General features: G+C 53.0%; 5 protein-coding genes and 2 pseudogenes across 8 annotated transcripts; 5 read left to right on the top strand and 2 right to left on the bottom strand.

The window, feature by feature from the left end:
- Window positions 1-6,336: 6,336 nt before the first annotated feature.
- On the top strand, window positions 6,337-34,751 carry LOC128836893 (carbohydrate sulfotransferase 6-like). Its single transcript, XM_054027596.1, has 2 exons — window positions 6,337-6,401; window positions 33,428-34,751. The coding sequence occupies exon 2, from the start codon at window positions 33,441-33,443 to the stop codon at window positions 34,593-34,595; it is 1,155 nt and encodes a 384-aa protein (XP_053883571.1). The 5' UTR covers window positions 6,337-6,401; window positions 33,428-33,440; the 3' UTR covers window positions 34,596-34,751.
- Window positions 34,752-53,793: 19,042 nt separating this feature from the next.
- Window positions 53,794-84,025, top strand: LOC128836923 (zinc finger protein 14-like). Its single transcript, XM_054027657.1, is given in 9 exon segments — window positions 53,794-53,820; window positions 54,018-54,048; window positions 54,617-54,746; window positions 55,769-55,885; window positions 60,663-61,880; window positions 78,835-78,854; window positions 82,012-83,028; window positions 83,031-83,179; window positions 83,181-84,025. Coding segments are annotated over 8 exon segments (3,009 nt in total). The 5' UTR covers window positions 53,794-53,820; window positions 54,018-54,024; the 3' UTR covers window positions 83,515-84,025.
- A 3,803-nt stretch (window positions 84,026-87,828) lies between these two features.
- On the top strand, window positions 87,829-92,642 carry LOC128835590 (zinc finger protein 436-like; annotated as a pseudogene).
- Window positions 92,643-96,459: 3,817 nt separating this feature from the next.
- LOC128836866 (zinc finger protein 436-like) lies at window positions 96,460-102,245 on the top strand. Of its 2 annotated transcripts, none has more exons than XM_054027545.1 (4): window positions 96,460-96,646; window positions 97,217-97,343; window positions 97,449-97,565; window positions 99,643-102,245. In XM_054027545.1, the coding sequence occupies exons 1-4, from the start codon at window positions 96,623-96,625 to the stop codon at window positions 101,172-101,174; spliced, it is 1,800 nt and encodes a 599-aa protein (XP_053883520.1). In that variant the 5' UTR covers window positions 96,460-96,622; the 3' UTR covers window positions 101,175-102,245. The 2 variants fall into 2 exon arrangements, with proteins under 2 accessions (XP_053883520.1, XP_053883519.1); XM_054027544.1 differs by having other exon boundaries at window positions 97,214-97,343.
- An 84-nt stretch (window positions 102,246-102,329) lies between these two features.
- LOC128836921 (protein MROH8-like) lies at window positions 102,330-107,139 on the bottom strand. Of its 2 annotated transcripts, none has more exons than XM_054027653.1 (3): window positions 106,996-107,139; window positions 105,614-105,749; window positions 102,330-105,356 (listed from the first exon to the last, which is right to left on the bottom strand). In XM_054027653.1, the coding sequence occupies exons 1-3, from the start codon at window positions 107,092-107,094 to the stop codon at window positions 105,232-105,234; spliced, it is 360 nt and encodes a 119-aa protein (XP_053883628.1). In that variant the 5' UTR covers window positions 107,095-107,139; the 3' UTR covers window positions 102,330-105,231. The 2 variants fall into 2 exon arrangements, with proteins under 2 accessions (XP_053883628.1, XP_053883629.1); XM_054027654.1 differs by having other exon boundaries at window positions 107,014-107,139.
- Window positions 107,140-110,995: 3,856 nt separating this feature from the next.
- On the bottom strand, window positions 110,996-140,080 carry LOC128835589 (zinc finger protein 420-like; annotated as a pseudogene).
- On the top strand, window positions 126,051-135,386 carry LOC128836900 (translational activator of cytochrome c oxidase 1). Of its 2 annotated transcripts, XM_054027614.1 has the most exons (7): window positions 126,199-126,415; window positions 126,686-126,959; window positions 127,679-127,785; window positions 130,292-130,422; window positions 133,298-133,475; window positions 134,425-134,621; window positions 134,912-135,386. In XM_054027614.1, the coding sequence occupies exons 2-7, from the start codon at window positions 126,698-126,700 to the stop codon at window positions 135,057-135,059; spliced, it is 1,023 nt and encodes a 340-aa protein (XP_053883589.1). In that variant the 5' UTR covers window positions 126,199-126,415; window positions 126,686-126,697; the 3' UTR covers window positions 135,060-135,386. The 2 variants fall into 2 exon arrangements, with proteins under 2 accessions (XP_053883590.1, XP_053883589.1); XM_054027615.1 differs by having other exon boundaries at window positions 126,051-126,286; window positions 134,425-135,006.
- Window positions 140,081-140,707: the final 627 nt, after the last annotated feature.

Genomic DNA, 140,707 nt, shown 5'->3' with positions numbered 1-140,707 from the left:
GTGAAGTAACAATGACTTTATTGCCTCTGCAAGCGGTGCTTGAAGGGGGAGGGGAGGGTGGGGTGGTTGGTTTACAGGGAAGTAGAGTGAACCGGGTGGGGCAGAGGGTTCATCAAGGAGAAACAAACAGAAGTTTCACACCGTAGCCTGGCCAGTCACAAAACTTTTTTTCAAAGCTTCTCTGATGCGCACCGTGCCCTGCTGTGCTCTTCTAACCGCCCTGGTGTCTGGCTGCGCGTAATCAGCGGCCAGGCGACGTGCCTCCACCTCCCACCCCACCATAAATGTCTCCCCCTTACTCTCACAGATATTGTGGAGCGCACAGCAAGCAGCAATAACAATAGGGATATTCTTTTCACTGAAGTCTGAGCGAGTCAGTAAGCTGCACAGGCGCGCTTTTAAACATCCAAATGCACATTCCACCACCATTCGGCACTTGCTCAGCCTGTAGTTGAACAGGTCCTGACTACTATCCAGGCTGCCTGTGTACGGCTTCATGAGCCATGGCATTAAGGGGTAGGCTGGGTCCCCAAGGATAACTATAGGCATTTCAACATCCCCAACAGTTATTTTCTGGTCCGGAAGAAAGTCCCTTCCTCCAGCTTTCGAAACACACCAGAGTGCCTGAAGACGCAAGCATCATGTACCTTTCCTGGTCATCCCACGTTGATGTTGGTGAAACGTCCCTTGTGATCCACCAGGGCTTGCAGCAGCATTGAAAAGTACCCCTTGCGGTTTAGGTACTCGGTGGCTTGGTGCTCCGGTGCCAAGATAGGGATATGGGTTCCATCTATCGCCCCACCACAGTTTGGGAATCCCATTGCAGCAAAGCCATCCACTATGGCCTGCACATTTCCCAGAGTCACTACCCTTGATATCACCAGGTCTTTCATTGCCCTGGCAACTTGGATCACAGCAGCCCCCATAGGAGATTTGCCCACTCCAAATTGATTCCCGACTGACCGGTAGCTGTCTGGCATTGCAAGCTTCCACAGGGCTATCGCCACTCGCTTCTCAACTGTGAGAGCTGCTCTCATCCTGGTATTCTGGCGCTTCAGGGCAGGGGAAAGCAAGTCACAAAGTTCCATGAAAGTGCCCTTACGCATGCGAAAGTTTCTCAGCCACTGGGAATCGTCCCACACCTGCAGCACGATGCGGTCCCACCAGTCTGTGCTTGTTTCCCAGGCCCAGAATCGGCGTTCCATGGCATGATCCTGCCTCAGTAACACCATGATTTGCACATTGCTGGGGCCTGTACTTTGTGAGAGGTCTATGTCCATGTCAATTTCCTCATCACTCTCGTCGCCGCGCTGCAATCGCCTCCTCGGCTGGTCCTGGTTTTGCTTTGGCATGTCCTGGCTCTGCATATACTCCAGGACAATGCGCGTGGTGTTCATAGTGCTCATAATTGCTGCGGTGATCTGAGCGGGCTCCATGATCCCAGTCCTAGCTATGGCGCCTGGTCTGAAAAAAGGTGCGAAACTAGTATCTGACGGACGGAGGGAGGGAGGTAGGGAGGGGCGAGTGACGACATGGCGTACAGGTACAGGGAATTAAAATCAACAAAGGTGGCTGTGCATCAGGGAGAAACACACACAACTGTCACACAGAATGCCCCCCCCCCCCAAAGATTGAACTCAAAACCCTGGGTTTAGCAGGCCGTTGATTTCACGGAGGGAGGGGGAAGCAAATGAATACAGAACAAATTTATTTTTTACATCTTAAGCTGGCAGACGACAGTGCAGCATGACTGATTGTCCTCGGCATCTTCTGGGTGCTCGGCAGAAAATACTGGGCGCGTGGCAGAAAATGGCATACTACGACTGATAGCCATCATCGTCAAGACTGCCCAGGTGCCCATGATTGACAGCCACTGCAGTACGATGATGACGGATACCAGTCGTAATATACCATCTTCTACCAAAAGGCAAGGGGCTGCTGCTGTGTGCAATGCAGCCCCACGTCTGCTAGCCCCACGTCTGCCAGCACCCAGATCGCTGATGAAGGCTACCAGTCATACTGCACCGTCTACTGCCAAAAGGCAATTAGCTGCTGCTGTGTAGCAATGCAGTACCACGTCTGCCGGCACCCAGATGACATATGGTGACGGTGAGCTGAGCTGAGCTGAGCAGAGCGGGCTCCATGCTTGGCGTGGTATGTTGTCTGCACAGGTAACCCAGGTAAAAAGGCGTGAATCGATTGTCTGCCGTTGCTCTGACGGAGGGGGAGGTGCCTGATGACATGTACCCAGAACCCCCCCGCGACACTATTTTGCATCATTCAGGCATTGGGATCTCAACCCAGAATTCCAATGGGCGGCGGAGACTGCGGGAACTGTGGGATAGCTACCCACAGTGCAACGCTCCGGAAGTCGACGCTAGCCTCGGTACTGTGGACGCGGTCTGCCGACTTCATGCACTTAGAGCATTTTATGTGGGGACACACACAATCGGCTGTATACAATAAATTTGATCTAATTTCGTAGTGTAGACATACCCTCAGTGATGAGTCTGTGTTTGATTAGCATGGAAGGTTAATGATAACTTCAGCAGGAGACCTGTGCACCATACAGTATCATATGCAGAAGAAAGGTCAACGAATGTGGCTGCTGTTTTTAATTTTTGCTGGTAGTCCTATCCGAGGTAACTGGGTAAGGCCAGTACCTGGTCACAGCAGGAACAACTGGTTCTAAATCCAGCCTGCTCTTTGGGATCAGTTGTTCCACTATTGGCTGTAACTTAGCCACTCCAATGGTTTATAGCATCTGCTAAGGAGGGAGATGGGCTGGTAGGTTTTTGGGCTGGTGGCCTCTTTTCCGAGCTCCAAAAGGGCTATGATCTTGGCTCTTTTATATTCTGCCAGAAGAGTGGATGTTGCTGAAGAAGTCTGCCAGCCACCTTCTTGCCTTCAGGCCAATGTTATTCAGGAATTCTGGATATATTCCGTCCATTCCTGCCGCTTTCCTGGAGTTAGTGCCGGAGAGACCCTTGTCCACTTCATCTACTGTGTAGGGGGCAGAAAGGGGGTAAACTGGCACTGGTGAGTGCATGGTAAAGTTGTTTATGGACTTGCTGCCATGGGCAGCAGGTCCTGCCCATTGCAAACCATTAATGGGCCAGTTTCTGTGTGTCAATTGTCAACTTCCCCGGCTGCCCTCTGTGCTTTCTTCCATGCCGCTCCTGTGCTCAGGCACGCTTCCTTCCTGCTCTGCAAGGCCAACACGCTCTCTTTTGTCAATGCCCCCAGGAGGCCTAGCTCAGCTGCAGCACCATCAAGAAGTAAGCGACCAAAGACATTCTCTGACTCCTTTGGCAACAAAGTAATCTCAGCCAATCACACTGACACTGCCAAGCAGGCTTTAGCAACTGACTGTGACCAACCTTCCTCTCCCACAACCTGTTTGCCATGTCAAGTGTGACGTTAGGGTGCGGTGTCTTTGGGTGGGGACCTTGTGAAATTTACACATGGGACAGCCATGGGCAGGCAGGGGAGACGTGACGTTCGGAAGGACACTGAGTTTGTGGTGACAGCCAAGCACGCACTCCGGTGGAGGCGGACGGCCGATTGGATCAGTGACGTGGAGGGGGCATCTGATGCGCTGGGTGTGGGAAGAGAGAGAGGAAGAGCAGAGCCCTGCGCTCCAGCCCCAGTTAAAGAGAAGGGAGCATGAGGAGCCCTTATGGGGCACTGGTGGTGGGGGGAGAGAGACTCAGAAATCAAGAGCAGAGAAAAAGTGCAGTGCGTAGGCCAAAGCAGCAGTGAGAGGGGAGGAGAGCGCCTGCCCCGGGGAGGGTGCTGGCAGCAGGGGCTGTGCCCTTGGACAGGCAGTTCGTTGAGTGCTTGGGGCTGAAGCCAACTTGGAGGGGTGGGGAGGAGACAAAGGTTGCAGCGGGCCCAGCGCACCCAGCGGAGGGGAGAGGGGACGGGAGCTAGAGGCCAGTGGGGCCCAGGGAAGAGGAAGGAGTGTGGTAGAGGCAGAGAGGAAGGGGCTAGAGACACATGAAGCAGGAACGCTAACGAAGCAGGATCCCGGCGCATGGATGGGTGTCGGGTGGGTGGGCTGGAGGCTCCCGAGGAGACTCCGAATGTGGGTCCTGAAGCAGGCGCTCTGAGTGCCATGCACAGGCCTGCCCTGTCTCTTCACTAAACGCAGCGTGACTGCAGCCCCTGCAGTCACGCAGCGTTTGATCACTCGGTGCACGAGAGGGGCTGGTGTCTGGCAGGCGAGTGAAGGGAGCTGTGACCCAGCATGTCAGGCTGTGTGGGACTCAGCACAGATCTCTGTTGCCAACCCACCTGCTCTGTCTTCCTGCCCCATCCTACCCCCCAACCAGCAGTGCGCAGTCATTGGAGCAGCATTCAGCCTGCTCCCCAGAGAGCACTGCGCCCTACAGAGCATGGTGCCCCAGGAAAGGAAGGGCTGGGCGAGAACTGCCTTTCCCACTCCAGCACCTGTCACCGGGCGTGGCCAGCTGGTCTCACACCGGGTCCCATTCAGAGCACAGCGCAGGTGAGATTTGCTGGTACGGTTTCCAGTGAACACCACTATTCGTGCTGGCACTGCCCCAAGCCTGCCTGGCCCACTCTGGTGCTGACATGCCACTCTCAGTGTCCCAAGCACCCCCACTTACAATCCCTGCCTCAGTGTCCCCTCCCACCCCCCACAGGCCTCCCAGCCTTTTCTCCCCAAAAAGAGCTGTGCTCCAGCCCCATCAGGCCGCCTGCCCCCTCATTTGGCACAGCAGTGGGTCGTTCAGCTAAGTGTTCACTGGGAATTTCCTGGCTCTTGTCAGCTTGTGACAACCTCAGTGCTCTTGGTGTTGGTGTGACGCTGCCTGAGTGACTCCAGAGTGTGGGTCCCAGCCTCAGGGCAGCCTGTCAAGAATCAGGGAACCCCCCCACCCCTGAAACTGGCTACGAGGTCTGTGCTTAGTTTTCACCAACCAAGTATCAAGTGTGACCTCCTCAGGCACCAGCACAGCCTTACCATGGGGTCACAGACAGTCCCCCTGGGCACTCCTTTGGGACGGCTGGTCCCTTCCACCAGGAATCACAGCAATATTCAAGCTACTGCCAGTCACAAAGGATCAGTCACTTACCCCAGGTCAGTTGCACCTCAGATCTCACACCAAAGTCAGAGCCTGCAGCCAATCCTGTCATAAGCTATATGAAGCTTCATTAAACAGGCAAAGGAAACGAGAGGGTTATTTACAAGGTTAAAGCAGGGTCAGCAGCGATGCACACAAGTTACAATCTTCGGTTTCAAAAGGCAATCGAAGAGTCTAAAATCAGCAAGATCCATATGTCCTTAGGGCTACGTCAGCCTAAGCAGCTGGGGAATGTCTTGATCAGTGGTGGGCAACCTGCAGCCTGCAGGCCACACACGGCCCGTCAGGGTAATCCGCTGGTGGGCCGCCAGACAGTTTGTTTACATTTGCACAGCCGCCCGCAGCGCCCAGTGGCTGCGGTTCACCGTTCCCGGCCAATGGGAGCTGCGGGAAGCGGCGTGGGCCACAGGGACATGCTGGCCACTGCTTCCCACAGCTCAAATTGGCCGGGAACAGCGAACCGCTGCGGGCGGCTGTGCAAATGTAAACAAACTGTCTGGCGGCCCGTCAGCAGATTACCCTGATGGGCCGCAGGTTGCCCACCACTGCTCTTGATTATGCTTAGAAACCTTTCTCCCAGAGTCCAAGCAGCATAGAGATATCGAGTTCCTTTAGTTTGGGGTTTGATCCCCCTCCTGCTATGTGTCCTGAGCTGCAAACTCAGCTGATGGGAGGCGTCCACTTGCATGACTCATCTTCATGGGGGAGAGCAGAAAAACAAAGTCTTTTGTCCTCTTTAACATCCCACAATAGTCTGGTGTGTCTGGACCTTTCCTGTTGGGAAGGCTGTAACACCTTCTGCTGAAGCTCAGCACTTCACCCTAATTAATGTCTCTCTCCCTTCGGGTGATTTACACAGTCACAAGAGGCTCACAGCAGAACTGCTCAAATTGCCCCTTACAAGATGGGACACAGATGGTGTCAGTGAGATTAATGCCGGCAGCAACGCACAAGCTTTCAGTTAAAGTCTAAACACGAAACACATGTTTATAATTCTAATATCTGTTTTTACTGTGCTAATACCCAGGTGAGCCACGCTGATCCCAGCCCTGGATTTGGCAGAGTTTAGTTGAGACATGAGGACTTTGGTCTGAACTGGCACCTGGTCTGCCTGCGTCACAATTGAATTCTGCCATCCCTGCTTTCAGGGAGTGACTACCTCTTTCCATCCTTTGCAGCTAATCCCAGAAGGTGGGGTTTAGGAGAGCACAATGACTTAGGGCTATAAGATGCCTATGCAAATCCAGTGAGAGAAGAACCTTAACACGGGGAGAGAGCAGGTCGCAGGCACAGGTAAGAGCCAAATCAGTGTGTGAGAAACAGTGTATGAGTGAAAGTGTGCACATTACAGGGCTGAGTGTGCACATGCACAGGGGAGTGTGTATATTTATATGTGGGTAAGGGAGCAAGTGTGTGTGTCTGCACAGAGAGAAACTGTAAGGGTGGGTGGATTGGCTAGACTGGGGAAATTAATTGTGTTTTAAAAGTGCTAGTGAATGTGGATTATTGACGTGTATGAAACACGACTCAGCACCTGGTTATTTACAAATGTGTTGGCTGGTTGTGGTCATCCCTAAATCCCCATGTTACAAGTTAATGTTTGTAATGTGATGTGTTAGCAAAGTGCTAAGTGTTGTTACATTACAAGGACAGAAGCAGATGAGCCAGATTTTGGGAGCAGTTTCTGTTGCTGCAGGTCTCCCTGGCTAGCCACTTAAAGCCTTTTTCTTAACACTTCCCACTGGTGGTGGCAGCTGTGGGAGAACTAGTGTAGACAGGGTGCTGCCACTTTTAATATTTTGTCATCTAACCCTGCTCAGAGGAAGCCTGGACAACATTGTGGTTAAAAATGCCAGCGGCTGCTTGTGCCTTGAAAAGACACAGTAGCTAGGGGGCCCACGCTACTAGCACAGCTGGAACTGCATCAGCACTAGTGCAAAAGTGGGGAAGGCTAGGAAAATATTTGTGTCTGAGCTGTCAGCAACCAAGCTGGTGAGAGAGCCTGGGCGTGAGAGTGTGCGCACTGGCCAGGCTGTTCGGGAGTTCTTTCTGCCCCATGGCTGCAGTGGCACAGTTATGCTGCCTTCTAGGTGCCTGTCCCACAGTTCCCAGCCTGTGTTTGGTACAGAGTCTTTCTGGGGTTATGTTTTCACTGTGTTCACTTATTCATTTTATTATCCGGATTACCAGAGCACCTAGGAATTCCCACCATGGACAGGAGTTCTTTGCGGCAGGCGCCATACAAACAGAACAAAGACAGTCCTTGCCCCAAATCGCTTAGTATCAGACGAGAGCTGGAGTGTTTTAGGAACACAAGGAAGCAATTAGACAGTACGGTCAGCCTGATAGGCTGTGGTCTCAGCACACCCACAGCCTAACCGCTGCCTGCTACAGTGGCATTTCTTTGACAGAATCAAGTTCATTCAGTGTTGTACATTTCCCCTAGAAATTTCCAGAGCCTTCCTATTAACATAGACTGGGCCCTTGTAGAAGGCACAGGAACGGAGCTAGGTGTGACAGCTTGCTTAGTCTGGCTGCGGGTGACCATTCCCACCCTCTTGGCTAGCTTCACGTGGTTGGCCAAGTCTTCCCCCAGCAGCAAGGGAATGGGATAATCATCATAGACGGCAAAAGTCCACATGCCTGACCAGCCCTTGTACTGGACAGGTAACTTGGCTGTAGGCAAGTCAAAAGAGGTTGACTTGAAGGGTTGAATCGTCACTTGGATCTCTGGGTCGATGAATTTGGGGTCCAGTAAGGATTGGTGGATAGCTGACACCTGTGCTCCAGTGTCCCTCCACGCTGTAACCTTCTTCCCGCCCACACTCACAGTTTCCCTTCGCATCTGGGAGGCATCTTGGCCTGAGGACCTTTGATGTGACCCCAGTGCAATGAACTGTAATCTGTTGGGCTTCTTGGGGCAGCTGGCCCTCACATGCCCCAGCTCATTACATTTAAAACATCGCCCAGCTGACTGGTGACTGGCGAGGTGGGTTGCTGGAGAATGGTGTGGTGGGACGATAAGGTGTCTGGGGTTTTCCTTGGGGTGTAGCTGGGGCCTTGGGCTGGCCCCGCTGGTATGGTGTGGTCTTGGGGTGTCCCTTCAGGAATCTTCATAAACTGCGACCAGGGTTGTTCCCCTCTGCTACCTCCACCCATTTGGTTTCGATTTTCCCCGCCGCTCTGGTGGTCTGGGACTGCTCATATTGATCAGCATAAGAAGCAAGACTTTCTGCTGAGTCCATTTTCTTATCCCATAACCACTGTTTTATATCATAATGGGTCATAGTCAGGAACTGCTTCTGTACAACCAAATCACACGTTCCTGCAAAGCTAATTACATCCCTTCCTTTGACCCATTTATCTAACAGATCCTTCATCTGGTTTACATAAGCCACATTACTTAGTCCACCCCCTCTCTTAAGGGCTTTACATTTTACTCTGTAAGTTTCAGGGGTAATTTGAAATTGTTTTAAAACCAAATCCTTACATTTACTATAGTCAGAAGCATCATCAATAGGCATCTTATTGAATATGTCCCGAGCTCTTCCAGTCAATTTGGTTACCAATGTGGTCATCTTGTGATCGTCAGGAATTGCATGGAGGGTGCACAGTCTTTCAAAGGTGATGAAATATTCGGCAATATCAGTGGATTCATTATACTGCGGACGTAGTCGCTCCCATTTGTGGACTTCTGGGGAAGTGGAGCCAGCAGGTGGAGGGTTTTGTCTCTTCGACTCCATTACAGCCAGTTCATGCTTCTGGGCCTCCCTCTGGGCCTCCATAGCCCTCTTGTGGGCAGCTTCTTCCCTGGCCATCTGTCTATCATGTTCTTTTTGTCTCTCTTCAGCTTCGAATCTGGCTAATTCCAGTTTTTTCTGGATGTCACTTTCTGTCATCCTAGCCTTTCTGCTTAACCTAGCTTAACCCGAGAGTTAGAAAGAAAAACAAAAACAAAAAACCACTTGTGAGTTCCCTTGCAGGAAGTTAACGACCCTGCCCTTAGGCAGAAAAAAAACAAAAAACAAAAACAAAAAAACCTCCAGCTGCTCACAGCTTAAAAAAAACCCCTCTGTCCTTTTAAAATCCTACTGGGCTTTTGGTTCAAAATGATCCCACCGCACTGCCACCATGTCAGGGTTCCTTCCCCCCTCTGAACTCTGGGGTAAAGATGTGGGGACCCGCATGAAAGACCCCCTACGCTTATTTTTAGCAGCTTAGGTTAAAAACTTTCCCAAAGCACAAATTCCACCTTGCCTTGAACAGTGTGCTGCCGCCACCAAGTGATTTAGACAAAGAATCAGGGAAAGGACCACTTGGAGGCCTATTCCCCCAAAATATCCCCCCAAGCCCTGCACCCCCTTTCCTGGGCAAGACTTGAGAATAATATCCTCACCAATTGATATAGGTGAACACAGACAAACCCTTGGATCTTAAGAACAATGAAAAAATCAATCGGGTTCTTAAAAGAAGAATTTTAATTAAAGAAAAGGTAAAAGAATCACCTCTGTAAAATCAGGATGGTAAGTACTTTACAGAATAACAAAAGATTAAAAAAAAAAAAAAAAAACAGGATTTCCCCTCTAGGCAAAACTTTAAAGCTACAAAAACAGGGATAAACCTCCCTCTTAGCACAGGAAAAATTCACAAGCTAAAACAAAAGGTAATTGTGACGATGCGGTTCTGGCGGAACCCAACTGAGAGTGCCAACTCAGGACAAATTGCTCAAACAGGGCAGTTACAGCCCAAGGCTGGGGTTTTTCCACCTCTAAGGCAAACCAAACCAGCCAGACTAAGAGGACTTCAGTCTCACCCCACTGGCTAACTGCAAGTCTCACAAGCAATTTCCTTAGACACTCCAGTTTCCCAGTATCACCACCAGTACCACTCGTTATGGTAGGGTTACCATACGTCCGGATTTTCCCGGACATGTCCGGGTTTCGGGGCTCCAAATCCCCGTCCAGGGGGAAATCCCAAAAAGCCGCATGTCCGGGAAAATCGGGACATGCGGGGCCGGCGGTGCTGGGCTGGGGGCCGGGGGCCGGCGGTGCCGAGCCGGGAGCTCGGGGGCCAGGCCAGCGGTGACGAGCCGGGGGCTCGGGGGCCGGGCCAGCGGTGCGGTGCCGGGCCGGGGGCTCGGGGGCCGGGCTGGCGGTGCGGTGCCGGGCCGGGGCCCCGTGGAGTGTCCTCCTTTTGGAGGCTCAAAATATGGTAACCCTACGTTATGGGGACAAATGGTTATGAAAACCAATACCCCAGTAAAAGAAAAAAGGTTCTTCTGATCCCAAAGGACCAAGCCACAGACCCAGGTCAATATACAAATCAGATCTTACCCACAAATCATGCTGTTGCCAATCCTTTAGAATCTAAAATCTAAAGATTTATTGATAAAAGAAAAAAAAGATAGGAGATGAGAGTTAGAATTGGTTAAATGGAATCAATTACATACAGTAATGGCAAAGTTCTTGGTTCAGGTTTGCAGCAGTGATAGAATAAACTGCAGGTTCAAATTAAGTCTCTGGAATACATCTTCTGCTGGGATGGGTCCTCAGTCCTTTGTTCAAAGTTTCAGCTTGTAGCAAAGTCCTTCCAGAGGTAAGAAGCAGGATTGAAGGCAAAATGGGGATGAGGCATCAGCCTTATATAGTCTTTTCCAGGTGTAAGAACACCTCTTTGTTCTTACTGTGGAAAATTACAGCAAAATGGAGTCTGGAGTCACATGGGCCAGTTCCTGCATACTTTGCTGAGTCTGAAGGCATATTTGCCTTCTCGCAATGGGTCCATTGTATAGCTGATGGTCCTTAATGGGCCATCAAGCAGGCTAGGCAGAGCTAATCCCAGATTGTCTGGGATGTCACCCAGAAGCATAGCATAACTTTGCCATACAGACAGTACAGAGCCAATATTCATAACTTCAACTACAAAACTGATACACACATATAGACAGTATAATCATAACCAGTAAATCATAACCTTGTCTTAGACACCCCATTTGACCCCCTTTATACAAGATTTGGTGCCACTATAGGACCTTGGTTGCAACAATGATCTATATGGTCCCAGTTTATGTCAATAACATCACAGTAATCTAATGCATTTCTTTGCTATTACTTACTATTTTTGCAAGACTAGATGCTTAGTTCAGATATGGCTTAGGGAGATGTATTTTCCCTGCCCTGTTTCCTTGTTGACTCTGGGAGACACAGACAAAAAACCTTTCCCTACAGATCTGAAAGTAGCTTCTCCCCTTGTTGGTCCTTTTGGTCAGGTGCCACCCAGGTTATCTGAGCTTCTTAACTCTTTACAGGTAAAAGAGGAATTAACCCTTTACAGGGTAAAGAGGGATTTTATGCTACCCTTAGATCTATATTTATGACAACAGCACCAATGAGAGATCTTATTATTATGATTTAACCATTAAACTATGATAGTGCCTAACCAGGCAGGGCCCCATTGGACAAATGACACTCTGCTCCAAAGAGCTTACAATCAAAGAGACAAGCCATAACAGGGGGATGAGACCAACAAAGAGGTCAGGGTGGGGTGGAGAGACGGAATAACAAATAACTATTTTAGGATGTGCACTCTTCATAGCTGGCCAGTAGCAGTGATTAGAGCTAGATTCTCCGGTGCTCAGTTTCTGCGGGGATGGGTAGCCATATAAAACGCTAGTGAAAATAGCTCTCTGCCTACCCATCAGGCTGCACTGCCCTGTAGGCATTATGGCAGAAGTGAACTGAAGGAGGGATGTGAAGGAGGATAAAAGGGTGGCTTTATGGATTTGGACTGGGAGCTTTTCCCATTCATAAGTGGGGCACAGGAAGAGATTTGGCATTTGCTGCTGGCATCATTGAAGAACAAAGGTGGCAGTCAACCTGGAGCTCAGATCAGCTAGATAGGGTGTGCCCTGTAACACACAACCTATAACCTGGTGCTGCTGCTCGTGTGCCATATATCAGGGTGGGCGCACTCCTGGGCGAGTGCTGCTGAGGGAGTGCTCTGCTTGGGCAGGCATGCATGAGGGCAAGAGGCGGGGACACAAATTTGCTGGGAGAGAAGAGGCCACTTAAGTTAAGTATTTTTAGCAAATACAATAGGCAAACGTCTGGACCCAACTGATACAGATGGGAATGAAAAGGAAGCAACTGTTTACAAAAAAATAAAGCCAGGGCAAAGTGGGGTGCCTCAGCACTGCCATCATACCAACAAAATTTTCTCCATAGAGGTTTGCACGTGTTTAATTAGCAGATGTAGCCTGGAGATGTGGGGCCAGACTCTCAGATGGTAAAAATTGGTGTCACGCCATTGAGGACCGGGCCCATGGCTGAAGGTGCTTGGGTATGGTGATGTGGACGGTATATAAGAACCTAGGCAGACTAAAACAGAGGCTTTGGGTTGTGGGGTGGGAGGAGGGATCCAGCCTGCCTAGGGACAGCCGATGACTGTCAGAACCTTTACCCCACAAACACCTTGGTGCTCTCCTGTCTGCATGGGAGAAGGTAGCTCCACCCTAGTCGGGTGCTGTCTTTATTGTTGCTGCTTTCACCACATTGGCTTCTAGATCTGTTAAGGCATAAATGGTAAAGGCTGCTACCTGGAAGCTGAATGGACAACAGTGGTCTCTGACCAGCCTCCTTCCAATGTGTGCAGCGGTAAAGTGTCATAAAGAGCTGATATTTCATTTCACCTCTAGCCTGTTTGACAAAGCTCCACTGAGTAAGCGGAGCAGTGTGGCAGGAGAGCAGGGCAGGGGCAAGTTGTTTGCTGGGGCAGGAGGGCGATGGGAAGTGCTTAGAAAAAAATCTTCCATTTTAGCTGCAGTTTGTGTTCCTGGAGAGCGTCCAAGGGCATAGGTGCTAGAACTAGGGGAGCTGCCGCACCCCTGGCTTGAAGTGGTTTCCATTATATGCAGGGTTTGCAGTTTGGTTCAGTGGCTCTCAGCACCCCCACTATACACATTGTTCCAGCCCCCCCTGTCCAAGGGGCTGCTTCTGCCGCAGTCTCTGCTCTTTCCCACACAGCTCTCCAACACCAATGGGGGGCAGCCAGGGCCGGTGCAACCATTTAGGTGACCTAGGCGGTTGCCTAGGGCGCTAGGATTTGGGGGGCGCCATTTTCTTCGGCAGCGACTGTGGCAGCTGGATCTTCGGCCGTCCCGGTCACCGCTGGCATTTAGGCGGAGAGAGCTGGGGCAGTGGAGCGCAGGGAGGGCCGCCTGGAGCGGGGGGGCGGGGGCGGCACGCAGGGGAACTCCCCGTCCCAGCTCACCTCTGCCCCGCCTCCTCCCCGAGCACGCCATGGCTGCTTCACTTCTCCCGCCTCCCAGGCTTGTGGCGCCTAAGCTGATTGGCGCCGCAAGCCTGGGAGGCGGGAGAAGTGAAGCAGCGACGGCGCGCTCAGGGAGGAGGTGGGGCAGGGGTGAGCTGGGGCGAGGGGGCAGTGCCTCAGGGTGGGAGGTAGGGAGCTGCCGCAGGGGGAACGCCTCAGGGTGGAGGGGGGGACCTGCTGCGGGGGGCGGCCTCAGGGCGGGGGCTCGGGAACAGGAGGGGAGCAAAGTGGAAGTTTTGCCTAGGGTACGAAACATCCTTCCACCGGCCCTGGGGACAGCCTTTCCCGGCACCAATGGCAGGGACACACATGGCTCTCCCAGCTGTACCACCAATCACCATCCCCTTCCTTCTGTATCTGGAACTTGCTATCTCTTGTCTGTGTTCAGGTTAAAGGACATTCCGAGAGAGTGACGACATCCCTCCAGCGTAGGAACATAAGAACGGCCGTACTGGGTCAGACCAAAGGTCCAGTTAGCCCAGTGTCCTGTCTTCTGACAGTGGCCAATGCCAGGTGCTTCAGAGGCAATGAACAGGGCAATTTTGGGAGTGATCCATCCACTCCCAACTTCTGGCAGTTAGAGGAGAGTAAACTAGATTGAGAAATTCTTTCCAGAGTAATCACTGCTATTAGAAATCCAGGGAGAGTTATTTGAGGGAAAGGATTATTATGAGTTTTAACCTGACAGTGGCGCTTTAAATCTCATTTTTAGTTTGAATGGGAAGTTTGCAGTATTGCCAATCTAAAGAAATATAAAAATCATGAGTCAGACCTGACATCCCTTTCCTGTGATCTCCAGGCATCACGGACAACTGCTTCCTGAAGCAGCCAGTTCTGGAACCCACCAGGGAGAGGCAATTCTTGATTTAGTCCTAAATTCAGAACAGCAGCTCATCCCAGAGGTGAATATAGCTGAACCACTTGGTAATAGCAACCATAATAATTAATTTAACATTCCTGTGGGGAGGGGATACCAAAGAAGCCCACCACAGTAGCATTTAACTTCAGAAAGGGAAACTACACAAAAATGAGGAAGCTATTTAAATGGAAATTAAAAAGAACGGTCACAAGAGTGAAATGCCTGCAAGCTGCATGGAAACTATTTAAAAACACCATAACAGAGGCTCAAACTAAATGTATGCCCCAAATAAGTGTAAAAAAAACAACAACAGTAAGAGGACCTAAAAAATTCCACCATGGCTAAACAGCAGAATAAAACAGGTGATTAGGGGCAAAAAGGCATCCTTTAAAAACGTGATGTCAAGCGTACTGAGAAAAATAGAAAGGTGCATAAACTCTGGTAAGTCAAGTGCAAAAGTATAATTAGGCAGGCCAAAAAAGAAGTTGAAGAGCAACTCCAAAAGACACAAAAATTAACAGTAATTTTTTTAAGTAGCTCAGAAACAGGAAGGCTGCCAAAGAATCAGTGGGGCCACTGGATAATCGAGGTGCTAAAGGAGCATTCGAGGAAGACCAGACTATTGCAGAGAAGCTAAACGAATTCTTTGCATTGGTCTCCATTGCAGAGGATGTGAGGGAGATTCTGAAGGACATAAATCCACACCATTTAGAGGTTAAAGCATAGGGGTTTATTACAAACAGCGCTGGCGGAGTGTTACCTGGCTTATTAGGCTCGGAGACACTGTCAATTAATTGATTACAATAGAATATATAGATTTACCGTGGGCGGGGGAAAGTGACGGGGTAGGCAGTTCCACTCCCCGGGGTAGGTTTTGCAGCAAGACAAGATAGCACAATAGCCAATGGTTAAAAGGTTACACAATGTCTCCGCCCATGATCTCAAGTTAGCAAGTTAACATTTAATTAATACTTTGATAAAATGTTATTAGTATAAAATATATATGTTGAATTCTGATTTGGGGTTTATAGGAATGAAGTAACTCCTTTGATTGTCCGACAGGTACATGTCTAGGGGATAAAGCAAAGAAACAGTGAAAGCATATGGAAATAAGAGATTGTCTTCTTTATGTCTTAAGGCAGGGCATTGGTCCCTTGGAAGGGAGGTGGAAGGATGCCATATCATTATAGTGACATGTGCCAATATTTCATAAACTCAAGGTTGGATTTGTGGGAAGACTGTTTTCCCTTCAGGAGAAACACAATAGGAACAGGGATTCTTTGTTTAATTTGAAACATTGGATGAAACATAATTATTTAGTTATTGCTTCAACATCTGGCATTTCTACTGACCAAGCAGATCTTAGCAAACGCAATGTCATCTTGTTTATTCTGCTTTCTCTTAGCTAATTAAACTCTAGACTTTGGGTCTGAGAAAGAGCTGGCAAATCCATATACCAGGTTGTTATATAACATGCATATGGATTTTAACCTTTCAGATTCCCACACCTGAGCTATTCTTTTTAAGTGCTAAATCTGAGGAACTATCCCAGATTGAGGTGTCCATAGAAGAGATTTTGGAACAAATAGGTAGCACTGTTTAATTTAAGTCACCAGGACCAGATGGGATTCCCCCAAGAGTTCTGAAGAAACTCAAATATGAAATTGCAGAACTATTCATTGTGGTATGGAGTCTATTGCTTAAATCAGCCTGTGGACCAGATGACGATGCTGGTTTTTAAAAAAGGCTTCTGAGGCAATCCTGGCAATTACAGGTGGGAAACCTAACTTCAGTACCAGGCAAATTGGCTGAAACTATACTAACGAACAGAATTATGAGACTCACAGATGAACATGATATTTTGGGGAAGAGTCAACACAACTTTTGTAAAGGGAAATCAGGCCCCACCACTATATTACAATTCCTTGAGGGTGTTAACAAACATGTGGACAAGGGGGATCCAGTGGGTCTAGTGTACTCAGACTTTCAGAAAGCCTTTGACGAGGTCTCTCACCAAAGGCTCTCAAGCAAAGTACGCTGTCATGAGATTAGAGGGAAGGTTTCTTTCATGGATCAGTAACTAGTCAATAGCAAACAAAGGGTAGGAATAAATGGTAAGCTTTCACAATGGAAAGAGGTAAATAGCAGGGTCCCCTAAGGATCTGTACTGGGACTTGTGCTATTCAACATATTCATAATGATCTGGAAAAGAAGATAAACAGTCAGGTGGCAAAGTTTGCAGATAATACTAAATTATTATATGGATCTGTAGCAAGGCGGTGGGATACCCCACAGCCCCACTGAGGGACAAGCCTCCCCTAGCACCAACGTGGGTGGAGCCAGTGGGTCCTGCGCCCGCCCCCCAGAGGTCAGGGCGCAGGACAGGAAGGAGAAAAGCCCCACTGCAAACCTCAGTTGAAGGTCAGCCACTGGAGAGGCCAGATGCCTATGGCCTAGCTCCGGGTTGGGACTGGCCGGGCCACCCAAGCCTACCCCTTGCCAACTACCCCGAGGAGGAGCCGAGCCTACCCTTGGCGAGTTACCCTGAGGAGCAGTCGAGTCTACCCCTTGCCAACTACCCCGAGGAGGAGCCGAGCCTACCCTTGGCGAGTTACCCCGAGGAGCAGTCGAGTCTACCCCTTGACAGCTACCCTGAGGAGCAGCCGAGCCTACCCTTCGTGAGTTACCCGGAGGAACCGATGGTGCTGGAAACCGCCAAGTACGCCAGCCAAACACAGGTACCTTACAAGGGGGAGTCCGGAAGTAGCCTGGGAGCAGCCGACCCTGGCCTGGCCGCAGCAGGTCCAGAACCAATGTCAGTGTGTTGCGGTCAGGATCCCCACTGACAGCAGCGAGTTTCTGCCGCTGCTAGGGCCCCAGGCTGGGACACAGTGGAGTGGGTGGGCCTGCGTCCCCCCTGCCACCTCACTCACGGGTGGCCGTCTCCCCCTTGCACCAGACGCTCAGAAGCCTGAGCTCCTGACTGTGTGTTTGCTGCCCTGCCCTGACCTAGGGCCAGGGCTAATATTGAACTATTGGCTCAGCCCCGGCTTAAGGGCCTGAGCTCCTGACTGTGTGTTTGCAGCCCTGCCCTGACCCAGGGCCTGGGCCCATAGGGAACTGTTGCGAGGCGGTGGCCTACCCCACAGCCCTGCGAAGGGACGAGCCTTGGCCAAGCCCTTCTACACTTGGTACCAGAAGTGGGGACTCCTGCCCAGGATGTGGGCGCGAGCCCTTGACCCCTGTGAGAAAGGGTCTGGGGGGGAACGGTCCCCCTCCAGAGACATGGATTTATCCAAACTTTTTACGTTCCTGGCGGAGAATCAGGAGCGACAGCAGGCTGCCCAGCTCCAACAGCAACAGCAGCTCGTCCAGCAGCTGGGAGCATAGCAGCAGCAGCTGATTCGGGACCTGACCGTGCAGGACCGAGAGTTCCAACAGCAATGCTTGCAGCAGCTGGCGACGGCCCTGCCTCGCCCCACAGAGCCACAGCCGGGAGACACGGCCGGGTCACCCCCTCCCGCACCGCCCGTGCGACTGACTAAGATGGGACTGCAGGATGACCCCGAAGCCTTTTTGGTGCCTTTTGAAAGGGTGGCACACATCGCAGGGTAGATGCCCGAGCAGTGGGCCACGCTTCTGGCCCCGTATTTGACGGGGACTGCCCAAACTGTGTACCGGGGGCTATCTGCAGAGGACGTCTAGGACTATGCCTGGGTAAAGGTGGCAATTCTAGATGCCTTAGACATCAGCCCAGAAACCTTCCGGCAGAGGTTCCGGAGCCTGTCCTACACCCCGGGTGCCCGACCCCGGTTGGTGGCCCAGGAGCTGAGGGACATGTCCCGACTGGCGGAACACCGAGGAGCTCACTGAGCAAATCATCCTGGAACAGTTGGTCCATATCCTCCCGTCGCGGGGTACGGCTTGGATCCTTCGTCATCGGCCTCCAACAGTAGCCTCGCCGTCGCCCTCATGGAAGACTTCCTTGCAGCGGAGGCCCCCGTCGGACCGGCTACTCGGGGCCACCCGCCAGGGCTCAAGTGCCCTAACCTCGAGAGGAAGGCGACCGCCCGGGTCGAACTGCGAAATCTTCCACGGAGCCAGGAGCCCCGTTATAGACATCCCGAGGGACCTGCTCGTGCGGGCCCAGAGAGCTGGAGTGGCCGAGTACCGCAAAGTCCCCCCAGGGGCCAGGGGGGAGGCTTGGCCTGGCCCGGATGACCAGAACTTGGGCCCTGCTTCTCCTGTGGGAAACATGGACACCTGCAATGGGACAGCTCCAAGATGGATTGCAGCTTTGGGCACGTTTGCACAGGGGAGAACCGTGCCCAACCCCCGCAGGCCACCAAGGTCACCGTGCCCGTAGTTGTCGGGGAATGCCAGACCCGGGCCCTGGTTGAATCTGACCATGGCCAGACCCTAGTCCGCCAAAGCCTAGGCCTCCAGGCGGACCCCGCCTGTGAACCATCCAGTTACAGTGCATCCACGGCGACGTCCGACCTTACTCCAGTGCCTGAGTCCGACTAACCATGGATGGGGTCACACTGACGATGGTGGTTGGCCTGGCCCCGCGACTTGCCTACCCCGTGATCCTGGGACGGGACTGGCCAGAGTTCTCTGGAGTCCTTCGTTCGAACGCCGAGGAAAGTCCCGACGTCACCCCAGCATTGGAGGGGGACTGCCGCGAGGATCCCGCTGAGGAGGCGGAAGAACTGGACCCTATTAGACAGGAAGGAGCGCCTGAGGATCCCCTGCCCAGGTCTGCTGACGCCCCTAGGGTCGACTTCTGCCGGGACCAAAGGGGGGACCCTACCCTTAGTCGGGCGTATGAGCAGCTGGCGGCCGTGGATGGCACCCTGATTGACCCAGGCCGGGCCAAGGTCTGGCCCCATTTCAAGCTACGTCACGACCACCTCTATCGGGTGGACCGAGATTCCCGCACCGGAGAGATCCAGACCCAACTGCTGGTGCCTCGGTGCCACCGACGCGTGGTGATGAAACTCGCCCATGACATCCCAGCTACAGGGCACCTGGGTCAGGAAAAGACCCTTGCCCGAATTCTGACCTGATTCTTCTGGCTCGGGGTGCACCAGGAGGTACGGGAGTATTGTAGTTCCTGTCCGGAGTGTCAGCTGGTTCCTCCCCCACAGACAGCCCCGGTTCCCCTGATCCCCCTCCATTGTGGAAACGCCATTTGAGCGAGTGGCTGTGGATTTGGTGGGACTGCTCCCGAGAAGCAGGGCCGGGTTTCTGTATATCCTAGTCATCGTGGACTATGCTACCCGTTTTCCCGAACCCATCCCGCTCTGGAGCATCACCACAAGGGCCATCGCTGAGGAGCTCGTCCAGGTCTTTGCCCGCGTAGGCTTGCCTCAGGAAATCCTTACTGACCAGGGCACCAACTTCACCTCCAGGCTGCTGCGGCAGGTGTGCAATCTCCTGGGGATTAAGCAACTACACACCTCCATTTATCACCTGCAAACCGACGGCCTGGTCGAACGGTTCAACCGTACCTTGAAATCCATGCTGCGCAAATTTTCCCCAGAGGACCTGCACTGATGGGATCAGTTGCTCCCGCCTCTGCTCCTGGCCGTACGTGAGGTACCCCAATCCTCCACAAAATTTTCCCCCTTTGAGCTCTTATACGGCCGTCGTCCAAGGGGGCTGCTGGACCTCATGAAGGAGATGTGGGAGCAAGCCCCGTCACCAGCCCAGGCCTTCTGCAGTACGTCCTCCAGCTTCAGGGACGTCTCACGCAAGCAGGAGCTCTAGCTTGGGAGAATTTGAAGGTGGCTCAGGAAGCACAAGCCCAAATGTATAACCGGGAGGCCCAAGTCCGCGAGTTTGAACCCGGCAACCGGGTTCTGCTCCTCCTGCCCTCCAGCGAGTCAAAACTACTGGCCCAGTGGCAGGGGCCATATGAGGTGGTTCGGAAGGTCGGGCCAGTCACCTATGAGATTAACCAGCCAGACCGGCGAAAAGGAGCCCAGCGATACCATATTAACCTCCTGAAGCCCTGGCGAGAACGAGAAGGCCTTCTAATTAACCCCTGCCCCCCGGAGTCCGAGCTAGGACCCCGTGTAACCCCGACAGAGGACTCTGCAATGCCTCAGCTTGGAGATTCCCTGACCGAGGAGCAACGAAAGCAGACCTGATGCCTCCTGCAGGCATTCCCCAGAACATTCACCACCCAGCCGGGTTACACGGCCCTCGTTTACCATACCATCCAGATGGAGCCAGGGGTGGTGATCCGGGAATCAAATAGGCCTTTGTCGCATCGTATGCGGCAGGTCGTAGAGGAGGAAGTCCAGGCGATGTTGGCGCTGGGGGTTATCGAACTGTCACAAAGTGAATGGCGCAGCCCGGTAGTCCTGGTTCCCAAGCCGGATGGGACGCAGCGCTTCTGTATTGATTTCCACCGTGTTAATTCCATTTCGAAATTCGACGTGTACCCGATGACCTGCGTCGATGAACTGCTGGACCGCTTAGGCAAGGCCCGCTTTCTCACTACCCTCCATCTGAGCAAGGGATACTGGCAGATCCCCCTCGACCCCGCCTCTCAGGAAAAAACCACATTTGCCACCCCCATGGACCTCTACCAGTTCACTCGAATGCCCTTCGGGCTCCATGGTGCCCCGGCAACGTTCCAGCGGCTGATGGACCGCCTCCTTCAACCTCATCGAGAGTGATGTCATTATTTACAGCTGCCGTTGAGAGAACCACCTGGAACAGGTAGCAGCCATCCTGAGGTCGCTGCAGGCAGCGGGATTAACAGCCAATCCAAAAAAATGCCGTATCGGGTGTCAGGAGACCACCTACCTCGGGTACACTATCGGGAGGGGACAAGTGCGACCTCTCGTGGATAAGGCTCAGGCCCTAGTGGCATACCCACCACGAAGCGCCAAGTACACCAGTTCCTCGGACTGGCGGGCTACTACCAAAGATTCATCCCCGATTTCGCCTCCATTGCAGCCCCACTAACGGGACTCTTGACCAAAGCCAGCCCCCGACATGTGGAGTGGACCCCGGAGTGTGACCGCGCCTTCCAGGCCCTCAAAAACAATCTCTGCCGTGAGCCCGTCCTATACAGCCCTGACTTTAACCGAGAGTTCATCCTCCAGACGGACACCTCGGAGGTAGGCCTAGGGGCGGTCCTGTCTCAGGAGGTGGATGGAGAGGAACACCCAGTTGTATACCTCAGTTGGAAACTGTTTCCACGAGAAAGAAACTACGCGGTGATAGAGAAGGAGGCCCTGGCAATAAAACGGGCCTGTGACGCCTTGCGGTACTACATCCTGGAGGCCCCATTCACACTGGTCACCGACCATGCCACGTTACAGTGGTTGGCCAGAATGAAAAATAATAATATGAGGCTAACGCGTTGGTACCTGGCACTAGAGCCCTATGCTTATACTGTCCGCCATAGGGCTGGTAAGGACCACGCGAATGCTGACTTCTTGTCCCACCTGGGAGAGTTGGATGGGTCTGGCCCCAGTGGACAGGAGCCAGCCTTGGGCGGGGGGGTGTAGCAAGGCGGTGGGATACCCCACAGCCCCGCTGAGGGACGAGCCTCACCTAGCACCAATGTGGGCGGAGCCAGTGGGTCCTGCGCCCGCCCCCCAGAGGTCACGGCACAGGACAGGAAGTAGAAAAGCCCAGCTGCAAACCTCAGTTGAAGGTCAGCCGCCGGAGAAGCCAGATGCCTGTGGCCTAGCTCTGGGTTGGGGAACGCCGGCAGGCTGCGGCCAACCTGAGGACTGCTCGGGCCAGCCGGGCCTACCCCTCGCCAGCTACCCTGAGGAGCAGCCAAGCCTACCCTTCACGAGTTACCCAGAGGAACCGATGGTGCTGGAAACCACCGAGGATGCCAGCCAAACCCAGGTACCTTACGAGGGGGAGGTAGGAAGTAACCCGGGGGCAGCCGACCCTGGCCTGGCCGCAGCAGGTCCAGAACCAATGTCAGTGTGTTGTGGTCAGGATCCCCACTGACAGCAGCGAGTTTCTGCCGCTGCTAGGGCCCCAGGCTGGGACACAGTGGAGTGGGTGGGCCTGCGTCCCCCCTGCCACCTCATTCACGGGTGGCAGTCTCCCCCTTGCACCAGACGCTCAGAAGCCTGAGCTCCTGACTGTGTGTTTGCTGCCCTGCCCTGCCCTAGGGCCAGGGCTAATATTGAACTATTGGCTCAGCCCCTGCCTAAGGACCTGAGCTCCTGACTATTTGGTTAAAGAACAGGAGTACTTGTGGCACCTTAGAGACTAACAAATTTATTAGAGCATAAGCTTTCGTGGACTACAGCCCACTTCTTCGGAAACCTGACTGTTTGTTTGCGGCCCTGCCCTGCAGAGCCGTAACTAGCTATTTTTGCGCCCGAGGCAAGAATATAAAATTGTGCCCCTCCTAGCACCGTCCAGCCCCCCCCTCCCCCCGAAACACACACACCCAGCACAACCCGGCCCTGCAGAAACAATCTCCACCCCCTCCCCCCAGCGCCGCCCGCACTGCGGAAACAAACCCATCTTCCACTCTCCTTGCCTTCCCAAACTGCTGACTAGATAAAGCCATCAGCTCACAAGGCTGCCTAGGCTCATCCAGACTTTCCTTATCAGGCACATTGCCACTCCCAACACATAAACTGCTGCTCTTCTCACCACACTGAGCTACTGCCAGCAAATCACAGTTACCCTTTTCAGGTTCACTTTTACAAGCTGTACTAGCCAACAATCCATCACCCATCAAAATTCTACCCTTTCCTTCCTCAGTGAGGGCTTCCACCTGACCATCCACTTTAATCTACTCCTGAGAAACATTTTCCTGACCAATGAGATCTTTCTGCTCTTGATCTAATTTCAGATTTACTTCTGAGACGTTAGACAGACATTCAGAAACTTCATTTACAGACAAACAGCTCTTCTCCTCAGACAAACCTTTGGAGAAACCCTCCCCAGGCAGATCATTGCCCATAACAGACACAGGTTTAAGATCATTCCTGCCCTGTGACTGGCTACCTGGACTGAACAGAGCTTTAACATTTTCCCCAATCAAAAGATCCTTATGCAATAACTTCCTTACCCCAGCTATAACTTCATACTTAGCACCATTCCATTCAAGGTGGATTCTGAAGGCTACAGGCACACTTACAGTAAACTCATAGAGGACTACAACATTCGCACTCTGATTTGGTAAGTAATCTTCCTTTTTGTATATCTGATGGTCCTTAATAAGCCATCAAGCAGGCTAGGCAGAGCTGACACCAGCTTGTCTGGTATGTCACCCAGAAGCATAGCATAAGTTTGAAATACAGACAGTTTAGAGCCAATATTCATAACTTCAACTACAAAACTGATACACACATATAGCCGGCATAATCATAACCAGTAAACCATAACCTTGTCTTAGACACCCCATTTGACCCCCTTTATACAAGATTTGGTGCCACTACAGGACTTTGGTTCCACCCATGTTCTATATGGTCCCAGATTATGTCAATAACGTCACAGCCGAAAAGGAAGGTTGGGAGGGGGGAGGGGGGGAGAAACAGCATGCATAGGGTGACCAGATCAGTGTTAGGATATAGATATTCAGGCCTGTCTGTAAAGGCCTATACTTTAAGAATTTAGGAGTGTAACCCTTCTGCCAGGCCAGTTGATAGCAGCAAGGGCCGGGTTCAGTACATAGGGGTCCCTTCCCAACAGCGTGACACAGAACCAGCTCGAGCCCCCACCCAGTGACCTGGGAAAATCTTACACACACCCCTGGGTGCCTCGAAGAGGCAGTACTTCCCTTCTCGCAAGCACAGAGCCTCGGTGTGGCAGAAAATGTTTAATAACATGAGGTAAATGACATAGCATTAAATTGGGAAAACACCACAACTAGAGTTCATAGACCAAACCATGAGCGAAGACCCACCCCAGCTGATTGGGCCGTGTCCTTTCCCGTTGGTTCTTGAAACCAGCGACCCAAGAATCCCCAAAGTCCCAAAAGTCCAACAACCCCCCAAAGTCTCTGTCCCTGATCAGTGCAGCCCCAGAGTTCAAGGGGGGTGGGGGGCGAGCAGGGTGTTAAGGGGCACCTTACATGATCCGAGGCCAACTGGCTGCTTCTCCGTGGGGTTCCACCGCAGCCTTCACCACGAGCCGCTTCACTCCACCCGCAGTCCCGTGAGCCACTCCTGCCGTCCCACGAACTGCTCTGGCAGCTGCTCCGCTCCGCTCACCGACCTGTGAGCCGCTTGGCTCCGCTCCACTTCAGCCGTCCCTTGGGCCGCTCCCACAAGGCTCCGCTCTGCTCTGCTAGCTGCTCCTCCAGCCGCTCCGCTCACGGACCTGTGAGCCACTCAGCTCCGCTCCGCTCCGCTCCACTCTGCCAGCTGCTCCGCCAGCCGCTTAGCAATATAGCTTCAGGCTCCCCCACTAGTTAACACAGCCTCAGTGATCTCAGCTCTTAATAACTTTAGCTCTTTTGTGATTTCTGCTCTTAGTGATTTCAGCTAGTAGTAGGGGAGCCCCAGCGCTGGTGCACTATTGGCCCAAAGTGAACTCAGCTCAGCAACCTGTAACTAGACTCCTAATGGAATCAAAGTTAGCTCTGACATTCAACAGTGGAGAGAGGATGAGGTGCAATTGGTGTTTCAGACTCTGAAAAGGCACCCACACCACCAGGTACAAATACCTGCCCCCAACCCCTCTCAATTCACTGGGTTTTGTAACCCATGCCCCTTGTCAAGCAAGTGCTACTTAGGTAATGGTGAAGGACTCACTCAGTCCTTCTGTCATACAACAGTTTCACTGGCCTTGATTCACAGAATCAGGGTAACAAAACTTTATTCTTCCTGCCCCAATAACAGAGAAACTGGGTATCCCACACCAGCCAAAGTAACCACTTTAGTTGCTGTTGTTTCATGCCAGGCGGGTGGGTGTGCCTATGCAAACAAGATCAGTCCCTGGAGTTCTTTTCCACACTCGCCATAATTCACCACCAGATGTCAGGGTAGAGCTCATCCGGACTCTGCTTACAGGTGTATTCTTATCACTTAACTAGTTATAGAGGTATAAAAGAAAGAATCAAAATCACTGACTGTCTGTGTAAGGGCCTTGTCGTACTGTGACAGTCTGAGGGCAGGTCTTCACTACAGGGGGGGTCGATTTAAGATACGCAAATTCAGCTACGCGAATAGCGTAGCTGAATTCGACCTATCGGAGCCGACTTACCCCGCTGTGAGGACGGTGGCAAAATCGACCTCCACAGCTCCCCGTCGACGGCGCTTACTCCCACCTCCACAGGTGGAGTAAGAGCGTCGATTCGGGGATCGATTGTCGCGTCCCGATGAGACACGATAATTCGATCCCCGAGAGATCGATTTCTACTCGCCGATTCAGGCCGGTAGTGTAGACCTAGCCTGAGGCTCTGTTCTTAGGCTAAGTAAGGCCTTTGGCTAAGCAGTAAAGGTAGCCATGGGCTGAAAAGTAAACGGTTACATCCTCACATTCCAAACTAGTCACATGGAAATAAGGTGCTATTGGGCTGTTAGGAATCTTATCAATAGACACAGCTGGAAAACCCTTATGTCTGTATAAATGTAGTTGTGAAATCCTCACTTCTGTATTGTTTTGTATGTTTATTTGCATGGTTTCTGTCTGGTTCTGTAATTGTTTTTGTCTGCTGTATAATTAATTTTGTTGGGTGTAAACCAATTAAGGTGGTGGGATATAATTGGTTAAATAACCATGTTACAATATGTTAGGATTGGTTAGTTAAATTTCAGTAAAATAATTGGTTAAGGCATAGCTAAGCAGAACTCAACTTTTACTATATAGTCTGCAGTCAATCAGGAAGTAGGGGGGGAATGTGAACAGAGACTGGGGGTGGGAAAATTGGGATCATGTTTTATTAAGGGTGGGAATGGGAACAAGGAATGGGAACAGGGAGACAGGCAGGGCTCTGTGGTGTCAGAGCTGGGAAGGGGGACACTGAGGAAGAAAACTGGAATCATGCTTGCTGGAAGTTCACCCCAATAAACATCGAATTGTTTGCGCCTTTGGACTTTGGGTATTGTTGCTTTCTGTTCATGCGAGAAGGACCAGGGAAGTTAGAGGGTGAAGGAATAAGCCCCCTAACACACAGCAGTAAAATAGGACCTGCCCCCTCCCTGCTTGGCCCCACCATCACCCCCCCTTCACCCCCTAGCCCCCGCTGGCTTACTGTGTCCCTCCTAGTCAGTCCCCCACCCACCACTCGCCTCCTTTCACCTTCTCCCTCCCCTGCCAGAAACCCCTATGCCTGCCCCTAGAACCCCTGCTGGCCCACCGCTTGCCTCTTTGCCCACCCGCCGCTTGCCCCACTCCAGCCACCAACTCACCGCTTGCCTCGTCACTCCCCACCAAGTATAAAGCCTCATTCAAAGACCCAGGGGGTCACTATATTAATGCACACAGCAGTCAATCAATGCAGTACCAAAAGTTAAAATACTGAAAATGGATGCTCCCCTCCATCCACTGACTTGCCTCCTCACCCCCCGCCTTCAAGTATCAGGGGCAGCAGGTTTGTAGAAATGTTGGTGGTGCCCAGAACACTCAGAGCCCACCCACCCCCCAACTCTGCCCCTCACCTCCCTAAGGCTCTGCGAAGGAGTTTGGGTGGGGGAAGGAGGTCTGGGGTGCAGGCCCTGGGTTGGGGCAGGGGATTGGGGTGTAGGATGGTTGAGAGGTTGGGCTCGGGGATGGAGTCTGGGGTGCAGGCCCTGGGACAGAGTTTGGGGGCTGGAGAGGGGGTGTGGGATCTGGGGGTGATGGGTGCTGGGGGGGGGAGGGGACTGCCATCACATGTGGCTTCCTTCCTCCTCTGCTGCCCCTCGCCATAGCCTCACTGGGGGTGGTGGATGGGGGTGCCCCTTGCCCAGTTTGCAGGAGTGATGGCTGGGGAGCGGGGGGAAGCTAGGTGCAGATCACAGCATCAAACACTCACCGAAGCCCCAGCAGCTGCTCAGGTGATGAGTGAGGTCTACTGCCGATGAGCCTGTCTCCCACTGGAAGCCCCCTCAGCATCTCCTCCAGGTGAGTGCTGGGGGAGGGGAAGGCTACGTCTCAGAAGCATGTGTCCTACCCCTACCCTTCCTGACTTGCAGTAGCCAGCTGCTCGCTCACCCACCCTCAGGCTCAGCTCTCTGCCAGCCAATGTCTCTGGTTGCCATAGAGGCAGCAGCCGAGAGAGAAGCTGACACTTGTGCCCCTAGGCTCTGCATACCTGAGGCAAGTGCCTCACTCACCTCGCCCTCGTTTCGGCACTGCCGCCCTGACCCAGGGCCTGCGCCCATAGGGAACTGTTGGGAGGCAGTGGGCTACCTCACAGCCCCACGAAGGGATGAGCCTCGGCCAAGCCCTTCTACAGGATCCATCAGGAGCTTCTTAATGACCTGAAAATCAACAAGGAATCCTACAAGAAGTGGAAACGTGGACAATTTGCTAAAGATGAGTACAAAAGGATAACACATGCAGCAACAAAATCAGAAAGATTAAGGCACAAAATTAGTTATACCTAGCAAGGGACATAAAATGCAATAAGAAAAGGTTCTTTAAATAGATTAGGAGCAAGAGAATGATGTAGGAAAATGTAGGTCCTCTACGTAGGGGGAAAGGAGAGCTAATGACTGATGACATCAAGAAAACTGAAGTGTTTAATGCCTATTTTGCCCAAATAAATTCGTTCGTCTCTATGGTGCCACAAGGACTCCTTGTTGTTTTTGCTGATACAGACTAACACGGCTACCAATCTGAAACCTATTTTGCTTCAGTCTTCCCTAAAAAGGTTAATGGTAATGGTGACCAAATACTCAACCCAGTTAATATTAACCACAAGGGGGAAGAAATGCAAGCCAGGATAGGACAAGACCATGTTAAAGATTTTTCAGATAAGTTAGCTGTATTTAAGTTGGCAGGGCTTGATAAAGTGCATCCTAGGTTACTTCAGGAACTAGCTGAAGCAATCTCAGAACAGCTAGCAATTATCTTTGAGAACTCCTGGAGGATGGGTGAGGTTCCAGAAGACCAGAGAAGGGCAAACATAGGGGAACAAAGCGGACCCAGGGAATTATAGACCAGTCAGTTCAACTTTGATACCTGGAAAGATACTGGAACAATTAAACGATCAGTTTGTAAGCACCTGAAAGAAAATAGGGTTATAAAGAATAGCATGGATTTGTCATGCACAAATCATGTCAAACCAACCTAATTCCCTTCTTTGACAAGATTACGGGTCTAGTAGATGGAGGGCAGCAGTAAATGTGATATATCTTGATTTTAGTAAGGCTTTTGACACAGTCTAACATGATATTCTCATAGATACACTAGGGAAATGTGGTCTAGATGAAATTACTCTAAGGTGAGTGGACCACTGGTTGAAAGACTATGCCACTGGTTGAAAGACCGTACTCAAAGAGTAGTTCTCAATGGTTCGTAGTCAAACTAGAAGGGTGTCTCTTGTGGGGCTCCACAGGGGACATCCTAGGTCTGGTACCATTCAATATTTTCATTAATGACTTACAAAATGGAGTGAAGAATATGCTTATAAAATTTGAAGATGGCACCAAGCTGGGAAGGATTGCAAGCTCTGTGGAGGACAGGATTGCTCGCTCCTCAGTCGTATCAGGAGAGGATAATATTGCTGCACAGTGGTAAACAGCTGCCACATTTCACCTCAGAGGTGGCTAGATTTCATTAGTGGGGCAAGCGACCCCTGCATGTGTGTAAAGCCTGATTCATTCCCATTTAAATCAATGCTTCATCTGGGAGCAGGGTTAGGCCCACAGCACATGAAGTGTTTGGGAATTCTTGAAGACACAAGAGAAACATAAAACACTGTTATCAAAGCCAGACGCTCACAGGGAAAGGAGCTGCAAAGAGACCATTGGCTCAAACCCATCTGAGTGGTAGTGTGGACGCTCCAGATGGAAAATCTGGAGCCATGTACAGAATGCTACATCTGGACACATTTGTTTCCAAGCACTTTATGTCCCGTGTATGTTTGCGACTTTGCTTTGTTTGCACACTTTTCATTGTTTGCTAACCTTTTGTTATTGCTGAGAGAGATTGCTAAGAAACACACCTGCACTGCACAGGTGCTCACCCAAATTTCTCCATCTCTGAGACTATGGTCTGCTTAAAAAAGCCTGCATCCACCTCATGCAAGTAGGCCCCTCTGTACCTACTCCTCTTTGGCCATCATTGGGGCAGCCTCTATAGAACGTACTCCCTTCTCCTCTCTGATATCAACTCAGCTTGTAGATTCATGAGTATGCTTGTTCCCATAAGAATTAGGTTGACCTCATGTATGAATTGCCTACCTAGTAACTGTCACTTCTGGGGTACATGGAGGAGGACCCAAGGAGACATTTTTTTCTGGAGAAACACTGAGGGATCTGGTTGAGTGGGGAGATATTTGGGTTTTCATGTCTCATTTTGGAAGCTTCACCTCCCTTATGTGCTAGAGGAATCCAGCAAGAATGTTTACATAGGTGACAAACCTCCTCCAACACAAACCACTGGGACGCGTCAGCATGTGGAGCATGCCGGGGCCCTTTCCGGAGGCTGTGCAATCTCCTAAGACAGTGGTTTTCAAACTTTTTTTCTGGTGACCCAGTTGAAGAAAATTGTTGATGTCTGTGACCCAACGGAGCTGGGGGTGAGAGGTTTGGGATGTTGGAGGGGCTCAGGGCTGGGGCAGAGGGTTGGGGTGCGGGAGGGGGTCAGGGCTCTGGGCTGGAGGTGTAGGCTCTTGGGGGGGGGTCAGGGATGGGGAGGGGGATTGGGGCGCAGGGTTGTGGCATGGGCTTACCTCAGGCGGCTCCCAGTCAGCGGCGCAGCATGGGTGCTAAGGCAGGCTTCCTGCCTGTCCTGGCACTTCAGACTACGCTGCGCCCTGGAAGTGGCCAGAAGCAGGTCTGGCTCCTAGGTGGAGGCGCGCAAGCGGCTCCGTGCAGCTCTTGCCCGCAGGTACTGCTTCCTCCAGCTCCCATTGGAACCAGCCAATGGGAGTGTGGAGCCGGTGCTCAGGGCAGGGGCAGCTGCCTAGGAGCCGGACCTGCTGCTGGCCGCTTCTGGGGCGCAGCGCAGTGTCAGAACAGATAGGGACTAGCCTGCCTTAGCCAGGCAGCACCGCCGACGGGACTTTTAACAGCCCCATCGGCGGCGCTGACCAGAGGTGCCGCGACCCAGTGCCTTGCATTCCGTGACCCGGTACTGGGTTGCGACCTACAGTTTGAAAACCGCCTTCCTAAGACGTGCTAGCTCGTTCATCATGGCTTATATGCTGCCGCCTAAGGCTCAGAAAGGCTGTTCCATGGACTATCTCACTAACAGAAAGGATCTGTGTCACTCTCAGGACTTGTCGACACAAGAAAGCTGCAACCGTTTAACCTCCGCTGTGACTTTTGAACCGAGTTAAACGGGGGCATAAGGCTGTGTGGATGCGCAGAGTTCCGTTTAGCTACAGTTGATTCCTTCTTGAGTTGAGTCCTCCTGCTTTACACTTAACTACAAGTGTCCACACAGCCCTGTACATTGGTTTAACTAAACTGGTTTTAAGTCACCCCTTAGGGTGCCCCTTTCTCATGTAAACAAGGCCTCATTTTAGGGTGCAGCTTTGGGTGTGCCAGGTCCTTCTCAAGTGAGCATTTCAGAGTAGCAGCCGTGTTAGTCTGTATCCGCAAAAAGAACAGGAGTACTTGTGGCACCTTAGAGACTAACAAATTTATTAGAGCATAAGCTTTTGTGGACTACAGCCCACTTCTTCGGATGCATATAGAATGGAACATATATTGAGGAGATATATACACACATACAGAGAGCATGAACAGGTGGGAGTTGTCTTACCAACTCTGAGAGGCCAATTGAGTAAGAGAAAAAAAACTTTTTTTTTTAAGTGATAATCAAGCTAGGCCAGTACAGACAGTTTGATAATAGGTGTGAGAGTACTTACAAGGGGAGATAGAGTCAATGTTTGTAATGGCTCAGCCATTCCCAAAGTAGACACAATCAACTCAGGATTGAATAAGGACTGGGAATGGCTGAGCCATTACAAACATTGAATCTATCTCCCCTTGTAAGTATTCTCACACTTCTTATCACACTGTCTGTACTGGGCTAGCTTGATTATCACTTCAGAAGGTTTTTTTTTTTTCTCTTACTTAATTCTTCAAGTGAGCATGTTCATTTGGCTGCCCCTGCTCCACCTGGGAGAGCCCTGCCTAGCAGCTGGGGCAGCCTCTGCCCGAGGACAGCTATTTCAAGGTAGGAGCTGATTACAAAGAGTTCCTGGCTTCCTCTTTCCCCAGATCAGCTGGGGAGAGGACACCTGTGCTGGGACCCAACCTGCTCCTCTGTATGCTCAGCAGGTACGGTAGTGTGTGCCAGCTGGCAAAGGTGCCAGATTACCAGGGAGAATGAGCCTGTTGCTCAGGGTGCAGGAAGGGGTACCACTTGCTCAGGGTAGGGGGGCTAGCTGCGGGCTGACTCCTGTCACTCAGGATAGGGGGGTTGAGTGAGGGACTGATCTCAGGGCTAGCGAGCAGCAGAAGGAGTGACGCTTGTCACTCAAGGCAGGGAGATGGGCAGGAGCTGACCCTGTTGCTCAGTTTTATGCGGCAGCGACAGCAGTGGTGGGACCCCGTTCCCAAGCTGCCCTTGTTTATACATAAAGGGTATTTGATACAGCGTGCTGTCTCATTCAAATGAAGGAAACGGCTGGCAAGAGCCGGAGATGATTTTCTGTGGCTGCGTCTCAGATCCTGCCCGTGACCCTGAGGCACAATAAACCATTCACAGCAGCATGACCCCTTGCCACTGGGGAGCTAGTTCCCTCCTCATCCCTTGCCTCCTGCGCTGGGAACAGGCCAGGCAAGCCCTGCTCCTCCTGGCCCCGGGGGCGGCTCTGGCATCGCCGGCCGGGCCTTGGCAGTCAGTCATGTGGCTGGTGTCAGCCTCTGTTTGGAAGTGCTGCTGCCGCCAACAGTTTGGCCTGGAGCAAATGGCATCCCTGAATTGCCGTAGCCCTGCAGGACAGGAGCACAGGAACTGATGGTCTCTTTTAAGGCTCCAAATTTCAGGGAGAAGCTGTTTAAAAATGGGACATTTGGGCACTTTACGGACATGCCTGTGAGGCTGTACGTGGAAGCATGTGCCAGGGGCTTGAGTACAGGATGGGGGGTCAGGAAGCCATGGTGCAGATACCAGTGGATAAGGGAGGCTCCGAGAAGGTCATGTGTCAGCCCCATGCCTCAGTTTCTCTATTTGTAAACTTAGAATAATGCTAGATCCCTGTTTCCCAAAGGCCTGTGAGAAGTAGTTATTTATTTGCAGTAATAGTTAGCTCGGCTCCCTCACCTGTTTGATGCATCCACCTGATGGCTCTCAGCTTCCACTTGGATTGTAATCTCTTCAAGGCAGGGATTGGCATCTTGTTCTCTGTGTCTACAGTGCCTTCCTTCATTACATCACACAGCCCAACTGGGGTCTCTAGGCCATATTGCAACAATAACAACCATCAAGTCAGTATAATGAAAACCAGAACTCTGCTTTTTAAACATACCAGGGGGCACAGCTCCAGCTGTGATGCACTGCTTTGCACCACGCAGCTGTCGGAGCCTCACCAAAGGCTTCCTTGCTTTCCAGGCTTCTCTCTCTCCCACCAGCTGGGAAATTCAACCCAGGACAAGGCTGAAAAAATGGAAAAGGCCCCATCCAGGGAAATACTTTGGCTTCTCAGGGGCTGTATAAACCCCTTCTTGAGAAGGAAAAGAGAAAAAAATGTGTCTTTCCTTTCTCCGGAGAAGAGTTAGGAGCAAGATGCTGTAGTGACTTACAGCACAGGTGGGCATCTATAGCAGGGCATCTACAGCATTCAATCCTACTCTCTCCTAGTGCGTAGGCTCACAAACAGGCCCACAGCCCCTTTTATCTGCTTTCACCAGAGACCATTCAAATTTGCTGCCAGAATGTCATTGCTGGCAAGGCCGTGCTCTGTTTCCCCAGAACAGGGGTGCTGCCATTTTCTCTGAGGTCCAGTCCTGAGTGTTCTGGCTTCCCACAGTGTTTGTTAACCCAACAATCTGAAGGCACTCACTCTCTCTCTCTCTCTCCTCAGGCTCTTAGCCACCATGCTGAAGTCAAACAAGACAATAGTGATAGTGTTCCTGGCAGTTCAGTCGATTGTTTTCATCTGCTTCCTCTCTCAGCTTCGCAGCAGCTATTCCCCCCAGGAAGAGAAGCCAGCTCAGGTGCACATCCTCATTCTCTCCTCCTGGCGGTCAGGATCTTCCTTCACTGGCCAGCTCTTCAGCCAGCACCCTGATGTCTTCTACCTGATGGAGCCTGCCTGGCATGTGTGGACAGCCATGTACCAGAACAGGGCCAAAGCCTTACAGATGGCAGCACGTGACCTCATCAGGTCTGTCTTTCTGTGCGACATGTCTGTGTTTGATGCCTACATGTCTACACAGAGGAATAAATCTGATTTATTTCAGTGGGAGGCCAGCCGGGCCCTGTGCTCCCCCCCTGCATGTGACTACTTCCAGCGCAACCACATCATTTCCAAAACTGCCTGCAAGACCTTCTGCAGCAGGTACCCATTCAGCAAGGTGGAGGAAGCTTGCAAGACCTATAGCCACACAGTCATCAAGGAGGTCCGGTTCTTTGATCTGACAGTTCTCTATCCCCTTCTCACTGACCCCTCCCTGAATCTCAAAATCATTCACTTGGTTCGCGACCCCAGGGCTGTGTTCCACAGTCGTGAGAAAACAGTGGCTGCTCTGATAAACGACAATAACATTGTGGTGGGGCCCCAGAAGAACCAAGAGGAGAGGGGGCCCTACAACGTGATGCAGGAAATCTGTAAAAGTCACATCCGGATTTACACTGAAGGCAGCCAGGCCCTTCCCAGCTTCCTCAAAGGCCGCTACATGCTGGTGCGCTATGAAGATATTGTCAGCGATCCCCTGGCAAAGGTTGCACAGATGTATAAGTTTGCAGAGCTCCACCTCAAACCCAAACTTCAGGTGTGGGTATACAACATCACTCATGGGAAAGGCTCAGGGATGCAGGCCTTTGACATCGACTCCAGAGATGCAGTGAATGTGTCCCAGGCCTGGAGGAAGAACCTGCCCTTCCAGAAAATAGCAAAGTTGCAAAATGTGTGCAAAGATGCCATGGACCTATTGGGTTATCGACTAGTGATGTCTGAGGAAGAACAGAAAGATATGGCACTGAACCTGTTATTTACCCAGGGCCTTCCACCCAGTGACACGGGGAGCTGAATTTAGAAAATTTGCCTCCTGTTTGTCAGCTGAAGGCTGCAGAATTCAGAACTGTGTGCACAAGTGAAAATATATGTGTGTGTGCGCGCGTGTGTGCGCACGTGTACAGAGTGAAACTAGGGTTACCATATTTCAACAATCAAAAAAGAGGACGGGAGAAGCCCCACCCTAGCCCCATCCCTGTCCTGCCCTAGCCCCACCCCTGCCCCTTCCACTCCCTCCCACTTCCCGCCCGCCTCAGAACCCCCAACCCTCCCCCCCACTCCTTGTCCCCTGACAGCCCCCTCCTGAGACCTTCCCCCCATCCTAACTGGCCCCCTAGGAACCTACCCCCTACCTGTCCCCTGACTGCCCCAACCCTTATTAACACCCCCACCCCATCCAAGCTCTCCCCACCCCCTGGCAGCCCCCCCCCGAACTCCCGACCCATCTAAACCCCTCTGCTCCCTGTCCCCTGACTGCTCCGATCCCTCTCCCCACTCTTGCCCCCTGACAGCCCCGCCCCCAGAACTCCCAACCCCCCCCCCACTCCTTGTCCCCTGATTGCCCCCTCCTGGGACCCCTGCTCCTAACTGCCCTCCAGAACCCCACCCCCTACCTAAGCCTCCCTGTTCCTTGTCCCCTAACTGCCCCCCTAGGATCCTACCTGTACGCTGACTGCCCAAAACCTTACACCCCCAACCCCCAGACAGCCCCCCCTGAACTCCCGACCCATCCAACCCTGCTCCCTGTCTCTTGACTGCCCCCTCCAGAACCTCCCTGCCCCTTCTCCGACCCCCTGGCCCCCTTACCGTGCCGCTCAGAACAGAGTGCTGCGGGGCGGCGCACTGGGCAGCAGGGGAGGGGGAGCGGGAGGAGCTCCAGACTGCCGGAGGCCCGAGGCGAACGGCCGGCCGGCGATCTGCGAATGCAGGGACGGGGAGGGAGGGAGAGAGAGGAGGGGAGTGGTTTCAAGTTGCAGAGGAGAGGAGGAGGAAGTGGAGGAGGGGCTCTGGCTGCCAGAGCCCCGTGCAAGTGGCACGATCCAGCTGGCTGCCCTGTCAGCCGTGCGTGCTCTGCAGGGGGGGGGGGAAATCCGGACATTTACCAATTCCCCCCGGACGCTATTTTTAACTCAAAAAAGCCGGACATGTCCGGCAGAATCCGGACGAATGGTAACCCTAAGTGAAACAGAGCACAGTTGGAGGCAGTGAGATCACTGATAACTTTCTTCCCTGCCTGACTCTGCCCTGCAGTCTCCACACTAAAAATACATTACAGCAATAAACAAGTGACCTTAGGTTGGAAGCACCCTCCAAGGCCCAGCAACAAAGCAAGCCTTGTTTTTTCTGAAAAAGTCCACAGTTTAGGTGGGACAGTAAAAGGAGAAAACGCAATTGAGAGGGAACAGCACATCCAAGTAACAGTACCCAAAAGAGTCAGAAACCTCCCAGAAGGCCAATTTAATTAAACACCAATAAAACCACAATTAGCAGGTGCATTCCTGGAGCCCAGGAGGCACATGAGTGTCAGACACGCAGGCCCCTACCTGTACAAATTCCATGTAAATCCCAGAGTTTATGCATTTTTACCTAAGGATTTAGTGGATTATCCAGCACTTGAAGTTTTTAAATCAAGCTTAGTGTCATTTTAGAAGAGAGGCTCTAACTCAATCATCAATTATGGGTTTGTTGCAGGATTCACTTGATGAAATTCTCTGTCCTGTATTCTGCAGGAGGGCAGCCTGGATGGCCACAATGCTCCCTTCTGGCCTTAAGCATCTAGGAATCTATGCAAATATTAAGAGTCTCGGAACAGGTTTAAAACTCAGGTAACCCAAGTATCCTTGGTACACTCAGTTAGTTTTCATATCACTGTCAAACTACATGTAATCAGGGGATGGTCCTGCTATCGTGGTGAATTTGCCTGGCTTCTATACTGCCCCAGGGAGAATTGAAGGGGACAGGGTCTGAGTCACCACCACAACGATATTTACCGGATGCCTGCTGGAGCTCAAGAACTCCTCTGCCTTGCTCCCCTCTGACAGAGCCCTCGTAACCCTGGTAAGGCTGGGGCCAGGATCACTGGGGGCTTACCCCCAGTCTCCTTATGGGTTGCTCAGGACCGGGGCTAGGGTCTCCGCACTGTGGGGTACTCTCCCCTCCCCGGCCACTTCCCTGATCCAGTGATCATTGCATTGAGTTTAAACCTCGTACAATTTATTAACCAGCAACTGTAAACCAATCAGGGAAAAATGGAGCGGGTGAAAGGATCCAGAGACCAACACAATGGGCACCGGGACACCATAAACTACACTTTCTCTGGGGCTAGTCACAGCCTATTCCTACACATCCCAAGTCAGACACCTACCCTGGGGTGAGGGGTGGGGGATACACGCTCTCAGGCTCCGGGTAGCAGGACGCTTCTTCCCAGCATCAGCCCTCCCACTGGGGTCGTGGTCCCTACTCCCCGTCTGGCCTTCAAGGCCCTCTTGTCTGGTACCATCTCCCTCCACTGAGCCTTCTGCCCAGGGCCCCCCTCACTTTCCTCTGCTGTTCACTGTGCTCAGCTCCAGTTTGTTTGTGGCATGGCTGGCGTCCGTTATCCTGGCTCTGGCCCCACAGCTCTCTGCTAGAGCTCAGCCCTGGGTCCCCACTGGTGCCGCTGGACAGCGCTGCCACAGCTCTGGCACCCCTGGCTTTCATCATAGAATCATAAAATATGAGGGTTGGAAGGGACCTCAGGAGGTCATCTAGTCCCACCCCCTGCTCAAAGCAGGACCAATCCCCAACTAAATCATCCCAGCCAGGGCTTTGTCAAGCCGGGCCTTAAAAACCTCTAAGGACGGAGATTCCACCACCTCCCTAGGTAACCCATTCCAGTGCTTCACCACCCTCCCAGTGAAAAAGTTTTTCCTAATATCCAACCTAAACCTCTCCCACTGCAACTTGAGACCATTGCTTCTTGTTCTGTCATCTGCCACCACTGAGAACAGCCGAGCTTCATCCCCTTTGGAACCCCCCCTTCAGGTAGTTGAAAGCAGCTATCAAATCCCCCCCACTCTTCTCTTCTGCAGACTAAACAATCCCAGTTCCCTCAGCCTCTCCTCATAAGTCATGTGTTCCAGCCCCCTAATCATTTTTGTTGCCCTCCACTGGACTCTTTCCAATTTTTCCACATCCTTCTTGTAGTGTGGGGCCCAAAACTGGACACAGTACTCCAGGTGCGGCCTCACCAATGCCGAATAGAGGGGAATGATCAGGTCCCTCGATCTGCTGGCAATGCCCCTACTCATACAGCCCAAAATGCCATTAGCCTTCTTGGCAACAAGGGCACACTGTTGACTCATATCCAGCTTCTCGTCCACTTGAACCCCTAGGTCCTTTTCTGCAGAACTGCTGCCTAGCCACTCGGTCCCTAGTCTGTAGCAGTGCATAGGATTCTTCCATCCTAAGTGCAGGACTCTGCACTTGTCCTTGTTGAACCTCATCAGGTTTCTTTTTGCCCAATCCTCTAATTTGTCTAGGTCCCTCTGTATCCTATCCCTACCCTCCAGCGTGTCTATCACTCCTCCCAGTTTAGTGTCATCTGCAAACTTGCTGAGGGTGCAGTCCACGCCATCCTCCACATCATTAATGAAGCTATTGAACAAAACCGGCCCCAGGACCGACCCTTGGGGCACTCCGCTTGATACCGGCTGCCAACTAGACATCGAGCCCCGGCTCACCCCTGCCAGTCCTGTCAATCCAGCTGACTTGGAGTGCTGGCCTCTCTGCATTGGCTTCGGGACCTGTCAGTCTCAGAATCCTGACTTTACTTCAGTCCTTCCCCTTTCTCGCAGCACTGGGAGAGGACCAACCAAAAGACACATTCAGTGTTGATGTAAGCCATGCCCCCTTACAGTCATCATCTTCTCTCCAGATTAGCTTTACAGGGCCCAAATGCAGTGTTGCTAACTCTTGTGATTTTATCACAAGTCTTCTGATGTTTGGTGAAGAAGAATCTGAAAACGTGACCCCCAAGTGCACCCTTCAGACTCAGAAATCAAATGGCAAATAATAAGCCCTCAAAATGTACTATTATGGTGCTGTGGTAGTACCTGCTATCGATTTCTATTCATTTTGAGAATGTATTACAGGTTTCATTTTATAGGGGTAGTTCTTTTTTGGTGCCCCTTTTGCAGTAAACCTGAAACGTTCTGGGCTGGGGCTCTACGTTGCTCCTTCTGCTGCTGATTCAGACAATATTAGTTATACAAAGCGCTGTTTGTTAATAGAGCACATTTTAGAATCAATACTTCTACTGCTGTCTAGAAAATAGAGTGTCACCCATTGGGATAGTGTGTGTGAAGTCCTTCTCTAGTTGATGGTCCACAAAGAGGCAATTACTCCAGGAGTTAAAGCAGTAGGGGTCTGAACTGGGAATCTGACGGTTGAATGTTCAAATGCTCCTGCTGATCTGCGTGGGAGATATTCTGATTACATGTGATTCACACAGTCAGAAGAAAACTGGGCTAATCAATAAATTATGGTGTGAATCACCAAAAGAATACAGGTGCCTCACATTTCAGTCATTGGTCATATGTCTGGTCACACATTGCAGGCGTCACAGATTAGTAGGTTTGAAGGTTTTTGAGTGATATTTCACACTACTAGGCCAGACAAACACAGTAATTAGACATGCTAGGGGAATGCAGCCACTCCTGGCTGTATCAGGTTCCAAAAGTCCATGAGAGGCTACATCCTTGGGCTGGCAGGGAGCTGGACTTCTGCCATGTGTTCTGATGTCTATACTCCTAGTGCTGGGTTGACAGGGAAAGAGTTAACCTTGTCCTAGGAAGGCCACAGCTGTTGCCAGCACAGGGGTGCCCGAGGACAGCAACAGCGGGTTCGTTGCCCGGTGTGCTTCGCGTCAATAAACACACCAGGTAGAGAAGCAAACAAAGTTTATTTGGGATCCCAAAGCGGTGCTAGGAGACAGGCATGTCTCAGATCAAGCACACTAACAGGAACAGTTTTTCTTCTTTTATACATTTTGCAGTTAAGCCTCACCCCCCCCTTTCCGCTCTAGCCCTCCCTTTCTCCCCCCCCCCCCATTCCTCCCACTACCCCTCCCGTCCCTGGTAATAGTTAAGTCATTCTTGGCAGCTATAAGCCTAGCTTGTTAGTAACTTCTTTAAACCGTTATCTTGTCCTTTTTCCCTTCAGCCAGAAACATGCAGGCCTCATTATTACCGCTTGAGCAGGGGGTTGCACACAGATAACTGGTTGCTTACATATTCCAATTGCACCTGGCTTTTGAGGTTGATTAGAGTTTAAACATGGAAGGATAGAGTTTGGTTCACTTAGGCCTAGTGCAGGAAGGCTTCATTGACACTTAGTGGCCTTCCACCCTCCCGAGTTACCTAGGGTGAGGCCTACTGACGTCAACACAGCTGTTTGCAGTGATTGCAAAGACTCTCAGGAGACAGGTAGGAAAAAGAGAAAGAGGTAATAAGGTGAGAGGAAGGAGGGGTGTAAGGGGAAGAACTTGCCAGGCTCTCCAAAGGGACTAAACCCTGGGAAGAGCTATGAGAACTATTGGGCTATTGCCTCAGGCAGTGGAGGACTAAACCCCGTGTAGCAGGGCAGTAACCCCGCTCCTGCCCTGAAGGGCTTAAAACAGCCCTGCAAGAGGGCAGTGGCGGGGAACCAGTAAGGCTGGGCTGATTGGGGAAGCAGCCGCAGCTGGGCCACGCCCCAATCAGGCCACAGCAGGCCCTATAAAGGGGCTGCTAGGCTGGAGCTAGGCAGTCTCTCCCTAGCCATGGAAAAGGACAGACCTGGCTGTTGAGCGAGGTACCTAAAGTGGAGCAGGGCTGGGGAAAGGCCAGAGGAGCTGGGGAGCTCTGGCCTGGAAAACTCCCAGGCTGCAGGCCTTGTTAAAGGCCAAGAAGGGTAATGGGGTTGCAGAGGGGCAGCCCAAGGGCAGGCAGAGGCAACAGGTTCAAACCCTCCCTGCCAATGATGAGTAGCACTTACACTACAGTCCGCCCCAGTGAGTGGGGGCTAGATGGTGACTGGCAGTAGCCAAGGGTGAGGTGGGGTTGGGGGTTCCCTGGGGAGGGGAGACCCAGTGAGACTGTGGGGTACTGCATGGGGTGGAACCAGGGCCAGTGCTAGGTTTTTTGCTGCCCCAAGCAAAAAAAAAATTTAGCTGCCCCCCCCCCCCAGCCCTGGGCTCTCACCCCCTCCCCTACCAGTGCCCTCCCTCCCTGCTGCCCCAGCTCTGGGCTCTCCCCACCAGTGCTGACTCTGCCCGCTCCCCCCTCGCCTCCAGCCGGTCCGGTGTTGGCAGGGTCAGGATAAGCAGCGGGGCTCCCGGGCCACGCCTCAGCCCAGGGTCCCTCCAGCCAGGGCTCCTGCCTCCAGGACTGGCTGGGACCCGGGAGGGCAGAGCCGGGGGACCGCCCTGGCAGGGGCCTGAGGAGCCGGGACAGGTCAGCCCCAGAAGGAGCGGAGCCCTGGAGTACGGGACGTGGGCCCCGCATGGCAGCGCCCTGCCCTCTATGGCCCCGCTGCTGCTTCTGGCTGCCCTGCCGCAGCCCCTGGGCAGCTCGGGCCGCTTTGCCCAACCTCGGCTGGGGGTCGGCCGCCCCGCGGCACCTGCAGGTGGCTCTGTGCGCGGCCAGAGTGTCCCCCGCTTGGAGCCCGCCCGGCCCAGCCACAAGGTGCGGGCGCTACTCCCCCGCGGCTGGTGGCGCGAACCACAGTGGCCCCAGGGTGCCCCGAGCACATGACGCACTGCTGCTGCCAGGGCCCGCTCTAGGCTTTTGCCGCCCAAAGAGGGAAAAAAAAAAAAAAAAAAAAGGATGGCCGGAATGCAGCCCCCGAAAATGTGCCGCCTCAAGCACATGCTTGGTTTGCTGGTGCCTAGAACCGGCCCTGGGTGGAACCGAGGTAAGGGGCACCGGGGTCCGGGAGGGACACTGGGGCCAGTGGCAAGCGGGACACCAGCCTGCAGACGGCACTCCTGAGTGGAAAGAGCTAATTCCCTGGCTCAACCGCAGGAGGTGCTACAGCAGTGAGTCATCGCACCACCACAAAGGGGAGAACCGGTGGGCCCAGAGAAGTGCAGGAAGACCATTGCTGCTGTGATAGCAGATGACAGGCTTTATGTTAATGGGGTATTTTGGACATTTTACTCTGGAAGACTTGGAGGCTAAACCTCTTCCAGTCTCCCGCCAAGGTGGAAGAAAACTGCCACCCACAGAGGAAACTGAGGCACAAGTGAACTTGGTGGTAGGACTGCCTTCCCACATGGGGATAAAGTGTCATAGACACAGCCTGGATTGAGCCATATCGCAGCATCACACATCCTTCAGGGGTTGGTGCAGCCTGCAGTGGGTTTAGCAGCACAGGTTCTCTCTTGCTTCCCAGGCCCATGCAGCTCCCCTTTTCTCTTTCTGATTCCCTGAGGAGCTACTCACAGGAGCTAACCACACCTGTATAACAAAAGCTACAGTTAGTGACCGTTAAGGCTGCATCATGACCCCCCCAAAACCTTAAGTGTGGAAACAAAAAGTGTGCTTCATTACTTGCCACCTTCACATACGTTGCCTACGATGCTGTGGATAAAATGCTCCAAACGGCTTTTCCTTCCATCTCCAATGTATACTGAAGAGCAACATGCACCTCAACTTGGGATTTCACACACAACCTCAACGATGATCTCGTATGTTCTTATACCAACAGCTCAGCACATCTGTCACACACTCTCCATACACTTGGGATGTTGTTCTACATTTATCATTGCTAAAGTCCCTTTGAGGTGACCACTTCCTTTAAAAGTATTATGGGGGTGGATCCTGATGCAATCTTAACTGTAATTAAATGTAGTTTGTTTATAAACTTTTAAAACTGTGCTTTTTGAACACTTTGTGCTGCCAGAACTGCAGATGCATTGGAGTTAGTCTCCTGTGTGCACATCTTGCTGCCCTCACCAGGAAACGAGGACTCATATGGACAACAGTTCATGTTGCTCTACAAAGACTTACTCACCTGAGCAGTCCTACTGATTTCAAAGAGACTCATTGTGTGAGTAAGGCTTTCAGTATCAGGCCAGATGCTAGTGGAAGGAAGCGGTCTATGGATTAGTTGGTTCAGCGTGGCCCAGTAGAGGGTAGATACGAAACCCCATGCTCCCTGTTTTGCAATTTCATATTGTCATCCCATGTTACGCTTAGCATGGACAGCCATTGATTTGTGGAAGGGAGAGGAGGTCAGTAACTTGACAGAGACTTACACTGAGGTTTTGGCATATAGAAGGCACGGCCTACTTTTGCTTCTTAAACATTTCCCAGGCTTGAATCTAGCCAGAATTTTCATGCTCACATCTCAGAATAAGAGATCCTATGTTGGACAGAAAATATTCAATACAACTGCGGCTTTTTCTGTTGGATTTGGGTTCTTTGCATCCACAAAGCAGGGATCTCAACTAGGGCTGTAAAGCAATCAAAAAATAAATAAATTGTGATTTAATTGCACTATTCAAGAATAATAGAATATCAGAGTCCTGTGGCACCTTTAAGACTAACAGATGTATTGGAGCATAAGCTTTCGTGGGTGAATACCTACTTCGTCAGACGCATGCTCCAATACATCTGTTAGTCTTAAAGGTGCCACAGGACCCTCTGTTGCTTTTTACAGATCCAGACGAACACGGCTACCCCTCTGAGAATAGAATATCATTTATTTAAATATTTTTGGATGTTTTCTCCATTTTCTCAAATGATTTCAATGACCAGGGCTGGCTCCAGGTTTTCCGCTTCCCCAAGCGGCGCAAAAGAAAAAAAAAAAAAAAAAAGCAGCGGCAGCACGATCGCGCCGCTCCTCTTCGGTGGCAATTCGGCGGCAGGTCCTTCCCGCCGAAGACCCGGATGTGCCGCCCCAATAGCGGCCAGAGTGCCTCCCCTTGATATTAGCCGCCCCAAGCACCTGCTTCTTTCGCTGGTGCCTGGAGCTGGCCCTGCCAGGGCCATCCTTAGCCATAGGCAGTTGCCTAGGGCACCAGGTTGTCTAGGGGCACCGCTCTGCTGGAACGGAGGGGAAGCAGTGGAGCATGTAACAACAGGGCTGGGTCTTAGAAAGAGCTGAATGCGCTCCCTGCAGCACAGTCTGAGGGAGGGGATTGGCTGCTGGGGTCTCCGGGAAGGGGTGGGGGAAGGAACTCACCTGTGAGTGTGACTCTCTCCCCAGCGTGAGGTGAGGCACGCTGGGTGGCTCTGGCAGTATCTTTTGTTACCCCCATAATGTGCATTCTCCCCCCCCTCCATGGAGCACCCCTCTCTTCCCCCCTCCCCTCTGGCAGGGCTTGGTTGGGTAAAGCTGCGGGGTGGGGGTGAGGGGCTGTCTGGCTGCATGCCGAGGAAGTGAAACTGAAAGTGACTGACTTCCTCTGCAGCCAGCCCATGCAACAGGGGCTGGCTGGAATTATTACACACAGCTGGCTGGGCTGGGGTCGGGGATAGGGTGACCAGATAGTATGCCTGAAAAATCAGGACAGGGGGTTGAGGTAGGGTGACCAGATGTCCCACTTTTATAGGGACAGTCCCAATTTTTGGGTCTTTCTTATATAGGCTCCTATTACCCCCCACCCCCGTCCTGATTTTTCACACTTGCTGTCTGGTCACCCTAGGTGGCGGGTAATTGGTGCCTATATAAGACAATGCCCCAAACATCGGGACTGGCCCTATAAAATCAGGACATCTGGTCACCCTAGCTGGGGAGTGCGTCTCTCCCCCAGGCTGGCAGTGATCCATCTCATCCGGGGGAGCTGCGCAGGGCAGAATGAACTGCTGTGGTTCGTGGGTGCCCCGTCCTTGAGATCAGATGCTGTGCTAACTTCACCATGGTCCGTGGGGCTGGCAGAGGTGCCCAGTGGCGTGTGATCAGACCTGAGGGTTTGCTGCTGTTACCACTCTTCACCCCAAGAGGTGGATTTTGGGGTCCTGCAGCCTTCCACCGATCTCCTCCTCTACTGCAGCTGTTGGACCAGCAAGCTGGGGGGTGAGCCAAGCATGAACTCAGAACTGTGTTGCCATTTAGATTCATTTAACAACTTTAACATATGCATCCGAAGAAGTGGGCTGTAGTCCACGAAAGTTTATGCTCTAATAAATTTGTTAGTCTCTAAGGTGCCACAAGTACTCCTGTTCTTCTTTTTGCGGATACAGACTAACACGGCTGCTACTCTGAAACTTAACAACTTTGTTTGCCAAAAATGCTTGCTAACAATCCTGAATCCAATTTCAATACTTTTTAAAAAAAAAATCAGTATCTTAGCCAAAAACAGAAAATTAAGTTGACAATCATTTGTGACAAGTTTGGTATGGGGCAGGGAGTCAACAGAAATGGTATAAAATGTCCCATGTTGTTCAGCACGTCGCTTCCTGAAGTCACAATGTCTGCATGAAGGAGCCGTGAGTGGGACCAGCATTGCTTGGTCAGGGAGAGCACCCCCTGCTGGGTAACAACTTGAGTCTGGTTGCTGTCAAGCACCCTATTGACTCTGGATTTTAAAGTCTGGTCTTGGGCAACTGCTGAGAAATCCCCCCAGAGAACAGGCGTATGGCTGTCACTCACCTTGAGTGAATCACCTGAATGAACTCGCTCGCTGTCTCTAGAACCAGTCACTGCAATGGTGAAGCTGAGCTGGAGAAATCACCTCCATGCCAGCTCCAACCGATGTGTAGAAAAAAGTCATTTTGAGTTGTGTTAAGCTAATTGCTTCATATCTGAGTTAACACCCTCTGGGCAACTAAAATGGATGATGTGAGAGGTGACTGGTAAGGGCTGATAGTGGGAGGGAGGTAGGGTTACCATATTCTGTACCTCCAAATGGAGGACACTCCACGGCCCCCGCCCCCGCCCCCAGCCCCGCCCATACCCCCTCCCCAACCCCGCCCCCTCCCCAAAGTCTCCGCCCCCTCCCCTGCTTCCAGCGAACATTTGATTCGCGGGAAGCCTGAAGCAGGTAAGGAGGGTGTGGGGGGGAGGAGGCGCAGCCCAGGCTAGCCCCCCGGGCGGCGCCAGCCTGGGTCGGCTCGGGCCCTGGGGTGCCGGCCCCGGCCCACCACCCCCGGCCCGCCCAGCACTGCCGGACCCCGGCTCCCCGGCGGCCCGGCTCCCCGCGGGCCCGGCCGACCCGGCTCCCCGCGGGCCCGGCTCCCCGCCGGCCCGGCCCCCCGCCGGCCCGGCCCCCCGCGGGCCCGGCCGACCCGGCTCCCCGCCGGCCCGGCCCCCCGCCGGCCCGGCCCCCCGCGGGCCCGGCCGACCCGGCTCCCCGCCGGCCCGGCTCCCTGCCGGCCCGGCCGACCCGGCTCCCCGCCGGCCCGGCTCCCCGCCGGCCCGGCCGACCCGGCTCCCCGCCGGCCCGGCTCCCCGCCGGCCCGGCCGACCCGGCTCCCCGCCGGCCCGGCCGACCCGGCTCCCAGCCCGGACCCCGGCCCGGCACCATGCCCCCGGCACCGCACCGCCGGCCCCGGCCGAGCACCACCCAGCCCTCCCGATTTTCCCGGACATGCCCGGCTTTTGGGGATTTCCCCCCGGATGGGGATTTGAGCCCCCAAAAGCCGGACATGTCCGGGAAAATCCGGACGTATGGTAACCCTAAGGGAGGGGAAGGGCACAATGGAAAGGTTCTGGTGGTGTGCTGCAGGGTTCAGGGCAGGTACTCAAGCGACAAAAGAGTTTTGATTTCTAGACCTACTTTTGATGTTATTGTGTCGGGTTGCGACCCCCCCCCCCTCGGGGGGCCACCTGATACACTGGGGTACCACTGAGCCCATCCAGAGCCGGATTAACCTTTTGTGGGCCCGGCGCAAAACATATCTGTGGGCCACCGTGGGGGCAATGGAGTATGGCATGAGGAAGTCAGGCCCCAGAGCGAGGGCACTATTTACAAACCAGCAGTTGCCAGGCACACACAGTGGCCCACCTGGCCATGTGCTGCCAGCGTGCCCCTTCCCCTTGGGGCAGGCCATGCTGCACCACACAGCCCCTCCCATCCAACACCCCCCTTGGTTCCCTATGGCCAGAGCCCCCCAGACTCTGCCGCAAATGCACAGCACCCCCTGTCCAGTGCCCCTCTGCCCACAGCCCCACAACTGCCCAGCACCCCCACCCCCCCAAACCCGCACTCCCTAGTGCCCCAGCACACACAGATCCTCCCTCCCCCTCACAGCCGCTGGGAGGTGACCCTCCAGAGACCCCCCCTCCCCTCGCCCTGCCTCCCAGCCACGCTCACCGGCCCTGCTGGGAGGTGACTGTCCATCCCCTCAGATCACGAGTCAGCGAATCCTGAAAGACAGCTCATCCTCATCCATACCATCGACGTACCTGCCGCATCCAGCGTTCCGGGCCGTACTCCTGCCATTGGCTCCGAGTCCACCTGCAGCACAATCCAGCGTTCCTCCCTTCAGGCCATCACCAGGTCTGGGGGTAGTAGGTCCTGGCTCTGACGCACTCCAACGCCCGGCCTAGCCAGAGAAAGCATCCGACAGCAGCAGGACTTTAGGGGATTTTATTATTTTAGTTTGCTTCAAGCTCCTTGTTTTGTGATCCCAGTTTGCTCAGGTTTTATGACAGTTGTTTCCTTTTCCTCGTTATCCCAGTTATTGTAAACCAACCTTCATACACTGACCTTTTGTTCTGGAACGTCTTTCTGTCTCTGTCTTCTTTCCTTGCACCACACTGGAAGGAGGGTGGGACCAACATCTCCAGCTGCTTCCACAGCGATAGACCCTGAGACCAGGTACAAGATCCTGCGTCCCCTGAAGGGGGAACATATAGGTTTATAATGGTTTTAATTTTTCCCTGTAACACCTCAGCATGGTCTGGCCTGACCCAGAGAATTCAAAAAAGGCTGCAGCCCATGAGCCCGGCTGGCAGGACGCAGCTACGTGCCCCTCCCTTGATGGCCACCTCAGTGGATGATTTGGTCAAGACCATGCTCCGGCACTGCTCAATGATGTTGGCCAGGTTGGTGTTGAAATCAGGGTTGGGTCCCCCTGCTGCAATGGACAGAGATGGAGCGTCACAAGGGGGACGCAGCTGAGACCCCACTCGAGGCCAGTCCTGACTCCCAGCCCCGACTGCTTTAACCCACCATGATCCACTCCCCTCCCAGAGCCAGGGATAGAATCAAGGTATCCTGACTTTGAGCCCCCCTGCTATAACCCCAGAGCTGGCAATTGCAGAGCTGGCAATGGGACCCAGGAGTCCTGAGGCCCCTGGTGACCCTCCCTGCCCCAAACTACCTGTTCCAGGGCCCTTCCCCTCTTCAGCCACTATTAGTTGTTATCTCAGGCCGCCTGAACCACAGGGACTGGGCTGCTCCCCTCTTATGCGAAACAGCTGTGAGAGATGGGCAGAGACTCAGCCCCCTTAGGGGAGATGCTGTGAGACAGAGGAAAGATCCAGTGGAGAAAGGATGAGAAGGGGAAATGCTACCCCACAAACCTGCATCCTCTACTCCAGAAGGCAGGGACGGTGCTGGCCTTGGGTTAACAGAGGTTAGGAGGTGCTGGGGTTAGGGGCAACAGGGTCAGTGCTAGTGGTCAAGGCTGGGCTGGCAGGGCTCTGTAGCCACAACCTATGCCTGGGCCCCGTCAGGTACTGGGAGGCTGGGAAAACTCTGTAGTGCCCCCTCTGGCTGTGACTGGGCCTGTGGGGCACTGGGAAGCTGGCAGGGCTCTGTAGCGCTCCCTCTGGCTGGGGCTGTATCACACACAGGATCCACCTCTCCTGCCCCGGTACCTTTCCCAGCGAAATGCAGCAGCACGGTGAGCTTCTGGAAGAGCCGGCTGCGCTCCGCGTCCTGCAGGCCCTTCATGCGCTTGACATTGGACCATTTGTTGTGGCCAGCGGAGGTGGCACCTGAGGTGTGCAGGGCCCGGCACAATGAGCGGGGGACGGGGGCAGGGGCAGCTGGTTCAGTGCCAGCACCGAGGCCAGATCTCGGCATCTGAATGGGGCACCTGCCCTCGCCATGGGTGTGAGCTTCTGAAACACACCCACACACTACAGCCATGTATGAGCTCCTGTAACACTCATACACACACAGCCCTCCTCTAACACACACATTACAGGGGATCACACCCCAGGCTGTGATCCCTTGTAACAAACGCACCAAGATCACACAGCCTAGCAACAAACACACCACACAACCAGACCCTTGTCTTACTGTGACACACACACTGCACAGCCTGGCCGGGGCCCTCTTGTACCCACTAGTCCCCGCTCCCCTCCCAGAGCCAGGAGAGAACCCAGGAGTCCAGGCTCCCAGCTCCCCATGGCGCAGCGGGACCCCACTCTCAGCCCAGGGGCAGGGACCGGGCTGCCCTGTAACGGGCTCCTGCTGCCCGGGCTCCAGGTGCCGCGAGCGCCCCCGGTGGCCGGACTCGGGACCCAGGCGTCCGGGGCCTCCCCCGGCTGCTGGAGCTGGCGGCGCAGGCACAGGGCCGAGCGGGGAGCGCAGCGGGGCTGGATCAGGGTGGGTCCCGGCTGCAGCCCCAGGGCGGGGAGCAGGCTGGAGGCGGCCCCGGGGAAGCACCAGCCGCGGGGCGGGAAGTCGCTGCCCGGAGGAAGCGGCCGGGGAAGGTGTATCAGCACAAAGTGCAGCCCTCCCCTTTTGCAACTGGGAGCGGTTTCTGCCACGCAGCGTAGCAGTTTGTAAACTGTTTGTTAACTTGCTACTGCCTGTCCATGGGGTTGCGAATCAGGAGGGGATGGGGTATGTGGTCAAAAACGATCCCGATCTGCTTCCTGACCGGAGTGGCTGCTTTCATTGCATTCGTGAAAGGGGAGGTAAGGTTTGGGGGAACGGAGCGTGCCCCTGAGCCCACATTGAGACCACAGTGGCCCCTTTTCATTTTTTCCACTGGCTTCTCCGTGCTTAGTTCCAATGACTGGGCTGATCATGCACCTGTCACTGGTCCAGGGATGGTTGCAAAACGGGAGGGATGGGGTTTGTGGTTGAAAACACTCACGGTCTGCTTCCTCTGGGGGGATGGTTGCAAAACGGGAGGGATGGGGTTGTGGTGGAAAACACTCCCGGTCTGCTTCCTCTGGGGGATGATTGCAAAACGGGAGGGATGGGGTTGTGGTGGAAAACACTCCCGGTCTGCTTCCTCTGGGGGATGGTTGCAAAACGGGAGGGATGGGGTTTGTGGTTGAAAACACTCACACTCTGCTTCCTCCTGGCTAATGTGCCAAATTGATCTATTGCATGATTGAGGCATGCTGTTTCACTTTTTTGTGTGTGAATCCGTGAAAAGGGATTTTTTTGACTTTACTCTTCCAATTTGCATCATATACAAAGCAATTTTTGGGGCCCCTTCCATAAAAAAAAGTTGCAATACTCTAGTAACATGTATTTGGGAATGTAAAAAATAACCAGTGAAATACATTCAAAAATTAATTTGTAATAATTTGAAAATACACTAAATCCAACATTTGAAAACATTAAATGCTTTAATGGGATGTAGACATTTGCAGTTACATAATGGGCTCTCGCTGGGTGATGGTGATGGTTGGTGCAAATGGGCTGTCGCTGCCTGGGGGTGGTGCTGCTTGCCCAGGACTCCGGGGGGAGCTGGGCTCTGGGTTGGGGGGCGCCCGGCTCACAGGGGCTGGGCTCAGGGATGTGGGGAGATGGGGTCAGGGGTGTGTCCGGCTCAGAGGGGCTGGGCTTGGAGCTGGGGGTCATGGGTGTGGGGGGATGGGGTCAGGGGGTTGTCCGGCCCCTCCCTTACCATGACGCTTACCCCCTCTACCGGAGCCTCAGCGTGCCACATCCAGGACGCCGGGGGATGGGATGGGGGAAGACGGAAGTGTGGGGAGTCTCCGACATACTCCGGGCCTGGGGCAAATTGCCCCACTTGCCCCCCCCCCGGGCGGACCTGCTGAATAGTGGTTACTGGGAATGGGCCGGAGGGGGTGGGGAGTGTAGCAGATGACAATTTGAGGTGAATATTCTCTTGGCCAGATTCTACTGGATTTATGGTGCTGTGTGCTATGGACTGGAGTGAATAACCAAGAATCTGGTTAATAATTATTCTCTAAATTCAGCTTTCTTCTTTCTCTCTCTGTGAATTATCACTAATTCAAAATGGTGGTGTGCAAGTTGACTGGATAATGATAATAGCAGAATCTCTTGTTAGAACATTGTAAACCCTACTACCTGTTTTGTATATAATACACTCACTATACATAATACAAGAAATCCCTGATGTTAGAACCTGGCTATGCCGCTGCTGTAGGGGGCTCATCACCCAGCAGCTGGGGGCCACCATGTGGGCTCGGCAGGGCTGCTGGCCACGGGGCCAATGGCTGTGGGTGGGATCTCAGGAGTCATGTCCCAGGGATATGCCCCACTCCCCAGCACTGCTCCACCTCTGAGCTGTCTCCACTGCCTGGGACCTGTGGGGCTCCACCTGCCTCCCCAGGGAAAGAGCCACCTGGGATTGGTGCAGAGGCTGGGCCAGTCTCAGCCAGTCCCAGAGGACGGCTGGGGGAGGGGGAGAGTGTGGGAGGCTCAGCTGGGTCCTGCCAGGCATGTGGGTCCTGAGGGAGCCTGGCCCGGGTAGGCCCTGCTCCTGCTCCAGCCTGGCTGATTGCACCCCCAAGGGCCGGAGTTATCCTGCCCCAGGACAAGCTCTGGCTGTGCTGCCGGCTCAGCCTGGCAGACACAGTCACCTCCCATCAGGGCCGGGTATTGTGGCTGGGGGTTAGGGTGTGGGAGAGTAGGTCTCTAGTGGGTCTGGGGGGTGCTGTGCAGTGCGGGGTGGGGAGATCTGTGTGTGTTGGGGCACTGGGAAGTGTGCAGGGGTCTGGGTGGGGCACTGTGCAGTTGTGGCAGTGGGGCGGTGGGGGGCACTGGGCAGTGAGGGAATCTGTGGGGGGGCTCTGGGCGGGGAGGGGCAGGGCACTGTGCAGTTGTGGGAGGGCTGTGGGGGGTCTACAGCTAGGGGGCACTGGGCAGTGAGAGGATCTGGGGGGGGTTCGGAGTGGTCTGTGGGAGAGCACTGGGCATGGGGGTTTGTGGGGGTCTTTTCACGTATTCACACACAAAAACGTGAAACAGTGTGCCTCAATTGACCAATAGATCAATTTGGCACATTAGCCAGGAGGAAGCAGACCGTGAGTGTTTTTGACCACAAACCCCATCCCTCCTGATTCGCAACCCCATGGACCAGTGACAGGTGCATGAGCAGACAAGTCATTGGAAATAAGGAAGGAGGAAGCCAGTGGAAAAAATGAAAGGGGCCACTCTGGTATGACCTTGGGCTCAGGGGCATGCTAGCCATGAGGAAGCAGATCGATGAAAGGGGCCACTCTGGTCCCACCTTGGGCTCAGGGGCATGCTCCGTACCCCCAAAGCTTACCTCCCTTTTCACGGACTCACACACAAATACGTGAAACAGCGCGCCTCAATTGTACAATAGATCAATTTGTCACATTAGCCAGGAGGAAGCAGATCGACCAAAGGGGCCACTCTGGTATCACCCTTGGGGTCATGGGCCCGCCCCGAAGGGGAAGAAGCATGATGGGAGCACAGGGCCGGGCTGGCCAGTGTGCGTCTGGCAGCTCCCGGTTTGTAAACAGTGCCATTGTACTGGGCTGGGTGGAGCAGGGTTGTTCCTGCCGTGCCATGACCCATCTCCCATTGCCCCCGGCCAGCCCGTCGCTCTGAGGACTCTGCCCCCCATGCCCCATGTCCCCATTTCCCCCCTGGGGGACCACAAATATGTTTAGCACCAGGCCCACAAAAAGTTAATCCAGCCCTTTTTGGGGTGCAGGCTCTGGGATGGAGTTGGGGTGCAGGAGGGTTGCAGGCTATGGGTAGTTTGAGTGAGGGGTGCAGGCTCTGACCTGGGGCATGGGATTGGGGTACAGGAGGGGGTGCAGACATGTGGGCTCTGGGAGGGAGTTAGCAACTCAGCACGTTATATAAGAGAAATGAACTGCAGTGATTTCATATAGGCATAGAAACTGATAGAAGACACTTTTACTTATTCAAAATGTGAGAGGCAGAGTTGGAGGGAGGGAGTGTCTGTCCAATATTTCACCGCATTCAGTCTCCTGGCTGGATCAGTAACGTAGCCGTGTACAGGGCTGCCCAGAGGATTCAGGGGGCCTGGGGCAAAGCAATTTTGGGGGCCCCTTCCATAAAAAAGTTGCAATACTATAGTAACATGTATTTTGAAATCTAAAAAATAACCAGTGACATACATTCAAAAATTAATTTGTAATAATTTGAAAATACACTAAATACATTATTTAAAAACATTAAATGCTGTAATGGTATGTATACATTTACAATTACATAATGGGCTGTTGCTGGGTGATGGTGATGGTTAGGATGGGGTCGGGGGGGTGCCCCACCCCTTACCATGGCGCTTACCCCCTCTCCTGGAGCCTCAGCGTGCTGCGACCAGGAGCGGCCCCGGACAGCGTTGGAGCCACCGCGCTGCAGTGCGCCAGGGCCGCTCCCGGACGCGGCACGCTGAGACACCGGGGGAAGAGGGGGCAGCCTCCGACATATTCGTGGGGGCCCCTGCGGAAAATTGCCCCACTTGGCCCCCCCATCTGGGCGGCCCTGGCCCTGCAACACTTGTATAGGATAGAGAGGAGCTGCGATTAAGCTTTGACAGGCTAGGAATTGGAGGCCTGTGCCTTTAAGACCCCAGCCCCAGGAACCCGCCCCCTGCTCGGAGGCTGACATGCAGCGTCCCTGTGAGAACAACAAAAACAGCCTCTGCCCCCCCACACCCCTAGATCAGCGAGCACAGTGGGTGGCTCGTCCCACGGGGTCACTGTTCCCCCCCCCCTCCCTAAACAGGGGTTTTGTCCCCGCACGGGGTCTGGCAGTGTCGTCCCCCCCCACTTAACCCCGGCTCTCACCCCCCACCACCGATTTTTGCCCTTCAGCCCCTCTTCTGCCGCTAGCTACAGTAGCTTGAACCCCCCAGGCCAGTAAAATTCTGCCCCCTGCTCAGACCCTGACAGCCCCCCCCCCCCCCCCGCTGCGATTTGCCCCCTGAATCCTTTTAACCCCCCCAAAGAGGAGGCAGCAAATGGTAAGTAGAAGTAAGGGCAGAGAGAGGGCAGTGGCTACAACGAAGGTTACTGGGCATGCTCAGTTCGAGTGACATGCTCAGTGCACCCAAAGTAGCAAAACGGGAGCGAGAGCACTTTGTGCTGATACACCGCCGCATCCCGCATCCCAACAAGCGGCGCCTTCCCGGGCCAGCCCGGCCCCCGGGGTCCCAGCCCGGCCCGTGCGCAGGGCGGATCCCGGCTGCAGCCCCAGGGCGGGGAGCGGGCTGGAGGCGGCCCCGGGGAGGCACCAGCCGCGGGGCGGGAAGTCGCTGCCCGGCTGGAGGAAGCGGCCGGGGCCGAGCCCGGCGATGGCTGCAGCGGGGCCGGCGCAGGTAGGACGCGGCGCGGGGACTCCCCGGCCGGGCACTGGCTGGTCCCGGCTGGGGGCCGAGGGGGGCCGGGACCCGGGTCCCTCCCGCGCTAGTGACCCCGGGGCTGGGGCTGCAGCAGCCGGAGCGCTGGGGCGGGGGGCGGCTCTGGGGCCCCGGGGCGGGGGGGCCCTGGCCGGGCGGACACGCGGAGCCGGGCGCGGCCCCTTCCCCCGAGCGAGGCCCCGGCCGGGCAGAGGAGCCCGGAGGCGCCTGAGCCGGGGCGGGAGCGGGGCTGAGCACAGGCCTGGGGCGGGGGCGGGACTCCGGCCGGGGGGGAGGAGCCTGTTCCCAGCCCTGGGATTCGGGCCCCGCCCCAGAGCCCCGTGGGGAGCCGAGGGCGACTCCTGTCCCCGGCCAGCAGGGCCCCGAGTCCCCGGGGAGCTGTGTGGGGTCGGGGGGAGTCTCCCTGGGTTACAGCTGCTGGGCCGGGGGGTTCCTGGGAGTCGCTCCCCTAGAAACCGCGTCCCCTGCTGAGACTCCGGGCTGGGGGCTGGAGCGGAAGGTGCTGAGTGTGTAACGCTTGTGCCAGCAGCTCCAGGTGGCGTTCGAGGACGTCGCTCTGTATTTCACCCGGGAGGAGTGGGAGCTCTTATCCCAGCCACAGAAACAGCTGTACCGGGACCAGATGCTGAGGAATTACTGGACTCTCGTTTCCCTGGGTAAGGACTGAGTTCCCTTCATTTATTCACAGCTGTAAAACCAACCCTCGAGGCTTTGGTTACCATGTGCCACCCTATCACTGAGTGGTGGCACATGCCAGCCCCTTTCAGGTCAGCCCCTGTTGGAGGAGAACTCAGGGCTACAGAGCCTGGGGATAAGCTTAGTGTCACTTGTTTATTTGCATTACCTACCTCAGTCAGGGCACATCGGTGGTGGTAGCAAACAGCCCATGACTAACAATCTCTTCCAGGAATCCCAGCCAGACGTTGAGGGCAGCAACTCTGCCTCAGGACCTGATTCTAGTTAGACAAACAAGGCAGGGAAAAAACGCTGCTGCTGCAACAGCTCCCCACCTCCCCCAAAAGAACGAACATAGTACATTTAACAACTGTACAGTAGAACAATGCAAAAGAACTGGAATGTCTGTGTAACGGCGCCACCTGGTGACACCTGCCATGACACGTTGTGGCCGATGTGCCTTAATGACATGCCCGAAACGTTTCAACAGCTATAAGATGGCAAAGGAGCAACGTTCCCGTCTTCCAAAGTCTTTCCCATGAGAAATGTTTCAGGAGACAGTTGGGTAAGTGAAATAATTCACCCTGTCTCTTAATCTGAGACGAATGGGTGTTCACTGGTGTTTCTGTGGGTTAAAGGAAATCCATGTCACACAGTTGTCCTATGGAACGTAGTGACACAGGATAGCATAGCGGCCAAGGTGTTTGCAGAATGGGATATTTCTATGGAACAGCTAGAGTTAGCCCAGCAAGGCTTTAAACTCGGCCCCCACTGCAACGTGAGACAGGGGTTGTAGACGTTGCTGATTCAGAGTACAAGTGAGAGACTGGACGAAATCTTCTCTAAGGAAGGTTTATTTCATTACTCTCCTGCTTGGGATCTCTTGCGCTTTCCTCTAAAGCAGTCTGCGAGTTGGTGTCCTGTCGTGCCAGGTGCTGCGCAAACATATAAACAAGTCTCTGCCCCCAAACATTTTAGTAATAAAACTTTCCCTCCCAAACAGGCTCTTCAGGTTCCAAACCAGACTTAATCCACCGGATCGAGCTAGGGGAGGCAGAACTCTGGATCCAGGATGCTGAGGGCTCCAGGGTAAACTCTGGGCCTGAGAGCCCCTCCTCAGGTGAGTCATAATAATCCAGTTCCTTCTGATTTACACACCTGCTAGCGGAGCGCTCCTTGATGTAGACGGTAAAGGCAGAGCGAGATTCACTGGCTAGGAACTGTCGGTGGAGATGCGGCAATTCTCTCTCAAAGCTTCGCTCTTGTTCTGCCAGCAGTTACTGGGCCAGAGGCAGAAATCGCTGGGGGAGAGTTTCTGGCTGGGATAGGCAGGAAGCCAGGCTGGATGGGCACAATGAGCCTGTCTGGCCTTGATAGCTATGAATCTTAGAAATCATCTCTGCACTGAGACAGGACTAAGTATTACCTAGTCCATCCTTGGCAGGTGTCTGTTTAACCTGGTCTTAAAAACCTCCAATGATGGAGATTCCACAGCCTGCCTAGATAATTTTGTTCCAGTGCTTAACTACCCTCAGAGGTTGGAAGTATTTCCTAATGTCTAACCTCTATTTCCCTTGCTGCAATTGAAGCCCATAAAATCTTGTCTTGTTCTCTGTGGATAAGGAGAACAATTTATCACCCTCCACTGTAACAACCTTTTATGTCCAGGAGGACTGTTGTCAGGGGTTCTCCCCACCCCCACCTTCTCTTCTCCAGACTAAACAAACCTATTTTTTTCACTTTCTTCGTAAGTCATGTTTTCTAGACATTTAATCAGTATTGTTGCTCTCCTCTGACCCTCCCCAATTTGTCCACATACTTCCTGAAGTGTGGGGCCCAGAACTGGACACACGAATGGGCCTAGCCTGTCCTTGTTTTCCTGTGCTTTCTCATGTATTTGTAAAATGCTTTGTTTTTTCCCTTTATATTGCTAGTTTAGTTTTGTTTTTTGCCTTGGCCTTTCTAATTTTCTCCGTACATGCTGGTGTGTTGTTTTTGAATACTCATTTTGTAATTTGACCTACTTTCTATTTCTTGTATGACTCTTTTTTGAATTTCAGGTCATTAAAAATCTCCTGGTTAAGCCAGGGGAGCCTCTTAAAATACTTCCTATTTCTTCTATGCATTGGTAATCTCTGACCAACATATGATGGGGCCTCAAAGCCCCAACAAAGAAATGGACCGGAGATGGGGTTGTGATGAAATGGGAAGAGGGGTGGAATTGTGATATGGGACAATGGTGGGGTGGGAGATTTGAGGGATGCTGAGGGAATGAGAGAAGTTTTTGGGGGTCTCATTTATCTAGTGGGTAGGACAGTGCAGTAAGATTCGGAAGATCTCCCTTCAGTTCTAGAAGTGAGTCACTACAGCTCCACCATGCCTCAGCTTCCCCAGCTGTGTAATGGAAAGGGCATTGGGGCTGTGAGCAATGTTCCCTCTCATTTTTTCCATCCATCTGCAAAATAAATTTTGTTATGTGCACCGAGGTATGTGCGCCACCAGTAGAAACAAAAAACCTAGCTATAATTTTTTTTAAAGTTACCATAGAGATAATTACTGCAGCCAGGAGAGGTTAGGTATTTTAGAATTTGCTAATTAAATTTAAGTGCAAGAGAAATAAAAATCATGAAATGCATAGACCAGTCAAAACACTAAAGTCACACACTTAGGAAGAATAAAATTGCAGAGAATATATGTGCATTATAGGAAGTACCAAGAAGTAACAATAGTAATATAAGTATGTGTTTGGAGGTGAGTGTGAAAGAGCCAGAGACTGTGCGTGTACCACACAGTCAGTCTGCGTGCTGGCTGCTGGAGAAGTTTCTGAGAGACGCTGTGTGCTGTCTCTAAGACGCTCACTGAAAGCTCTCCTGAGCCCTGTCTCCCCTGCCCTCACTCTGAGGTCACGGGGTACATGGACTAGTGGCGGGGAGGAGGGGAGAAAGAGAGAGACTGTGTGAGCTGGCTGCTGGGGGGCAAACAAGCACCTGGGTAGAAAGACAAGCCTGTCCGGCCATAGACCACAACACCTTCTAGACTACCCACACCTCAGAAAATCATACCAAAGTAAGGGGCGCCCTAGAGACTTTTCAGATGGCTTTTCATGCCTCTGCCCCCTGCAAGAGCATCCCAGAGTCACTGGCCCTTGGCAGAGAAGGCGCTGTCCTCTCCAGGTTCCCACCCCACCCCACCCCCTCTCTGCCACTTCACTTCGCACGTGACCTCTCAGACTGGAGAAACCTGTCCCCGGTGAGCAAGGAGAAAGCTGGGAATGACGCAGGGCAGGATCAGTCACATATGACTAGTGTAAGGTGATGCCACGCAGAGGATGCCACTGAGTAGAGCAGATCTCTGGCACTTGCAGTGTTTCACTGTAATGCTCTAAAACTGCCCCACGTGCCAGGCAGTTGCTGTGGGGGGAGTGGACACGTTTGGGAGCCTGATTAAATCATCCTGCGGGCCATGACTTCGAGTACCCTGGTGTATGGGCTGGGTGTGAGGGAGAGGGTGGTGGAATGGCCTTTGTCACATCCCCTCTCCTCCTGCTCTTTGTGGCATGAAACCTTTGTCACTTACATTGCTTCAGTGTCAGTGCTTAGCACAGCCCTCAGCCCTAATCCGTCTGTGCTGTCTGTAGACCAAAGGCTGGGTGGCACCATTCACCCCTTCCAGCTCAGCAGTGCCAGGGATCGGGTTGTGACACAATGCAGACATGTTTTCCAGGTTACATCACACAAACCCTGAGTGACTGCTCATCCCCTCAAATCCTTCCCACACACACACCTCCCGCCCAAATCCTCACCTTCTTGAGGATTTTAGTTTAGTTTTAGTTTTGCAAAAAGACTGGAACCTCAGGCCGAGAGTAAATGACTTCTTCAAAAGGAATTCCTAGAAACGGACTCACTCCCCCACAGGAATAAGCTACATTGTTCTAAGCAGCTTTAAACCGGTCTTACTGCATCTACATGAAGGGATTGTAGCCCCTCAACTGAACTAGTTTCAAAACAATATAATTATAACAGCATAAATACTGAGGAACAGGCCTCATGCTATAAAACAGGAGAAAGTGAAGAACCAATACCACATAAATAAACCCCTCTGATTGAAATAAACACAAAATCAATTTGAAAACAAAATCAGGGCCCTGTTGTACCAGGCGCTGCCTGTATCCTGGGCATGCTACAATTTAAGCTTAAAACAAGACCCAAGACATTCATAGCGCATGTGGGAGCAGGCGCTAGGTGCTGCACAAACACCATAGGGTAGACCCACCCTGAGTCAGGCTGCAGATTTACCAAACCCTGGTCTAGGGTTGGTAAATGCTGCCACCACCCAAGTGCAGAACACCTTTGAGAGCCCAGGAAGGCGCACTTGGAAATTCTTTCCTGTGGGATACCCCCCAAACTCTTTCAGTCCCCCTCCGGGGAAGAGCTGAGAAAAGGAAAAGAAAAAGAAATCAGATTTTGCCACCAGCTAATTGAAAAACGTGCACAGACCACTTAAGAGACAGAAATCCAATCATGTTCTTAAAAAAAAAAAGTAAGATTTATTGAAGAAAAAAAAGGCAAGAAAACGCATCTGGAAAATTAGGCTACTGTTAGATATTAAAAAAAATAAATAAAAAAACTGCAAGGATTAAACACCAGGAATGGCTTTCTGGGGTCTAGCTTAAAGGTTACAAAAACAAAACAAAAGCACCTGTTAGCACAGACGCCTCCACAAGCCCAAAATAAAGAGGTAAACCCGATTGCGTCTAACTAAACATTTCCTGTTCTACTTACATAGCTGTAGTTGCAAATGAGAAAGTCTAGGTGTGGGTATGGATGATTTTCATACCTGGCCCCAAGCTTCTTACAGCACAGCTGCTGCCCTGTCTCTCCAGGCGAGAGAACAACAACAGAGAGACAAAGGGGAAGTTTTTACTCAATTTTAAAAATTTCTGGCCTTCCCATTGGCTCTTTTGGCCAGATGCCCACTCACTTCGTCTTACCTAAGCATAGCAGTGAGACTCCTTAACCCTTTACAGGTGAGGCAAAGGGAACAGCTACTAAGGATTTTTATAGCTAACTGACTGGCTGGCTGGGTGTACTACTCCCCCCCAAGCCCCTCTACACCACCTGCCCTTCTCCTCGCCCTGCCCAGGGGGAACTTGCTGCCCAAAGAAGCTCCCTTCTCCCAGAGCTGCAACCCTAACCCCGGCCTAGTGCAGAGGGGTTGGTGTGGGGTAGTGCAGTGGTTCTCAGCTAGGCATCTGGGGATCCCTAGGGGGCCATGAGCAGGTTTCAGGGGAGCCTCCAAGCAGGGCCAGCATTAGACTCGCTGGGGCCCAGGGCAGAAAGCCAAGGCCCACCGCATGGGGCTGAAGCCCAGGTCCCCAAGCCCTGCCACTCAGGGCTGAAGCTGAAGCCTGAGCAATGTAGCTTTGTGGGGGTCCCCATAGCCTGGGGGCCCAGGCAATTGCCCTGCTTGCTACCCCCTAACGCCATCCCTGGCTTTTATATGCAGAAAACCAATTATTGCGGCACAGGTGGGCCAGGGCGTTTTTATAGCATGTTGAGGGGGACCTCAGAAAGAAAAAGGTTGAGAACCCCTGCGGTAGAGAACATATGGGGGCCAAGGCCATACACTGAAATTTGACCCGCCTCCCCCGCCATCATGACAGGGACCGGGGGCAAATCTGAGTGGCACTGGAACCCCGCAGGCCAGGTCTCAGTGCCCAGAGCGAGGCATTGGGTCCAACACTGTCGGACAGGATCCGCCATTGCAGGTTGAGGCACCCATCCCAAAAACAGTCACAGACAAATGGGGAAATCGCTCCATCTGTGACATTTTCCATCCTTCTCAAACCTGCAGCCCTAACTTTGAGCTAACACCGGGATTGCCTCTGCTCTCTCCAGCAGGGCACGGGGTCCTGGGAGGAACGAGGACACAGTCTGAATGTGGGGAGAGTGCAGCAGGAACACAGGATCCCGCACCCCACAGAGGGATCCATGCACAGAACACCGTCCATCCCCAGGGTAAACTCAGCCAGAGACCAAACCAGAGACTCCCCATGGGCCAGGGTCCCCATCACTGCATCGACTGCGACAAGAGGTTCAGGAACCCCTTCGCACTGACGCAGCACCGGCGCACGCACACCGGGGAGCGGCCGTACTGCTGCGCTGACTGTGGCAAGAGCTTTGCAAAGAACTCAGCCCTGAGAACACATCAGCGCACACACACCGGGGAGCGGCCATATCGCTGCACACACTGTGGCAAGAGCTTTGCAGAGAGCTCAAATCTGAGAATACATCAGCGCACGCACACCGGGGAGAGGCCGCACCACTGTGCTGACTGCGGCAAGGGCTTTGTACGGTTTGCACACCTGAAAAGACACCAGCGCACGCACACCGGGGAACAGCCGTACAGCTGCACTGACTGTGGCAAGGGCTTTGCCCAGAGCTCAAGCCTGAGAACACATCAGTGCACACACACGGGGGAGCGGCCGTACTGCTGCATTGACTGTGGCAAGGGCTTTGCAGAGAGCTCAACGCTGAGAATACACCAGCGGGTGCACACCGGAGAGCGGCCGTATCGCTGCACCGACTGCGGAAAGGGATTTGCACATAGCTCAACTCTGAGAAAACATCAGCACATGCACACCGGGGAGCGGCCATATTGCTGCAGTGACTGTGGCAAGAGCTTTGCAGAGAGCTCAAAACTGAGAATACACCAGCGCACGCACACTGGGGAACGGCCGTATTTCTGCAGTGATTGTGGCAAGAGCTTTGCAGAGAGCTCAAAGCTGAGAATACATCAGCGCACACACACCGGGGAGCGGCCGTATCGCTGTGCTGACTGTGGCAAGGGCTTTGCACGGTTTGCACACCTGCAAAGACACCAGCGCACGCACACTGGGGAATTGCCATACAACTGCACCGACTGCGGCAAGGGCTTTGCGCAGAGCTCAAGACTAAGAACACACCAGCGCACGCACACCGGGGAGCGGCCGTACTGCTGCACTGACTGCAGCAAGAGCTTTACCCAGAGCTCAGCCCTGAGAATACACCAGCGCACGCACACAGGGGAGCGGCCGTACCACTGTGGCGATTGCAAGAAAAGCTTCAGCATTGCCAGTACACTGACCAGACATCAGCGCACACACACACCGGGGAGCAGCTGTATCGCTGTGCCAACTGTGGTAATAGGTTCAGCAATGCCAACAAGCTCACCCAGCTCCAGTGCATGCACACCGGGGAGCAGCCGGATCGCTGTGCTGACTGTGGCAAGGGCTTTGCACGCAGCTCAAACCTGTGAAGACATCAGCGCGCACACACTGAGGAACGGCCATTCCAATGCACTGTCTGCAGAAAATCTGCACAGAGCTAATACCTGAGAATAACCAGTGCATTCACGGCGGGGATCGGCTATACAGGTGTGCTGACTGTGGCAAATGCTTTGCTCACTTGGGCAACCTCACCTGGAACCAGTTGACTCACCAGTTTACTCGCCCTTCTGCCACCACCAGGGCCCGAGGGGCTTCTGGCAGCTGGCGGGCCTGGCACAGTGCCAGCAGAATCAGACCAGGGAGTGGTCCTGTCCCCATGGTGCCCAGCAGAGACTGTGAAGGGCAGGGAATGGGACTTAACTGAGCAGTGTGGGGAAGAGCAGACAGGTGGGGGGATTTTAGAGTAGATGGTCACAGCCTGCTCCATTAGGGACCCCTGCATCTAGGTGGGGTCCAGCCAGGTCTCTCTGTCAAACTCCCCCCAACACATAGAGCTGTGAGGCAGCCAGGACAATCCCTCCCCACCCCCCCCCACACAGCTGGGAGTGAGTCAGGAACTTCCCCCCCACACCTACCTCGTTTTGAGCCGGGGTGACTCTTAGGTGACATCCGGAGATGGGATTTGCAGTCCTGTCTCAGCATGGATTGGTCCGAGGGGCGGGACAGCCCGGTGCGTGTGATTGAAAGAAGACTCAGGAACTGCTCATGCCGTCTATTTTAAATAGAAATGGGATGAAGAAGAACTATTTACCTAATGTGTAACAAAGGTCTGTCTAGCCAGGTGTTTCTTTGCTATTAAAGAAGCTGATGCATTTGAATGGTGTGTGGAGAAGCCAATGTGAAGTGTTAATTTTTAAGATAAACCAGCCCAAATGTACTAAGGCCTGACTGACCATGAGGCCTGATGAACTGTGTGACTGGCAGGGGCGCACAGAGCGTTTTGCATTACTCCTTCGGGAATTCTGTGCCAAAAATAAAAATTCTGCACACCATATTTTAAAATTCTGCATATTTTATTTGTCAAAATAACCCAATATAATCACACTAGTTTCAATTATTTTGGTAATTTATTTCAACCTACCTATCAGCAACTATGTTTGTAACAATACAAACAACAGACAACAAAAAAGATTCAGGAAGTGATTTTTCACAAATAGATTCCTTACTCGACCTGTTAACACAGAACGTTGAGTAATAATTCATTTAAACTACAATATTGAAATGTATTTCCCGCACCCCTCAGAAGCAGTGCAAAGGCTTCGGAGAGCCAAGGGTAATGAAGGAGCTGAGGGAGAGGGAAGTAATTGCTGGGAAGGAGCTTGGAGTGAACTTTGGGAGTTGTTGGATGTGAGTGGGAGAAGTATGGACAAGGGGGATTTGGTGGGAGAGGGGAAGAGTGATTGATAGAGACTTGGGAATCCTCCCATATGGAACCCTGGCTCACCTTTGGCCTCTCCCACTGAGTCAGGCACATCTGCCCTCTGTCCCCGTGTGTCCCTGCATCCCCCCCATCCCTGTGTGTCCCTGGCCCCCTTTCACTCCCATGTGTCCCTGCATCCCCACCCCTGGCCTCAATGTTGTCTCACTAGCTCCCCCAGGAGCCCTATATGTCCCATTTTGTCCATCTCCCCTGTTTTCCTTGCCTCCACACCTGACGCCAGGGCAGAGAACTGTGAAGTATCCTCTGATCCCCTCCCTCTCTGGAAAGAAGAACAGGAGTACTTGTGACACCTTAGAGACTAACAAATTTATCTGAGCATAAGCTTTTGTGGGATACAGCCCACCTCTCTGGCTGGCTGCTCCAGCTGTAAGCCAGCTGCCCTCTCTTCCTGTGCCACAGCAGCCCCTAGAGGGGAAAAGGTGTAATTGCAGTGCTTGTCCATCAAAATCAATTACTCTAGGGTGAAAAATAATATGTGGAGCACACGAAGTTTGTGCTTGCGCAGGGGGCACAGAATTCCTCCATGAGTATCGCATATGAAGTGACATCACTGACGTAATCATTGACGTGTAGGGAAAAATCAAGCTCTGGTACAGAGGTGCGTAGAGCTGTTAGTGTTCTTTCATCAACTGTTCTCTCCTGTTAGCCATGCCCACAGGCCGCGCAAATGAGTCAAATCATTGTATGTGTCTCTGGTGAACTACTCTCCAAGGACCGAGCCATTCAGGAGTGGAAAGAGTCTTTCCATAGAGATTGTTGGAACTTCTAGATGGAAATTTCTGCTAGGGATGTAAATACCATTTTAAAAGTCAACCGTTTAACTGTTGAAGGCTGGCCAAAGGAGCACAGGACAGGGAGCCCATGGAAAGTAGCTTGTGGAGGTAGGTTACTGACTGGCGCTGAGGTTCACTCTATGACTCCAGAGATCTGACACCAACTGGAACGGCACAAAGCGTTTTACACAGGGATACTGGAGTTTTCCAAAGTTTCAAGAGGCCTCTGGGATGGAATACATCCCTGTATCCAAACCCTACACACGACTATAATAGTCTTTGTACAAATTATGCCTTATAAGGTAGGTATCGTTTGAAAACTAATAACTTACTGGCCAGTATTATCATAGTGAAATGTTTGCCGCAACTTTGTATAAAAAAATTATGAACATAAACTGAAATTGCAACTGAAATGTGTTTACCAGACACATCTTGGGAGTGGGTAAAACTGTTTCTCAAAAACAAAGGAGAAGTTAACGTCTGTAGCCGAGCATGAAACCTCTTCCCCACTATGTTCGTGTCTCCCCCCTCAGCTGAGAACATTTCTAGGGGTCGCTTTGAGAAAATTCTGCATTTCAGAGGGTGACTGAACTATAAAAGAGAGGGGCAAAAACACCTCTTGTGATTTCTCCCTGTTCATCTCTTGTTATCACCTAAGAGGACCAACAAAAACAAAAAAGGGTAGTCCTTGGACCTCAGGAACTGATCCTGAACTGAAATCTTAGTCAGCAATGCTACTGGAAACCTGTGGTAAAGGCAGTGGTGAGCTGGAGCCGGTTTGCACCGGTTCACAAGAACTGGTTGATAAATTTAGAAGCCGGTGTAGAACCAATTATTAAAGGGGCGGGTGGATGGGCAAACTCCAGTCCGCGGGCCACATCCGGCCCACGGGACCAGCCTGTCCGGCCTGCCTGAGCTCCCAGCTGAGGCTCCCCCAGCCCCTCCCCCGCTTCCCCATCCCCCCTTGCAGAGCTCCAGCACACCGTGCCTCCAGCGTCACCACTCTGGGCAGCTCTGCAACTCCTGCCGCTTTGAGTGGCATGGTAAGGGGGTGAGGCTACGAGCTCCAGCAGGCCGCGCGGCACCCGTACACGCTGCCCTGAGCAGCATGGTAAGGGGGCTGGACCGGGGCTGGGAGGAGGGGTTGGATAAGGGGCAGGGAGTGGTTGGAAGGGGTGGAGGTTCTGGGGAGGGGCGGTCAGGGACGGGGAACGGGGGAGGGTTGGGTAGGGGGTGGGGTCCTGGGAGGGCGTGGTCAGGGGACAAGGAGTGGGGGGGGGGTTGATGGGTTGCGGATTCTGAGGAGGGCAGTCGGGGGCAGGACATGGGTTGGGGTCGGATGGGTGCGAGGGGGAGGGGGAGACAGGTATGTTAGGCTTGTACTCACCGCGCTGTTCCCTACCTGGTCTTCGGCGACACTTCGGCAGCGGGTCCTTCACTCCCTCCGGGTGAAGGACCCGCCGCCGAAATGCCGCCGAAAACCCGGAGCAAGTGAAGACCCCCCCGCCGCCGAAGTGCTGCCGAGTACCTGGTAGGGAACTGGTTATTAGGATTTTGGGAGCTCATCACTGGATAAAGGACTTCACTTTGCACCATGTCTAGATTGTTCAGTTTAGTACTAGGAACTGTTTTTCTCTCTCTTTTTCTTGAAACCATTTCTGACTTTGATGCCTCATCACTTGTACCCACTTAAACCTTACCTTTGTATTAAATAAATTTGTTTTCTTCTTTAATTGAAATGAAGAGAACTGTGTGTGTAACTCCATTTGGGGTGGGAAAATGTATGTATATTGCTCCCCTTGGAGCGGGAACGGACCTATTGTATCAGGACGGTCCAGGAGAGGGCTGGGGACAATACAGGCCACACATTTCTGGGGGGAAATCTGGGACTGTGTGTGTGTTGGGATCACCCTACGGTAATAACCCAGGCTGTGAAAGCCAGAGTGTGAGCTGAGCTGAGCTACACACAGACACTCGGGGTAAGACCGGAAGCTGGAGGCTGTTTGTGAGTGGTCCGGGTTGGGAGCGACGCAGCAAAGCATTACTGGGCCCCCCAGGTTACAGGGCAGGCGATGCCACTGTCCCTCCCCCAATGTTCGGGATTACACCCTGGATTGCGATAGCCTCATTGTCTCGTTGGACAATGAGAATGGACACAACTCCTATCCTGGTTGAATGTTCCAAGATTCTGCCATGAGTACGGGTCATTTCCTGATTTGGCCCAGGCCAGCTTTGCCCAGCAGAGTGACCAGGCCACACGATCCAACAGAAATGGTATAAAATGTCCCATGTTGTTCAGCACGTCGCTTCCTGAAGTCACAATGTCTGCATGAAGGAGCCGTGAGTGGGACCAGCATTGCTTGGTCAGGGAGAGCACCCCCTGCTGGGTAACAACTTGAGTCTGGTTGCTGTAAGCACCCTATTGACTCTGGATTTTAAAGTCCGGTCTTGGGCAACCGCTGAGAAATCCCCCCAGAGAACAGGCGTATGGCTGTCACACACCTTGAGTGAATCACCTGAATGAACTCGCTCGCTGTCTCTAGAACCAGTCACTGCAATGGTGAAGCTGAGCTGGAGAAATCACCTCCATGCCAGATCCAACCGATGTGTAGAAAAAAGTCATTTTGAGTTGTGTTAAGCTAATTGCTTCATATCTGAGTTAACACCCTCTGGGCGACTAAAATGGATGATGTGAGAGGTGACTGGTAAGGGCTGATAGTGGGAGGAAGGGGAAGGGCACAATGGAAAGGTTCTGGTGGTGTGCTGCAGGGTTCAGGGCAGGTACTCAAGCGACAAAAGAGTTTTGATTTCTAGACCTACTTTTGATGTCATTGTGTCGGGTTGCGACCCCCCCCTCGGGGGGCCACCTGATGCACTGGGGTACCACTGAGCCCATCCAGAGCCGGATTAACCTTTTGTGGGCCCAATGCAAAACATATTTGTGGGCCCCCCTGGGGGCAATGGAGCATGGCATGGGGAGGTCAGTCCCCAGAGCGAGGGCACTATTTACAAACCAGCAGTTGCCAGACACACAGTGGCCCACCTGGCCATGTGCTGCCAGCGTGCCCCTTCCCCTTGGGGCAGGCCATGCTGCGCCACACAGCCCCTCCCATCCAACACCCCCCTTGGTTCCCTATGGCCAGAGCTCCCCAGACCCACTATGTCCAGTGCTCCCCAGACTCTGCCACAAATGCACAGCACCCTGCACACCATCCTCTGTCCAGTGCCCCTCTGCCCACAGCCCCACAACTGCCTAGCACCCCCCCTGAACTCCCTAGTGCCCCAGCACACACAGATCCTCCCTCCCCCTCACAGCCCAGCACCCCCCCAGAGACTCCCTCCCCTCGCCCTGCCTCCCAGCCACACTCACCAGCCCTGCTGGGAGGTGACTGTCCAGCCCCTCAGATCACAAGTCAGCGAATCCTGAAAGACAGCTCATCCTCATCCATACCATCGACGTACCTGCCGCATCCAGGGTTCCTGGCCGTACTCCTGCCATTGGCTCCGAGTCCACCTGCAGCACAATCCAGCGTTCCTCCCTTCAGGCCATCACCAGGTCTGGGGGTAGTAGGTCCTGGCTCTGACGCACTCCAACGCCCGGCCTAGCCAGAGAAAGCATCCGACAGCAGCAGGACTTTAGGGGATTTTATTATTTTAGTTTGCTTCAAGCTCCTTGTTTTGTGATCCCAGTTTGCTTCGGTTTTATGACAGTTGTTTCCTTTTCCCCGTTATCCCAGTTACTGTAAACCAGCCTTCATACACTGACCTTTTGTTCTGGAACGTCTTTCTGTCTCCATCTTCTTTCCTTGCACCACAGTGGAAGAAGGGTGGGACCAACATCTCCAGCTGCTTCCACAGCGATAGACCCTGATACCAGGTACAAGATCCTGCGTCCCCTGAAGGGGGAACATATAGGTTTATAATGGTTTTAATTTTTCCCTGTAACACCTCAGCATGGTCTGGCCTGACCCAGAGAATTCAAAAAGGCTGCAGCCCATGAGCCCGGCTGGCAGGACGCAGCTACGTGCCCCTCCCTTGATGGCCACCTCAGTGGATGCTTTGGTCAAGACCATGCTCCGGCACTGCTCAATGATGTTGGCCAGGTTGGTGTTGAAATCAGGGTTGGGTCCCCCTGCTGCAATGGACAGAGATAGAGTGTCACAAGGGAGAGACAGCTGGGACCCCACTCGAGAGCAGTCCTGACTCCCAGCCCCGACTGCTTTAACCCACCATGATCCACTCCCCTCCCAGAGCCAGGGATAGAATCAAGGTATCCTGACTTTGAGCCCCCCTGCTATAACCCACTATCCCCCTTGCAGAGCTGGCGATGGGACCCAGGAGTCCTGAGGCCCCTGGTGACCCTCCCTGCCCCAAACTACCTGTTCCAGGGCCCTTCCTCTCTTCAGCCACCTTTAGCTGTTATCTCAGGCCGCCTGAACCACAGGGACTGGGCTGCTCCCCTCTTATGCGAAACAGCTGTGAGAGATGGGCAGAGACTCAGCCCCCTTAGGGGAGATGCTGTGGGACAGAGGAAAGATCCAGTGGAGAAAGGATGAGAAGGGGAAATGCTACCCCACAAACCTGCATCCTCTGCTCCAGAAGGCAGGGACGGTGCTGGCCTTGCGTTAACAGAGGTTAGGAGGTGCTGGGGTTAGGGGCAACAGGGTCAGTGCTAGTGGTCAAGGCTGGGCTGGCAGGGCTCTGTAGCCACAACCTCTGCCTGGGCCCCGTCAGGTACTGGGAGGCTGGGAAAACTCTGTAGTGCCCCCTCTGGCTGTGACTGGGCCTGTGGGGCACTGGGAAGCTGGCAGGGCTCTGTAGTGCCCCCTCTGGCTGTGACTGGGCCTGTGGGGCACTGGGAAGCTGGCAGGGCTCTGTAGTGCCCCCTCTGGCTGTGACTGGGCCTGTGGGGCACTGGGAAGCTGGCAGGGCTCTGTAGCGCTCCCTCTGGCTGGGGCTGTATCACACACAGGATCCACCTCTCCCGCCCCGGTACCTTTCCCAGCGAAATGCAGCAGCACGGTGAGCTTCTGGAAGAGCCGGCTGCGCTCCGCGTCCCGCAGGCCCTTGATGCGCTTGACATTGAACCATTTGTAGTGGCCAGCGGAGGTGGCACCTGAGCTGTGCAGGGCCCGGCACAATGAGCGGGGGACAGGGGCAGCTGGTTCAGTGCCAGCACCGAGGCCAGATCTCGGCATCTGAATGGGGCACCTGCCCTCGCCATGGGTGTGAGCTTCTGAAACACACCCACACACTACAGCCATGTATGAGCTCCTGTAACACTCATACACACACAGCCCTCCTCTAACACACACATTACAGGGGATCACACCCCAGGCTGTGATCCCTTGTAACAAATGCACCAAGATCACACAGCCTAGCAACAAACACACCACACAACCAGACCCTTGTCTTACTGTGACACACACACTGCACAGCCTGGCCGGGGCCCTCTTGTACCCACTAGTCCCCGCTCCCCTCCCAGAGCCGGGAGAGAACCCAGGAGTCCGGGCTCCCAGCTCCCCATGGCGCAGCGGGACCCCACTCACAGCCCAGGGGCAGGGACCGGGCTGCCCTGTAACGGGCGAGCGCCCCCGGTGGCCGGACTCGGGACCCAGGCGTCCGGGGCCTCCCCCGGCTGCTGGAGCTGGCGGCGCAGGCGCAGGGCCGAGCGGGGAGCGCAGCGGGGCTGGATCAGGGCGGGTCCCGGCTGCAGCCCCAGGGCGGGGAGCGGGCTGGAGGCGCCCTCCCCTTTTGCAACTGGGAGCGGTTTCTGCCACGCAGTGTAGCAGTTTGGTAAACTGTTTGTTAACTTGCTACCGCCTGTCCATGGGGAATCAGGAGGGGATGGGGTATGTGGTCAAAAACGATCCCGATCTGCTTCCTGACCGGAGTGGCCGCTTTCATTGCATTCGTGAAAGGGGAGGTAAGGTTTGGGGGAACGGAGCGTGCCCCTGAGCCCACGTTGAGACCAGAGTGGCCCCTTTTCATTTTTTCCACTGGCTTCTCCGTGCTTAGTTCCAATGACTGGGCTGCTCATGTACCTGTCACTGGTCCAGGGATGGTTGCAAAACGGGAGGGATGGGGTTTGTGGTCGAAAACACTCACAGTCTGCTTCCTCTGGGGGATGGTTGCAAAACGGGAGGGATGGGGTTGTGCTGGAAAACACTCCCGGTCTGCTTCCTCTGGGGGATGGTTGCAAAATGGGAGGGATGGGGTTGTGGTGGAAAACACTCCCGGTCTGCTTCCTCTGGGGGATGGTTGCAAAACGGGAGGGATGGTGTTGTGCTGGAAAACACTCCCGGTCTGCTTCCTCTGGGGGGATGGTTGCAAAACGGGAGGGATGGAGTTTGTGGTTGAAAACACTCACACTGTGCTTCCTCCTGGCTAATGTGCCAAATTGATCTATTGCATGATTGAGGCATGCTGTTTCACTTTTTTTTGTGTGAATCCGTGAAAAGGGATTTTTTTGACTTTACTCTTCCAATTTGCATCATATACAAAGCAATTTTTGGGGCCCCTTCCATAAAAAAAAGTTGCAATACTCTAGTAACATGTATTTGGAAATGTAAAAAATAACCAGTGAAATACATTCAAAAATTAATTTGTAATAATTTGAAAATACACTAAATCCAACATTTGAAAACATTAAATGCTTTAATGGGATGTAGACATTTGCAGTTACATAATGGGCTCTCGCTGGGTGATGGTGGTGGTTGGTGCAAATGGGCTGTCGTTGCCTGGGGGTGGTGCTGCTTGCCCAGGGATCCGGGGGGAGCTGGGCTCTGGGTTGGGGGGCGCCCGGCTCACAGGGGCTGGGCTCAGGGATGTGGGGAGATGGGGTCAGGGGGGTGTCCGGCTCAGAGGGGCTGGGCTTGGAGCTGGGGGTCATGGCTGTGGGGGGATGGGGTCAGGGGGTTGTCCGGCCCCTCCCTTACCATGCTGCTTACCCCCTCTACCGGAGCCTCAGCGTGCCACATCCAGGACGCCGGGGGATGGGATGGGGGAAGACGGAAGTGTGGGGAGTCTCCGACATACTCTGGGCCTGGGGCAAATTGCCCCACTTGCCCCCCCCTCTGGGCGGACCTGCTGAATAGTGGTGACTGGGAATGGGCCGGGGGTGGGGTGGGGAGTGTAGCGGATGACAATTTGAGGTGAATATTCTCTTGGCCAGATTCTACTGGGTTTATGGTGCTGTGTGCTATGGACTGGAGTGAATAACCAAGAATCTGTTTAATAATTATTCTCTAAATTCAGCTTTCTTCTTTCTCTCTCTGTGAATTACCACGAATTCAAAATAGTGGTGTGCAAGTTGACTGGAGAATGATAATAGCATAATCTCTTGTTAGAACATTGTAAACCCTACTACCTGATTTGTATATAATACACTCACTATACATAATACAAGAAATCCCTGATGTTAGAACCTGGCTATGCCGCTGCTGTAGGGGGCTCATCACCCAGCAGCTGGGGGCCACCATGTGGGCTCGGCAGGGCTGCTGGCCACGGGGCCAATGGCTGTGGGTGGGATCTCAGGAGTCATGTCCCAGGGATATGCCCCACTCCCCAGCACTGCTCCAGCTCTGAGCTGTCTCCACTGCCTGGGACCTGTGGGGCTCCACCTGCCTCCCCAGGGAAAGAGCCACCTGGGATTGGTGCAGAGGCTGGGCCAGTCTCAGCCAGTCCCAGAGGACGGCTGGGGGAGGGGGAGAGTGTGGGAGGCTCAGCTGGGTCCTGCCAGGCATGTGGGTCCTGAGGGAGCCTGGCCCGGGTAGGCCCTGCTCCTGCTCCAGCCTGGCTGATTGCACCCCCAAGGGCCGGAGTTATCCTGCCCCAGGACAAGCTGTGGCTGCGCTGCCGGCTCAGCCTGGCAGACACAGTCACCTCCCCTCAGGGCCGGGTATTGTGGCTGGGGGTTAGGGTGTGGGAGAGTAGGTCTCTAGTGGGTCTGGGGGGTGCTGTGCAGTGGGGGGTGGGGAGATCTGTGTGTTGGGGCACTGGGAAGTGTGCAGGGGTCTGGGTGGGGCACTGTGCAGTTGTGGCAGTGGGGCGGTGGGGGGCACTGGGCAGTGAGGGAATCTGTGGGGGGGCTCTGGGCGGGGAGGGGCAGGGCACTGTGCAGTTGTGGGAGGGCTGTGGGGGGTCTACAGCTAGGGGGCACTGGGCAGTGAGAGGATCTGGGGAGGTTCGGAGTAGTCTGTGGGAGAGCACTGGGCATGGGGGTTTGTGGGGGTCTTTTCACGTATTCACACACAAAAACGTGAAACAGTGCGCCTCAATTGACCAATAGATCAATTTGGCACATTAGCCAGGAGGAAGCAGACCGTGAGTGTTTTTGACCACAAACCCCATCCCTCCTGATTCGCAACCCCATGGACCAGTGACAGGTGCATGAGCAGACAAGTCATTGGAAATAAGGAAGGCGGAAGCCAGTGGAAAAAATGAAAGGGGCCACTCTGGTATGACCTTGGGCTCAGGAGCATGCTAGCCAGGAGGAAGCAGATCGATGAAAGGGGCCACTCTGGTCCCACCTTGGGCTCAGGGGCATGCTCCGTACCCCCAAAGCTTACCTCCCTTTTCACGGACTCACACACAAATACGTGAAACAGCGCGCCTCAATCGTACAATAGATCAATTTGTCACATTAGCCAGGAGGAAGCAGATCGACCAAAGGGGCCACTCTGGTATCACCCTTGGGGTCATGGGCCCGCCCCGAAGGGGAAGAAACATGATGGGAGCACAGGGCCGGGCTGGCCAGTGTGCGTCTGGCAGCTCCCAGTTTGTAAACAGTGCCATTGTACTGGGCTGGGTGGAGCAGGGTTGTTCCTGCCGTGCCATGACCCATCTCCCATTGCCCCCGGCCAGCCCGTCGCTCTGAGGACTCTGCCCCCCATGCCCCATGTCCCCATTTCCCCCCTGGGGGACCACAAATATGTTTAGCACCAGGCCCACAAAAAGTTAATCCATCCCTTTTTGGGGTGCAGGCTCTGGGATGGAGTTGGGGTGCAGGACGGTTGCAGGCTATGGGTAGTTTGAGTGAGGGGTGCAGGCTCTGACCTGGGGCATGGGATTGGGGTACAGGAGGGGGTGCAGACATGTGGGCTCTGGGAGGGAGTTAGCAACTCAGCAGGTTATATAAGATAAATGAACTGCAGTGATTTCATATAGGCATAGAAACTGATAGAAGACACTTTTACATACTGGATCAGTAACGTAGCCGTGTACAGGGCTGCCCAGAGGATTCAGGGGGCCTGGGGCAAAGCAATTTTGGGGGCCCCTTCCATAAAAAAGTTGCAATACTATAGTAACATGTATTTTGAAATCTAAAAAATAACCAGTGACATACATTCAAAAATTAATTTGTAATAATTTGAAAATACACTAAATACATTATTTAAAAACATTAAATGCTGTAATGGTATGTATACATTTGCAATTACATAATGGGCTGTTGCTGGGTGATGGTGATGGTTAGGATGGGGTCGGGGGGGTGCCCCACCCCTTACCATGGCGCTTACCCCCTCTCCTGGAGCCTCAGCGTGCTGCGACCAGGAGCGGCCCCGGACAGCGTTGGAGCCACCGCGCTGCAGTGCGCCAGGGCCGCTCCCGGACGCGGCACGCTGAGACACCGGGGGAAGACGGAGGCGGGGGCAGCCTCCGACATATTCGTGGGGGCCCCTGCGGAAAATTGCCCCACTTGGCCCCCCCATCTGGGCGGCCCTGGCCCTGCAACACTTGTATAGGATAGAGAGGAGCTGCGGTGATTAAGCTTTGACAGGCGAGGAATTGGAGGCCTGTGCCTTTAAGACCCCAGCCCCAGGAACCCGCCCCCTGCTCCGAGGCTGACATGCAGCGTCCCTGTGAGAACAACAAAAACAGCCTCTGCCCCCCCCACACCCCTAGATCAGCGAGCACAGTGGGTGGCTCGTCCCACGGGGTCACTGTTCCCCCCCTCCCCCTCCCTAAACGGGGGTTTTGTCCCCGCACGGGGTCTGGCAGTGTCTCTCCCCCCCCCCCCGCTTAACCCGGCTCTCACCCCCCACCACCGATTTTTGCCCTTCAGCCCCTCTTCTGCCGCTAGCTACAGTAGCTTGAACCCCCCAGGCCAGTAAAATTCTGCCCCCTGCTCAGACCCTGACAGCCCCCCCCCCCCCCGCTGCGATTTGCCCCTGAATCCTTTTAACCCCCCCAAAGAGGAGGCAGCAAATGGTAAGTAGAAGTAAGGGCAGAGAGAGGGCAGTGGCTACAACGAAGGTTACTGGGCATGCTCAGTTCGAGTGCGCATGCTCAGTACACCCAAGGTAGCAAAACGGGAGCGAGAGCACTTTGTGCTGATACACCGCCGCATCCCGCATCCCAACAAGCGGCGCCTTCCCGGGCCAGCCCGGCCCCCGGGGTCCCAGCCCGGCCCGTGCGCAGGCGGGTCCCGGCTGCAGCCCCAGGGCGGGGAGCGGGCTGGAGGCGGCCCGGGGAGGCACCAGCCGCGGGGCGGGAAGTCGCTGCCCGGCTGGAGGAAGCGGCCGGGGCCGAGCCCGGCGATGGCTGCAGCGGGGCCGGCGCAGGTAGGACGCGGGGCGGGGACTCCCCGGCCGGGCACTGGCTGGTCCCGGCTGGGGGCCGAGGGGGGCCGGGACCCGGGTCCCTCCCGCGCTACTGACCCCGGGGCTGGGGCTGCAGCAGCCGGAGCGCTGGGGCGGGGGGCGGCTCTGGGGCCCCGGGGCGGGGGGGCCCTGGCCGGGCGGACACGCGGAGCCGGGCGCGGCCCCTTCCCCCGAGCGAGGCCCCGGCCGGGCAGAGGAGCCCGGAGGCGCCTGAGCCGGGGCGGGAGCGGGGCTGAGCACAGGCCTGGGGCGGGGGCGGGACTCCGGCCGGGGGGGAGGAGCCTGTTCCCGGCCCTGGGATTCGGGCCCCGCCCCAGAGCCCCATGGGGAGCCGAGGGCGACTCCTGTCCCCGGCCAGCAGGGCCCCGAGTCCCCGGGGAGCTGTGTGGGGTCGGGGGGAGTCTCCCTGGGTCACAGGGGCTGGGCCGGGGGGTCCCTGGGAGTCGCTCCCCGAGAAACCGCGTCCCCTGCTGAGACTCCGGGCTGGGGGCTGGAGCGGAAGGTGCTGAGTGTGTAACGCTTGTGCCAGCAGCTCCAGGTGGCGTTCGAGGACGTCGCTCTGTATTTCACCCGGGAGGAGTGGGAGCTCTTATCCCAGCCACAGAAACAGCTGTACCGGGACCAGATGCTGAGGAATTACTGGACTCTCGTTTCCCTGGGTAAGGACTGAGTTCCCTTCATTTATTCACAGCTGTAAAACATTTGGGTTCCCTCCAGGCTTTGGTTGCCATGTGCCACCTATCACTGAGTGGTGGCACATGCCAGCCCCTTTCAGGTCAGCCCCTGTTGGAGGAGAACTCAGGGCTACAGAGCCTGGGGATAATCTTAGTGTAACTTGTTTATTTGCATTACCCACCTCAGTCAGGGCACATCGGTGGTGGTAGCAAACAGCCCATGACTAACAATCTCTTCCAGGAATCCCAGCCAGACGTTGAGGGCAGCAACTCTGCCTCAGGACCTGACTCTAGTTACACAAATAAGGCAGGGAAAAAACTCTGCTGCTGCAACAGCTCCCCACCTCCCCCAAAAGAACGAACATAGTACATTTAACAACTGTACAGTTGAACAGTGCAAAAGAACTGGAATGTCTGTGTAACGGCGCCACCTGGTGACACCTGCCATGACACGTTGTGGCCGATGTGCCTTAATGACATGCCCGAAACGTTTCAACAGCTATAAGATGGCAAAGGAACAACGTTCCCGTCTTCCAAAGCCTTCCCCATGAGAAATGTTTCAGGAGACAGTTGGGTAAGTGAAATAATTCACCCTGTCTCTTAATCTGAGACGAATGGGTGTTCACTGGTGTTTCTGTGGGTTAAAGGAAATCCATGTCACGCAGTTGTCCTATGGAACATAGTGACACAGGATAGCATAGCGGCCAAGGTGTTTGCAGAATGGGATATTTCTATGGAACAGCTAGAGTTACCCCAGCAAGGCTTTAAACTCGGTCCCCACTGCAACGTGAGACGGGTTGTAGACGTTGCTGATTCAGAGTACGAGTGAGAGACCGGACGAAATCTCTTCCAAGAAAGAACAGGAGTACTTGTGGCACCTTAGAGACTAACAAATTTATTTGAGCATAAGCTTTCATGGGCTACAGCCCACTTCTTCGGATGCATAGAATGGAACATATAGTGAGGAGATATATATACACATACAGAGAGCATGAAAAGGTGGGAGTTGTCTTACCCACTCTGAGAGGCCAATTAAGTAAGAGGGGGAAAAAAAAAAGTTTAGTCTCTAAGGCCTTGGTTACACTTGCAGCTGTACAGCGTTGTGAGGTAAACCTGTCTCCCTACAGCTGAGTCTGTCCACACTGACATCTGCCAGCGCAGTGGCTGTGGCGTGGCCACACTTGCAACATTTGCAGCTGTGTTGGGAGCGGTGCATTGTGGGCAGCTATCCCAGCATTCATGTGGCTGCAACGTGCTTTTCAAAACAGGGGAAGAGTGGGGTGGAGTGTGACAGGGAGTGTGGGGGGAGAGAGAGTGCTCTTTGGAGCGTGTCAACACTCTATTTTGCAAGTTCCGAACTCCCAGCCCTCTGCTCATTCATTCATTCACTCACTCAAAGCAAACAGCAAACTGTTTGCTTTTTCTCTGTGGTATGAGCTTTGAAACCGGCACTTCCGCATTCCTGCAGCCGGTCACAACAATGGAGAGGATTGGCCACTTGACAAGGTGATTAGTACAGTGCTGCAGGTTGATTCCTGGTACACACTCACAGCGGAGTGGCTATGACTCTCCCCTGTATCTCTTATGCTTCTCGGGGAGGTGTAGTAACTGCAGCGGTGTACCCAGGGAGATACAGCGATGTACGTGCCTTGCCAGTGTAGCCGGTCAGTGAGTTACAGCGCTGGGGGTGGCTTTACAGCGCTGTAACTCGCAAGTGTAGCCAAGGCTTAAGGTGCCACAAGTACTCCTGTTCTTTTTGCGGATACAGACTAACAAGGCTGCTACTCTGAAACCTCTAAGGAAGGTTTATTTCATTACTCTCCTGCTTGGGATCTCTTGCGCTTTCCTCTAAAGCACTCTGCGAGTTGGTGTCCTGTCGTGCCAGGTGCTGCGCAAACATATAAATGAGTCTCTGCCCCCAAAATTTAAGTAATAAAACTTTCCCCCCCAAACAGGCTCTTCAGGTTCCAAACCAGACTTAATCCACCAGATCGAGCTAGGGGAGGCAGAACTCTGGATCCGGGATGCCGAGGGCTCCAGGGTAAACTCTGGGCCTGAGAGCCCCTCCTCAGGTGAGTCATAATAATCCAGTTCCTTCTGATTTACACACCTGCTGGCGGAGCGCTCCTTGATGTAGACGGTAAAGGCAGAGCGAGAGTCACTGGCTGGGAACCGAAGAGAGACAAATTGAAGCTGGGAATTAGGGGCCAGTGTTTATCTGGGAGGGGGAATAAACCACTGGGAGAGCTCCCCTCAGGACAGGATGGATTCTCCCTCATTGGGAGTCTGTCAGTGGAGATGGGGCGACTCTCTCTCAAAGCTTCGCTCTTGTTCCGCCAGCAGTTACTGGGCCGGAGTCAGGAATGACTGGGAGAGAGTTTCTGGCTGGGATAGGCAGGAAGCCAGGCTGGATGGGCACAATGAGCCTGTCTGGCCTTGATAGCTATGAATCTTAGAAATCATCTCTGCACTGAGACAGGACTAAGTATTACCTAGTCCATCCTTGGCAGGTGTCTGTTTAACCTGTTCTTAAAAACCTCCAATGATGGAGATTCCATAGCCTGCCTAGATAATTTTGTTCCAGTGCTTAACTACCCTCAGAGGTTGGAAGTTTTTTCCTAATTTCTAACCTCTATTTCCCTTGCTGCAATTGAAGCCCATAAAATCTTGTCTTGTTCTCTGTGGATAAGGAGAACAATTTATCACCCTCCACTGTAACAACCTTTTATGTCCAGGAGGAGTGTTATCAGGGGTTCTCCGCCCCCTTCTCTTCTCCAGACTAAACAAACCCAGTTTTTTCACTTTTTTCATAAGTCTTGTTTTCTAGACATTTAATCAGTATTGTTGCTCTCCTCTGACCCTCTCCAATTTGTCCACATACTTCCTGAAGTGTGGGGCCCAGAACTGGACACACTAATGGCCTAGCCTATGTTTGTTTTCCTCTGCTTTCCCATGTATTTGTAAAATGCTTTGTTTTTTTCCCTTTACATTACTAGTTTAGTTTTGTTTTTTGCCTTGGCCTTTCTAATTTTCTCCGTACATGCTTGTATGTTTTTTAATACTCATTTTGTAATTTGACCTACTTTCCACTTCTTGTATGACTCTTTTTTTGAATTTCAGGTAATTGAAAATCTCCTGGTTAAGCTAGGGAGGCCTCTTAAAATACTTCCTATTTCTTCTATGCATTGGTAATCTCTGACCTACATATGATGGGGCCTCATTTGAGGGGTGCTGAGGGAACGAGAGAGATCTCCATGGTGGGGGGAAGTTTTTTGGGGCCTCATTTATCTAGTGGGTAGGACAGTGCAGTAAGATTCAGAAGATCTTGCTTCAGTTCTAGAAGCAAGTCACTACAGCTCCACCATGCCTCAGCTTCCCCAGCTGTGTAATGGAAAGGGCATTGGGGCTGTGAGCAATGTTCCCTCTCATTTTTTCCATCCCATCTGCAGAATAAATTTTGTTATGTGCACCGAGGTATGTGCGCCACCAGTAGAAAAAAAAAACCTAGATATAATGTGTATATTTTAAAAGTTACCATAGGGATAATTACTCCAGCCAGGAGACGTTAGGTATTTGAGAACTCACTAATTAAATTTAATTAAATTTAAGTGCAAGAGAAATAAAAATCATGAAATGCATAGACCAGTCAAAACACTAAAGTCACACACTTACGAAGAATAAAATTGCAGAGAATATATGTGCATTATAGGAAGTATCAAGAAGTAACAATAATACAACAAGTATGTGTTTGGAGATGAGTGTGAAAGAGCCAGAGACTGTGTGTGTGTGTCTGTGTAACACACAGAGTCAGTCTGCGTGCTGGCTGCTGGTGAAATTTCTGAGACACGCTGTGTGCTGTCTCTAAGACACTCACTGAAAGCTCTCCTGAGCCCTGTCTCCCCTGCCCTCACTCTGAGGTCACGGGGTACATGGACTAGTGGCGGGGAGGAGGGGAGAAAGAGAGAGACTGTGTGAGCTGGCTGCTGGGGGGCAAACAAGCACCTGGGTAGAAAGACAAGCCTGTCCGGCCATAGACCACAACACCTTCTAGACTTCCCACACCTCAGAAAATCATACCAAAGTAAGGGGCACCCTAGAGACTTTTCAGATGGCTTTTCATGCCTCTGCCCCCTGCAAGAGCATCCCAGAGTCACTGGCCCTTGGCAGAGAAGGCGCTGTCCTCTCCGGGTTCCCACCCCACCCCCTCTCTGCCACTTCACTTCGCACGTGACCTCTCAGACTGGAGAAACCTGTCCCCGGTGAGCAAGGAGAAAGCTGGGAATGACGCAGGGCAGGATCAGTCACATATGACTAGTGTAAGGTGATGCCACGCAGAGGATGCCACTGAGTAGAGCAGATCTCTGGCACTTGCAGTGTTTCACTGTAATGCTCTAGAACTGCCCCACGTGCCAGGCAGTTGCTGTGGGGGGAGTGGACACATTTGGGGGCCAGATTAAATTGTCCTGCGGGCCATGACTTCGAGTACCCTGGTGTATGGGCTGGGTGTGAGGGAGAGGGTGGTGGGATGGCCTTTGTCACATCCCTTCTCCTTCTGCTCTTTGAGGGATGAAACCTTTGTCACTTACATTGCTTCAGTGTCAGTGCTTAGCACAGCCCTCAGCCCTAATGCGTCTGTGACTGTCTGTAGACCAAAGGCTGGGTGGCACCATTCACCCCTTCCAGCTCAGCAGTGCCAGGGATCGGGTTGTGACACAATGCAGACATGTTTTCCAGGTTACATCACACAAACCCTGAGTGACTGCTCATCCCCTCAAATCCTTCCCACAAACACACCTCCCCCCCCCCCCCCCAATCCTCACCTTCTTGAGGATTTTAGTTTAGTTTTAGTTGTGCACAAAGACTGACACCTCAGGCCGACAGTAAATGATTTTTTCAAAAGGAATTCCTAGAAACAGACTCACTCCCCCACAGGAATAAGCTACAAAAAAGTAAATTTTATTGAAGAAAAAAAAAAGCAAGAAAAAACATCTGGAAGGTTAGGCTGCTGTTAGATATTTAAAAAAACAACAACTGCAAGGATTAAACACCAGGAATGGCTTTCTTGGGGTCTAGCTTAAAGGTTACAAAAACAAAACAAAAGCACCTGTTAGCACAGACGCCTCCACAAGCCCAAAATAAAGAGACAAACCCGATCGCGTCTAACTAAACATTTCCTGTTCTACTTACATAGCTGTAGTTGCAAATGAGAAAGTCTAGGTGTGGGTATTGATGATTTTCGTACCTGGCCCCAAGCTTCTTACACCACAGCTGCTGCCCTGTCTCTCCAGCCGAGAGAACAACAGAGAGACAAAGGGGAAGTTTTTACTCAATTTTAAAAATTTCTAACCTTCCCATTGGCTCTTTTGGCCAGATGCCCACTCACTTCGTCTTACCTAAGTATAGCAGTGAGACTCCTTAACCCTTTACAGGTGAGGCAAAGGGAACAGCTACTAAGGATTTTTATAGCTGACTGGCTGGGTGTACTACCGCCCCCCCGCCCCAAATACAACACCTTCCCTTCTCCTCGCCCTGCCCAGGGGGAACTTGCTGCCCAAAGAAGCTCCCTTCTCCCAGAGCTGCAACCCTAACCCCGGCCTGGTGCAGAGGGGTTGGTGTGGGGTAGTGCAGTGGTTCTCAGCCAGGGATTTGGGGTCCCCTAGGGGGCCATGAGCAGGTTGCAGGGGGGCCTCCAAGCAGGGCCAGCATTAGAGTCGCTGGGGCCCATGGCAGAAAGCCCAAGCCCCACCGCATGGGGCTGAAGCCCAGGTCCCCAAGCCCTGCCACTCAGGGCTGAAGCTGAAGCCTGAGCAATGTAGCTTTGTGGGGGTCCCCATAGCCTGGGGGCCCAGGCAATTGCCCTGCTTGCTACCCCCTAACGCCATCCCTGGCTTTTATATGCAGAAAACCAATTATTGCGGCACAGGTGGGCATGTTGAGGGGAACCTCAGAAAGAAAAAGTTTGAGAACCCCTGGGGTAGAGAAGATCTGGGTGGCAAGGCCATATACTGAAATTTGACCCCCCTGTCCCCCACCATCATGACTGTAGGTGCCGGCAAATCTGAGTGGCACTGGAACCCCGCAGGCCAGGTCTCAGTGCCCGGAGCAAGGCATTGGGTCCCGCCCTGTCGGACAGGAGCCGCCAAAAACAGTCACAGACAAATGGGGAAATCGCTCCATCTGTGACATTTTCCATCCTTGGCAAACCTGCAGCCCTAAACATGAGCTAACACCGGGATTGTCTCTGCTCTCTCCAGCAGGGCACGGGGTACCGGGAAGAACAAGGACACGGTCTGAATGTGGGGAGAACATGGCAGGAACGCAGGATCCCATATCCCACAGGGGGATCCATGCACAGAACACCGTCCATCCCCGGGGTAAACTCAGCCAGAGACCAGACCTGGCTACACACCAGAGACTCCCCATGAGCCAGGGTCCCCATCACTGCATCGACTGCGACAAGAGGTTCAGGAACCCCTTTGCACTGACGCAGCACCGGCGCACGCACACCGGGGAGCGGCCGTACTGCTGCGCTGACTGTGGCAAGAGCTTTGCAAAGAGCTCAGCCCTGAGAACACATCAGCGCAGGCACAACGGGGAGCGGCCATATCGCTGCACACACTGTGGCAAGAGCTTTGCAGAGAGCTCAAATCTGAGAATACATCAGCGCACGCACACAGGGGAGAGGCCGCACCACTGTGCTGACTGCGGAAAGGGCTTTGTACAGTTTGCACACCTGAAAAGACACCAGCGCACGCACACCGGGGAACAGCCGTACAGCTGCACTGACTGTGGCAAGGGCTTTGCCCAGAGCTCAAGTCTGAGAACACATCAGTGCACACACACGGGGGAGCGGCCGTACTGCTGCACTGACTGTGGCAAGGGCTTTGCAGAGAGCTCAACGCTGAGAATACACCAGCGTGTGCACACCGGGGAGCGGCCGTATCGCTGCACCGACTGCGGAAAGGGATTTGCACATAACTCAACTCTGAGAAAACATCAGCGCATGCACACCGGGGAGCAGCCATATTGCTGCAGAGACTGTGGCAAGAGCTTTGCAGAGAGTTCAAAACTGAGAATACACCAGCGCACGCACACTGGGGAACGGCCGTATCGCTGCAGTGATTGTGGCAAGAGCTTTGCAGAGAGCTCAAAGCTGAGAATACATCAGCGCACACACACCGGGGAGCGGCCGTATCGCTGTGCTGACTGTGGCAAGGGCTTTGCACAGTTTGCACACCTGCAAAGACACCAGCGCACGCACACGGGGGAACAGCCGTACAACTGTACTGACTGCGGCAAGGGCTTTGCGCAGAGCTCAAGACTAAGAACACACCAGCGCACGCACACCGGGGAGCGGCCGCACTGCTGCACCGACTGCGGCAAGAGCTTTGCCCAGAGCTCAACCCTGAGAATACACCAGCGCACGCACACCGGGGAGCGGCCGTACCACTGTGGCGATTGCAAGAAAAGCTTCAGCATTGCCAGTACGCTGACCAGACATCAGCGCACACACACACCGGGGAGCAGCTGTACCGCTGTGCCAACAGGTTCAGCAATGCCAACAAGCTCACCCAGCTCCAGTGCATGCACACCGGGGAGCAGCCGGATCGCTGTGCCGACTGTGGCAAGGGCTTTGCACACAGCTCAAACCTCCTGAAGACATCAGCGCGCACACACCGAGGAACGGCCATTCCAATGCACTGTCTGCAGAAAATCTGCACAGAGCTAATACCTGAGAATACACCAGTGCATTCATGGCGGGGATCGGATGTACAGGTGTGCTGACTGTGGCAAATGCTTTGCTCACTTGGGCAACCTCACCTGGCACCAGTTGACTCACCAGTTTACTCGCCCTTCTGCCACCACCAGGGCCCGAGGGGCTTCTGGCAGCTGGCGGGCCTGGCACAGTGCCAGCAGAATCATACCAGGGAGTGGTCCTGTCCCCATGATGCCCAGCAGAGACTGTGAAGGGCAGGGAATGGGACTTAACTGAGCAGTGTGGGGAAGAGGAGACAGGTGGGGGGATTTTAGAGTAGATGGTCACAGCCTGCTCCATTAGGGACCCCTGCATCTAGGTGGGGTCCAGCCAGGGGTCTCTCTGTCAAACTCCCCCCAACACATAGAGCTGTGAGGCAGCCAGGACAATCCCTCCCCACCCCCCATCTAGATGGGACTGAGTCAGGAACTTCCCCCCCACACCTACCTCGTTTTGAGCCGGGGTGACTCTTAGGTGACATCTGGAGATGGGATTTGCAGTCCTGTCTCAGCATGGATTGGTCCGAGGGGCGGGACAGCCCGGTGCCTGTGATTGAAAGAAGACTCAGGAACTGCTCATGCCATCAGTTTTTCTTCATCACATTTCTATTAAAATAATGTACCTAATGCGTAACAAAGGTCGGTCTAGCCAGGTGATTCTTTGCTATTAAAGAAGCTGATGCATTTGAATGGTGTGTGGAGAAGCCAATGTGAAGTGTAAATCTTTAAAATAAACCAGCCCAAATGTACTAAGGCCTGACTGACCATGATGCCTGATGAACTGTGTGACTGGCAGGTGCGCACAGAGAGTTTTGCATTATTCCTTGGGAAATTCTGTGCCAAAAAAAAAAAAATTCTGCACACCATATTTTAAAATTCTGCATATTTTATTTGTCAAAGTAATGCAATATAATCACACTAGTTTCAATTATTTTGATAGTTTATTTCAAACTACCTATCAGCAACTATGTTTGTAACAATACAAACAAAAAAGATTCAGGAAGTGATTTTTCACAAATAGATTCCTTACTAGACATTTAAACACAGAACTTTGAGTAATAATTCATTTAAACTACAATATTGAAATGTATTTCCCGCACCCCTCAGAAGTAGTGCAAAGGCTTGGGGGAGCCAGGGGTAATGGAGAAGCTGAAGGAGAGGGAAGTAATTGCTGGGAAGGAGCCTGAAGTGGACTTTGAGAGTTCCTGGGTGTGAGTGGGAGAAGTATGGAAGAGGCGGTTTTCGAGGGAGAGGGGAAGAGTGATTGTTAGCGATTTGGGGAGCCTCCCCTATTGAACCCTGGCTCACCCTTGGCCTCTCCGATTGAGTCAGGCACATCTGTCCTCTATCCCCATGTATCCCTGCATCCCCTCCATCCCTGTGTGTCCCTGCCCCCCTTTCACACCCATGTGTCCCCACATCCCCACTTGCATTCCATTCCTGGCTCAGTGTTACCTCACTAGCTCCTGACACACACACACACACACACAGCCCCATTTTGTCCATCTCCCCCATATTCCTTCCCTCCACAGCTGACCCCATAGGCAGAGAACTGTGAAGTATCCTCTGATTCCCTCTTTCTCTGGCTGGCTGCTCCAGATACAAGCTACTGCCCTCTCTTCTGGTGCCACAGCAGCCCCTAGAGGGACAAAGGTGTAATTGCAGTGCTTCTTCAAAATCAACAGGAGTACTTGTGGCACCTTAGAGACTAACAAATTTATTAGAGCTTAACTTTTGTGGACTACAGCCCACTTCTTCTTCAAAATCAGTTATTCTGGGGTGAAAAATAATATGTGGAGCACATGAAGTTTGTGTTTGTGGAGTGGCGCAGAATTCCTCCATGAGTATCACATATGAAGTGACATCACTGACGTAATCATTGACGTGTAGGGAAAAGTCAAGCTCTGGTACAGAGGTGCGTAGAGCTGTTAGTGTTCTTCCATCAACTGTTCTCTCCTGTTAGCCATGCCCACAGACCGCGCAAATGAGTCAAATCACTGTATGTGTCTCTGGTGAACTACTCTCCAAGGACCGAGCCATTCAGGAGTGGAAAGAGACTTTCCATAGAAATTGTTGGAACTTCGAGATGGAAATTTCTGCTAGGGATGTAAATACCGTTTTAAAAGTTAACCGTTTAAATGATTAAAATGTCATTTAAATGGTTAACTGTTTAAGCATCTGGGGTCCATCTGACTGGGGCTGAGGCTTCTCTGGCTGGATGGTGCTGTTCCAGCCGGGCAGCGCTGCTCTGGCCGGGTGCCGTGTCTGGGACTGATCTGGCCGTGCGGTACTCCTGCAGCCGGACAGCACAACTGGGTCCACTCCGGCTGGTGTACTGACTTTGCGAGTGCTTTTTATGTAGCCTGTTGTAAAACTAAGCCACTCTCTAGATGAGATGGTGTACCCCCTGGAAGACCTCTGCATACCCGAGGGGTACATGTACCCCTGGTTGAGAACCACTGACCTAAGTGATTTGCCCAAAGTCACAGAGGGAGCAAGTGGCAGAGCTAGGAATAGAAACCAAGAATCCTGTAGCCCAGCCCAGCCCCGTAGCCACAAGCCCAGCCTCGCTCCCTCATTCAAGGCTCCGAATGCCCCTCGGCATGGTCTGGCCTGGCCCAGAGAACGCAGCAAGGCTGCAGCCCATGACCCTCTCTGCCCCAGGAGTTGGGCTGACAGGACCCAGCTACCCCTCCCTTGATGGCCACTCAGTTGACGCTTTGGGCACTGCTCAATGATGCTGGCCTGGTTGGTTTTCAGATCAGGGTTGGGTCCCTCCTTTGAAATAGGACAGAGAAGGGGAGACATGGTTGGGATCCCATTCCAGGGCAGTCCTGGCTCCCAGCCCCCACTGCTATAACCCACCAGCCTCCCCTGCCCTCCCAGAGCCAGGGATAGAACCCTGAGGCCCCTGGAGACCCTCCCTATCGCAAACCACCAGTCCCAAGGCCCTTCCCCTCTTCAGCCACTGTTAGCTGTTACCTCAGGCTGCCTGAACCACAGGGACTGGGCTGCCCCCCCACCCCTCCCGGGGAGCAGATACCCAGCCACATTAAGGGAGGTGCTCTGGGGCAGAGGAAAGGTCCAGTGGAGAAAGGATGAGAAGGGGAAACACTACCCCACAGAGCAGCATCCTCTGCTCCAGCTGCCAGGGAGGGTGCTGGCCTTGGGCTAACAGAGGTTAGGGGCAGCAGAGTCAGTGCTAGTGGTCAAGGCTGGGGTGGCAGGGTTCTATAGCGCCCCCTCTGATTGGGTCTGGGTCCATGGGGTGCTGGGGGCCCCAGGACTCTCTGCATCACCCCCTGTAGCTGGAGCAGGGCTGGCAGGGCTCTGTAATGTCCCCTCTGGCTGGGGCTGTGTCACACACACAGTTCATCCCTTCTTTCCCCACCGTAGCTTTCACAACGAAGCACAGCAGGGTGAACTTTTGGAAGAACCGGCTACGCTGGGCATCCGGAAGGCCCTTGATGTATTTGACCTTGGACCACTTGTGGCCGGCATAAGTAGCATCTGTGGTGTGCAGGGTCTGGCCCAATGGGCGGTGACCAGAGGTAGCCAGCCGGGGTGTGAGCACCAAGGCCAGAACACAACATCTGTATGGGGCAGATGCCCTCCCCATGGTGCTGGGCAGGAACATGGGTGTGAGCTCCTGAAACACACACACATTACATGGCTGAGTGAGAGCTCCTATAACACACCCACACACACAGAGCACAGCACAACTCTCCTGAAACACACACACAATACATCCATGTGAGAGCTCCTGGAACCACAGGGGCTAGAATTAGGGGTGCTGCGTGACCCCCTGGTTTGAAGTGGTTTCCAATCCATACAGGGTTTACGGTTTGGTTCACTGGCTCTCAGGACCCCACACGATACAAAGGGCTCAATTCCCGCACCTTGCCTGTAACGCGCACAGACACAGAGCGAGTGCTGCTCTGACACACACACACCATACACAGCCTGGGGGGGTGATCTCCTGTGACACACGCACCAACATCACACAGCCTAGCAACAAACACACACTACACAGCCCCGATCTTTGTCTTTCTATGCACACACTGCCCCACTAGTTCCCCCTCCCCTCCCCAAGCGAGAACCCAGGAGTCCGGGCTCCCAACCCCGCGCAGCCAGCTCCCCACGGCGCAGCGCCCCCTCACAACCCAGGGGCGTGGACCGGGTTGTCCTGTAACGGGCTCCTGCCGTCCGGGCACCACGTGCAGTGAACCCCGCCGGCGGCCGGACTCGGGACCCAGGCGTCCGGGGGGCTGGGCCGGAAGGTCCCTGTGCTGAGGCCTCCCCCGGCTGCTGGAGAAGGCGGCGCAGGCGCGGGGCCGAGTGGGGGTGCAGCAGGGCTGGAGCGGAGCGGGGCCAGCCCAGACACCTGGGTCCCAGCCCGGCCCGTGTGCAGGGCGGATCCCGGCTGCAGCCTTAGGGCGGGGAGCGGGCTGGAGGCGGCCCCGGGGAGGCACCAGCCGCGGGGCGGGAAGTCGCTGCCCGGAGGAAGCGGCCGGGACCGGGGCTGGGACCGGGACCGGGGCCGAGCCCGGCGATGGCTGCAGCGGGGCCGGCGCAGGTAGGACGCGGGGCGGGGACTCCCTGGCCGGGCACTGGCTGGTCCCGGCTGGGGGCCGAGGGGGGCCGGGACCCGGGTCCCTCCCGCGCTAGTGACCCCGGGGCTGGGGGCTGCAGCAGCCGGAGCGCTGGGGCTGGGGGGCGGCTCTGGGGCCCCGGGGCGGGGGGGCCCTGGCCGGGCGGACACGCGGAGCCGGGCGCGGCCCCTTCCCCCGAGCGAGGCCCCGGCCGGGCAGAGGAGCCCGGAGGCGCCGGAGCCGGGGCGGGAGCGGGGCTGAGCACAGGCCTGGGGCGGGGGCGGGACTCCGGCCGGGGGGGAGGAGCCTGTTCCCGGCCCTGGGATTCGAGGCCCCGAGTCCTTGGGGGATCGGGGTGGGGGGAGAAGTTTCCCTGGGTCACAGCTGCTGGGCCGGGGGTCCCTGGGAGTCGCTCCCCGAGAAACCGCGTCCCCTGCTGAGACTCCGGGCTGGGGGCTGGAGCGGAAGGTGCTGAGTGTGTAACGCTTGTGCCAGCAGCTCCAGGTGGCGTTCGAGGACGTCGCTCTGTATTTCACCCGGGAGGAGTGGGAGCTCTTATCCCAGCCACAGAAACAGCTGTACCGGGACCAGATGCTGAGGAATTATCGGGTCCTTGTTTCCTTGGGTAAGGACTTATTTATCTTTACTCACAGCTGTGAAATGTCTGGGTTCCCTTCTTACCTCACCTGCCATGTGCCACCACATGCCCAAGTAGTTGCAAATGTCAGCCTCTTTCAGTTCGGCTTCCTGTTAATGAAGAGATCAGGGCTACAGAGCCTGGGGCTAATCTTAGTGTAACTTGTTTACCTACCTCAGTCGTGGCGCAGGGCTGGTTGCAAACAACACATGAGCAAATAAGACTAATAAGGCAAGAAGAAAACAACTCCCCACCGCCCCAAAAAGAATATCATAATCTTTACCATACATTTTCAACAATTCTTGCACCCTAAGCAAAAAAATGATAGGTCTGTATAACAGTGACACCTGCCATGACTCAGCCCCAAAGCAAATTGAGAAGGGTCATAGACATTGCTGCTTCAGAGTGTGAACTGAACTTGCCTAGCGGGAGACGGGACGAAATCTCCTCTAAGGAAGGTTTATTTCATTATTCTCCTGCTTGGGATCTTCTGCACTTTCCTCTCAAGTAGTGCCCGAGACTGGGGCCTTGTCGCGCCCAGTGCTGCGCAGACAAACACTGACCGAGATCGGGGCCCTATTGTGCTGGGTTGCACTAACATAGAAATGAGTCCCTACCCCCAAAACTTTAGTAATAAAACTGATTAATTCCCCCCAAACAGGCTATTCAGGTTCCACACTGGACTTAGTCTACCAGATCGAGGTAGGGGAGGCAGAGCTCTGGATCCAGGATGCTGAGGACTCCAGGCAAATCTCAGGGCCTGAGAGCCCCTCCTCAGGTGAGTCATAATAATTCAATCCCTTCTGATTTACGCACCTGCTAGTGGATGGCTCCTTAATGTAGAAGGCAAAGGCAGAGCGAGATTCATTGGCTGGGAAGTGAAGGGGACAAATGGAGGCTGGGAATTAGGGGCCAGTATTTATTTTGGAGGGGAAGGAGTTACTGGGCTGGAGGCAGGAATCACTGGGGGAGTTTCTCTGGCTGGGTTAGGCAGGAAGCCAGGCTGGATGGGCACAATGAGCCTGTCTGGCTTTGATATCTATGAATCCTAGAAATCATAGACATGTGGGACTAGAAGGGACCTCAGTAGGTCATCCAGTCCCCTGCACTGAGACAGGACTAAGTATTATCTAGTCCATGACTGACTGGTGTCTGTCTAACCTGCTCTTAAAAGCATCCCATGATGGAGATTCCACAACCATCCCAGGTAATTTGTTCCAGTGCTTAACTACACTTAGAATTTGGAAGTTTTTTCCTAATATCTAACCTAAATCTCCCTTGCTGCAATTTAAGCCCATACTACTTCTCCTGGCCTCCGTGGATAAGGTGAACAATTTATCACCCTGTACTTTGTAACAACCTTTTACGTACTTGAAGACTGTTATCAAGCTCACCTAAGTCTTTCCTTCGGCAGACTAAACAAATCCAATCTTTCCTCGTAGGTCATGTTTTCTAGATCTTTAATCATTCTCATTGCTCTACTCTGACCCTGTCCAGTTTGTCTACATCCTTTCTGATGTGCGGGGCCCAGATCTGGACACAATAGTCCAGTTGAGACCTTACCAGTGCTGAGAAGAGTAAAAGAATTACTTCTCACATCTTGTTTGCAACACTCCTGCTAATACATCCCAGAATGATACACCTCTACCCTGATATAACCCGACCTGATAAAACACAAATTCAGATATAACGCGGTTTCACCTATAACATGGTAAGATTTTTTTTTTCCTCCCAAGGACAGCGTTATATTGGGGTAGAGGTGTATTTGCTTTTTTTCTTTTCAACAGTATTACTTTGACTCATTTAATTTGTGATCCACTATAACCCCAGATGGTTTTCCTTCCTAAGCAGTCATTTCAATTCTGACCATTTCTCCAGTTTATCAAGATCACTGTACATTCTAATCCTCTCCTCTAACGCGCTTGCAACCCCACCCAACTTTGAATCGTCCATAAGGATATTAGGTTGGTTAGACATAATTTGTTCTTGACAAATCCATGCTGACTGTTACTTATTACTTTATTTCCTTCTCTGTCATGGGTCTCAAACTCTGCTGCCCATGAACCTCCCCAATGTGGCCTGCGGGGTTCCAGAAGTTTGGGGCCGGGTCTCTCTCTTAGCCCCACCTGCCGCCCCGCCCCCTCCGACCCCAGGCAACTTACGATGGCCCAGGGCCACAGCAGAGCTGAGTGGTGTCTGCCTGCTCACTCCACATGTCTGCCAGCCCCTCCCTAGGCGCTGCACAAACAACATAAGATGGAACCACCCTGAGTCAGGCTGCAGATTTGTCATGGCATTTTGTATCAAAAATTACAGGGCAATTACAGAAAATTTAGTAAAAGTCACAGATCAATAAACTTCCTGTGACTGCTCCCTGATTGTTAACAAAACCTGCCCTCCTCCTCGCCCTGCCCATGGGGTACCTGCCCAGCACTTCTCCCAGTGCTGCAATCCTGACCCCAGCCTGGTGCAGAGGGGCTGGTGCGGGCTAGAGAGGATCTGGGTGGCAAGGCCATTCACTGAAGTTTGGCCTCCTTCCCCTACCATTATCACCGGGGGCAGGGGCAAATCTGAGTGCTGCTGTAACCCCGCAGACCAGGTCTCAGTACCCAGAGAGAGGCTTTGGATCCAACCCTGTGAGACAGGAGCCACCATTGCAGGGTGAGGCACCCATCCAAAAAACAGTCATGGAGAAATGGGGAAATCGCTCCATCCGTGACATTTTCCATCCTTGACAAACCTGTAGCCTTAACGGTGAGCTCTCTCCAGCAGGGCTCGGGATCCTGGGGGGAACGCGGACACAGTCTGAATGTGGGGAAAGCCCGGCAGGGAGGCAAGATTCCACATCCCACAGCGGGATCCATGCACAGGATGCAGTCCATCCCCGGGGTAAACTCAGCCAGAGACTAGACCTTGCTACACACCAGAGACTGCCCATGGACCGGCGTCTCCACCACTGCATTGACTGCGACAAGAGGTTCAGCAACTGCTCTGCGCTGAACCAGCACCAGCGCACGCACACCAGGGAGTGGCTGCACCACTGTTCTGACTGCGGCAAGGCCTTTGCACGGAGCTCACAGCTGAGAAGACACCAGCGCGCACACACTGGGGAGTGGCCGCTTCGCTGTGCTGACTGCGGAAAGGGCTTTGCAGAGAGCTCAAGCCTGAGAATACACCAGCGCATGCACTCTGAGGAGCGGCCGTACCGCTGTGCCCACTGTGCTAAGGGATTCTACAGTGCCTCCACACTGACCCAGCACCAGCGCATGCACACCAGGGAGTGGCCGCATCTCTGTGCTGACTGCGGCAAGGGCTTTGCATGGCGCTCAGAGCTGAGAAGACACCAGCGCACGCACACTGGGGAGCGGCCGCATCGCTGTGCTGACTGCGGCAAGGGATTCACAGAGAGCTCAAAGCTGAGAATACATCAGCGCATGCATACCGGGGAGCGGCCATACCAGTGTGCTGACTGCGGCAAGGGCTTTGCACAGAGCTCAAGCCTGAGAGTACACTAGCGCACGCACACCGGGGAGCGGCCATACCACTGTGCCGACTGCGACAAGGGCTTTGCAGAGAGCTCAAGCCTGAGGAAACACCAGCGCACGCACTCTGGGGAGTGGCCGCACCGTTGTGCCCACTGTGGTAAGGGATTCTGCTGTGCCTCCACACTGACACTGCACCGGCGCACACACACCGGGGAGCGGCCGTACTGCTGTGCTGACTGTGGGAAAGGCTTTGCAGGGCGCTCACAGCTGAACAGACACCAGCGCACGCACACTGGGGAGCGGCCGCATCACTGTGCTGACTGCGGGATGGGCTTTGCAGAGAGGTCAAACCTGAGATCACACCAGCGCACGCACACCGGGGAGCGGCCGTATCGCTGTGCCGACTGCGGCAAGGACTTTGCACAGTGCTCAACCCTGAGAACACACCAGCGCACACACCGGGCAGCTGCCGCACCACTGTGATGATTCTGGTAAGAATGTCAAAAACCAATCCACCCACCAAACACCAGTGCACGCACACTGCGGGGAGGACATTCCGATGCGCTGGCTGCAGCAAGAGCTTTGCACGGGCCTCCTCCTTGCTACCACATTGGTTCATTCACAGCCGAGAGCAGCAGTACAGCTGTGCTGACTGGGGCAAGCACTTTGCTAGATTGGCCAACCTCACCCAGCACCCGGTCACGTACCCCAGTGCCCTTCTGCCACCGCCAAAGGCCTGAGGGGATTCTGGCAGCCAGTGGGCCTGACACAGCATCAGCAGCTGCAGACTAGGGAGTGGTCCTGTCCCCATGATGCCCAGCAGAGAGTCTGGGGGGGGACAGGGAAGGGGACTTGGCTGAGCAAGTGTGGGGAAGAGCAGACAGGTGGAGGGAATTTAGAGGAGTAGGGTTGCCTAGTAGGGTTGCCACGGGTCCAGGTTTCGGCTTTTGTGTCTGGGTGCCATTTAGGGTTTCCGGGTGTCTGGTTTTCGGGGCTCTAAATGGTACCTGAACCAAAAGTCCAGTTACAGGGCTGGAAGAGGCAGCAGTGCTGAGCAAAGATCCCAGCTGAGCTGAGGCAGGCATACCAGAAGGCAAACCGTCACTCTGGTCCTGTGCTGAAGACCTACGGCTTCAATAAGGAGCTGGATGCCACCCTTGGTGGCAACCTCACCTCCACTGTCAGGAGCCCTGTGGATACTGCGGTGGGGCTGCAGGTGGTGGACAGGGGCTCAAGCCTGAGAACAAAGTCGTGGACAAAGAGGTCAAGTTGGAGAACGTAGTGGAGTCCACAGTAGGGTCATGCGGTGGCACGGCAAGCCAGGAATTCTCCTCTCCGGAGGGGTCCAGCCGGTCTCAGTAGTCTGTTTGTGGCCCACATGACCCGGGAAAGGAGAACCACAGTAAATGTTCATTTTGGAAATTAAAAATAAAAAATAAAACCCAAAAGCATGCGCACACAGACCCAGTCACAAATCCCTCCCAACCCTACATCCCAAAACGAATAAGCATTCATTCAAGCCAACTTATAAACCACCATAAGCATACATTCAAACTAGTTTTATAGATGTCACCCACTCACATACACATTCATATTTGTTTTTCAGCATTATTTCATACAGAATACGCACACAGCCTAGCTTAAAAGAAATCTAACGGTGTTCAATTGTTCATTCAAGTTAGTTTTATTGACAGTTAAGTCTCACAGAACATCATATGCATCCGAAGAAGTGGGCTGTAGTCCACGAAAGCTTATGCTCTAATAAATTTGTTAGTCTCTAAGGTGCCACAAGTACTCCTGCTCTTCTTTTTGCGGATACAGACTAACACGGCTGCTACTCTGAAACAGAACATCATACTTGTTTTCAGCAGTATTTTATACAAAACACACACACAGCCTAATGTCAGGTAAATCTAACAATGTAATGTTGGACAAAACACCCATGTACAAGACAAAATGCAGACCTGGTTATTGACTTATTTGGCACATTTAGCAAAATACTAAAATAAGAAAATCATGGAACGCTTAGGCCTGGCAGGAGCTATAAAAAGCCCTAGAAACATCTGCATTTTGCCTCTTTCCTGCACTGATCTCTGGACTTATAATAAAAGGAGCTTTCTAACCAATGGACTCGGGACCTTCCATTCTTTTGGATGCGGTTAGATACTTAACAAGCCAGCAGTTTATTCCATCACTGCTTCAAACCGGCCACAAGAACTTTGCAATGTATGTATGTATTTGATTCCTTTAGCTGTTTTAACCCTCACCTCTTTCTTTTTGCTTATACATAAACCTTTAGATATTAGATACCAAAGGATTGGGAACAGCGATTGTTGGGCAAGATCTGAGCTATATATTAACCTGGGTATGTGGCTGGTCCTTTGGGATCAGAAGAACTCTTTGTTTGATGACATTGGTTTTAAATAACCACTCATCATTAAGTCTAGTGGGTGGGTGGTGAAACAAGGACTGGGATACCTAAGGAGGCAGCAGTTCTGACTGATAGCCATTGGGGTGAGACAAAAGTTGACTGGTTTGGTATATCTTGTGGAGGAATAACCACCAGGTTTGGCATGTCTGTGCCCGATTTCTCAGCAGTTTGTCCTGAATCTGGTATGCTCAGGTGAGACCTACTGAAGCACAGTGACACTAGCCCAGGATGATTATCCCGACATCCGCTACTGCGGGATTCTTACTCCTGCCTCTGCAGCCTTTGGTGCTGGAAACAGGACACTGGAGTGGACACACCTCTGCTCTGATCCAGTCTGGCAATTCCCTATGACCCAAGTGATTTGCCCAAGCTCACAGAGGCAGCAAGTGGCAGAGCTAAGAATAGACACCAGGAATCCTGTAGCCCAGCCCAGCCCCGTAGCCACAACCCCAGCCTTGCTCCCCTTATTCAAGGCTCCCAGTGCCCCTGGGTATGGCCAAGAGAATGCAGCAAGGCTGCAGCCCATGAGCCCCTCTGCCCCATGAGCTGGGGCTGCTGGGACCCGGCTCCGTACTCCTCCCTTGGTGGCCACCTCAATGGATGCTTTGGGCATGCTCTTGCTCCGGCACTGGTCGATGATGTTGGCCAGGTTGGGGTTGAAATCAGGGTTGGGTGTGCAGGAAGAGTCACAAGGAAGACATGGCTGGGATCCCATTCCAAAGCAGTCCAGGCTCCCAGCTCCCACTCCTTTAACCCACCAGCCTCCACTCCTCTCCAAGAGCTAGGGATAGACCCCAGGTGTCCTGACTCTGACTATCCCCCTTGCAAAGCTGGGGATGGGACCCAGGAGTCCTGAGGCCCCTGGTGACCCTCCCTGCCCCACACCACCTGTCCCAACGCCCTTCCCCTTTTCAGCCAGCATTAGCTCTTACCTTAGGCCACCTGAACCCCAGGGACTGGGCTTCCCCCCTCTTATGTAAAGCAGCTGCTTGAGGGGGGCAGAGACCCAGGCACCTTAGGGGAGGTTCTGTGAGACAGAAGAAAGGTCCAGTGCAGAAAGGATGAGAAGGGGAGACACTACCCCACAGACCAGCATCCTCTCCTCGACAGCCAGGGACGGTGCTGGCCTTGGGCTAACAGAGGTTAGGGGGTGCTGGGCTTAGGGGCACCAGGGTCAGTGCTACTGGTCAAGGCTGGGCTGGCAGGGCTCTGTAGCCACAACCTCGACTGGAGCTGGGTCACACACAGGATCCGTTCCTTCCTTCCCCCCCCATGCCTTTCACGGCAAGCGCAGGGTATGGCGAGCTTCTGGAAGAGCCAGCTGCGGTCGACGTCCCGCGGGCTCCTGATGAGTTTGATTTTGGACCATTTATTGTGGCTGACGGGCAGTACATGTGGTGTGCAGGGCAGTGGGTGGAGGCAGCCAGCCTGGGTACTAGCTCCTTCAGCACCAGCACTGAGGCCAGAACACGGCATCTGTACAGAGCAGCTGGACTACTCCCTGGACTACTCCCTGGACTACATCCACCCTGATTGAATTGGCCCTGTTAACACTGGTTCTCCACTTGCGAAGTAACTCCCTGCTCGCCATGTGTCAGTATGTAATGCCTGCATCTGTAACTTTCACTCTTTGCAACCGAAGAAGTGAGGTTTTTACCCACGAAAGCTTATGCCCAAATAAATCTGTTAGTCTTTAAGGTGCCACCAGACTCCTTGTTGTTTTTGTGACACACACCCACTCCACAGCCTGGCCAGGGCCTTCTTGTACCCACTAGTCCCCGCTCCCCTCCCAGAGCTGGGAGAGAACCCAGGAGTCCGAGCTCACAGACCCCCCCACACCGCACAGTGGGGCCCCACTCACAGCCCAGGGGCGGGGACCGGACAGCCCTGTAAGGGGCTCCAGGTGCCGCGAGTGCCCCCGGCGGCCAGACTCGGGACCCAGGCGTCCGGGGCACTGGGCCAGAAGGTCCCGGCGCTGGGGCCTCCCCGGCTGCTGGAGCTGGCGGCGCAGGCGCGGGGCCCTTGGAGCCGGGGCTGGGCCAAGGGAGGAGCCTTCCCGGGCCAGCCCGGCCCGTGCGCAGGCGGGTCCCGGCTGCAGCCCCAGGGCGGGGAGCGGGCTGGAGGCGGCCCCGGGGAGGCACCAGCCGCGGGGCGGGAAGTCGCTGCCCGGCTGGAGGAAGCGGCCGGGGCCGAGCCCGGCGATGGCTGCAGCGGGGCCGGCGCAGGTAGGACGCGGGGCGGGGACTCCCTGGCCGGGCACTGGCTGGTCCCGGCTGGGGGCCGAGGGGGGCCGGGACCCGGGTCCCTCCCGCGCTACTGACCCCGGGGCTGGGGCTGCAGCAGCCGGAGCGCTGGGGCCGGGGGCGGCTCTGGGGCCCCGGGGCGGGGGGGCCCTGGCCGGGCGGACACGCGGAGCCGGGCGCGGCCCCTTCCCCCGAGCGAGGCCCCGGCCGGGCAGAGGAGCCCGGAGGCGCCTGAGCCGGGGCGGGAGCGGGGCTGAGCACAGGCCTGGGGCGGGGGCGGGACTCCGGCCGGGGGGAGGAGCCTGTTCCCGGCCCTGGGATTCGGGCCCCGCCCCAGAGCCCCGTGGGGAGCCGAGGGCGACTCCTGTCCCCGGCCAGCAGGGCCCCGAGTCCCGGGGAACTGTGCGGTGTGGGGGGGGAGTCTCCCTGGGTCACAGGGGCTGGGCCGGGGGGTCCCTGGGAGTCGCTCCCCGAGAAACCGCGTCCCCTGCTGAGACTCCGGGCTGGGGGCTGGAGCGGAAGGTGCTGAGTGTGTAACGCTTGTGCCAGCAGCTCCAGGTGGCGTTCGAGGACGTCGCTCTGTATTTCACCCGGGAGGAGTGGGAGCTCTTATCCCAGCGAGAGAAGCAGCTGTACCGGGACCAGATGCTGAGGAATTACCAGGCCCTTATTTCCCTGGGTAAGGATGAGATTGGGGCCCTGTTGTGCTGGGCTGTACCAACATATAAATGAATCCCTGCTCCCAAAACTTTAGTAATAAAACTGATTCTTTCCCCCCAAACAGGCTATTCAGGTTCCACACCTGATTTAATCTACTGGATCAAGCTAGGGGAGGCAGAGCTCTGGATCCAGGATGCTGAGAAATCCAGGCAAAGCTCGGGGCCTGAGAGCCTCTCCTCAGGTGAGTCATAAGGAGGGGAATGAAACATTGGGAGAGCTCCCCTAGGGACAGGTTGGATTCTCCATTTCTGCGAGTATGTGAATGGAGATGGGGCGTCTCTTTCTAAAAGCCCTACTCTAACTCAGCCAGCAGTTACTGGGCCGAAGGCAGGAGTGGCTGGGGGAGATTCTCTGGCTGGGATAGGCAGGAAGCCAGGCTGGATGGGTACAATGAGCCTGTCTGGCCTTGGTATCTATGAATCCTAGAAATGTAGGACTAGAAGGGACCTTGGTAGATCATTTAGTCCAGTCCCCTGCACTGAGGCAGGGCTAAGTATTATCTAGTCCATCCCTGACAGGTGTCTGTCTAACCTGTTCTTAGAAACCTCCAATGATGGCGATTCCACAACCTCCCAGGTAATTTTTTCCAGTTCTTAACTACCCTAACAGTTTGGAAGGTTTTCCTAATATCTAACCTAAATCTCCCTTCCTGAAATTTAATCCCATTACTTCTTGTCCTGGCCTCAGTGGATAAGGAGAACAATAGATCACCCTCCTGTTTGTAACAGCATTTTACGGTCTTGAAAACTGTTATCAGGTCACCCCCCACCCCAGTCTTCTCCAGACTAAACAAACCCAATTTTTTCAATCTTTCCTCATGGGTCATGTTTTCTAGATCTCTTTAGTCATTCTTATTGCTCTCCTCTGATCCTCTCCAGTTTGTCCATATCCTTTCTGAAGTGTGGGATCCAGAACTGGACACGCTACTCCAGCTGAAGCTTTCCCAGTGCCGAGTAGAGTGGAAGAATTACTTCTCTCATCTTGCTTGCAACACTCTGGCTAATACATCCCAGAATTATATTTGCTTTTTTTCCTTTAAAAAACTATTCCATTGTTGACTCATATTTAGTTTGTGATCCACTATAACCCCAGATGGTTCTCTGCAGTATTCCTTCCTCGGCAGTCATTTCCCATTCTGTATTTGTGTAATTGATTACTCCTACCTAAGTGTAGTACTTGTCATATGGGCTTATAGAATTTCATCCTATTTAATTCCAACCATTTCTTTAGTTTGTCAAGATCATTTTGAATTCTAATCCTCTGCTCTAATGTGCTTGCAATCCCGCCCAGCTTTAAATTGTATGTAAACTTTATGAGTGTATTCTCTATGCCATTACCAAATCATTTATGAAGATGTTGAATAGAACTGGACCCAGGACAGATCCCTGCGGGCTCTCTCGATATACCATTGCAGCTCATTTGTGAACCATAACAAGTACTCTCTGAGTACGGTTTTCCAACCAGTTGTGCACCAACCTTATAGTAGACTTGCCTAAGCTATGTTTCTCTAGTTTGTTTATGAGAGGGTCATGTAAGACAGTATCAAAAGCCTTACTAAAGTCAAGATGTGACATCTGCTGCTTCCGTCCTATCTACAAGGCTTGTTACCTGTCAAAAAAGGATGTTAGGTTGGTTTGACATAATTTGTTCTTGACAAATCCATGCTGACTGTTACTTATTACTTTTACTCCTGGGGAGAGTCTGCGTGACTGTGCGCCCGCAGAAAACGGCCCCCCCGCAGAATTCCGGTGCCTCCCGGCAGAAAACGCCAGGGAAGCCACGGTGTGGGGGTGGGGAACACGACCATGGGTGCAGTTTTTTGGGGGGGATTGCTCCCCCCAACAGAGGTGAGGCATGAGGGTTTGGGGGGTGGGTTGGAAGGGGGTTGAGGGGATGACAAGTCACTCAGGGTTTGTGTGATGTAACCTGAAAAACATGTTTGTATTGTTTTACAACCCAATCAGTGACACTGCTAAGCTGGAAGGGGTGAATGGCCTGCTTCCCCCACCATCATGACAGGGAGCGGGGGCAAATCTGAGTGGCACTGGAACTCCGCAGGCCAGGTCTCAATGCCCAGAGCGAGGCATTGTGTCCAACCCTGTGGGACAAGTACCATCATTGCAGGGTGAGGCACCCATCCAAAAAATAGTCACGGACAAATGGGGAAATCGCTCCATCCTTGACATTTTTCCATCCTTGACAAAACTGTAGCCTTAGCCATGAGCTAACACGGGGATTGCCTCTGCTCTCTCCAACAGGGCACGAGACCCTGGGAGGAACGAAGACACAGTCTGAATGTGGGGAGAGTGCAGCAGGAACACGGGATCCCACATCCCACAGAGAGATCCATGCACAGGACGCAGTCCCTCCCCGGGGTAGATTCCACCAGAGACTGGACCTGGCTACACAACAGAGACTCCCCATGGGCCAGCACCCCTACCGCTGCATCAGTTGCAGCAAGAGATTCAGCAACCCCTCCGCACTGACCCAGCACCGGCGCACGCACACCGGGGAGATGCTGCATCGCTGTGCTGACTGTGGCAGGAGCTTCAGACAGTCCTCAATCCTGAGAATACACCGGCGTACGCACACCAGGGAGAGGCCATACTGTTGCACTGACTGTGGCAAGGGCTTTGCACGGAGCTCAAACCTAAGAATACACCAGCGCACGCACACCGGGGAGCGGCCGCACCACTGTGCTGACTGCGGCAAGAGCTTTGCAGAGAGCTCAACCTTGAGACGACACCGGCGCATGCACAGTGGGGAGCGGCCGTACTGCTGTGCTGACTGCGGCAAGAGCTTTGCACGGAACTCAAGCCTGAGAACACACCAGCGCCTGCACACCAGGGAGCAGTCGTACCGCTGTGCTGACTGCGGCAAGGGCTTTGCACGGAACTCAAGCCTGAGAACACACCAGCGCACACACACTGTGGAGCGGTCATACCACTGTGCTGACTGTGGTAAGATGTTCAGCAGTGGCAAGACGCTGACCCTTCAGAAGCCCATGGACACTGGGGAGCGGCCGCACCGCTGTGCTGACTGTGGCAAGGGCTTTGCGCGGAGCTCACACCTGAGAACACACCAGCGCACACACACAGGAGAGCGGCCACACCGCTGTGCTGACTGCGGCAAGGGCTTTGCACAGATTTCACACCTGAGAGTACATCAACGCACACACACCGGGGAGCGGCCGCATCGCTGTGCTGACTGTGGCAAGGGCTTTGCACAGATTGCACACCTGAGAGCACACCAGCGCGCACACACCGGGGAGCGGCTGCAGCACTGTGCTGACTGCAGCAAGGGCTTTGCAGAGAGCTCAAAGCTGAGAAGACAACAGCGCACACACACCGGGGAGCGGCCGTACCGCTGCACTGACTGTGGCAAGAGCTTTGCAGAGAGCTCACACCTGAGAAGACACCAGCGCACACACACCGGGGAGCGGCCACACTGCTGTGCTGACTGCGGCAAGGGCTTTGCACAGATTGCACACCTGAGAGCACACCAGCGCACGCACACCGGGGAGCGGCCACACTGCTGTGCTAACTGCGGAAAGGGCTTTGTACAGATTTCACACCTGAGAGTTCATCAACGCACACACACCGGAGAGCGGCCGCACTGCTGTGCTGACTGCGGCAAGGGTTTTGTACAGATTTCACACCTGAGAGTCCATCAGTTCACGCACACCGGGGAGCGGCCACATCACTGTGCTGACTGCGGCAAGGGCTTTGTACAGATTTCACACCTGAGAAGACACCAGTGCACACACCAGGGCGTGGCTGCACCGCTGTGACGGTTCTGGGAAGAACTTCAGCAGAACCAGCGCCCTGACCAAGCAGCAGTGCATGCACGCTGGGGAGAGGCCATTCCGATGCACTGACTGCAGCAAGAGCTTTGGATGGGCCTCCTTGATATCACATTGGTGCATTCACAGCTGAGAGTGGCAGTGCAGCTGTGCTGACTGGAGCAAGTACTTTGCAAGATTGGCCAACCTCACCCGGCACCAGGTCACTCTCACCAATGCCCTTCTGCCAATGCCAGGGCCTGAGGGGCTTCTGGCAGCCAGTGGGCCTGGCACAGCACCAGCAGATGGAGATCAGGGAGTGGTCCTGTCCCCATGATGCCCAGCAGAGAGACTGTGAGGCAAGGAAGGAGACTTGGTTGAGCAGTGTGGGGAAGAGCAGACAGGTGGAGGGAATTTAGAGCAGATGGTCACAGCCTACTCCATTAGGGAACCCTCCCCCCCCATGTAGGTGGGATCCAGCGAGGGCGCTCTCTCTCTCTCCCCATCCCGACTCACTCACGCATCTGGCTGGGGGACACACACACACATACAATCCCCCTGTCTAGAGGGGCCTCAGCCAGGAACTTCCCCCCACACCTTCCTTGGTTCCAGCCAGCGGGTGACTCTTGGGTAACATCTACAGGTGGGATTTGCAGTCCTGTCTCAGCATGGATTGGGCTGAGGAGTGGGGCAGGACAGCCCAGTGTGCGTGAGTGAAAGGAGACTCAGGAACTGCTCATGCCGTCTACTTTAAATAGAAATGTGATGAAGAAGAACTACGTACCTAATGTGTAACAAAGGTCTGTCTAACCAGGTGTTTCTTTGCTATTAAAGAAGCTGATGCATTCACACGGCATGTGGAGAAGCCAGTGTAAAGTGTCAATCTTTAAGGTGAACCAATCAAAGTGTTCCAAGGCCTAACTGACCTTGAGGCTGGATGAACGGTGTGACTGTCAGGTACACAGATAATTCCCCCAGGAGTAATGGGAAACTCTGCACTTAAAAATACTGTGAACAATATTTTAAAATTCTGCATAATTTATTTGTCAAAATAATACAATAAAATCACACTAGTTTCAATTATTTTGCTAATTTATTTCAAAATCCCTATCAACAAGTATGTCGGTAACAGTACAGACAGCAAAAAAGATTCAGGAGGTGTTTTTGACAAATAGATTCCTTACTAGGCATATTAATACAGAACTTTGAGTAAGAATTCATGTAAAATACAATATAGAAATGTATTTCCCGCACCCCTCAGAAGCAGCGCAAAGGCTTGCGGGAGTCAGGCTAACGGAGGAGTGAGGGAGAGGGAAATACTTGCTGGGAGGAGGCTGGGAGTGAACCAGGAGAGTTGTTGGGTGTGGGTGGCAGAAGTATAGAAAAGATTTGAGGGGGTGGGGGGATTCCTAGAGCAGATCATTTAACAAAACATCCCATTTTAAGAATCCACCAGGACCTTGGTAAATTGTTCCCAAATGGTTAATTACCTTCACTGTCAGAAATGTGTGCCCTATTTCTAATCAGAATGTGTCTTGCTTCAACTTTCAGCCATTGGATCATGTTATACCTTTGTCAGCTAGATTGAAGAGCCCATTATGAAATATTTGTTTCCTATGTGATACTTACAGGTCACCCCTTACCTTCTCTTTGTTAAAAGAAACAGATGGAGTTCTGTGAGCTCATGGGATCCCACGGAACATGGCCATGCCCCGGGCCTTCTGCGTACTTTCCCAGAGCAGACCTCAAGAATCCTGGTTCATGGGCTCCTGGAAGGTGCCCCTGAAAGTGGGCTACTCACAGGGGTCAGGTCAGCTAGGTGCAGCCACTGACCTGCTCCCCAGCTAAGTTCGCTGCCTGGCAACTAGTAGGCCCAGCTGCCCTGGCCTGGAGCTGCCTGATTGATCGCAGGGTCTGACTGGCCGCAGGGCCAGCAGCAATAACAGAGCACTGGCTGCTCAACATGCTCCTTGGCTGCAGCTGTGCTTGGTCCTGTCCCTGCTGTGCTGTGTCTAGCTCTGCTCCAGCCCCAGCTCCATGCTGGCTTTGGACTCCCAATTCTGACCCTTTGCTGTGCCTCCTGACTGACTCCAGTTACCCTTTGGCTTCTAAGTCCCAGCTCCGACCCTTGGCTCTGCCTCAGGACCCGTCTCTTCTGAGTTCAGACTCTTACTCCGCCCATTAGGCCAGAGCACCCACGACTCAGCCAGTGACAGACAGAAAGGACGGGATTGGGAGCCCGTTGGATGGAGGGCCAGGGGGACAGGGCACACTGAGACTGGACAGGCTGAGACAGGGACTGGCTGGACAAGGAAACAGTGTTGGGAGAGGGGAGATACAGATCAGACGAGGAGCTGTGAGGAACTGGGACTGGCTGGGCAAGGAGAACCTGGGACTCGCTGGGGAAGACGAGTGGGACTGGACTGAGGAGTGGCGGGTGGGGAAGAGGCAGGACTGGGAGAGGTTGGAGGGAACAGGACAGAAGGGGACAAGCTTCGGGGAACCGAGCTGACTCCTCCTGATGGCAAGAGCTGGATTGATCCCTGGCTGGGCTGTGCACAGAAATAAGATGGCAGGTCGGGGTGTGTAATGTGGGTTCCCCATTAGGGGGTCTGATCTCTCCCGAGCTCATTCTGTACTGTCTCTGCGGTCGATGTCTGTCAGCACCTTCACGGCCACCTCCACCCCGTAGCGCTCGGTGCAGAACCTGATCTGCACATCCTTAATAGCTGTGGCAGCCCCTATGTCCAGCTTCTCACAGGGAATGGGCCTCACCCCTCGGTCCAGCAGGGCCACTTGCAGCCTGCTCTCCTATCTCCTGAACTCTCCGTCCCCCTGCTCTTCCAGGGTCTGCCACAGCAGCTTTTTCCATGTCTTCTCCATGCCAGCTCTGCCCAAAGGAAGTCAGGATGCTGCTGTCAGTCTGCGCCGGAAGAGAAGTGAAAGTGATTTCAGCATCTGTCTCCGGTCCTGTCTGAGGTCCCTTCCCCCCACCCCTTGGGCATTTCCTGCTCTGGTCACTTTCTTCTGCTCTCAGAGATTTCATTCTAATCTCAGTGTCACCAAGGGAAGTGGGTTCTCCATCTCCTGGTGTCTTCAAATCCAGACTGGACGCCTTTCTGGACCATGCTTCAGACAAATACATTATTGGGCTCAGTACAGGGGTAACTGGGTGAAATTCTCTGGCCTGTGTTACACACAAGGGCAAACTAGATGATGTAATGGTCCCTTCTGGACTTAATCTATGAAGTGGGTCACAACTGAGAATACCATATTCAGGATAAACTGTATGAAACTGGGCAGATACACCCCAAACTGATGGTTATTCTATCAGAGTTTACCAAGCGGTAACAAAATGATCTTCTGTCTCACTATACTGGTTAACCTGTAATCAGAAAAGACAGTCCCCTTAGGAAATCCAGCTCTTGGCTCACCACCCAGACATCTGGTCTTTAAGATGAGAGGTCACTGAAAGACAGATTCATCATTAGGGCTCTATGAAATTCACAGTCCATTTTGAAAAATGTTACGGTCATAGCATTTTTAAAATCTTGATTTTCACAGTTACAGATCTTTAAATCTTAAATTTCATGGTGTTGTCACAAATCATGAATATGTATTTTAAAATATAAACATGTAAAGACTTCAGGTCAGCATTTTTCAAAGTGGGGATCCCAACCCAAAAGGCTATTGTGTTGCAAGGCTATTTTGTGGGGGGGTGGGGGGTGCCGTGGTATTACCACCCTTACTTCTATGCTGCTTCAGAGCTGGGTGGTGGGAGAGCGGTGGCTGCAGGCCAAGAGCCCAACTCTGAAGGCAGAGCCACTACCACCAGCACCGTCACCAGCAGCCCAGCCTGGCTGACACGTAGCACGAGACTGTGCATGGCCAGCACTGCTGTCCGGAGGAAGAATCTTCTCTGCCCCTCTGAGAAGAATTTTCCAAAGACCTGAAACCAACCGGATGTGAGGCTTCAGCAGATTGCCCAGAACCAGGCTCCAAATCCTGGCCTACAACGGCATCTCCGTCGAGTGGCTCCAGGAGGCAGCCACCCGCACTGCCAGAGCTATGCCATGCCCTGGCAGAGTGTCCTTACCTCCCCGACCCTGGCTGTGTTTTTGTACCCCAGGAGCCTGCTGTCCTGGTGCCAGTCGCACACCCACAGGTCTTCGGCTTCGTGGATGGTCAGCTCTGGGAAAGAGAGAGACACACACACATTTGTCATTCTGGTTGCAGGGCTTGTGTCCTTCCAATCCCATTGGTGGCTGCACAGTGGGCAGAGTCCTCGCTGTGTGCCCGGCCCAACAGAATTGCGGGGGTGGTGGTGAACACAGAAAGAGATAGAGATAGAGAAATTCATCCTCCAGCCGGGGTCACTCTGAGAGAAATTGGCTGGGGTCCCAGTCTCAATCGTCTAGCGGGTGCCATTTCCCAGCTGGGTTCCTTACCCCTCTGGTGCAGCAGCAGCTGGTAGAGCCGGTAAACCCCCTCCCTGGCCTGCCAGCTGATGTCCTTGGCTGGGTCACCGACGAACAGAGCCAGCTGTGCCACGTGGTGACCCATCTTGGGGAATTCGGCTGAGTTCTAATGGAAGGGAGAGAGAGAGGGGACTCCATCAGCATTTTCCTGTCAGCTCCCAGTCCCCGCCTGGGCCAGGACTCTCCTTCCCCTCAGCCCCTCTGCAGGAGATGCTAGAGGATAGGAGCTAGAGCTGGAGCCTTAATTTTCTCTGCCTGCAAGGGAGCCTAGAAGACAGGGATGCGGGCAGGGCCCTCCATGAGGATTTGCTTCCCCAGCTGCTGCAGGATGACAGGAAGGCAGAAATCTGGAGCATGGTCCCCTTAAAAGCGAGAGTTGCCACTTAACCAGGATAAGAAGAACTTGACTCAAGCCAGGCTTATTCTCTGCTTTGACTCTGCCTCCCCAAGAGGAACACTCCTAACCCACAGCCCCTGCAGCAGCAGATCCTACAGCCGTTGGAGCCAGCCCGCCTACGCCTGGAGTCAGGAAGCTGGGCTCAGAGGCCACTTCTGTCGAACTCAGGGAGGGTGATGGTGGATGTGAGCAGGGTCGTGCTGCTCCTAATGACTCTGTCTCTCTCTCGCGACACCCTGGACACAATCCAGTAGTTAATGTGCTGTGGGGAAAGGAGGCAGCTCAGGATTGATGGGTGGGTGCATGTGTTGTGCTAATGAGCCTCTCCCCATCCCCAGGGGGCTGAGACATTGCATGCGGTGGGGGTGGAATATCTGATTCATTGACCGCAGAGCTTTAGAAGGGGACTGTTGCCCCCAGGATGATGCTTGCATCCTGCAGGTCACAACTTGTATTGTCTCTCTAGATTGGGACAATGCTCGGTGTCGGGGCTGGTCCTATCCTCCCTGAAGTCCTGATTCCTGAACAGATCACCAGGAAGGAGACAGACCCCTCCCCCCTCCCCGGCTCTCAAGTCCTTGGTTGGGTGAAGGGACTGAATGTGAGTAGAATCCCCCCAGGAATCTCGGGGCCCATCAGATACAAGGGCTGATTCTCTGGGGCCCTCCTGTTTCTCTAGGAACAAGGCTGTGGCTCTTCTCTGAGGACCATCTTCTGGATCTCACAGGCGGGGTTCAGACTCTCACTCCCCAAGCCAGCCAGGGGCCCCATGGTTAGTGCTCAGCAGAACCGGCAGAGCTCTGGCTTGAAGTCCCAGCTCCTTCCTCTGTTCTTCAAGGAGGAAGGGCCTGACCCTGCATTGCACTGACTGCCCTGACCAAGGATGGCCACTGGGGGCCAGCTAGGAGGACAGACTGGAAAATGGATCTAAGAGTTAAGGTAAAATTGCCCGCACCCCTCTCATCGGGCTCGCCTCCAAGATGTAGTGGAGCTTGTCGGTGTCTGGGGACTTTGCCAGCAGGTTCCCCAGCATGGCGTCCAGGAGGTCTGGCATGACCCTTTGCAGATCCTGCAAAGCAAGAGAGAGTCATGGGTCAGACTTAGGGAAACTGGGGCTACACCTGCCACAGGATGGGAAGAGGGGTTTCTGGGAAGCACTGGTGAGACCCCCAAACACGTATCCTGGCCTCTCTCATTCACATCCCACTGTAGGCAATTAGCAAGGATTCGGGCAGGATGACAGCTGGCTCTTCAATCCATGATTTAGCTGATCTATCTGGACTTGATTGGTGTCCGTCTGGGTGCCCAGGGTGAAGACTGCGTGCAGGGCAGCTCGGAGGAGGTGGGTCTCCAGCTCCGGCTCCAGGGCAGGTGTCATGGTGCTGGCAAGAGAGAGGAGCTGGTATTAGACTGTGCAGTGTGGGGGTGGGACTGGCACCGACACGGACGTGAAACTGCAGGAAAATAGGCAGAGGCTGGCGAGAATGGAAACTGAGGCACCGAGCCAGGGAATGATAAGGCCGAGGTTTCCCAGACCGACAGTGGCAGGGCAGGAATGGTGCCTGTTCCCTGGACCCTGCTGCCCCTCCTGTATCTGATCCTGGGAGTCAGCCTCTCCCCAAAGCCATTGCAATGTGACTGGAGTGAAAAGAACAGAGCAGCCAGGAGTGGGAGTGAACCTTCCTGCCACCTCTGCCAGAGGAGCCTCCCTGGGAGTGGGAGGGGCAGTGACTCCCAGCCATGGGCCTGAGCAGCACCGGGGTTAGGGGAACCGGGCAAGAGGGTCTCGGTACCTGAGGTTGGCCACAGCAATGAGGGAGTTGGCCAGGACGGCGCTGGGTGGAGAGTCATGAGGAAGCTCCTCACTGAGCTCCTGTGAGACTCAAAGGAGACAAAGGAGTGTGTGAAATTTGGGCCTCACTGACACTTCCCAATGAGGAGATTACACAGCCAGCACCCCACACAGCCAGCAGGATCCCCCCACCTGCCTCCCGCTCCTCCGATTCCTGCCCACTATTTCTCCCGTCTCTTCTCCCCAATCTTCAGCCCCAGCAATCCCTGCCCTCAGCTGCCCTCCTGCACCAGCCATCCCCCAACCAGTCCAGGGAGACCCCTGCCCCTCCTATATCTCTGTCCACCCTCCAGCTGCCGGGCACCGTGTCTCGCTCATTACAATCCTCTCCGCCACAGCTGCCTTGGAGCAGTGCAGCTCCAGTGTGTCCTGCCCCCTCTGCTGTGCAGCGAGACACCCGGGGTGGATGGCGTGCAGGAACACTAGCTGCTGGGCCTTGTCCTGCGCCCACCAGGAGTGGGGTTAGGGGAGAGAGAGCCAGTTAGCCAGGGACCTCCCTGCCCCAGCCACACCAGCTGCAGGACTTAGGCCTGAATGGGGGATAGCGGGGATCCGCCTAATGTCCAAATCACCCACGATTCCTACACAAGCAGGGTCAGGAACTGGGTCAGTGTCTGGGGGGGAGGAGACCCCATCTGGTGTGTGACAAACATCCCCATCTTGGGGGTCCCAGATCATGAAGGAGAAAGGTCCCCATTAGCCAAGACCCTCTGCAGGGGGTCAGGATGCTGGGAAGGAGCAGGACAATCTCGCTTCCAGCACAGCTGGGGAATGTTAGGAATATTGACTATGCATCAATTATAAGTGGGTTTTTACCTCCAAATGCCCACCAGACAATGCAATCAGTCTGGATGGGCCATTAAGAAAAACAATAGGTCTTTGAAGATGCTGATGTCCCACCTTCCTGGAAAACCTTCCTGTGGACCCAGCAAACAGACTTTGAGTTTCAGAGTAGCAGCCATGTTAGTCTGTATCCGCAAAAAGAACAGGAGTACTTGTGGCACCTTAGAGACTAACAAATTTATTAGAGCATAAGCTTTCGTGAACTACAGCCTGTAGACTTTGAGTTGTGGCTGCGGAGTCATGTGATCACGTTACCGGATATGGGACTCCATGATAAAATTAGTACTTTTCCACTGACTGAAGGTGGGTGTGGGGATCACACTGGAAAACAAAGGATTCTGGCCATATGTAAAACCTATTTAAGGCAGGGGAGTGACATAATCAGTGTTTGTTCTTCACTGAATCCCCACCCAAGCTGATTGCTGTGTGAAACAAAGACTGGTGGGAGGGGAGGGAGAAGAACTGAAGCCAGGCTGGAAAGCAGTCTAGCCTGTGAAAGAAACATCTGAAGTTTTAAGCTGCAAGCAAGAGCAGTTTGCCTTCAAGAACCTCTGCAATCTGCCCAAAATAACATTTAGGGTGAGCAATTGATGCTTATAACCAGTTTCTTTAGTATATTGATCTTAGCTTGTGTGTTTGTTTTATTTGCCAGGTAATCTGCTTTGATCTCTGTGCTATCCCTTATAACAACTCAAAATTGATCTTTTGTAGTTAATAAACTTTGTTTTCTCTCAAACCAGTTTGTGAAATTCATAACTGGGGGGCAAAAGCCATGCATATCTCCCTCCACACTGAGGAAGGGGGTGAATTTCATGAGCTTATGCCGTATAGTTCTCTATGCAGCGCAGGATGGTGTAATTTGGGGTTTACACTCCAGAGGGGTTGTGCACTTGAATGCTGGGCAATTTCTTAATTGAAGCCTTCTGAGGCAGTGCTGATGTCAGTGTCTGTGTCATTCTGCAGCTAGGTATGTATGCTGAAGTAGGCTTGAGGGCCTGGCTCAGCAGGACCGGGTAAGGGATCCCAGACTGGTGTAACAGCTGGGCTCAGTGGTACCCCGGTACATCAGGTGGCCCCCAGAGGGTGGAGTCGCAACCCGACACAATGACATCAAAAATAGGTCTAGAAATCAAAACTCCTTTGTGTGTTGAGTACATGCCCTGAACCCCGCAGCACACCACCAGAACCTTTCCATTGTGCCCTTCCCTCCACTATCCGCCAATATCCGTCGCCTCTGCGCATCATCCATTTTAGTCGCCCAGAGGGTGTTCACTCAGATATGAAGCGGTTACCTTAACAGCACCACGTTGTCAATTCAATATGTAAATATGGTTCATTAACCAATATGTAAATATGCAAAATGACTTTTTCTACATATCGGTTGGAGCTGGCATGGAGGTGACTTCTCCAGCTCAGCTTCTGCGTTGCAGTGACTGGTTCTAGAGACAGCGAGGGAGTTCATTGAGGTGATTCACTCAAGGTGCCGTGACAGCCATACTCTGGGGGGATTTCTTAGCGGTTGCCCAACACCCGACTTTAAAAAATGAAATTAGTAGGGTGCTTTTCAGCAACCAGAGTTCAGTTGTTACCCAGCAGGGGGTGCTCTCCCTGGCCAGGCCATGATGATCACACTCACCAGCTCTTTCATGCAGACATTTTGACTTCAGGAAGCGACACTCTGAACAACATGAGACATTTTATACCATTTCTGTTGGGTGGTGCAGCCTGGTCACTCTGCTGGGCAAAGCTGGCCTGGGCCAATCAGGAAATGACCCGTACTGATGGCAAAAGCTTGGAACATCCAACCAGGATATGAGTTGTGTCCCTTCTCATTGTCCAACAAGACAATGAGGCTATCACAATCCAGGATGTAATCCAGATATTGGGGGGGGGAGGGGGAGAAGGGAAGGGGGGCAGTGTCACCGCCTGCCCTGTAACCTGGGATGCCCATTAATGCTTTGCTGCTGTCATTCCCAACCCGGACCACTCACAAACAGCCTCCAGCTTCCGGTCTTACCCCGAGTGTCTGTGTGTAGCTCAGCTCAGCTCACACTCTGGCTTTCGCAGCCTTGGTTATTACTGCAGGGTGACCCCCAACACACACACAGTCCCAGATTTCCCCACCAAAATGTACGGCCTGTATTGTCCAGCCTTCTCCTGGACCGTCCTGATATAATAGATCTTGATCCCCTTAGAGGGGCAATGGACCTAACAGTTTCCCACCCCAAATGGAGATATCCACACAGTTCACAATACTGGATTCATTTCAATTAAAAAAGAAAACAAATGTATTTAATCACAAAGGTAGATTTCGATTGAGTACAAGTGATGAGGCATCAAAGTCAGAAATGGCTGCAAGAAAAAGAAAGAAAAACACTTCCTAGTACTAAACTGAACAAATTAGACTTGGGGAAAAGTGAAGTCCCTTAGCACAGGTTTCCAGTAGCATTACTGACCAAATTTTCAGGTCAGGATCAGTTCCTGAGGTCCAAGAGCTGCTTTTCTTTTCTTTTTTTGGCCTCTTAGGTGATAACTAGAGATAAACAGGGAGAAATAACAAGAGGTGTTTTTGCCCTTCTCTTTTATAGTTCAATCTCCCTTTGAAATGCATTTTTCTCAAAGCGACCCCTAGATAAACTTCTCAGCTGAGTGGGGAGACATGAACTTTGGTGGCAAAGAAGTTTCATGCTGTTGTTTTCTAAAATGCAGGTCTGTTGGTTCCTGATTGCCTTCCTTGCCAAAGAATGGCTACTTGATAGGTGATGGCCCATCAGCTTTGAGGACACCTTGGCTAGAAGCGTTAAATTCTTTGGTTGAGAAACAGTTTTATCCACTCCCCAGATCTGTCCGGTAAACACACTTCAGTTGCGATTTCAGCTTAGACATAGTAGCTGACAGGTATTTTGAAATAAATCACCAAAATAATTGAAACTAACGTGATTATATTGTGTTATGTTGACAAATAAAATATGCAGAATTTTAAAATATGGTTTGCAGAATGTTTCTTTTTTTAGCACAGAATTCCCCAAGGAGTAATGCAAAAGCCTGAGTAGGCTGTGACCATCTGCTCTAAAATCCCCCCACCTGTCTGCTCTTCCCCACATTGCTCAGCCAAGTCCCCCTTCCCTGCCCCACAGTCTCTGCTGGGCATCATGGGGGACAGGACCACTCCCTGGTCTGAGTCTGCTGGCACTGTGCCAGATCCACTTGCTGCCAGAAGCCCCTCAGACCCTGGCGGTGGCAGAGGGGCGTTGGTGAGCCAACTGGTGCCAGGGGAGGTTGCCCAATTGAGCAAAGCGTTTGCCAATCAGCACAGCTGTACAGCCGCTCCCTGCTGTGAATGCGCTGGTGTAGTCTCAGGAGTAAGCTCTGTGCAAGCTCTTGCCGCAGTCAGTGCATTGAAATGGCCGGCCACGGTGTGCATGCACTGATGAGGCATCAGTGCTGCTGAAGCTCTTGCCGCAATCATGACAGCTGTATGGCCGCTCCCTGGTGTGCGCACACTGGTGTGCTCTCAGGTATGAGATTATGCTGGGTCAGCTTGTTGGCATTGCTGACCCTCTTACCATAGTATGCAAAGCGGCGCGGCCGCTCCTCGGTGTGCATGAGTTGGTGGTTTGTCAGCGTACTGGCATTGCTGAAGCTCTTGCCGCAATCGTCACAGCGATGCGGCCGCTCCTGTGTGCGTGCGCTGGTGTTTTCTCAGGTGTCCGATCTGTGAAAAGTCCTTTCCGCAGTCAGCACAGCGGTACGGCCGCTCCCCGGTGTGCGTGCGCTGGTGTATTCTCAGGCTTGAGCTCTCTGCAAAGCTCTTGCCGCAGTTGGTGCAGCAATACGGCCGCTCCCCAGTGTGCGTGCGCTGGTGTATTCTCAGCTTTGAGTTCTCTGCAAAGCTCTTCCCACAGCTGATGCAGCGGTATGGCCGCTCCCCGCTGTGCGTGCGCTGGTGTATTCTCAGGTGTGCGATCTGTGCAAAGCCCTTGTCGCAGTCAGCACAGCGGTACGGCCGCTCCCCGGTGTGCGTGCGCTGGTGTATTCTCAGATATGCAATCTGTGCAAAATCCTTGCCGCACTCAGCGCAGTGGTGTGGGAGCTCCCCAGTGTGCGTGCGTTGGTGTCTTCTCAGGTGTGCGATCTGTGCAAAGCTCTTGTCACAGTCAGCACAGCGGTACGGGCGCTCCCCATTGTGCGTGCGCTGGTGTATTCTCAGGTGTGCAATCTCTGCAAAGTCCTTGCCGCAGTCAGTGCAGTGGTACGGCCGCTCCCTGGTGTGCGTGCGCTGGTGTGTTCTCAGGCTTGAGCTGTGCGCAAATCTCTTGCCACAGTGGGGGCAGCAGCGCGGCCGCTCTCCAGTGTGCGTGCGCTGGTGTATTCTCAGATATGCAATCTGTGCAAAACCCTTGTCACAGTCGGAGCAACGGTACGGCCGCTCCCCGGTGTGCGTGCGCTGGTGTATTCTCAGCTTTGAGCTCTCTGCAAAGCCCTTATCACAGTCAGAGCAACGGTATGGCTGCTCCCTGGCATGTGTGCGCTGGTCCTGGTTCAGCGCGGAGGGGTTGCTGAACCTCTTGTCGCAGTCAATGCAGTGTTGGGGACACTGGCCCATGGGGAGTCTCTGTTGTGTAGCCAGATCCGGTCTCTGTCTGAGTTTACCCCGGGGAGGGACTGCGTCCTGTGCATGGATCCCTCTGTGGGCCGTGGGATCCTGTGTTCCTGCTGCGCTTTCCTCACATTCAGCCTGTGCCCTCTTTCCTCCCGAGATCTCCTGCCCTGCTGGAGAGAGTAGAGGTAATCCCGGTGTTAAACTACACCTTCAACAAAGATGGAAAAATGTCACGGATGGAGCGATTTCCCCATTTCTTCGTGATTGTTTTTTGGATGGGTGCCTCACCCTGCAATGGCAGCTCCTGTCCCACAGGGCTGGACCCAACGCCTTGCTCTGGGCATTGAGACCTGACCTGGGAGGTTCCAGTGCCACTCAGATTTTCCCCCGCCCATGGTCATGATGGTGGGGGAGGTGGGACAAACTTCAGTGAATGGCATTGCCACCCAGATCCACTCTAGCCCACCCCAACCCCTCTGCACCAGGCTGGGGTTAGGGTTGCAGCGCTAGGGGGAAGGTGCTTCTTTGGGTGGCTAGTGCCTCTTGGGCAGGGCGAGGAGGAGGGCAGGTTTTATTAAAAATCATGGAGCCATCACAGTAAATTTAAGGACCTGTGACGTTTACTAAACTTATATAACTGCTCTGTAATTTCTGATACAAAATGCCGCGACAAATCTGCAGCTAGACTCAGGGTGGTTTTACCCAATGTTGTTTGTGCAGCACCTGGCGCCTGCTCCCATGGGTCTCGTTTTATGCTTAAATTGTAGCCTGCCCAGGATACAGGCAGCGCTTGGCACAACAGGGCCCTGGTTTTGTTTTCAAAGTGATTTTGTTTTTATTTCAAATCAGAGGGGTTTATTTACACGGGGTTTCAATCAGAGGGGTTTATTTACAGTTTTCACCAAAAAGATAGCAGTGATCGGTTGACTAACATAGTGAACATCAGTGTCAATGGGGTAGGATCTGAGCCTAAAATAGGAAAAGAAATAGTTATGAATTATTTAGACAAGTTAGATGTCTTCAAGTCGGCAGGGCCTGATCAAATACATCCTAGAATACATAAGGATCTGGCTGAAGAGATCTCTGAGCCATCAGTGATTATCTCTGAGAACTTGTGGAGGATGGTAGAGACACCCAAAGACTGGGTAAATATAGTACCTAGCTATAGACAGGGGAATAAGGACAACTCAGGGAATTATAGACTAGATAGCTTAACTTCAGTACCTGGAAAGATAATGGACCAAGTAATCAAACATTCTATTTGTGACCACCTAGAAGGAAATAAAGTAATAACTAACAGTCAGCATGGATTTGCCAATAACAAATTATGTCAAATCAACCTAATATCCTCCTTTGACGGGTAACAAGCCTTGTGGATAGGGGAGAAGCAGTAGATGTCACATATCTTGACTTTAGTAAAGCTTTTGATACTGTCTTACATGACCTTCTCATAAATAAACTAGAGAAATATAGGCTAGGCAAAGCTACTATTGTTGGGATACGGATACACACACACACACACACACACACACACACACAATGTTATAGGCTTGTGACGAAGTGGGGATTTGCCCTTGTTATGTTGTATGTGAGTCTTACTGTTGAGCCTATGTGAGTTTTACTGTTTTGCATTAATGTGTGCCTCAGTTTCCCTGTGTACTGCACCAATATCTCAGTAGTGGGAATAGGGTGTGTGACTTTGGCTGAGACCTCTGGGGCAGGTGAGGCTGCTCCAGCTGTCTGCATGTATGCTATAACCGGTGCCCTTTGTAACCTGAGACCCAGGAGGGGGATGCAGCCAGGTGATGACCAGGTGACGCTCTGGAGACAAGGACAAGGAGCAGCAGCAACAGGGGGCTGTCGGAGGTCCAGTTGCTGGGAGTCTACTTGGGGGGACTGGAATAGGGGGAGTCCAGGACTTCTGGCCCAGGACTACCAAAGATGGACTTGGCTGAAAGTCACTGATTTCTGTGCTAACAAGTTCTGTCCTACGCTGTGTTCCTGTTGACTAATAAACCTTCTGTTTTTCCGGTTGGCTGAGAGTCACATCTGACTCCAGAGTTGGGGTGCAGGGCCCTCTGGCTTCCCCAGGAGCCCCACCCGGGCAGACTCGCTGTGGGAAGAGCACGGTGTGGAAGAGGATGCTGAATGCTCTGAGGTCAGACCCAGGAAGGTCAAAGCTGTCTAAGGAGAGATATTAAGGAGTGCTGGATTTCAAGATGGGGTCTTACAGTTTTGGGGGAGTCCTTATTTAAATTGAATAAGGGTGACTCTTTATTTGTGGAATTTGTGAAGAAAAAAACATGTGGGAAGATCCCACATGGAGAACTCATTACAGTAAGTGTGAGTGAGTGAAAGCGCGTGGGGAGATGCATTGAGGTGTTATTGTAACGAGGTTCAAAACACTGTTTAAGAAGAAAAGTAAAGGGATGGAGGAGGCATCCCAGTGGACTAAAGTTAAAGCCCCTTCTCTGTTAGAGAAGGAGATTATTGCATTTGGGACGTGCCCTTGGATGGAGGGTGCAGTGGAGCCCAGTGTAACGACAGATACCTTAGAACAGGGGTCGGCAACCTATGGCACGTGAGCCGATTTTGAGTAGCACGCGGTCCCCTGCCGCGGTCCCGGCTCCCAGCCCCGCTCAACCCCCCCCCCGCTCACTGCTCTCCCCTGCGGGGGCAGGAGACAGAAGCTTGGTTCTGCAGCAGCCAAGCTTCCCCCTCCCCTGCTTCTTTCCTGCCCCTCCTCCTCTCCGTCCCTGGCCAATCAGCTGATGGCCCTAGAGAGGGCTGGGGGAAGAGCGGCAGCGTGCACACAGCTCTGTAGAGGACGCGGAGAGAGGTAGGGATGGAGCCTGGGGAAAGGGGGTGGAACAGGGCATATCCCTTCCAGCCCCCTGCCTTGAGCCGCCCAGGGCAGGGGGCTGGGAGCACCCCTATGAGCCGAGCACCCCAGCCTTCTGCCCTGCACCCCCCATTCCCCAGCCATCTGCCCTGAACCCCCACACCCCAACACACACCCAGCCTTCTGCCCTGCACCCTCACCCCTCTGCCCTGAACCCCCCCACTCAGCCTTCTGCCCTGCACCCCCCATGCCCCCAGCCCTCTGCCCTGATCTCTGAACTTCTGCCACACCCCCCCAGCCTTCTGCCCTGAACCCCCTCCCCCAGCCCTCTGCCCTGAACCCCCACACCCCAACACACACCCCTCTGCCCTGCACCCCCACCCCTCTGTCCTGCACCCCCACACACCCCCAGCCCTCTGGCCTGAACCCCCCCCACACACACACAGCCTTCTGCCCTGCACCCCCCAAAGCCCCCAGCCCTCTGCCCTGATCTCTGAAGCCCTGCCACCCCCCCCCCCCCCAGCCTTCTGCCCTGACCCCTGAAACTCCCCCCCCCCCCCCCCCCCAGATCTGGGGTCCCAGCCGCAGGCCCTGATCAGCCCTCTGCCGGCCTAGGTGAACAGAACCCCAGGCTGGCAGCGAACTGAGCAGGCTGGTGGCGTAAGATCAGCATTTTAATTTAATTTTAAATGACGCTTCTTAAACATTTTGAAAACCTTGTTTACTTTACATACAATGGTTTAGTTATACAATACAGACTTATAGAAAGAGACCTTCTAAAAACGTTAAAATGTATTACCGGCACGCAAAACCTTAAATTGGAGTGAATAAATGAAGACTCGGCACACCGCTTCTGAAAGGTTGCCGACCCCTGCCTTAGAAAATATGTTTGAGAAATACGTACAGCTGTACAAGCCTAATGCCAGTAAAACGGCCGTAGCGTGGCTGTTGTGGCAAGCTATTAAAAAGGCAATTGCATGTAAGGGGCAATCTTGCGGAGTTACAAATATTGCAAGAGAATTCTAAAACTTGCCAGGAAAATTTGGAGTGGGAAGTGAGGCAGGCACAGATCATGCAAACTCAGTTAGAACAAATGGGGAAACAAAACTGGGAATTGGAAAAGAGAAGGGTGGATTGGGAAAAGATTAAGGCAGACAAAGATACATTAGACCATCAAGCGGTAGGGATGAAATTATTAATTTGAGACCCAGAAAGGAGCAGATATGACTCGGAATATCGCCTGGGAGGTATTTGAGATCGAGGGGAGTAGATATGGATAAGTGGAATGGGAGATGCACTGATGAATTGATCAAAGCAATGCAAAGGATGGAAGAGGAAATGTCTAAGGAGCAGAAGAGAGTTGCAGCCGTGCAAGCTGAGGGTTCAGGGAAACCCGCTCTATACGGAGGCCCTGATGACAAGTAGCTCCCACAGGAAATGGGTCCCCAGGAGTGGGAGACGGTAACTAGATTAAGATGGGATTCAAATGGGAGGCCAAGGACAACAGTCACTGTGGGAGATAATGGACCCGAAGATCCCTATTGGATAGTGGGACTGATGTAAATAGAAGTTGTGATTTGACTCAATATGTGTCAGAGATTATTACAGCAGCCTCCTTTATTGGGGAAGGGTGACAGGAAAAATGTATCCTTCAGTAGAAATAGCTACACCGAGAGAGAGTGGGGGATGTTTGTTGTAAAGAACAAATGCTTCAGATCGATCAGGCGGCTAAGCCAGTAATACTGGGGACTCCGTTTCTGAAGAGGAATCGGTTGGTTTTGGATTTAACGAATGCAGTTCTGTGGCGTGTGCCCGGCTGGACGGAAAGCGTCCTGACAGCCGGGTACATGCCAAGAACATGTGCTGCAGAAGCAGGGGAGGAGATTACGTTGGATCAACAGGATGTGGGGAAAGGAGTTCCCCAGCGTAGGGATTAAGAATAAAGCGGAATGTGGTCAAATCGAAGCCTGTGTTAAAATTGTGGGGGACAAAGTGCCACCGCAGAGACAATAGAAATCTCCTGTGCCAGCAGAGGCAGGAATTGAGAAAATAATTGAATCATTAGAACAACAGGGAGTGATTGAAAAGGGGAATGCCGCATACAATAGCCCAATTTGGCCAGTATTAAAAGCCTGAGGAGACTGGAGACTGACAGTGGATTTTAGACAAATTAATAAAGCTGCCCCCCCCCCATGGCACCAATAGTAGCAGATCTACTTCAAGTGATGGCAAGAATACAGGGGGCCCCTAAATGGTTCTCGATCATAGATTTGGCAAACTGTTTTTTCACCATCCCATTGCATCCCGATTCTTGGGCCCGCTTTGCATTGACTTTTAAGGGACAACAGTACTTGTTTAAAAGAATTCCCCAGGGCCTACATTGCGGTCCGGCTATTGCGCCCCAACATGTGGTGCAAATACTGGATCAATTATCCAAAGAGGATCGGGAGAATGTCACCTCATATGTAGATGACATATTAGTGTGGGGGGGGACATTGAGGAGGAGGGGGCTCAGTGGACTAAAAAAGTGTTGAGACTCATCCAGGAAACTGGCTTCAAGGCTAATAAAGAAAAAGCCCAATTAGTGCAGAGGAGAGTGAATTATTTGGGAGTGACCCTGGGGGAACAAGGAATTCAGGTAGATCAACAAAAGGTGAAATCAACAATGAATTTACCAAGGCCAGAGGATTCTCATGCGTTGACATGATGTTAGGAGGGTTTAACTATTTAAGGAAACACATCTGGAATGTTACCATTATAATTGTACCCTTGTGGCGTTTACTAAAAGAAAGGAGAATGGGAGTGGGGGCCTGAACAAGAAAAAGCTTTGTCATTTAAAACAAGCATTGAAATTCCCAGAGATAAACAAGCTGTTTGTGATTAAGTTGGCAGCAACCCAGCAAAGTCTAGCATCAGTACTAATGTAGGAAATTGACAGGAAGTGAATACCGGTAGCATACGAGTCTAGAAGGTTAACTCCTACGAAGCAGCAGTTTGGGATCTGTGAAAGAGCATGTTTAGCTGCTGTGTGGGCCAGTGAAGCTTTTGCTTTGACTACTGGCACAGCCCCTGTTATCATACAAACACCTCACTCTCCCCTGAAGTATATTTTATTAGGGAAACTGCAGGGGACAGGAGTATCGAATGCCACGATGGCCCAATGGACCTTGATGTTAACTAGCAGAGATGTTACTTATGAGAATAACAAACAAGCAATGATGTTACCCTATGCCCTCCTGACGGAAGGAGAGGAGCATGAATGCCCACTTCCAGACAGAAGTTAGTTGAAAACACACCCCTGGTAGATGAAGTGTTAAGCCTCGGAGAAGAAGAGTTTTGGTTTACAGATGGTAGTTCATACTATGAAAACTCTAAGAAATATACGGGATACATGGCTGTACAAATTGATGGGGAAACTATTTCTGGTTCTGAGTAGGACTTCAGCTCAGGGAGCAGAGGTCAGAGCTCTTAGTGATCTGCTTAAACAGAAAAATAACGTTGCAGGCTGTCATGTCTATATGGATTCAGACTTTGTGGGACAAGGACTGGGATCCTGGATTGGGATTCGGAAAAAGAATCCTTGGGAAACAGCCGAGGGGAAAAATTTGGTCCAAAAGGAGGATTGAAAATCTTCCTATGATTGGTTGAAAAAAACACCCAGGAAAATTAAGAGTAAGGCATATTAAAGGTCATCAAAAGCGAGAAGGGAATGAAAAAAAAATTAAAAAATTAGCAGCAAAGGAACATCTGGGAGTTCTGGGAGTTACTAGAGCTCCAGCCATAAAACAGGAGGTTAAACCCTAGGAAAGATGGGGAAACGGGAATATACAAGGGGGCTGTGCAGTGAATAAAAAACAAAAACAAAACCAGGAGAGGTAAGGTGGGTACCTGACAAACTTCAAAGAGAAGAGATTATTAACCTGTGTCACTCTATGGTGCATCAAGGAATAGAGAATACTCTCTTTAAGGTAAAATAAATTGGAACATGGCCTCAGGTGCGAAAGGACGTAGAAAATTTTGTTAAAAACTGCATAAGGTGTGCACCACTGAATACACCACTGAATTCAAGACCCTTGTTGCACCAAAGAATTGTGGGGCCATGGAGTAGAATACAGGTTGATTATATTGATAAATTGCTTAAGACCCAAAGGGGAATCAGTATTTATTAGTGATCGTAGATTCCTTTTCTGGATGGGTGGAGGCGATTCACACCAGAAATCATACTGCAGAGACCACTGCCAAAAAGTTGTGGGAAGTAATGTTTAGTAGATATGAAAAATTATGTGGGGGAGGTCTACGTTGGATATTAGGAAACACTATTTCACTGCAAGGGTGGTGAAGCACTGGAATGGGTTACCTAGGGAGGTGGTGGAATCTCCATCCATAGAGGTTTTTAAGGCCCGGCTTGACAAAGCCCTGGCTGGGATGATTTAGTTGGTGTTGGTCCTGCTTTGAGCAAGGGATTGGACTAGATACCTCCTGAGGTCTCTTCCAACCCTAATCTTCTATGATTCTATGAACTCCAAAAGTAATTTATTCTGATAATGGGCCACATTTTGTAGGAGGAGTAATTAAAAGTTTATTAAAAGCTTTAGGAATAAAGCAACAACTACATATCCCCTATCATCCTCAATCGTCAGGGACAGTAGAAAGGATGAATCAAACTATTAAACAAGCTCTATGCAAAGTAGTGCAAGAAACTGGCAAAGATTGGGACGATAAATTGCCAGTGGCGTTGGCGGCTATCCGAAGTAGTGATCTATTGGGTACTGGCTACCGGGCTTATCAACTTCTCTTTGGAAGGCCTATGAGATTGTGGAGCCCTTTATTGTACCCAGAAGAAGAAGAGGAGATATCAGTTACTCAGTAGGTAAGGGTGTTACCAATAGAACTTAAGAAAATGGAATTTAAACTGACTGACACCACTGAAAAAGCAAGAGACTATGTGGATTCTCGTGTGGCTCAGGACAGCAGATTATGGAAAATCGGAGCTAGAGTAACGTATTTGAAATTAACATAGAAAAATCATTTCCTGGAGTCTAGATGGGTTGGACCATTTTCCATCATGAATAAAATTTCACCTACTGTAGTGCAGATTAACAAGGGGGAAAAGGGAAAGTGGGTCCACACATCACAATTAAATTTATGGCCTAAAGATTAAATAACGTTCCTTTCTTTTTCTTTTAGTTTATCTTACAGAGGGAAAGGAATGCCCAATTGCACCGGAGATTATCCTGTACGGACCTTGGATTTGAGCGTGGCTACGGTGCTACAATTTTTATAATTGGTTTATTGTTTATGCTTGCTTTGCATTTTGTCTTAGTAAAAGAATTGTGTTGTGTGCGTTATATTTTAGGAAGAAAAAAAATAATACCAGAGCTCGAGCGAAGATAGAAGAGGTCAGTGTAAGTATTTAGAATAATACGACCAGAAGCATTGGATATTATTCCTATGGAATAATGGCCATGACTTCAATTTTGAATTATGAGGATCCTCAATAAGGGTGAAAATATGGTTTTTGGCTTTTAAGTTTTTTGAATATTTGAGGAAATCTAGGGGTACATGGATATACATATGGGAACACCTCTAGGATGGAGGTATGGATAAAAGGGAAAAATACCTTAGACTATTCGTGGGATAGAATGGGAAAAACAGGACCAAACAAAACCAGTGTAAAGAAAAACCCTTTTGAGGTAAAATGTGAAATATGGTGGGAAGATGGCAAAAATGTGACAGGGGAATATCTAAGGCCAAAAGATTTGACATTGAGACGTTGCAAGGGAAAATGTCAGCTTTGGGTAAGATTTTGGGATACAGCCACGTGACAAAATTTTGGTGCATTATCAGAACAAGGAATAAGAAGTGTGGAACTCCAACTGAAACAAGCCCAACCCTTTAAAACATCTCTAAATGTAAATCTATTTGGTGTGCCTGAGATTGACAATAAAACTAACAATACGATGTGTACAGATGCAAACCTATGGGATACAATACATAGAGAGAATGGTTAATCTGTTAAGTAATGGACCATGGCCTTTTGAATGGTTCAAAGATCCTCATATATGGAATCAACGAATTGCAAGATGAAAGAAATATATAGAGTTTAATTGGGACAAAGCCACTCTGAGGGTAGAGTGGAAAGGCAGAATGCTGTTACACAACACAGGGAAGCAGAATGAATAAATAAATAAATAAATAAGCAGCAATGGCCTGGGTGTTGCCAAAAATTATTAATGAAGAGTTCTAGAAAATAGAAATAAGTGGGACACACTTGATTCAAGAAGAAAGGGATTATAAATTAGTAGAATTGATGAAACATTGTGAAGAGTGGGGATGAAGTAAGTGGTTGTGCCCACAACTAACTTGGTCCCTAGAGGGATGTCATTTGAACCATTCAAGCAGACAATGTACCATGCAATATTTAGCCTCTCATGGCACAAGAGTGTTTGATATAGTTAACGGGTGTATTTGTGTGGTAGCCACTGAAAAACATGTATTTTGGGGAAGCATGACAGAAAAAGGCCCAATTGAGTCATGTAAATGTAATGTAACAGAGGTCATTATTAATAGAATTATTTACCGAGGTCCTCTATTTTTAAAAAAGGAAATTGTTTGGGAACCAAAAGATGTGGACTGGTCTTTGGATTTGGGGATACATTGGGAACAATGGGAAAAGTTTATTGATGAAAGCGAAAAAAAATTAGGCAATATGCAAAAGATATATCTAAGTCTGCTCAGCTGGGAAAAAAACATTTTGATCCACAATGGTCAAATATTAAAATTGGGGAAAGAAGGAGAAGAATTGGCAATTTCTCATTGGTATGATATTTTCAAAGGATGATCTCCCAGTGTCACAGCTCTTCTAAATTTAATGCTACATCCTATTGTGATATTATTTGCATTAATTATTTTGTTAACCTTCATTATGCTATGTTTATACTGCCGAATAAGAAAGCGACTAGAAGTTTTGGAGCAAGTGATATATATAATTGAATTGCTTGCGAAAGTATAGAGTGATACAATAATTAATGGCATTAATCATGTATCAAGAGGGGGGAATGTCGGGATTTTATCTATCTATCTATCTATCTATACACACACACACACACACACACATTGTGATTCATCTATAACGTATTACATGGATATGTCATTGAGGCCTGGTATGAGTGACGCATGCTTGACATGAATACGTGCGTTGCAACTTAGCAACCGAAGCAAGAACATACGGTCAAGGACTATTAGAACTATCTGTGCAAAAACAATCTTGTTTTGTTCAGAGAAAAATACGGAAAATGAACAGAAAAGGAAACAACACCAGCTGGACTGATATAAAATTGTATAAGAATTGGAGGAAATGGCACGCCTTGGATCATGGCAGCTCGCCCAGGATTGTCTCTTTGGAATTGTGTGGGTAGAAGGCCTAGTAAACAAAGGCAAAGAACTGAGGACGTGACAGAATGGACTATAAATGTTCGCCTATGACTTCTGCAAATTGGAGTTGTTTACTGATCCAGAGCTCCGTGTGGGTATAGATGTGGTTTTCGCTGGCTCCCCGCATCTTATGATCGGAAGGAATCTCAACTGGCCATTGGGCCCATTCTGACCTTTGGACTCTGGGATAGTATGTTTGGGGTATGAATGTGGACCAAGTAAGGTTTGTTTTGTAATCAATAAAGACCATTTAGAGTATTATATACCAGCACTTTGTCCGGTACCTGCCTGCTCCCCATCCCGTAGGGAGACCTCTACTGAGGGTCTAACACTCCTAGTGATGGAGAATCCATGGTGTCCTGAGGGGAGCTCTCCCAGTGGTTCATTCCTACCAAGATAAACACTGGCCCCTAATTCCCAGCCTCAATTAGTCTCCCTTCTGCTCCCAGCCAGTGGATCTCGCTCTGCCTTTGTCTTCTACATCAGGGAGCCCTTCACTAGCAGGTGTGTAAATCAGAAGGGATCAGATTATTATAACTCACCTGAGGAGCGGCTCTCAGGCCCGGAGCTTTCCCTGGAGCTCTCAGCATCCCTGATCCAGAGCTCGGCCTCCCCTACCTCGATCCGGTGGATTAAGTCCGGTTTAGAACCTGAATAACCTGTGGGGGGGGGGGGGGGGGAGAGAAGTTTTATTACTAAAGTTTTGGCTGCAGGGGCTCAATTATATGTTGGTGCAGCCCAGCACAACAGGGCCCCGACCTCGGTCAGGGTGTGTCTGTGCAGCACCTGGCACGACGGGACACTGATCTCGGTCACTGCTTCAGAGGAAAGTGCAGGAGATCCCAAGCAGGAGAATAATGAAATAAACCTTCCTTAGAGGAGATTTCTTCTGGTCTCCCCCCAGGCAAGTTCAGTTCATACTCTGAAGCAGCAACGTCTATGACCCGTCTCAATTTGCAGTGGGGGCTGAGTTTTAAATCCTTACTAGGGGAACTCTAGAATGGATGTTCCATAGAAATATCCCATTCTGCTAATATCTTGGCCTCTATGCTACCTTGTGGCACTATGTTCCATAGGACAACTGTGTGACACCGATTTTCTTTCATGAGTTGAAACACCACTGAACCCCCATTACTCTCAGATTAAGAGACAGGGTGAGTAGAAAGTCCTCAACCACCTTCTCTCTGGTCATTCACTTACCCAACTGTCCCCCTGAAAATTTACCATGGGGGAAGATTTTGGAAGAAGGGAACTTTGCTCCTTTGCCATCTTATAGCTGCCAGTTTGCAGTATGTCATTAAGGCATCGGCCACAACGTCTCATGGCAGGTGGCACCATTCAGAGCTACCAGTTCTTGCACATAGGGTGCAAGCATTGTTCAAGTGTACAGTTGTTAAATGTACTATGTTCATTCTTTTGGGGGAGGTGGGGAGCTGTTGCAGCAGCAGCATTTCCCTGCCTTATTCGTCTAACTAGAGTCAGTTCTTGAGGCACAGATGTTACTCATGGAACTGTTTGCTACCACCTCTGTGCCAGGACGGAGGTAGGTAATGCAAACTAAACAAGTTACACTGAGATTAGCCCCAGGCTTTGTAGCCCTGATTTCTGCTCCTACAGGAAGCCAGGCTGAAAGGGGCTGACATTTGCCACCGCTCAGCCCAGAGCTGCACATGGCAGCTGAGGTATGGAGGGACCCCAGACATTTCACAGCTGTTAAAATGAAGCGCAATTAGTCCTTACCCAGGGAAACGAGGGCCCAGTAATTCCTCAGCATCTGGTCCCGGTACAGATGCTTCTCTCGCTGGGATAAGAGCTCCCACTCCTCCCGGGTGAAATACAGAGCGACGTCCTCGAACGCCACCTGGAGCTGCTGGCACAAGCGTTACACACTCAGCACCTTCCGCTCCAGCCCCCAGCCCGGAGTCTCAGCAGGGGACGCGGTTTCTAGGGGAGCGACTCCCAGGGACCCCCCGGCCCAGCCCCTGTGACCCAGGGAGACCCCGCTCTCGGGGCCCCAGAGCCGCTCCCCGGCCCCGGCGCTCCGGCTGCTCCAGCCCCTGCGCCCCCGGGCTACGCTGGTGCGAAGCGGGACCCCGGGCCCTGCCTGGCCGCACCGCGCTGAGCCGCTCCCTGCCCCGGGGCAGCGCCGCCCCCGGGAGCTGCTGCAGCCCCAGCCCCGGGGTCACTAGCGCGGGAGGGACCCGGGTCCCGGCCCCCCTCGGCCCCCAGCCGGGACCAGCCAGTGCCCGGCCGGGGAGTCCCCGCCCCGCGTCCTACCTGCACCGGCCCCGCTGCAGCCATCGCCGGGCTCGGCCCCGGCCGCTTCCTCCAGCCGGGCAGCGACTTCTCTGCCCGCTCCCCGCCCGGGGCTGCAGCTGGGGCACGCCCCGCGCACGGGCCGGGCTGGGACCCAGGGGGCCGGGCTGGCCCCGCCCCACTCGCTGCGGGACGCGCCGGCTCCAGCCCTGCTGCGCTCCCCGCCCGCCCCCGGCTCCAGGGCCCCGCGCCTGCGCCGCCAGCTCCAGCAGCCGGGGCAGGCCCCAGCCCAGGGACCTTCCGGCCCAGCTCCCCGGACGCCTGGGTCCCGAGTCCGGCTGCCGGGGCGCTCGCAGCACCTAGGGCCCGGGCGGCAGGAGCCCGTTACAGGGCGGCCCGGTCCCTGCCCCTGGGCTGTGAGTGGGGCACCGCTGTGCGGTGGGGGGCTGTGAGCCCGGACTCCTGGGTTCTCCTCCGGCTCTGGGAGGGGAGGGGGACTCGTGGGTATAAGAGGGCCCCGGCCAGACTCTGCAGCGTGTGTCACAGTAAGAGACGGGTCGGGCTGTGTGGTGTGTTTGTTGCTTGGCTGTGTGATGTTGGTGTGTGTGTTACAGGGGATCACACCCCCGTCTGCTGTGTCGTGTGTGTGTGTTAGAGGAAGCCAGTGTATGTATGAGCGTTACAGGAGCTCACACTTGGCTGTAGTGTGGGTGTGTGTGTGTGTTTCGGGGAGGCTGAGCAGTAGGTGTGTTGTGTGTGTGTGTTACAGGAGCTCCCATCCAGCTGTGTAACCTGTGTGTGTATGTGTGTTTCAGGAGCTCACACCCATGTCCCTGCCCAGCGCCATGGCGAGGGCCGCTGCCCCGTACAGATGCCGTGTTCTGGCCTCGGTGCTGGCACTGAAGGAGCTGGTGCCCAGGCTGGCTGCCCCTTCCCCCCGCTCATTGTGCCGGGCCCTGCACACCTCAGGTGCCACCCCCGCCGGCCACAACAAATGGTCCAAGGTCAAGCACATCAAGGGCCCAAGGGATGTGGAGCGCAGCCGGCTCTTCCAGAAGCTCACCATGCTGCTGCGCGTCGCTGTGAAAGGTACCGGGGCGGGAGAGGTGGATCCTGTGTGTGATACAGCCCCAGCCAGAGGGAGCGCTACAGAGCCCTGCCAGCTTCCCAGTGCCCCACAGGCCCTGTCACAGCCAGAGGGAGGGCTACAGAGACTTCCTGCCTCCCAGCACCTGATGGGGCCCAGCCCTAGCCAGAGACTGTGGCTACAGAGCCCAGCCTTGACCAGTAGCGCTGCCCCTAACCCCAGCATCCCTAAGCTCTGTTATCCTCCCCCGGCTGCTGGAGGAGAGGATGCTGGTCTGTGGGGTAGTGTCTTTCCCCTTCTCATCCTTTCTCCACTGGACCTTTCCTTTATCCCACAGCACCTCCTGTAAGGTGGCTCGGTCTGTGCTCCACTCTAGTAGCTGTTTCGCATAAGAGGGGGGCAGCCCAGTCCCTGGGGTTCAGGCGGCCTGAGGTAACAGATAATGGTGGCTGAAGGGAGGAAGGACCTTGGGATAGGTGGTTTGGAGCAGGGAGGGTCACCAGGGACCTCAGGACTCCTGGGTTCTATCCCTGGCTCTGGGAGGGGGATAGTGGGTTAGAGTAAGGGGGTCTCAGAGTCAGGATGCCTGGATTCTATCCCTGGCTCTGGGAGGGGATTGGAGGCTGGTGGGTTATAGCAATGGGAGCTGGGAATCAGGACTGTCTGGAATGGGATCACAGCCATGTCTCCCTTATGACACCCCCTTTCTGTCCTATTGCAGAAGGGGGACCCAACCCTGATCTCAATACCAACCTGGCCAACATCATTGAGCAGTGCCGGAGCAAGAGCATGCCCAAATCATCCATTGAGGTGGCCATCAAGGGAGGGGTACGTAGCCGGGTCCTGCCAGCTCAGCTCAGGGGGCAGAGGGGCTTATAGGCTGCAGCCTTGCTGCATTCTCTGGGCCAGGCCAGGCTATGCAGAGGGGCATTGGGAGCCTTGAACGAGGCTGGACTTGTGGCTACGGTGCTGGGCTGGGCTACAGGACTTGTGGTTTCTATTCCTAGCTCTGCCACTTGCTCCCTCTGTGACCTTGAGCAAATCACTTGGGTCATAGGGAATTGCCAGACTGGATCAGAGCAGAGGTGTGTCCACTCCAGTGTCCTGTTTCCAGCGCCAGAGGCTGCAGAGGCAGGTGTAAGAATCCCTCAGTAGCAGATGTGGGGATAATCATCCTGCGTTAGGTCTCAGCTTGGTCTGTAATAGTTACAGTCAGCTCAAGCCCTGAAGCAGGAGGTTTAATATCCCTGCCAGAAGTTGTTTGCTAAGTTCTTGCCCCCTGTGACATCCTGTGTCAGTGAGTTCCACAGGATAATCACCCTTTGTGTGAAAAAGTATTTTCTATGATCAGTTTTGAATTTCCCACCTTTTATTTCAAGGAACATTCTCTAGTCCTTGTGTTACAAGTATAGATGATTGGGAAACAGAATGTCCATCCCACGGGAGATTCTGCCACTTCTAATTTGTTTTCATGCTGAATCGGATTAGAAAATTTAGATTTTAAAATGTTTGGTGGAAAGAAAATTCAGACAATACAATTCAGACACACTGAATTATTTCCTTTCACTAATGCCATAACCTTGTAATTTAATAGAAAATATTAAACCTACATTGAAATTAATATAATAAAATGTAAAATTGGAATGAACTGGAACAATACAGTCAAAACGAAGTGTTACCTTAGTAAAACACATTTTTCGTATTCTTGAACTGAGAAAATTTAAGTGATTCATTTTCACATCAAAATTGACAAGCTCTTGTGAAATGTTTCGATTCTAACAAAACTACCTTTTCCAATGGAAAACTGTTTTGCTGCCAGTGTTTTGACCATCTGTGGTTATAGGATGGGGAGAGCAGATGCTCTCAATCTCCGTTCTCTGTCCAGCCCTCTGTTAGTTCAAGAGCATCCCTGACTTCAAGCTGCCCCATCTTGGGATTGTATAAAGCGACTTGGTTCTCAGAAAGAACCAGTCAGGAGGGGCAAGAGGGGATGAGGAGGAGGCATAAGAAACACTAAAGGCCAAAGAAAGGCCTGGCCTTGGCCAGAACACAACCTCACTCCTTACCCCTCCCATGGGATACAAAAGAGGTGGTACCCCGACCCCAGACTCATGACCCTCCGAAAAGGGACATGACCATAAATTGTAAGGGGTGGGACCAGGGATGTGCACTGCAGGTATATTTGGGCCTGCTAAGGAGGTGGGAATAAGGAACGGGGACACAGGTAAAGGCTCTGTGGCATCAGAGCCATGGAGATGCTTGCTTGAAACTAACCCCAATAAACATTGCATTGCCTGCAATGTTCCCTCTAATTTTTCCATCCGTGTGCGGAATAAATTTTGTTATGTGCACCGAGGTATGCGTGGATGTGCGCCACCCGTAGAAATAAAAAGGATAATTACTCCAGCCAGGACAGGTTAGGCATTTTAGAACTCACTACTCAAAGAATTAAATTTAAGTGTAAGAGAGAAATAAAAATTATTAAATGCATGGACCAGTCTAAACTCTAAAATAACACACTTTGAAAGAATAAAACTACAGAGAATATATGTGCATTGAAGGAAGTACCAAGAAGTAACAACAGTAATACAAGTATGTGTTGGGAGGTGAGTGTGAACGAGACTGTGTGTGTGTGTATATATGTGTATGTGTGTGTGACAGAGATTCTGGGTGTGTGCTGGCTGCTGGAGAAAGCCATGCACTGTCTCTTTAAATCACTCACTGAAAGCTCTCCTGCTCTGTCCCGAGCCCTGTTTCCCCGCCTCTGCTCTAGGGAGATGGGCTACAGGGGAAGGGGGAAGAGTGTGTGTGTGAGAGAGACAGACTGAGCGCTGGCTGCTGGGGAAATCTCAGGAACCGTGCACTGTCTCTTTAAGAAAGGCACCCAGCCACTCACCATTCAGACCTCAGACCACAGCAGCTCCTAGTCCTGAGCCAGGCTGTCCCCTCTGCCCTAATCTGCGGAGGTGGGGTACAGGGGTGGGGGAAGTGGGACACCCTGACATCAGCACCCTCCTCTCCCACCCCTGCTCTGCATAGCCAGCAGGAGGGTTTCGGGAGAAGTTGCAGTACAGAGCAACATGAGGGATGGGGCACCTGAACACACACTGCTGGCTGTATGGGCTCTCTAATCAGCTGGCCGGCATTTGAATCTCTCCTGCGTGGCCAAGTGCGCAGCTTACAGGGAACACAGAGTGCCTGCACTTAGGACTTCCAGGCTTCTGCTTTCTGTCTGCGTGACAAGAACCAGGGGAGGGGGTGAAGGGAAAGCCCCCTAACACCTCCCAAGACATAAGCCCAGCTGCAGAGCTGAATCTGCCCCTTCTCGCTGCAGGACAAAGGGAAGAGCTCGTACCTGCTCTATGAAGCCAGAGGCCCTGGGGGATCTGCGCTGCTCATTGAGGTGCTGACGGACAATGCAAAGCGAACCTACCAGGATATTCGGCTCATCCTGAAACGCAATGGGTCAGTCCTTCCCTGCCGGGCCCGACAATCCTGCATTTCATTGCACAAAGGCCCTTCCCGTGCTCCATGCAGTGACCAAACCCGACACTTCCGGGTCTTAAAACATGAGTGTCTAGTGGTTGAGATAAACACAATGCATTAGTGCAGGGGAAATAGCTGGCTAACGCTCTCTACAGCCTGGCCACAACATACAGTCTACATGTGGGTCAGGGCTGGTCTGTACATGAAGTTGTAATAAGCAAGACCTTGGGTTAAATTATCAAAAGCACCTAAGTGGTTTAGGAGCCATAGTCCCATTTTCAAAAGTGCCTTTCAGCCTTTAGGAGCCCAAGTCTTGGAAAATCAATGGGATTCAGGTTCCTAAGTCATTTAGATTCTTTGGGAAATATTACCCCGGGTTTACTGGAACAGGTGCACCGGATTAACTTAAACGGGTTTAATTAAACTGGTGCACACCTGTGGCATTAATTTAGCTGGAATAAATGGGCCAAAGGTGTTAACCTAACAATGTCACTGTCCAACATTAAAAAGTGTTAAACAAGGTTCGGGGTTTGGGATACAGAGACCTCATGCTGCTTAGCAGCATGGCAAACACCCCACTAAAAATCCTTTTGTTAAAGATTCGGAAAAGAAGGCAAAACAGTTAAAAGCCTTTGAGATGTAAAGTATTGAGTAAGGCTTTGATTTTAATAACTTCCCTTCTGGATGGAGAGAGTCTTTAGATGTCAAACAAGGGTTTCTCCGGTCTCTTAGATGGTCACAAAGATGGTGATTACTGGTCTTTGCGCTAAAAAAATAAGTTAGTTGAGATGAGCTGTAGCCGTTGCTGCTGCTGCTAAAGTCTGATCGCATTTTATCTCATGTTTGGGGCTTTGTCTGCACTGCTAAGAGACACCCGTGGCTGGCCCATGCCAGCTGGCTTGGGCTAAGAGGCTGACATTTAGGTCAGGATGGAGCCTGAGCTCTGGGACCCAATGGGGGGGGAAGGTCCCAGAGCTTGGGCTCGGATGTCTACATTGCAATTAAACAGCCCCTTAGCGCGAGCCCGAGTCAAGTGGCACGGGCCAGAAGCATGTGTCCAGTTGCAGTAGAGACATAACCTGGGATTCAGCTCGAGCTGGTAGGGGTGGTGATGTCATCTGAGTCCCTATCTTTGGCCTGGACTGGTCAGGATATCCCTGAGGATTAGGATGAAAGGGGTCTGGGTCTAATAGTCTCCATCGGTTCTTCACATATTTCCCCCTAAATTACTTTAAGGACCCCAAAATGTACCGATGGGTGGAATAGCCAAGCCCCTTGTTATCCTGTTCAGCAATTAGGCCTAATTTCCGATTCACCAATTTTGGTTCATTAATTTCTAGTTCCACATCTTTGGTGTTTAGTAAGGATGATTTCAACCTAGCCCTTGAGTTATACTAGTCAGCCTTTTTGTTTTAGACTACTTCATTCTTTCTGTCTCTTTCATACCTTTTCCCTTCAGCATTTGTTATTAGGGCAAATATAGTGCCAATCTATAAAAAGGGAAATAAGGACAATCCAGGGAGTTACAGACCAGTCATCTTAACTTCAGTACCTGGAAAGATAATAGAGAAACTAATTAAGCAATCCATTTGCAAACACCTAGAAGATGATAAGGTAACAGTCATCATGGATTTGCCAAGAACCTCAACTCCTGCACCCAAACTCCCTCCCAGAGCCTGCACCCCAACCCCCTACCCCAGCCTGGTAAAAGTGAATGAGGGAGAGACCGCGTGATGGAGAGAGGGGTTGGATTGAGCTGGGGGCGGAGTGAGCGGGGGGCAGGGCCTCGGAGAAGGAGCAGGGTGGGGGGCGCGGCCTCAGGGAAGGGCGGAGTACGGGGACTTGGGGATCCCTGAAAAATTTTAAATCAAAATGGGGGTTCTTGGGTTGCTAAAGTTTGAGAACCGCTGGTCTAGATAATACTTAGTCTTGCATTGAGTGCAGGGCACTGGACTAGATGACCTCTCAAGGCCCCTTCCAGTCCTATGATTCTAAAGGCTACTGTGACATCTCATGCATTTTTACATACTTTTTACAGTTGAGCTCACAATTAGGGTAAATTTGCCAGCCCAGTTATCACAACACATCTCTGGGTGGACTCTCTTATATCCGTGCAAGAAGGGCTTAATTGGAGGTAGCTTAAACCTCTTCCCAAACCATTTACATTGTTATGGATTCAGAGAAGAGCTACAAGAGAAATCTGGGGGCTGGAAAATCTGCCTCAGAACGAAGGACCAAAGGAGCTCGTTCAATGTAGTTTATCTCAGAGAAGGGTAAGAGGTGATGTGATCCTGGTCTATAAGCACCGACATGGGGAGGGGATTTCTGAGAGCAGAGGGGTCTTCAACCACCAGACAAAGGCAGAGTGAGATCCACTGGCTGGGAGCTGAAGGGAGACAATTTCAGGCTGGGAACAAGGAGCCCATGGTTACCAGGAAGGGGAATGAATCACTGGAACAGCTCCCCAAGGGACGAGGTGGATTCTCCATCACTGGGAGTCTGTCAGTGGAGTGGGGGTGTCTTTTTCTCAAAGGCCTCCCTAGCTCAGCCAGGAGTTACTGGGCTGGCAGCAGTAATCACGGGGGGAGATTCTCTGGCCTGGGCTAGGCAGGAGTCTGGCTGGATGAGCACAATGGGCCTTTGACATCTCTGGGATAAATTCAGTACGCTGAGAGCCTTCAAGCTCTCTCTATGAGGCAGGTGAATCATTCTTGTGGCTCTTCTCTGAGCCCTTCCTTCCTCGTCTCCATGCTGTGCAAAGCACGAATCCCCTGGACCAGCATCCAGGAATGGTCTCTCTCATGCTGTATAGAAGTGACTCCCTGTCCCGTGATGTCCCCCTTTTCCCATGCAGGGTGCAGATGTCCGACGGGGCCCGGCACAGCTTTGACAAGAAGGGGGTGATCACGGTCAGCGGGCACGACTCTCAGCAGAGGCCAGTGGCCCTGGAGCAGGCCCTGGAGCTGGCGATCGAGGCCGGGGCCCAGGATGTTTGGGAAGAAGACGACGAGAAGGAGCAAGCAGTTCTGAAGGTGGGTGTGTGTGACAGGGGCTCCCTGGCTAACATAGTGGCAAGTCCATTGTGGTCCTTGCCACAGGGCCCTCCCGCTGCTGCAGTGAGGGCTGCTGGGAGAACATGGGACTGCGGAGCGGGAGATACCATCAGCTAATGGGGGGCGGCAGCCGGTTGATGTAATTGCTCAGGCACCAATCGGGGATCACCTGGTGCTAATCTGGTTCGGGGGACAGGTGTGGAGATATGTGGGGGTTTGGCTGGTTCTGATCCAGCCCAGGTGATGGGAGAGATACATGAGGGTCTGGCTGGCACTGATCTGGCCGGGGAAGGGGAGGAATCGTGGGGATCTGGTATTGCTATGGCCCAGGGGAGGGGAGAGATGTGGGGTTCTGGCTGGTGTACCCCTGGCTCAGGGGGATTATACACAGGATGTGTGGGAGGCATTGGCAGGTATGCTTTGCAGTTACCCTCGAGAATGCTATGGGAGCGTAAGGAGGTTGGAAACAGCCCCCCTCAGGGTCTTCCCTGGCTGGCCTGGGCATCGCTCGCTGCCCTCTGTCCCATTCCCTGCTTCCCCAGGGGGACTGTGTATAAGTGAGAGCTGCCCCGAGGCTGCTGTAGCATGTACCTGGGGGCTCGTCCTGCACTCCCTGTCCCACCAGAGTGACTGCCTGGGCCCGCCTTTGCTGCCATTATTCCTGGGGTGGGGGGTTAAATCCCCTGGAGCCGCAGTGCAGGGACAGGGTGAATGGGGGTCAGATGGCAAGTTAGATGGTAGCCAGCACCAGGCATTGAACTAGCGATGGCCGGCTCTGAAGAGGCAGGCTCTACAGATCAGGCCCAGCGGGGGCGACGTGGCCCACACTGTCTGTTCAGCGGGCACCCACGCTGCTCTGCTGCGGCCCGGGGGGCCAGTGGGCAGGTTTGCAGCCCCTCACAGCCCCTGTCCTGTCCTCTCCCCTCAGTTTGTGTGTGAGGTGCCATCACTGCACCAGGTGCGGCAGAAGCTGGACTCGAAGGGGCTACAGTCGCTCTCCGCTGCCCTGGAGTTCATCCCCAATGCCAGGGTGCGGCTGACCGATGAGGAGATGGAGCGGGCATCCCAGCTGCTCTCCATGCTGGGCGACTGCCAGGAGGTGATCCGGGTCTACGACAACATCGAGTAGGGGCCAGCGCAGGGGGTAGCAGATGGATAGTGACAAGGCACGTCGGTCCCGGCTTGGCCTAGCCCTGGCCTAAGATCAGCCCATCTGGCGGGCAATGGGGGTGCGGCTCAACTTGAGATTCTCCTGTATGGACGGCAACCGGTGTGTGGCCTCGTCCCTTGGATCAGGAGCCCCTGGGGCAACCAGTTCAGGACTCTGCCTCATCCTGCCCTGGGATTGGACGCCTGAGCGCCACGTGGTTTAGGGCTCGGCCCAAGATCGGGCTTAATTTGGGATTTCTTCCCAGGGTGAACCATCCCCATCGCAGCTCTCCAGGTGCCAACACTGGGTGCAATCTGGCGGCACTCTCTGGGGCAGAAACCCTTGCTTCTGAGGATGGGGCGTGTTCTCTGAGGCATCTTATGGCTCCTAACTTCGTCCCCTGGGATTTGTGACCTGAATGCCTCGGCTCCCCTCTTGAGTCTGATCCAGCAGGCCTTCTGCAGTAAGGCCTCCCTGCGTGATGCTCTGGCATGTCCCCCTCCATGGGATGGGTGGAGGGAACTTCCTCTGCACCCATACAGCACCGAATACTCCGCGGATAAAGAGTAACACTGTGCCAAGGCGATGACAACCTGCGGACTTAACACCTCCCTGTTGTGTGACCCCATATTCAGCACCCCCAGCGGGAGAGCAATAGGGAGCGCACCCCACCCTCCAAATGTACTGTCTGGGGAGGGCGGCCTTTCCCTTACATTGCTTAATAAATGGTTTGCTTGTCAGTGCTGGGGAGACTCTATCCATAACTTGGCTCTCACTGCAGTGTTGCTACGTCCATCCAAATGCAAACACACCAGGAAGGGCAGAGGGTGCAGCATTAGGAGAGGGGACCTTTGGGGCGGGGTCACAGAGTGTGGGTGTTGAATGAGCAGTTGACTGGCAGGTAAACGGGATGGTGACAAACGGTTAATGGTTTAAAAGAGCCACAAGAACGATTTGAGGTCTGGAAAATCTGCTGTGTAGTGAGAGAGTGGAGGAGAAGGTTAAGAGGTGACGTGATCCTGGTCTGTAAGCACCTAAATGAGAAGGGGATTGCTGAGAGCAGAGGGCTGTTTAATTCCCAGACAAAGGCAGAGCAAAATCCACAGGATGGGAGCTGAAGGGAGAAAAGTTCAGGCTGGGAATAAGGGTCCAGTGTTTACCAGGGAGGGGAATTCACCATTGGAGGGGGTGGATTTTCCATCACTGGGAGTCTGTCAGTGGAGATGGGGTGTCTCTTTCTCAAAGCCCCACTCTAGCTCAGTCAGGAGTTATTGGGTAAGAGGTGATACCACAAAGATTCCCCGGACTTCATTTTGTGTCCCTAGCTTCCATTTTGAATAGGCAAAAGTCACTCCACTGTTAGAAGCTGAAGTTGACATGGTACTTGACTGCTGAAAATAGGCCAAAAGGTTGAAAGTTCAGCGGGGGGAGAGGGAGGAATAGAATTGGTAGAAAGCCAAAAAGGTGCAACTAGTGATAAACCTGTGCGGTAAAGATCTGATAGCTGACAGGACAGTGTAAAAGGCAGAGAGTTACGACTATTAAAACAGTTCGGAGCGGAGTGAATGAAGCGCTCCAGCGGAGAGCTGACCTGAACGAGCGGAGCCAAACGGAATGAAGCAACCTGAACAACCAGCAGCAGAGTCAACACAGCAAAATCAGCAGATAAGGTGAGGCTCTTAGTTACAATTAGAGGATAGCACAGTACAGTATAGTATTAATGTGTGTGTGTGTGAGGATGCATGAGTGTGTGAATTGTGCTTTATATATGTAAAACTCAAAGTACATTTTAAGATTGCTATCAGCACAAAAAAGCTTACAAGAAGTGGAAGATTGGACAAATGACCAGGGAGGAGTATAAAAATATTGCTCAGGCGTGCAGGAGTGAAATCAGGAAGGCCAAATCACACTTGGAGGTGCAGCTAGCAAGAGATGTTACGAGTAACAATAAGGGTTTCTTCAGGTATGTTCGCAACAAGAAGAAAGTCAAGGAAAGTGTGGGCCCCTTACTGAATGAGGGAGGCAACCCAGTGACAGAGGATGTGGAAAAAGCTAATATACTCAATGCTTTTTTTGCATTGGAAATGCATCAATTTCATTTAGGGAAAAAACTGGAACAAAATGCTTTGACCTTTAGCGGAACATTTTGATTTCCCATTTCCAAACGACGTTGCCTTTCAATGTTTTAAATTGCGTATTATATATATTTTTAAATGGTATATTATGTTATATAATAAAAAATGAAAAAGTCTAACCCAGAACAAATTGTTTTGGTCAACACTAGATGTTCCCTCCCACGGATTTTGTTTTAGGGGAAGTTTTGAATTTGTTTCTTTTCATTCTGTTTTGGAATGGATGTTTCTCCCTTCCCCCCCCCCCCCCCCCCCCAAAAAAAATCACAGGATTTCCCATGAAATGGAAAACCATCCAGATCCATCGATGAGTCCACCGTGTCGCTGCTTTAGCCCAAGCAGGAGAGGCAGGTGCGTGTCCAATTGTATGTAATCCTCTGCTGCCCTCTGTTGGCTGGGCAATGTATTGTGGTTTGTAATTCCCATCATGTCTCTGAGTTAGCACAAACATTGGAGGCGTGTGATGTTAGACCCATAGTCCCCACGGCGAGCACCATTATGTGGGTGTGGTGGAGGGCTGCGAGGCTGTGTGGGTCCTTTGGTGCTGCAGATAGCCTGAGCTTTGCCGGAAGCTCTTGCCGCATTGGTGGCAGCGGTAAGGTTTTTCACCGGTGTGGATGCGCTGGTGGGTGAGCAGGTTGGAGTTCTGGCTAAAGGCCTTGCCACACTGCGGGCACTTGTACGGGCGCTCACCGGTGTGGGTGGTCTGGTGCTGGATGTAGGTAGAGCTCTGGCTGAAGCCCTTGCCGCATTGGTGGCAGCGGTAGGGTCGCTCCCCAGTGTGAGTGCGCTGGTGGGTAACCAGATGGGCGCTGCGCCCAAAGGCACGCCCGCAGTCCGGGCACTTGTAAGGCCGCTCACCAGTGTGTGAGGCCTGGTGAGTGATGAGGTTGGAGCTCTGACTGAAGGCCTTGCCGCATTGGTGGCAATGGTAGGATCTCTCACCTGTGTGGGCCCGGCGGTGCTGGGCCAGGGCCGAGCTCTGCCCAAAGCACTTCCCGCACTCACCGCACTGGTATGGTTTCTCACCGGTGTGGATGCGGAGGTGCTGGGCCAGTGTGGAGCCCTGTGTGAAGCTGCGCCCGCACTCGGGGCACTGGTATGGTTTCTCTGCCAAGTGCACACCTTGGTGCTTGAGCAGGGATGAGCGCTCCACGAAGACCCGTCCGCACTGGGGGCACTCGTGGCGCTTGACCCCTGCGTGCACCCGCTGGTGGGTCAGCAGGTTGGCATTCTGGCTGAAACTGCGGCCGCACTGTGGGCAGCGGTAGGGCTTCTCGCCTGTGTGGGTGCGCCGGTGCGTGGTCAGGTTGGAGCTCTGGGCGAAGCGCTTGCCGCAGTCAGCGCACTGGTAGGGGCGTTCCCCGCGGTGAATGCGCTGGTGCTGGCACAGGGCTGAGCTCCAGCTGAAGCGCTTGCCGCAGTCAGGGCACTGGTAGGGACGGTCCCCCGTGTGTGTGATCTGGTGCTGCAGCAGGTGGGAGCTCTGCCCAAAGGTCTTGTCGCACTCGCTGCACCGGAATGGCTTCTCGGCTGGCTGGGGGGCAGAGGTGAGATCTCCAAGCACCTTGTCCAGCGGAGGGGTAGGAGTGGGATCCCCAAACACCTCTTCTTTGTTGCACCGGAAGGGCTTCTTGTCCTGCCGGGGGTTAGCAGTGGGATCCCTGAGTACCTCATCCCCACAGCCAGTGGAGTCTGCCAGGTTGTCCCAGAGGGGGAATGGGCACAGGGAGCTGTGGGCAAAATGGAACGTCCCTACACAATTGGCATCTTCCTTGCTCAGCGTCCTGTCAACACCTGGAATGAAGAGACAATCCAGATCAGAGTCAATTCCTCCGTCAGTCTGTTGTTAGAACATCTACGGCAGGGGCACCTATGAATGGGATGGTGCAGGGCTTAGGGCACTGGACCGGGAGTCAGGAGATCTGGGTTCAATTTCCTGCTCCGAAACGGACTTCCTGAGTGATGCTGGATGAACCTCTCTGGGCCTCAGTTTCCCACCTTTAGTCTGATCCTTCCCGGCCTCACAGGCTGTGTGCGGCTAAACTCATAAATGATTGTGAGGTGCTCAGACCCGGCACTGGTGAGGCCAGATAAATAACATGGATAGATACATGTGCCAAATAAGAACAGGACCCCGCTGGGCCGGGCCCTGCAAAGACAGAGTGGGCATGGAGAGTAGGACCCTGTCATGCTGGGTGGTGCACAGGCACTCGGGAAGTGAGATTGGGATGCTGGGCACTGCATGGACACAGAGTGACTCGGATTGGTGGGGTGGGTGAGGCACCGGGCCCAAGATCAGCATGCCAATAGCTGCACAGACACACAGCGACTGAGATCAGGGCCCCGTCGCGCCGGGCGCTGCACAGACACACAGCGACTGAGATCAGGGCCCCGTCGCGCCGGGCGCTGCACAGACACACAGCGACTGAGATCAGGGCCCCGTCGCGCCGGGCGCTGCACGGACACACAGCGACTGAGATCAGGGCCCCGTCGCGCCGGGCGCTGCACAGATATGCAGTAAGGGCAGGGGATGGAGAAGTGATTTGTTACCCGTTTCAAGGGGCTCCTCTTTTATGTCACAAAGAAGCTCACGTTGGTGTCCTGTTTCCTCGAGAGGCTGGGGCTTCTCTTTGGTGATACAGAGCAGCTCAGAGTGGGGTCTTGCTAGTTCACCCTTTCCCTCCTCCTCCTGGGATACGCACTCAGGATGGAGCTGTGGCTGGTCCAGCTGGGAACCAGGAGATTCCCATAATGCCCCAAGGGATGCCATCTTCTCCGAGGTCACTTATTCAACCTTCACTCACATGCACCGCGACCTGGGGAAGAGCGGAACGGGTCACCATGGAGCCAGGGCCTGGGACCCACGGGGGAGAGTGGGCTGTGAGAGGGGAGACTGCAGGGAATGGGGAGGGGAGCACAGACCAGCAGGGGGCGCTGTGGGGGTGTGGGGGAGAGAGGGGCCAGTAGCCAGGCTGGGTCTGTCGGCGCTTCCCCCAGGCACAGCTCTACCAATGCTCCCCCACGCCCACTGCCCCAGCCCTGTTCCCAGCGCATACCGCCCCGGAGCTGGCTGGGGAGCGGGGGGTCTCTCCAGTCCGATCCCCTCCTCCCTGCAGCGGCTTCTCCCGGGCAGCGATTTCCTGCCTCCGCGGCTGTTTCTCTCCCTCCCTCCCTCCCCGGTGCCCCTCGCTGCAGCCCGGCACCCCCCACTCACCGCCCGGCGGGGGCGATCCCCGCAGACCCCGCTGCTCACACCCGGGCCAGACCGGGCTGGGGACCCAGGTGCTGGCCGGGCGCTGTCAGGAAGGTCCCTCCGTTATCCTGTCCCCGTCCCAGCTGTCTGCTCTGTGAAGTGGCAGACTCAGGATTCACTGGGCTTAACCCTTCCCACCCCAGCCATGATGCTGCATGAGCCACTAAATACCTTGTGAGAAATGGGGCAGGTCCCCCACTGGGGTAAATTGGCCCCAATTCCACTGGAGTCAATGGGGGCTAGGGTGACCAGACAACAAGTGTGAAAAATGGGGAGAGGGGGTGGGGGTAATAGGAGCCTATATAAGAAAAAGCCCCAAATATCAGGACTGTCCCTATAAAATCTGGACATCTGGTCACCCTATTTACCCCAGTGAAGGATCTGACCCTGGGCTATCTTTGACATCTCTGTGTTAGGCAAAAGCTCCCCAGAATTATCTTGCCACCCTTCCGGCCTTTTCTCTATCCTAGCCTTTCAGCCTATTGTCTGTATTTCCGCTATTCTTCTGGCCAAATCTCATGGCAGCCTCGACACGTGGACTGGAAGTTTCTCCCTCAACACCTGAGAGACTAGACTCCCTCTTAAACTCCTGGTTTATTCTGTGGGCAACCTCTGCCCCCCCTCCCCCCCCACAGTCATTTATAACAGCTTGGATTTAGAGTCATGGAGTTCA

The sequence above is a fragment of the Malaclemys terrapin genome, chromosome 4 (assembly GCF_027887155.1).
Source record: "Malaclemys terrapin pileata isolate rMalTer1 chromosome 4, rMalTer1.hap1, whole genome shotgun sequence".
Lineage (NCBI taxonomy): Eukaryota > Metazoa > Chordata > Testudines > Emydidae > Malaclemys > Malaclemys terrapin.
Note: the sequence above shows the minus strand (reverse complement) of the source record. Positions and strands in the feature narration are given on the sequence as shown.

Bases quoted from the DNA above. Each gene is read 5' to 3' on its own strand.
- LOC128836921 (XM_054027653.1), bottom strand. From the start codon at position 107,094: ATGCCAGACCTCCTGGACGCCATGCTGGGGAACCTGCTGGCAAAGTCC. The intron at 105,750-106,995 runs GTGCGGGCAATT...CCCTTCCATTAG, and splicing joins AGGCGAGCCCGATGAGAGGG to AACTCAGCCGAATTCCCCAA. The intron at 105,357-105,613 runs GTAAGGAACCCA...TCTCTTTCCCAG, and splicing joins GCTGCTGCTGCACCAGAGGG to AGCTGACCATCCACGAAGCC.
- LOC128836866 (XM_054027544.1), top strand. From the start codon at position 96,623: ATGGCTGCAGCGGGGCCGGCGCAG. The intron at 96,647-97,213 runs GTAGGACGCGGG...CGCTTGTGCCAG, and splicing joins CTGCAGCGGGGCCGGCGCAG to CAGCTCCAGGTGGCGTTCGA. The intron at 97,566-99,642 runs GTGAGTCATAAG...TCTCTCCAACAG, and splicing joins GCCTGAGAGCCTCTCCTCAG to GGCACGAGACCCTGGGAGGA.
- LOC128836900 (XM_054027614.1), top strand. From the start codon at position 126,698: ATGTCCCTGCCCAGCGCCATGGCGAGGGCCGCTGCCCCGTACAGATGC. The intron at 127,786-130,291 runs GTACGTAGCCGG...TTCTCGCTGCAG, and splicing joins AGGTGGCCATCAAGGGAGGG to GACAAAGGGAAGAGCTCGTA. The intron at 133,476-134,424 runs GTGGGTGTGTGT...CTCTCCCCTCAG, and splicing joins AGGAGCAAGCAGTTCTGAAG to TTTGTGTGTGAGGTGCCATC.
- LOC128836893 (XM_054027596.1), top strand. From the start codon at position 33,441: ATGCTGAAGTCAAACAAGACAATAGTGATAGTGTTCCTGGCAGTTCAG.